The sequence below is a fragment of the Bos taurus genome, chromosome 19 (genome assembly GCF_002263795.3).
Source record: "Bos taurus isolate L1 Dominette 01449 registration number 42190680 breed Hereford chromosome 19, ARS-UCD2.0, whole genome shotgun sequence".
In the NCBI taxonomy this organism is placed as follows: Eukaryota; Metazoa; Chordata; class Mammalia; order Artiodactyla; family Bovidae; genus Bos; species Bos taurus.
In genome coordinates, this window is record NC_037346.1 from 39,998,179 (window position 1) to 40,123,104 (window position 124,926).

General features: G+C 54.9%; 8 protein-coding genes and 1 non-coding gene across 15 annotated transcripts; 6 read left to right on the plus strand and 3 right to left on the minus strand.

Moving 5' to 3' along the window:
- The first annotated feature begins 8,314 nt into the window (after positions 1-8,314).
- On the plus strand, positions 8,315-16,859 carry PPP1R1B (protein phosphatase 1 regulatory inhibitor subunit 1B). Its single transcript, NM_174647.2, is given in 7 exon segments — positions 8,315-8,745; positions 10,368-10,428; positions 10,702-10,724; positions 11,139-11,214; positions 14,343-14,540; positions 15,858-15,977; positions 16,066-16,859. Coding segments are annotated over 7 exon segments (609 nt in total). The 5' UTR covers positions 8,315-8,664; the 3' UTR covers positions 16,116-16,859.
- Positions 16,860-17,174: 315 nt separating this feature from the next.
- STARD3 (StAR related lipid transfer domain containing 3) lies at positions 17,175-42,041 on the plus strand. Of its 3 annotated transcripts, none has more exons than NM_001193143.2 (15): positions 17,352-17,489; positions 30,166-30,444; positions 35,870-35,947; positions 36,303-36,380; positions 36,508-36,561; positions 36,962-37,079; positions 37,282-37,380; positions 37,609-37,664; positions 38,034-38,126; positions 38,800-38,862; positions 39,032-39,127; positions 39,494-39,573; positions 39,659-39,763; positions 40,787-40,880; positions 41,287-41,791. In NM_001193143.2, exons 2-15 carry the CDS (start codon positions 30,217-30,219, stop codon positions 41,389-41,391), a joined length of 1,347 nt encoding a protein of 448 aa, NP_001180072.1. In that variant the 5' UTR covers positions 17,352-17,489; positions 30,166-30,216; the 3' UTR covers positions 41,392-41,791. The 3 variants fall into 3 exon arrangements, with proteins under 3 accessions (XP_024835699.2, NP_001180072.1, XP_010814541.1); XM_010816239.4 differs by having other exon boundaries at positions 17,401-29,886; positions 41,287-42,041; XM_024979931.2 differs by lacking the exon at positions 30,166-30,444 and having other exon boundaries at positions 17,175-17,489; positions 41,287-42,041.
- Positions 36,808-36,883, minus strand: MIR4286-1 (microRNA mir-4286-1). The gene has a single exon (NR_107722.1). It is a non-coding gene; the product is annotated as a microRNA mir-4286-1 (primary transcript).
- A 1,701-nt stretch (positions 42,042-43,742) lies between the features above and the next one.
- On the plus strand, positions 43,743-44,471 carry TCAP (titin-cap). The gene is made up of 2 exons (NM_001014915.2): positions 43,743-43,852; positions 44,081-44,471. The coding sequence occupies exons 1-2, from the start codon at positions 43,743-43,745 to the stop codon at positions 44,469-44,471; spliced, it is 501 nt and encodes a 166-aa protein (NP_001014915.1).
- A 2,192-nt stretch (positions 44,472-46,663) lies between these two features.
- PNMT (phenylethanolamine N-methyltransferase) lies at positions 46,664-48,350 on the plus strand. The gene is made up of 3 exons (NM_177505.3): positions 46,664-46,970; positions 47,489-47,696; positions 47,821-48,350. Exons 1-3 carry the CDS (start codon positions 46,769-46,771, stop codon positions 48,260-48,262), a joined length of 852 nt encoding a protein of 283 aa, NP_803471.2. The 5' UTR covers positions 46,664-46,768; the 3' UTR covers positions 48,263-48,350.
- Positions 48,351-48,934: 584 nt separating this feature from the next.
- PGAP3 (post-GPI attachment to proteins phospholipase 3) lies at positions 48,935-62,898 on the minus strand. Of its 3 annotated transcripts, NM_001105363.1 has the most exons (8): positions 62,670-62,864; positions 61,386-61,483; positions 60,433-60,585; positions 52,389-52,451; positions 51,700-51,761; positions 51,227-51,363; positions 50,763-50,964; positions 48,935-50,593 (listed from the first exon to the last, which is right to left on the minus strand). In NM_001105363.1, the coding sequence occupies exons 1-8, from the start codon at positions 62,848-62,850 to the stop codon at positions 50,530-50,532; spliced, it is 960 nt and encodes a 319-aa protein (NP_001098833.1). In that variant the 5' UTR covers positions 62,851-62,864; the 3' UTR covers positions 48,935-50,529. The 3 variants fall into 3 exon arrangements, 2 of the variants coding, with proteins under 2 accessions (NP_001098833.1, XP_005220776.1); XM_005220719.5 differs by lacking the exon at positions 60,433-60,585 and having other exon boundaries at positions 62,670-62,898; XR_009491524.1 differs by lacking the exons at positions 48,935-50,593; positions 50,763-50,964; positions 51,227-51,363; positions 51,700-51,761 and adding an exon at positions 56,601-56,822 and having other exon boundaries at positions 52,388-52,451; positions 62,670-62,898.
- Positions 62,899-74,420: 11,522 nt separating this feature from the next.
- Positions 74,421-98,799, plus strand: ERBB2 (erb-b2 receptor tyrosine kinase 2). Its single transcript, NM_001303629.1, has 27 exons — positions 74,421-74,717; positions 81,459-81,610; positions 82,720-82,933; positions 83,664-83,798; positions 84,084-84,152; positions 84,311-84,426; positions 84,552-84,693; positions 85,590-85,709; positions 85,957-86,083; positions 89,105-89,178; positions 89,266-89,356; positions 89,603-89,802; positions 90,192-90,324; positions 90,418-90,508; positions 91,092-91,252; positions 92,674-92,721; positions 94,315-94,453; positions 94,536-94,658; positions 94,948-95,046; positions 95,316-95,501; positions 95,620-95,775; positions 95,872-95,947; positions 96,262-96,408; positions 96,742-96,839; positions 97,039-97,227; positions 97,512-97,764; positions 97,904-98,799. The coding sequence occupies exons 1-27, from the start codon at positions 74,645-74,647 to the stop codon at positions 98,257-98,259; spliced, it is 3,768 nt and encodes a 1,255-aa protein (NP_001290558.1). The 5' UTR covers positions 74,421-74,644; the 3' UTR covers positions 98,260-98,799.
- An 846-nt stretch (positions 98,800-99,645) lies between these two features.
- On the minus strand, positions 99,646-101,021 carry MIEN1 (migration and invasion enhancer 1). The gene is given in 4 exon segments (NM_001075221.2): positions 99,646-100,121; positions 100,209-100,285; positions 100,721-100,818; positions 100,923-101,021. Coding segments are annotated over 4 exon segments (348 nt in total). The 5' UTR covers positions 101,012-101,021; the 3' UTR covers positions 99,646-100,037.
- Positions 101,022-106,184: 5,163 nt separating this feature from the next.
- GRB7 (growth factor receptor bound protein 7) lies at positions 106,185-114,916 on the plus strand. 3 transcript variants are annotated; one of them, NM_001046014.1, is made up of 15 exons: positions 106,185-106,357; positions 110,712-110,868; positions 110,979-111,132; positions 111,314-111,470; positions 111,565-111,686; positions 111,778-111,855; positions 112,104-112,241; positions 112,582-112,692; positions 112,837-112,935; positions 113,229-113,309; positions 113,417-113,533; positions 113,715-113,775; positions 113,903-113,990; positions 114,094-114,187; positions 114,380-114,916. In NM_001046014.1, exons 2-15 carry the CDS (start codon positions 110,717-110,719, stop codon positions 114,524-114,526), a joined length of 1,599 nt encoding a protein of 532 aa, NP_001039479.1. In that variant the 5' UTR covers positions 106,185-106,357; positions 110,712-110,716; the 3' UTR covers positions 114,527-114,916. The 3 variants fall into 3 exon arrangements, with proteins under 3 accessions (NP_001039479.1, XP_059733857.1, XP_015314315.1); XM_059877874.1 differs by having other exon boundaries at positions 106,188-106,357; positions 114,449-114,916; XM_015458829.3 differs by lacking the exon at positions 113,417-113,533 and having other exon boundaries at positions 106,188-106,357.
- The last annotated feature ends 10,010 nt before the right edge of the window (positions 114,917-124,926 follow it).

Sequence of the window (124,926 nt, forward strand, 5' to 3'; positions counted from 1 at the left end):
CCCCCTCACATCTGACAATCCGGGGCCCCTCATTCTCCCAGTAATCACTCCACTGCACTAATTGCACATGCAAATATGCAAATGCGTATTAATTAATTACTATACTAATTAGTTCTGTGGTATTTGCGAGTAATAAATCATTGGATGGGAGCGAGGAAGCTGGAGACCTGGCCCATTTTCATTCTGCATAAAATTTTAATGGTCTCTCTGGCTGATCCGGGACGGCAGCGCGCGGAGAGGCTCTTAAAGGGCCAGTGGCGGCGAGAAGGGGCACGGGGCACGGAGCGCGGGGCGACCCCGGCCCTGGGCAGTTCCGCAGGTGCAGCCCTGCGCCCTGCGGAGCCGGTCCCCGGCACCGGGGTGGCTTTTCTCCTCCCCTCCCGGCTAAGGGTACTCCTGGGTGCTTTCTAAGGAGAGAATCCTGGCGAGAAGGAGGAGGAGGAGGAGGCTGAGCTTGGTTGCTTTAAGAAAGGAAAGAGGGCAAGGAGCTGTGAGAGGCCAATGCCAAGGCCTTTGGGGCCCCAGGAAAACAGAAATGAAGACTCCATCTCCAGGATGGCCGAATAAACTAAGGCAACGGGCAGGCCAAGCCAAGCTCTCACCCCAGCGGATCCCCAGGGGGAGAAAGCCTCTAGGTTGTCTTGGGTGCCCTAATCTTGTTTCGTCCTCTGATGGGGGCCACCAAGGCTGGGGGTACCTCCAACTTTTCCTTTCCACACGATCAAGCTGCTGCCCCACCCCCATGGGCACCAGCTGGCACCCTGGCAGAGCAGTCCTAGGCTTGAGTGGGCCCCTGGGACCCTTCTTTTTTTCTGGGAGGTAGTCAGGACCTCAGCACAGGGAGGGGGCTGGCGGCTTCATAGGACCATTGACTCAGGGAGGCAGACGGTTGTGCCTCCTGATTGAGCCCAAGCCAGGGTCTAGGGGGAGGTCAGAGGTGGGAACATTGAGGAAGTGGAGGCTTTGGGCCTGTCCTGAGCCGGGATCCCCAATACCAGAGTCTCTAGTCCAGTTCTACTCACCCTCCAACCTTCTGCATCGGCAAGCCCCTGGTGGGGCAAGGCTAAAAGAATCAGTGCTCTAGTGGGGCCCGTAACAGTGACAGCAGCTCACCATACTGTTAATCTGGGGGCACATTTACTCAGCTGGAGACCTGTTCTGAGAATTCGAGGTGGCCCACAACGCCCCAGTGACATAGTTTCTACCACACGCCCTTTCATGGATGGAGAAACACAAACGCAGGCACGAGACAGTTAAGCAATCTGCCCAAGGTCACTCAGCTGCGAGGAGTGGAGTGGGGCTTGACAGTCCAGTTCTGACACCCAGGTTCTTTTTGCCACCCTTTGCCACCTCTCTCTCCACCATCATGTCCTCAGCACCTGCAGAGAGCCAGGCCCCGTGGTAAGGGTAAGAACTTCATGGGTGGTGTCTCATGCAACCTAAGAGGGAGGGACTGGGATTCTCCCCAGTCTAGAGCTGGGGAACCCAAGGCTCAGAGAGGGTGACTAAGTTGCTCTGGGTGTACAGGGGGGATGTAGTCAGCCAGGCTCACACCGGCCACTAGCCGCAGAGGCCAGCAGGTCTCTGGGGGTGGGGCAGGAAAGGGCCTGACAGGTTCTACAACAAGAGAAGAAATGTAAGGGATTTCAGCTAGACAGACTGTGGGGACAACTTGTTTTTTTTTTTAATATAAATTTATTTTAATTAGAGGCTAATTACTTTACAATATTGTATTGGTTTTGCCATACATCAATATGAATCCGCCACGGGTGTACACGTGTTCCCCATCCTGAACCCCCCTCCCACCTCCCTCCCCATCCCAACCCTCTGGATCATCCCAGTGCACCAGCCCCGAGCATCCTATATCATGCATCGAAACCGGACTGGCGATTCGTTTCTTCGACAACTTGCTTTTTGAGAGGTGGGGGCTCCAGGAGTAGGGTGGGGTGGAAGCTCTTGCTTCTTTCCCAAGAAGCAGACTGGGGAAAGACCATGGCTACCTGAGTCAGGAGGAGGTGGGGATAGAGGAATGTGAGGGAACAGAAGGGCCCAGAATGAGAGAGCGCAGTCAGAACCATAGAACTCAGAAATCCTGGTTAGTTTTCTTAATTTTGTCCCCAGACTGCCTATCTGCCCCGACCCCTGGAAATCCCCTGAGCACCCCACCCCCAAGATTTGCTATTTGTGGGCAGCTGGGAGATCCAGTCTCTGCTCTCATCTCAGCAGAAGGATGAGAAAGTTAAGCACCTACTATGTGCCAGGAACTTTGTATGCCTCTAATTTTCACAACTGTTGTGTAATTATTATCCCTGTTTTATAAATGGAGACACGGAGGAAGGAAGGAGAAGCTCTTTGCCCAAAGTCACACAGCTAGTAGGTGGGAGACAGGGATTTGAACTCCCAATCTGATGTGCTTTACTACACAATTCCCCATTTCCATCTGAGCTCCTTGTATCTACAGGGGCATGGCTGGATTGACCCTTTTGCCTGGCAGAGTCAGTAGCAGAATACAGTAGCAGCAGGCATTTCACCTGGAACTTGCAGATAAAAATAACATGTCTCCTGTCTGCCATTCACAAGATCCCCCACCCCACCCCGTGTGGATTTTCATGGTGCCTTTTATATGCTAGTGGAAATTGGGCAAAGTGTAAATTCTAAAGGCCCAGATCCCTCCCCTCATTATCCTGGGACTGAGTGTGTGTGGGCATCTCCCCAGAACAGGGAGCTCTCCCAGCATTCCTTGCCCCCCACCATTTCCCCCCTTGAGAGAACAGCAGGGTCAGTGAGTCTGTTAGCATCTGTCAGGGAGACCACCCTGATTTGGGAACTGGGATTCCAGTGCACTCAGGGATGAGTCCAGGGTCCCTTCACCTCCCAGGTGCTCAGGGAACTTCTCTAGGGAATAGGGACCTGCATCTTCCCAAGAACTAAGAAACTTTGGACACCTACCCTCTGGAACAGGCAGTCGTGGGCTGGGGGTTAGAGGGTGTTGGAATGGCCTTTGGGCTGCAGAAAAATCCTCCTCCCCTCTCCCCTCCACTGAAGCCCAGAGAAGCTGGGGTTTCATCGGGGTTTTCCCCACACATGCCCAGTTCCTGGGAGATTGGGGGCAAGTTAGGGAGTTGGGGGAAGGAGGCAGGAGGGGCAGGCTGGCGGCTCTGAGCTTCTCCATGCAGCCCTCGGGGCCGGGTGCCTGGGCAGGAGGGGGGGCAGAGCAGCTGCTGGCGATTTATTAAGCAGTCACGGAAAAATTGGTTTATAAATTAACAGCTGTTTTAACTTTAGGGCCTCTTCTTCAGGGAATGGAAGCAGCCGACTGGACCGGGATTGGAGTGTGTGTGAGGCTGGTGGAGGGGGTGGGAGGCGGCAGGCTCCGGCAGCTGGCGTTCTTTGGGGGCAGCCTCAGCTGGCACCTCGGGGGGCACCAGGCAGTGGCCAGAGCAGGGGGTCTCCAGGTGCCCGGGCCGAGGCTGCCCCCGCTGTGGGCTGTAGGCTTGCTCGTTCTTCTCGTCAGCATCCCACCTGGGGGCGCCAGAGGGCATAGATACCGCTGTACTCATATCTGCCACCAGAGGGCAGCCTCCACACATTGATTTTTGCTTCCCACCCAGATCTGTCCAATCTGGGCTGAGAGAGAGAGAAACTGGGACCAATGTTGAGCAAGAGAGAAGCCCAGTTCAGTGCATGCAAGAATTCTACTCGCCCACCCTGAATGTATTAAAGACAGCAGTTAAGAGTGGGAATTCTGGAGTCAGATGGTCTGCCTTTGAACCCAAGCTGTGGGCAGAAGTTCTGAGCCTCATTTCCCTCATCTGTAAAATGGAGTGAATCTACTGAGGATTGAATGAGCTAATGCATATAAAAGGTCTAGCCCAGTGGCCACTACCGAGTAATGCTCTCTATATGCCATGCGTTGCCAATTAATCTATTGATTCATTCCTCAAGCCATTGCCTCTAAAGCATTTAGTGCTACTGTATTCTGGGCATTATAGCAGGAAGGTGATGATGCAAAGACAGATAGTGGGTAGGACATGTCTCAAAATAGTGTGCTAACAATTAAGATACACCCAGTGAGGGGGGAGGGGAGATTGACTTGGATAGGGCAAAAGAGAACATTTGAGGGTGATGAAAATATTCTATATCTGTGTTGGTAGTGGTCATGTGTTGAATAACATTTTCAAAAACTCATAGAAATGTATATTTTAATTTATATTTACTGATACATTTTATAGTATATAAACTGTAATTCAATAGAGTTTTTTAAAAAAGCACTCAATGTGAATTTATTGAATGGGCCAAGGGTTGGATGATGGATGAATAAATGAATGTGTGTCAGTGAATGCTCAGATGATTGCCACCTGTCTTGGTGTTACCAGTGTCCCTACTGCGAGTGCCCTTGCTTTCTCCTCTCGGTGTCCAGGGGTTTTCTCAGAGGCGGGTCTTGGAGTCCCCAACATCCTCTTCCCCCTCCCCATTGCCCCCCTCCTCACCACCAGCAGTGGCAGGGAAAGATGCCCCAGTGTGCCCTGCTAACGCTCCCTGGCTTCTCTAAGATTGCTTCTCAGGACTTCGGGGGACCTCCTTTCCAGCTGCACATGTCAACCCAGCCAGCTAAACTCAACTCCGTGGTGCCAAGGTCAGGAGTGTGATGCCCAGCCACCGATCCGCAATGCCAGCAGCTCGGCAGCCCAAACCCTGGTCAACTCTGCCACCTGCTGGCCATTTCCGGAACTGCATCCATAGCGCTCTTGAGAAAGTGTTAGTCGCTCAGTCGTGTCCGACTCTTTGCGACCCCACGGACTGTACCCGGCCAGGCTCCTCTGTCCATGGGGATTCTCCAGGCAAGAATACTGGAGTGGGTAGCCATTCCCTTCTGCAGGGGATCTTCCCGACCCAGGGATTGAACCCGGGTCTCCTGCGTTGCAGGCAGACTCTCTACCATCTGAGCCACCAGAGAAACCCTTTAGACAAGCTGGAACCTTTACTGACCAGGAGCCCTGTATTGGGCTGGGGACTTTATTAATTTTATCTTTTTGAATCGTCACAGGTACCATGTGAGGTGGGTTTGGGGGCAGGAGGAAACAGGCACAGTGAGGCTAAGACATTTATTGTCTAAAATCACACAGTACCCAGGTCTGTCCAATTCCGCAGTTTATGTTCTGTCCACGAGACTGTATCTTGCCTGGGAGAAGAGAGGGAATATTCACGATTGGCCACTCTCCCTACCTCCCCCAAAGAGAGCAAAGGCTTCACGCTTCCAGAGAAGGTGAATATAGTGCCTCCTGTATGCTGGGCGCTGTGGCAGGCAGCAGGCAATGATGTGAGAGAAATGGTGTGCTCAAAATGTGTGATCAGACCTGCTCTGTACATTAACAGACACCCTATGACAAACTTTTTGGTTAGTCCAAGCAGAAAGACCCATTGCTTAATTGGAGTTAAGTCAAGCAAGGTCTTGAATTTGTTCCTTGGACCCAACCGCCAGTGCTTCTAACTCAAGAATAATAACCAAGGAGTGGCACATTATTTTTACATCTCATTTGCATATGATTAATTCTAAGAGAGAATGGAGGTCACCCTGGCCCCTAGCTTCTCAGCTGCTCTGGGATATGCCTGACCCTGGCCACCTCTCCCAGCCCCAGCTGGACTCCCCCATCCTCGCCACACCCTCCCCACTCCTTGCCCCTGCCCACACTTCCCCCAGCCTCCAGAAGTCCCTGTCCCTTCCTCCTCTGTCACCCACGCAGCCCCAGCCACCTGGCCGCCCACCTGAAAAACTTTTCCCCAAGTTCTTGAGAAGTCGCGTAGGATCCAGGAGAGAAAAATCAAAGTAATAAAACCTCATTTAATTCCTAACGGAGGGCAGAGCTGTGAGCTGCAATTATCTTAATGCGGAGCTATTTTTACTCTCTCTCCATCTCTGTCTCCTGCCTCTCTCTGTCGTGAGGCTTCCTCTCTCTCCCTTTGTCTCTCCATCTCTCACATGTGTTTTCTCGCTCTTTCTTTTCCACATTTCCTACCTCCCCCTCCTCTCTCTCTGTCACCTCCTGTCTCTGCCATCCTTCCTTCTCCTTCCTGTCTGTTCCTTGTGCCTGTACCCCTATGAGCCAAGTTCCCCCATCCCACTTGACCCCAGGGTTTAGCAGCCAGAGCTGCAGGTGCCTGGGTAAAGGTTGAAAGAAACAGCAAAGACCCTCCTCTCTATGCCCAAAGACCCCCTCTTCCAGGGTTACCCAGGAGAGGAGAGTCTCCCTTCCAGCTGCCCCAGTCCGGGTCTAGGGAACTTTTCCTGATTCAGGGCCACCCAGAACTCCAATCCTTTCTGCAGAACCTCTGTGAACAGGCCCTCCGTGGCCAAAGGAGCTTCATCAACTGTGGTCCCAAAGGCCCTGTCAGCTCCAGTGGGTCCTGAGGTTCCCCTGGGAGCGATGACTCTCTCTCCTTGTCCCCTCATTATCTGTCCAGCTGTCTTCTGTCCCCTTCACCCCATGCAGGACCTTCCTACCTGCCTAGCACTGGAAGCCACAGACCTCTCAGCCTCCTCTTGGCCCAGTGGCCACACAGCTTACTGCCTGGGCTGTGCCTTTCCTGTGCCCCTTCTGACCCTTGTGACCTCCTCATTTGCCTCCCAGGGCACTGCCAAATTGGTGTTTGCCACCTCCCACCACAATCCATCTGACAGAGGGGTCTGGGCCAAACCAGGGACTGCCAGAGAGGCCCACACCCCAGACCCAGGGACCTGGCATCTGGCTGTTTCCCCACAAGCATAAAAGTCAACAAACACAGCGGGGACTTGAGCCAGGCCTGAGGGTGGGGGAGCAGTGCCGCCCAGCGGCCAGGCCTTCCAGCACCCATGGGCAAAGTTCTGTGCTCCTGTGCCCTCTCCTCATGCCCAGAGTAGGCGCTGACTCTGGGGTGCTGCGCTGTGCCCCTGACCCTACTTTCACAAGACTCCACTGGCCTTTTGCTTCCTTCTCGCTCTGCCGAGGGCCCAGCATGCTTGGCCTGGGAGGGGAAAAGTTGCTGGCTGGGGGAGGGGGGCTCCTGATTGTTCCAGGCCTGAGCGTGACCAGGAGAGGAGAGAGCCAAGGCAAACAGAGCCCCGGAAAGACACACACACGTACAAGTCTACACACACACACCTGCTCAGAGTGGCATTCAGACCCTCGCCCCCAGGCCCAAAGAGGGAAACACCAGTTCCTGCAAAGGCACCCAGCACCGCATGATAAATAAACAGGGACCCGGCAAACCACAGGGCCATCTCCTCCCCTTTCCCCGCTTCAGAGACACATGCAAACACCTCTGCAGAGAGAGAGGCTCACACCTCCGAAGTGAGCACACACACACCTCTCCCCCTTGCTCTATTCCTGCACCAAACTCACACGTGATGACACGTGTACACCCCAACTCCCCCAACTCTATCCCCCTGAGCTGGCTCTGTCTCCCCCACATCATATCTGGGGAGAACAGGCAGGAGACACGTGGATCCAGGGTACCGTACATCATGGACACATTCCCCCGCCCCCACGAGAGCCTTCCCAGGATCACAACCTTACCCCCCTCTACTCTTCAGGCTGGACCTGTGCAGAGGGTACTCCCACCCCGCTGCGAGCTGGCACAGCCTGCCCATCACCTTGACAGCCTCTGACATCCTCCCCCACCCTGCCCCCTCCCCCGTGCACACACGGTCTTCCCACACCCTGCCACTCACACCTGCATCCTTGACACTCTGACACACTTACTCACATAGACTCTCTCACCACACGGACCGCCTCCCCCCCCACCCCGCCCCACACACTCCCCAGCTTTAGGCACCACAGGGTCCCTGGCACTCACTTTCACACACTCCCTGCCATGATGACTGACATGTGTCCTCCCACGCACACCCCGCTCCTTCACGCTCACTCGCTTTCTAGGACACCCCCATTCACAGCGTGACACGCTGGTGCTATTCTCTCCACGACCTCACAGCCTCCCCGTGAAACTCCAAGCACCTAGGCCAGGAAGGGGTTAAAGTCAGAGTCCCAGGTCCCCGCGGCCCCTCTCCCCTCGGCCTCCCCCCTTTATCCTCCCTGCTGGACTCCATCAATAATGCAGCTTCAAGTTCTGGGGAGTCGGCAGGGGGCCCCCAGGCCGCTCCCGCGGCCCTGGCTCACACTCCCCGCCCTCCTCCCGGCCCGGGAGAACACGCTCCTCGGCGCTCATTGGCCACTGTCTCCTGAGCCCTCCCACCAAGCGCCCCGGCGCCAGTCCCAGGCCGAGGGGACGGGCTGGGGACCCCAAGGCTGGGGCCGGAGGGCGAGACCCGGAGAGACGGAGCGAAACAGAGACAGAGGGAGACTCGCGGAGAGGGAGCAAGGGAGATAGAGGAAGGTTGGAGAGACACAGAGAGAGCGAGGGAAGGAGGGACAGAGACCAGCCCCGCGAGCCCGAGGTGCGGGCGCCAGGGGACCGCGGCACCCAGGAGCCCCAGAGCCGCGAGCCGGCGGCCGCCCCCCACCCCCGCGCGCCCTCCCCTCGCCGGCGCGGTATTTTTATCTGTGCGTGAACAGCCCTCCAGCTCCTCTCTGCCACACTCAACCCGCTGCCGCCGCGGCGCCCGGAGCAGCGCGGGGGAGCGGAGCCGGGATCGCAGCCCGAGACCCCACGACGCGCGCCCCGCCCGCCATGGACCCCAAAGACCGCAAGAAGATCCAGTTCTCCGTGCCCGCGCCCCCCAGCCAGCTCGACCCCCGCCAGGTGGAGATGGTAAGGGGGCTGCGCCCCACCCCTGGCAGCGCCCCCCTACCCTAACCCCCACTCCCCGACTCCTCTGCGCTCCGGAATCGGAGCCGGCCTGGGAGACGCGGGCGCCCGGCCCGCCTCGGACGCAGCGGGGGCGCGGGGCAGCGCGTGAAGTTCGCCGGAGACTCCTGTAACTTTTTCCCGGGGCCTCTCACCTGATCCCGGGGCGGGAGAATCCCGGGCGGCCCCAGAGTGGGAGGACTGTCCTCTGGACCCTGCAGTGTCCTCCTTCTCTGGGGTCCCCCGGGGACCGCTGGTGTGACAACATGGTCCCCTGACCCGTTACACTGAGCGGGCCTGCGCCCGCCTGCCGCACGCTCTGGCCATCTCTCTAGTCCCACCCTGCATACCTGGGCTGGGGTCACCCGAGCTTTGTCCTAACCGCTAGATAAAGCCACAACATGGGCGGGTAGAGAGGGAAATGATGACCAGTCATCCCAGAAGCCAGAAGTCCTCACACAGACATCTGAGTCCTCTGGGCAGCCTTCCTGGGCACTGGGTACCGGAGGCCTCCAAAGGTGGGGATGAGATGTGGGGCGTGATGGCGAAAGAGACATGAGTTTTGTGCAGGCGCCTCCCCCCTCCACTTAGCCATTCACTTGTTGCTGTTGTTGAGAAGCAGCTGGTACCCAACAGAGCAGTGAGAGGGGGGCCAAGGCATTTTGCAGAGAGACGGCATTGTGGGGGGGGGGTGCCTGGGGGACCGGTTTGATCCCCAGCCCAAGCAGCTTTTGATCTGGAGGGCAGTGTTGGGAGATTGGCAGGGGGAGGTGGCAGTTTCAGCATAATTCACCTGGTTCTCTTTGTGCATTTCCCTGGAGCTCAAAGAGGACCTAATTAACTGACAGTTGATCTGATTGCCAAGCTAGGGGGAAGGGTGGGGGAGTTACTGGGAGTACTCAGTGCCCCACCACCCCCCACTGTTCAGCTTGGCTCATGTTCCAAGGAGGGCGACTTTGGAGGTTTTATGAGGACTGGGTGAAGAGTTCCACAGCCTGAGTGATACTGCCGAAGGGGCCCAGACCCAGGTCCCAGGCGGTCCGGGGCTCAGGTGCACATCTGAGCCTCAGGTTGAGGCTGGAGGTGCCTGCTGTTCAGGCTCAGCCTCCCTCTGCAGCTGAGTCTGGTTTCTTTGGAGCCCTTGAGCTGACCTTAGGTGGGCAGGGCCACGTGAATGCCAGCTTCCACACTCAGCGTCGGGTCCTGAGGTCTGATGTCTTCATAAAGGGGAGAGGGAGAGCCATGGCAGGGGAAGATATGAAGGGAGGTGGTGGTTCTGGAGTAGCCATGGAGAGAGATGGGCATTGGCTGGCAGCCAGTGGTGGGCTTTTCTTGCCCTTCTCTGCCTTGGCATGCTGTGTGGCTTTGAGCTCTTTGCTGAAAGTCTCTGAGCCTTGGGTTTTCACCTCGGTAAAATGAGGGGGTTCGGTGAGCTCTGGAGTCCCTTTCAGCTCTGACAGTCTTTGATTCAAAGGTTCCCTGGGGACTCCAAAGCACAGTTTGTTCCCTGCTGCCTGGGTGGGGGGTGGGGATCGGGCTGCAAGGGTCTGTCCTGCCCTGCCTTCTCCCCGTCTCTGTCTCCTCAGATCCGGCGCAGGAGACCAACCCCTGCCATGCTGTTCCGGCTCTCAGAGCACTCCTCACCAGGTGGGCCCCTTCCCTGCGCCCTAGTCCTGGCCCCACCCTAACTGTGATGCCTTCTGGGGGCCCCTGCCAAAGTCCCTTGAGTAGGAGACTGAATGGAGAATGGGGGGTTAAGGTTCAGGAGCCCAACTCCACTGGGCTCATTTATTGACCAGGCGCCTCCCAACACCGGGAAGGAAAGGGCCCAGAGACTGACTGAATTTTGGGGGAAAGTACCAATAATTCGGATTCTTTCTCTCTTCTTTTTCCTGGCTCGGTCACCGGTGGCCTCCCCAGAGGAGGAGGCCTCACCCCACCAGGTGAGTTTCCAGGGGCAGCTGGAAGGAGGGATGCCAGGCCCTTGGTGATGGGATGGAGGGGATTACTTCCCAGCTAGCTCAGGGTGCCACCCAGGAGGACATTAGCATATCAATTGGCACCTTGGTGAGAATGCCTGGTGCCAGGATACAGATCCTCCTCTACCCTTCTCTTTGCTCAGACTCAGGCTGGGCCTCCAGAATCCAGGGTCCCCGCCCTGAGCCAGGCCGTGGCTGTGTGCCCCTCCCAAAGCCAGCAGCTGGCCTCAGCCTTGTGGGAACAGCTCTGGACCTAAAGCCGAGGCGGGATAGCCAACGCAGCTGCCCTGGGCGGCTGGCAGGGTGGGGGAAGGGAGTGGAGGGAGGGTTACAGGAAGGGGCTCTGTGAGCCCATTTAACCTGGCACTTCCCCGGCAGAGAGCCTCAGGAGAGGGGCACCACCTCAAGTCGAAGAGATCCAATCCTTGTGCCTACACACCCCCCTCGCTGAAAGGTACTCCCCAACCCATGGTCTGCCTGTCCCCTTGGCCCCTGGAAAGGGGCTGACACTGGGTGTGCGGGGCGGGGTGGGGGGAGTGTGGCGCTTTCGTTGATGGGGAGGGATTGTCTTGTGCGCCCATCCCAACCCCCACTTAGAGACCAATTCTTTCTTAATGTGGCCTTGGAAAAACAAGGCTCCCCGAGGCTGAAAAGGGTGGTGTGGGTCTGAAAATCAGGTTTCGGGGTTGAAAGAAAAGAGGTACGTAACAGGTAGGCCTCGACATAGAGACTCAGCCCTCTGCCGCCTCTGCAAGCATGCGCTGAACCACCTCCACCGCCTCCCGCCTCCCAGGGCACCTTCTTTGGGTCGCACCCCTTGCTCTCCCCTCCTGTTCCCAGGCCTTTTGCACAGGTCTGCACACCAATGCTGCTTCTGTTCCTGCTTTTCCTTTCAATCCCCAAAGGCAGGTCATTCCTATAGCACTCTTATGGAGCGCCTGGTGTATGCCAGGCCCCCCGGTAGGGGTGGAATAAGGGTAAGATCTAGCCTCAGCTCTCCTGGGGGCCTTCACCTCAAAGCATCTGGCAGAGCCACAGAGGAGAGGGGATTTGAAGGATGGATAGGAATTCAATAGGCGAGCCAGGCAGAGGGGTATTCCAGGGAGAGGGAGGAGCAGGTGTGAGATCACAGGGGGTCTTCAGGGCTGCCTGGAGACTTGGCTTCCAGCGGGGGAGCTGAGGCAGAGACACCTGGTGGAACAGGTGGGCCAGGTGGGCATGTGGGGAGGGTCCCTTCCTCACTAAGCCTTAGGATACCTTCCCACCCCCAGCTCAGCTCCAGCTCTTCTGGCCTGGCCAGCCCCCTCCTCCCATGGAGGGAGAGATGGAGGCCTGAAGGATGTGCTGAGAGCTCCGTCCTTGGGTTTAGTGAGCTCCCAACCACCGGCCGAGGTCAACAGGTGCAGCTGTCAGCCCGCCTGCCTCAGTTGGGAGCAGAGGGACTGAGGAGATGAGAGGAGAGGGGATGCGGAGACGCCAAGCGGGCGCTGGGTGTAGCTTTTGGAAGGCCTTCCGACCTGTAGGGATGTGGGGGAGGCCAGCCCCTGAAGCAGGCATGAGGGAGGAGGTGCCATCTTCTGAGGAGAGAACATGAGAAGTCTCTCTCCTCCACACCCTGGGCTGAGTAGGGGGCAAGTGGACATGAGAGGAAAGAACCACCCTTGGACTCTTGGTTGTGAGCAAGGGGCGGGGTGGGGGGGTGTGAAGAGAACAGACCAGGGTGCTTCCCAGGCAGACTGCCTTGGCCAGAAATGTGCACCCCCACGCCCCCGGCCCTTTTGGGCTGCGACCTGGGAGAGTCTGAGTAGGGAGAAGCAGGGCCCCGGGAGGGGGCCAGGAGAGGGGCTGTGCTGGGGACCTTGGAGCTTCCAAAAGGGAGACTTGAGTTGGGGGGAGTTCGGGGTCCCAGAGCTGGAGACAGAGCGAGGAGGCAGTCGGGAGGGAGGGGGGGAAGACCCCAGAGAGCCCTGAGAGGCACGAGGCAGGCGAGGCACGAGGGAGGCTCTCACGGGGCCCTGCACAGGGCTGCACGCACCTATTGTTGTCGCTGCGGCTCACGAACTGAAGAACTGAACTCTCCTCCCCCGGATGCTTGAGCTGCCACCTCCTCTCCTCCTTCCTCCTTTCCCCAACCCTCAGAGGACCCTTCTGAACTTCTAGGGCACTGTATGTTGTGGGTTTCGCCCCTTTCTGGGCAAAGGAAAGCCCCTGGCAGGGTTGGGGGATTGGTTGGGGGAGAAGCCTAGAGTCCGCAAGGAAGGGCAGACACCAAGTCTTGGCTTGAAGAGGGCTCTCCAAGGCCGAGCTCTTGCACTTGGCTCAAGGTGAAGCTTTGCTGAGTCCCCAAGGACAAGGCAGGGCAATTTATTGTGCTTTTATTGCCTGGGTAGTTTGCCCAGAGTTAGCAGGAAGCACCGGGTGGAGCTTGGGGCCAGACGGGGCAGCAGGCAGGCACAATACACCCTCTGTGCCTGTCCCCGAGTTGGCAGGAGAGCCAGGCCCTGCTCCCTGTACAGGAGGTTTCCAGCCTGGATCTACCCCCTCGGGCTTTTTGAGGGGAGGGGCTGCCTGCGGATTAGGAAGCAGCTGTAGCAACCCCAGCCCCTAGCCCTTCATCATCTGGTCTCTGGGCCTCGAGTAACCCGAACGCTCCAAAATCCCACCAGCTCCCGGCCCCCTGCTGCCTCTGCCCTGGCCACGCCTCCCAGGGTCCCCTTCGCCCCTCCCTTTCTCCCAGAGTCCTCCAGCCCTGGCCCTTTTCTCTGAACCCCCTCGTCCTTTCCATCTTTTGGAAACTTCTCTCCAGCTGCCCACACTGTTCCCTTCCTAGGTCCTATCCCAGCAGGCCTTGGTGGTGTTGGGGGGGTGGGTGGTGGTTGCCGCTTTCTAGGTCACTGCACAGGGAGCTGAAGCTTGGGGATGTGGGTCAAGATTGTGGGGGCCGTGTCTGAGCAGGCTGCATCCCCAGGCAAGGACGTCACTGGCTGCAGACTGTTGTGTCCTCAGTCTCAGGGCTGTTCCTGCCTCTTAGAGCCTGGGGCAGGGGTGTGTGGAGTAGCATCTGTGATGGAGCAGTGCCAGGGAGTGGGGACCAAGCCCAGTATGGGGTGGCAGGCAGGATCCGGGTGAGCGGTGAGCAGGCTGGGCACTCCCCTAGAAACTGAAAGGGACAAATGCCCCGGGGCCCGGCCCACCAGTCCAGTACCTTCTCCAGGGGCTGTAGCTGGTAGACAAGCTCCCCCAGCCAAGGAATGTTAAGCTGTTGCTGTGCCCGCCTGCTCTTGTCCAGCTTGGCACCCTATGGCGTGGGGAGATGCCTGGGGCTGGCCTCTGGGGCCCAGCATCTTTGGACAGCTTAAGAGCCAAACATGATCAAGAGTCTACCCCCTGCTGCTTCTGCCCTGGTTTGGCCCCCAGCAGGCTGACCAGCAGCCTGTATTGTTTGAACTAGACCCCTGCAGGGGTGAGCTCTGCCCCAGGCCCCCAGGAAGGAGGCTGAGGGTTGGGCCACATGCCTCTCCTGTGCCTTGGGCTGCTTCTCAGGCCTGGCTGACCCGTGCCTTCCTGGTCCCCCTGTGCTAGCCGTCCAGCGCATTGCTGAGTCTCACCTGCAGTCCATCAGCAACCTGGGTGAGAACCAGGCCTCGGAGGAGGAGGATGAGCTGGGGGAGCTGCGGGAACTGGGCTACCCAAGAGAGGAAGAGGAGGAGGAAGAGGAGGAGGATGAAGAGGAGGAGGAGGACAGCCAGGCGGAAGTCCTGAAGGGCAGCAGGGGGTCTGGTAAGCGGAAGGGGCTGTGAAGCCTGAGTTTCACCAATCATGGGCTTGGGTGGGGTCCTCCTTGAGTGTCCTGGGACACCCCCTCCCACTTTACAATTTCTCCCACATGTAAAGGGCCTTCTCACTCTCTCACCCCACAGGATGCCTCACACTCAGCCTTACCTGACACCTGGGCTGTTCCCATCCTTGACTCCGTTGCTCTCCCTATCAGGTTTTCCCTAATAATTCCTCTCTTCCCTAAAAATTAAGGCAAGGCTACATGAGGTTTGAGGCTAGACCCAAGAAAGGACTTCCCATCCATGGCCGTTGGGAGGTGTAAAGAGATCAGGGATAGAGGACTAAGAGTGTCCAGGGCCCCCATTGCCTGCATTTCTGGATACAGGATGTGGTCTCTGCTGGGAGACACAGGACTGGTTGATACCTTCTCTCCAGGAACCTGTGGTTCTCTCCCTCTTTTTTAATTTCCTAGGCTGGAGGTGAGAGGGTGCCCTCTAGTGTCTGGATGCAGAATCTAGGATTCAAGAACCAACCCACTTGTCTGCACCTCCAACCCCAACTGCCTGGGAAGAGAGAGGCCAGTGAGGGGCCTAAGACCGACACAGAAGGCCTCAGAGCTAGAGACCCCAGATCCCAAAATCTACACAGCCGGGTCCCAAGACCCAAAGAATTCCTAGGCAGGAAGATCTCAGCCCCTCCCAGGGCTATTTTTTCCTGGCCACTTCTCACCCTCTGAATGCACATTCAAATGTTTTGGTCCCATTATTTATGGGGATGAAAAATAACCAACCATCCCTCCTTACAGTGTCCACTCTTTGCACCCCGCCTCAAAATAGCGTAGGCCTCTGCTCTGTATTGGCAGTGGGGGCATCAGATGTGGGAGCAAAAGCTTCAGCTGGAAGAGCTGAATTGATTCCCACTGACACCACCGGAACAGGTGAAGAGGAGGTGAGAGGAGACTGTTCTCTCAGGAGAGCGGCAAGGCAGTGGGTCAAACGGCAAGATGACCAAGGAACAAATATCAGTTGCCACCCAGCCTGGAGTGGCTCCTAGGTGCTGGTACTGGGTGTTAACTATTATCTTATTTAAGGCAGTCTACAGAACTTCCCTCCTACCAGCCCCTTCAGAGAGGTAACAATGACTTATCTAAGACATGTGGTTAGTCGCTGGAGGCACTGTCTTAGTCCAGTGCTCACTCCACTCCACTGTGACACCCTCAGAAAGCTTGGTCTCAGCCAGCAGCTGGACTTGGCTCATGTTCTAGGACAGCCAGCTGGATACTCAGAGCTTGTGTTTTTATCCCTTCTTTCCTGTCCCCAGCTGGGCAGAAGACAACTTATGGCCAAGGTCTGGAGGGTCCCTGGGAGCGCCCGCCTCCTCTGGATGGGCCCCAGAGAGACGGAAGCTCTGAGGACCAAGTGGAAGACCCAGCATTGAATGGTGAGACTTGGGAGTGGGGGGCTGAGGAGGCAGGGCTGGGATCTTGGTGGGCATAGCCAGGCCCTAAGTCCCTCTGCTTGCTTTGCAGAACCCGGGGAGGAGCCACAGCGCCCTGCCCACCCTGAGCCTGGCACATAGGCACCCAGCCCTGCATCTCCTGGAAGGAAGTGGGAGGAAGCATTGATGTTCTCCAGAAACCCATTCTGTTCACACCCTATTTTGTACCCTGCTTCTCACTTGCTAGGGCTGCGGCTTCTGACTTTTAGAAGACTAAGGCTGGTCTGTGTTTGCTTGTCTGCCCAACTTCGGCTGATGCCCAGAGTCCCTGGGCACTTGCTGCCTGATGCCTACCCCTGCCAGTCATTCCCCCATACACCCAGCAGGAGGTGGGATGGGAGAGCTTGCATTGGGAAATCCAGTAAATGGGGGACAAAGATTCATCCTTCACAATTCTACTCCCTAGACCCTCTCCCCTGGGCGTAGGAAACCCACAGGGCAGGACCCTAAGATCTGGGGAAAAGGGATACTGAGAACTTGTAAGTGCCCATAGATCTTTCTCCATCCCCTGGGCAATTCCAAGTCATCACCCCTTCACTGCCTTCTACCAGGGCCCAGAATTCAGGCATCTTTTCCACGGCCTCAGCTTTTGGTAAATCTTCCCCTTATCACCTGCTCCCCAGCCTGGGTGCCTGGAAGATGGACTGGCAGAGACTGCTTTGCTGCATTTTATGTGTGCTTTGATGCCAGGAATGCCACCTAGTATAATAAGTCCTTAGGGGGGCACATGGTGGGGGAGCCAAGCTCTCCTTGTCCTCCAGCTGCTCTGTCCCCTTCCCCTCTTCCCTGACTCCCGGCCTGAACCTGTAATAAATCTTTGTAAATAACTGTGCTGAGACTTCTCTTTCAGGGGAAAGGAGAGGGAGGAGGTAACAGGTTTCCCTATGTGGTGGTCATCCAAGAGTCAGGTCCTCGACCCCAGTGTCCAGTCCTCTCACTTGGAGCCTTGACTGCAGACAAGCTCCAAACCCTTTTGGGGAAGACCTTAGGAGTTCTAGATCCCGGTAAGGATGGCTGAAAGTGGGTGGGGGAGAGGAGTCCTTCAAGAGTAATTGAAATCCTACAAAGGACCCGTCCCCACCCCTCTCCCCACAGGCCTCCCCTGGGGAAGACCCTTTTTTCTCCATAGTGCCAGGCTTTCGTGGCCCAACAAGGATGATGTCTCTGGGCTTCTTTCCAATCCCCCCTACCGTTAGGAAGCTCTTTTCAAGCCTAACTTTGGCTTCAGTCCCCACTTCCGGACTTCGGGGGGTGGGGCCCGAGGGCTTGGGGGCGGGGCTGAGGGGAAGGGGCGGGGCTGCAGTCCTACGCAGGTCCCGGATCGCTCTCGGGGGCGGACTCAGTGGCGGAAGTGGCGTCGGGAGATCTCTTTCCGCTCGGAGGCGCTGCTGGGGCGGTGGAGTCAGATTGCGGTTGCGGGTAGGAAGAGCTGGGGTCGTGGCTGACATGGAGCAGGTGGGTCCGCAAGAGGTCACTGGGACCAGGTGGTGGTACAAGGGCTACGTCTTGCCAGCGGATTCCGTCTCCCTAGCGGGTGTCCGTTCGTGGTTCCGTCCGACCCTTCCCACACCCCCTGCTCCCCACGTTCCGCCCCCTTCCTCAGCTCCGCCCCCTTCCTCAGCTCCACCCCGCGCGAGGTTAAGGGGTCTCCTGCGCTGACAGTCCGCGGCCCCACCCACTCGAAAGAGTCCGGGAAGGGCGTCCCGGATCGCCCTCCATAGCTTTTCTTTTCACTGTGAGGGGGTGGTGTCTGGGTATTAAGAGCAAGAACTGGATATAGGGAGGTGTCAGGGTTAAGAAGGCAATGGCACCCCACTCCAGTACTCTTGCCTGGAAAATCCCATGGATGGAGGAGCCTGGTAGGCTGCAGTCCATGGGGTCGCTAAGAGTCGGACACGACTGAGCGACTTCACTTTCACTTTTCACTTTCATGCATTGGAGAAAGAAATGGCAACCCACTCCAGTGTTCTTGCCTGGAGAATCCCAGGGATGGGGGAGCCTGGTGGGCTGCCGTCTATGGGGTCGTACAGAGTCGGACACGACTGAAGTGACTTAGCAGTAGCAGTAGCAGGGTTAAAAATGAGCAGGAAAATATCTGCAAGTTCCTGTAGGTCTCCGTCTCACTGTCATCCGGGCTCCCTCAAGTTCCTTGGGAAATGGCAGTGAATGACTTCTTAATGGACATCAGAAGGGCTCTTTGATATCTTTCTTGAGTTCTTAAAGGTGCATAACACCAGTGACACTAACTCGTAATTGATATAGTGGATATGTGCCCCTTCCCCCCGTTTTGGCTTCCTCCGCGTCAGCATCCCCTTATTTTCTTCCTACTCCTCTGACTGCAGAAGTACCGTTTCACAATCTCTTCTTGCCCAACCCCTTATTCTGTACACTTAATCTGGATGGTCTCATCTACTCTCATGGTTTCAGCTTTGTGTCCGTTTGTGTTCTGTGGCTCAGTCGTGTGTAACTGTGACCTCTTGGACTGTAGTTCTCCAGGCTCCTCTGTCAATGGGGTTATCCCAGGAAGAATACTGGAGTGGGTTGCCATTTCCTCCTCCAAGGACTGAACCTGAGTGTCCTGCGGCTCCTGTATTGGCAGGTGGATTCTTCTTTACCACTGAGCCACCTGGGAAGCCTGGCTTCAACTTTAGGATACCAGAAAGGCACCCAGATCTCCAGCTTCAGCCAAGCCCCTCCCTGGAGCCTCAGGCTTGGCCATCCAGCTACCAGTTGGATGGCTCTACTTCAGCTGCCACTCAGTCTGTCTGAACTCAAATTTATCTTGTCCCCTGCAGATTCATTTGTTCTCAACTACCCCATCCTAGCCAGAAACCTGAGAATTATCTTATACTTCCTCTTTTTTCTCAGTTCTCATATCTAAGAGGTGACCTAGTCTAGTAACTTCCTAACATGCTTCGCACATGGTCCCATGCCTCTGACTCTGTTGTCAGCACCTTGTCGATATGTTTCTCACCAGGATGATTGCGGTGACTGAACTTCCAGTTCACGGCCGCCTGCAACCCAGTGTCCCAACTGTAACTCTTGTGGTCCTTGAAAAAGATGTCTCATAATGTCACTTCCTTGCTTACAACCCTTGAATGGTTTCCCAGTGCCTATGGGAAAGGCTGAATCTTTAGCACAGATTACACGGCTCTCTCTCCTACCCTATGTGTACCCTGAGGTCCAATAATATGACATTGCAGGATGTGCTTGCCCACACCTTGCCATTTTGTGTCTCCATGGCTTTGCATGCACCAGCCCCACTGCCTAGAAAGTCCCTTTTCCTCTTATCTGCTGCCTACCTTCTACTTGACCTTTAGTGCTCTGCTCAGGCAGCATCACCTCTGGATCACCGCCCCTGCCCAAGGCTAAATATTGTCCCATCTGAGTCCCTGCAGCACCCTGTCCATAATAGCCTGATGATGAAGGATACAGACTCATGAACTGGACTTCCTGGGTCCCAGGACTATCTTATGATATTGATGAAGGCAGAGCTTCAGTTTGGTTTGGCAAATGGAGATAGTTCTGTGCCTATTTGGTACAGTTATCGTGGATTAAATGAAATAGTGTATGTTTAGGGCTTAAAACGGTGAGCACAGGCATGCTCAGTAAATCAGTGTTAACTATTATTACTGTTTACATAAGAAGGATAAAGAACAGTGATTCTGATTTTTAATTTTATCAACTACTTGAGAATAGTTGATGTGGCTTCTCATTCTGTCTCAGAGCTGCAAAGCCTGACTCTTTGTCAGTAAATAAAATGCTGGGGTAGAGAGCATTAGGGGCAGGATCTGGGTGAGGATTCAAAATAGTAGAAGACCTAGATCCCATGTCATTCTGCTCAGGAAATGAGTCTGGAAATGGATAAATGTTAGAGGCCAGGCTGGTGGCTCAGAGGTTAAAGTGTCTGCCTCCAATGCGGGAGACCCGAGTTTGATCCCTGGGTTGGGAAGATCCCCTGGAGAAGGAAATGGCAACCCGCTCCAATACTCTTGCCTGGAGAATCCCATGGACGGAGGAGCCTGGTAGGCTACAGTCCACAGGGTTGCAAAGAGTCAGACACGACTGAACGACTTCACTTTCACTTTCAAGCATGAGTTCTAGAGAAATGTACACAGAACTCTGGGAACCCAAGGAAGAAAAAGGCCAAGAGTAACTTCCCAGAGAAGCTGACAGGGGCCCTCGGTGAGAGAATGAGTACCAGCAGGAGGCAGAGACCTGGGTGGGCTCAGAGAAAGGAAAGCTATATCCTCCAGTTGGAGAGCTCCTTCAGGGGAGGGGGCTGAGGTGGGCATGAGGGCAGATTCCTTTCTTCACCTGGCTGCAAAGAAGTATCCCCTCGGGTTAGGAGCCTGCAGAGACCATGCCCTGGGGAGGTCTGGAGGCTTGGTACCCATGTTTGGGGGCAGGGCCCTAGGGGTAAGGTCAGCACGCATGCCTGTGGGCTGGGCCTGTGTTTTAAACCAGATTCTGGGCTTCTGTTCAAGCCCGGAGTGCCCATCTTCCTTGCCTCCGGCTGATAGATGCAGAGGCCTGGGTCAGATGGCTCCTCCTCCCTGTGGCTTTCCTGACCTCCCCTACTCTAGCCTGGGTCAGATGCTCCTTTCTCTGGGAGCCCACAGTCCTTTGTTCACCCCTCCCTGAAAGTGCTGATCGCAGCGTGGCGCTGGGCCTTTATCTGTCAGCCTCCCTTCCCAGACGTGGACCCCCTGAGTGAATATCCCCAGGGACCAACACTGTGGCTGGCACGCTGTAGGCTCTCATTCACCTGCTGTGGGAAACCGAGCTCTCCGACACTCGGACTTGTTTGGGGGAAAGGGTGTGGGTGAGACCAAAAATTGTGTACATTTGACAGCTCACACTTGTTGCATTCAACGACAGAGGTTGTTGGCCCCGTTTTACAGACAGAGAAGCTGAGATTTGGGAGGTGAGGTCAGGTTCACTCAGCAGGAACTGTCTTCTGACTCCAGGTCTACAACCATGTCCCAGAAACTGCCCTGGGCTCCCAGTCCCCAAAGGGACAGCTGCCACATCAGTGGGACGAGGGACAAGGGAGGTATACCATCCTGCCTGTTGTATGTTCCTCTGAGCTTTTTCTGCCTGGGAAGGGGCTGGTCCGGGCCAGTGCTGGGAGGAGTCTGTTCTGAACCACCCCCGCCCCTGCAGGGCCCTTCTGTCACCTAGGCTCATAGGACTGAGATTGCCCTGGAAGATGGACCAGCCCTTTCCAAACTGACCTTGAGAACTCAACCTCATTAGTCCTGTTTTATCCAACAGCACCGATGGGGCCTGACTCACCAGCCCTTGAGTAGGCTGGGGTCATAGAGTCACAGAACTGGGGACATCTCTGACATTTAATAGGGCCTGGCGTGTGGAGGGAGCTGAAGGGCTGAGTCAATCTCAGTTTGATAGGATTTTCCAGTAAGTGAAAGTGAAAGAAAGAAAATGAAAGTGAAGTCGCTCAGTCGTGTCTGACTCTTTGTGACCCCATGGACTGTAGCCCACCAGGCTCCTCTGTCCATGGGATTTTCCAGGCAAGAGTCCTGGAGTAGGTAGCCTTTCCCTTCTCCAGGGGATCTTCCCAACCCAGGGATCAAACCTAGGTCTCCCGCATTGCAGGTGGATTCTTTACTAACTGAGTCACAAGGAAAGCCTGTAAACTGTACTTCAGAACCTCCTGGGGCTAGGGCAGTGTGGGAGCGTTCCGTGATGAATACGGTTTCTGTTTTGGCTTGACTGGGCCCTGTTCACTTCCTCAGAAGGAAAAGGGAAAGAGCCTGGCTTGGCCTCTGAGATCTTACTTGTCACTGCTGCTGTGTCCTGGGTTCTTTAGGGGCATAGTTCCCTGCTTCTCCAGGGAACTTCCCAAGCCATCTGGGTGGGGCACAGTAGAGACTAGGAAGCCAGCTGTGCTGAGGCTGATGGCATAGGTCACCGATCCCTGAACTACAGGAGAGCCTAATATGTAACATCCTGGGTCAGCTCCCTGAGATCAGGGCCCATCCTACCATCCAGAAGTACTGATGGACCCTCAGTTTGGGCAGAGTGCCGTGCTGCATGTGCCTGGCCCAGGGCCCTGCCTCTAACACTGTTCCCGTGGCCGCTGATAGTAGTCATGCTGCTGCTGCTGCGAAGTCGCTTCAGTCGTGTCCAACTCTGTGCGACCCCACAGACGGCAGCCCAGCAGGCTCCCCCCTCCCTGGGATTCTCCAGGCAAGAACACTGGAGTGGGCTGCCATTTCCTTCTCCAATGCAGGAAAGTGAAAAGTGAGAGTGAAGTCGCTCAGTCGTGTCCGAGTCTTAGTGACCCCATGGACTGCAGCCCACCAGGCTCCTCTGTCCATGGGATTTTCCAGGCAAGAGTACTGGAGTGGGGTGCCATTAATTAAGCACAGGCACATTGCAGCTGTTGTTTCTAATTCTTTCAATAGCTCTGTGATGTGGGCACTCTACCATCCCTGTTTTACAGATGAGAAGACTGAGTTTCAGAGAGACTCAAAGGCCCACGGAGTAATAAAGAATGGCCTTTGGCTTTTGACTCCAGGTTTCCTGACCAACCCCCAAATCTACGCGCTTTCCCTTATTCCAGGGTGATCCATAGGCCAGTGAACCTACTTGACATGTGCATGACCTGAGCCTCAAGGGCTCGAGGAGAGATGAGTTTGAGCCTAAAGTCTAGGGGTGTGGGGATTGAAGTGCTGAGCCAGGGTCCCGAGATCTGGGCTTGGGGAAGCCTGAGCTGAGAGTGAGGTTTGTCCAGGAGGCAACTTTTGAACTGGTCTCTAAAGACTTAAGAGTTCCTCCCAAGGGAACTGGAGGTATGAAGGGAGACCCAACTGGCCATGGTGTATCCTGGGAACAGCCAGTGGCTCGAGAGTATTGGGGGAGGCGTGTCAATCCCATCACAAGAGCGGAGTGGTGGGGACCCTCGCTATCCTAGGGATTTAAACCTGCACCCAGGCCTTTCCCTGTGAGTCTGGGTTCAGAGAAGAGGAGGGGAGCAGTCACCCTGCTTGAGGCTGCGTGGGAAACCAGTCCTCCCCCTTGCCTGCTGGTGGAGGAAGGGCCCAGGCTCTGGGTAACATGAGACTCCAATGAGGGTGGAGTCCAGTTCAGCAGAGGCTGGTTTGGTGGGGCCGCTCCTCCAGGATTGGGTGTGAGTGTGTGCAGGAACACCTGTACATGTGATGCTGCGGTCGTTCAGCACACTTCTTCAATATTTGCTGTGAGACTGGTGCCGGAACCAGATAATGCAGCCGTGAGCAGGCAGGGTGTCCCTGATCCGGTGGGAGAAGACAGGCAGGAAGCAGATCAGTAAACATATAATGTCTGCGGTGAAGAAGGAAGCAGGGTGAGGGGATGCAGGCTGGGGCTGAATAGAGGGTTCAGGGAAGGCCTCTCCAGAGAGAGGGAACATTGCAGAGACCAAGGGGAGGAAATCCGGACACGACAGCAGGAGCAAGGGTCCTGGGGTAGGAGCATGCTGGATGTGTCCACAGGGCAGTGTGGCTGGAGCAGAAGGCACCAGGGGAGGAGGAGGCTTGTAGGCCAGGACGGGGACTTTGGCCTTTACTGTGGGGGAGCTGAGGCTGTTGGAAGTTTGGGATGTCGAGGAGGTGCAGCCTGACGTTTACTGTGGTCCCTCTGTCTGCCGTATTGAAACAGATTTGGGACCAGGGCAAGGAGGCAGTCAGGAAGCTGTAGTAAATGTGAGATCGTGGCTCAGGCAGGGTGCTGTTAGTGGTGAGCAGTGGCGGATACTGGCTGGACTTGGAAGGATTTGTTCATGGTTCGGATGTGGAGGGGAAGGTGCTGAGCTCTCTACAGGCTCTGGCTATTAAACTCTTTGGGGTCTTTTGACACCTCGCTCCCCACAGGGCCTGAAGGTGGCCACATTTAGGTTTAGCCCAGCACTAGGGTAAGCCCACGTGCCCCTGGGATCAACTCCGCCCTGTCCAGGCTGTGGGCAGGCCTCTCCAAGCTTCAGTCTTGTCACCTCTACAGCTTCTGGCAACAGATGCCAGGAGTGAAGGAGAGGATGTCTGCAGGGGGCCGGCGGGGCCACTGCCAGCCCGGATTGCTTTCTTCTGGCCTGTCTGGATCATGCACAGGCCTGTTTGGTCTGCTGTCCTCCTTCCCTGAGCCAGCTTCCTCCCAGGCTGGCCAGTGGCAGAACACAACCCGAGGCCAGCCTCTTCTGCACACAGAGCCTTTGTCTGCTGCCCGTCTGTGGATTCTCCATTAACCTGGGCATCAGCAGAGTCTCAATCCAGAGCAACCCCAGCCCTGGCCTGAAGCCATCCCACAGAGGCTGTCAGAACTCGAGACTGTTTCCACCTAAGATGATACAGGGGTCATGTTAGCTAACCCTTCCACAGCAGTCACTCTTTTTTGGGGACTGTTCTGGGTCCTTATGTGTAAAAAGTTGCCTAAACCTTGTAATACCTCTAAGAAGCAGATACTACCATTACCCCGTTTTATAGAGAAGAAAATCGAGGCACAGAGAGGTTCAGTGACTAGTAAGGTGGGAATCCGGGCTTCCCCGGTGGCTCAGTGGTAAAGAACCCACCTGCAATGCAGGAGTCACAGGAGACCTAGGTTCAATTCCTCGGTGGGGACGATCCCCTGGAGGAGGATGTGACAACCTACTCCGGTATTCTTGCCTGGAGAATCCCATGGACAGGGGAGCGTGGCATGCTGCAGTCCGCAGGGTCACAAAGAGTTGGACATGACTGAAGCGACAGCACGCTCGTGCATACAAGGTGGGAATCCAGGGTGGGGCACGTGTTTTGAGCCCACGTCTACTGCCCCCTTGGCCTGGGGAGAGGGTTTGGAGATGCCGTACTGCTCTGAGGTGAGAATCGTTTTTGGACATAGATGGGGTGTTCGTCTGCTCGGGGTCACAGAGCCTAGCTGGTGGAGGGAGCTCTATCTGGAACTTGTGTAGGTTGGCCTGACATTCCGTGGGAAGCTGGGCAGAGGAGAAGGGGAGAGGCCCACAGAGGCGGCGGCGGCGGCCATGGCTCCTGTCTGTGCAGCCCTTACTCTGTGACATCAGGGGCTGTTCTCCGTGCTCTCCATGCACAGCTGTCTCCTCTGATCCACCAGGCGCCCCAGGGTCAATACAGGTATCCCCCAGTCCCCGTTTCCAGGTGCAGCCTCGGAGTCTTGCCAATTGAGTGACAGACATAGGCACATTGCAGACTTGTTTTGGTCAGGAAATGTCAGCCAGAGACTGGCAGAGAGATGGTTGGAGCCTCCAGCCCAGGGTGTGACTGAGGCCTGGGAAGAGCCCTGTCTGTGCCCCAGCCACCTAAGAACTGGAAATGGAGCCCTGGGGGAGGTTGGGGGGTCAGGCACCAGTGGGAAGAGGTAGCATCAGAGGTCAGTCCGGGCTTCCCCCCAGAGCCTGTGCAGGGAGCCAGGACACCCCCCCGCCCACCTCCCCAGGAGCACACGCTTGCCTGGAGCCTCTGTAACTTGGCCCATAGCTCACACAAAGGAGGAAGCCTGGGCTGAAGCCTTGGACAGCTTACTCTGGGTCATCTGGCACGTGAACTGTGGAGCTCAGATTTGAACTCAGGCCTTTGGGGGCAGTTTATTACACATCACTGTTGTGTGTAAGCCCCCACCCCCCCACACCGCACACCTCTCACCTGAATGGCCTTACCCACCCGCTTGCTCCATCTCCACCCTCACCGGCCAAACACCAGCCATCCTTCCCCTAACACTTCTCTAAATGCCTGTGGGGCAGCAATCATTGGTAGCAATCACAGATGGGAGATGCTGCCTTTTATTGTGGGAAAGCATGCACAGCATAACATTTGCCATTTTAGCCACTTTTAAGTGGACAGTTCTGTGGCACTAAGTATATTATCATTCCCCTTATTTAATGCAACTGAAGAAGCTGATTCTCAGAATGTTCTGTTTGCCCCAGTCGCAAGACTGGTGAGGGTGGACCGAGAGTCAAACCCCGGCCTCAGAGGTACCAGCTGCCTGCTGTCGTCTGCTGAGTGGGGACCCACCCGAAAGCTTCTGCTGCCCCCGGGCTAGCGTTTCCTGGGGCCAGTCAGAGAAGGCCTGGAAGTGGGCGTGAGGGGCCCCCAGAGCTTTCCCTGTGCCCAGAGACCTGCCTGGCCTCCTCCTCCCGACCCCTCTTACCCTTCTGACCCAGGATGAGAAAAACCACCAGTTCCCCCCCCTCCCACCACCACCACCCCACTCTCTCCAAGCAGCTGAGCTTCCACAAGCACGTCAGGTGTCACGTCTGCAGTCAGCCCAGGCCGACTTCTTCATGCCACACGTGCTGCTCCCCTCCTGACACCTCTGAAGGTGCTGGGGAGGGGCTGGTGACGGCAGGCGGTGGGCTTGGCAGGGGGACGCTGCTCCCAGGGGGCTGGGTGGCAGCCCTGCTGCCCCCAGCCTCCTGACGCTTGTTCCTGCCTCCCCTGTCGGGAGGGTGGAGGCCAGTCCGCCCTCCCGGCAGCTGCCTCCATCCTCCCGGGCCAGTGTTCTGGGGACTGTTGAGAGCAGTTCTAGGCCAAGGTGGTTTTCATATCTGGAGCTGGCAAGTGGTCTCACGGAACTCAAAACTTTTCAACGTCATCTGAATTGAGTTTTTCAAACCACACCCATGGAGGTTCCTCAGGGTGACCCCGGATGGAGTTTGAGGGAAGGCTGACTTGTGGGGCTCTCTGTGGCCACATCCTATGGCAGGACCTATACAGTCCTGTTTTTATCCATTTTATTTATCTGCTGTCTGCACTGCGAAGCTTGCAGCATCTTAGTTCCCCAGCCAGGGACTGAACGTGCACCCTTGGCCGTGAAGGTCTTAACCCCTGAACCATCAGGGGATTCCCAGTTTTTATCTGTTTTCTTTTTTTTTTAATTAATTTATTTTTTAATTTAAGGATAATTGCTTTACAGAATTGTGTTGGTTTCTGCCAAACATTAACATTTATTTTTTTTTTAATTAAAAAATCATTTTATTTTAAATTGGAGGATAATTACAATATTTTGGTGGTTCCTACTATACATCAGTATGGACCAGATGTATAAACGTGTCCCCTGCCTCTTAAACCTCCCTTCCACCTCCCTCCCCACCCCACCTCTCTGGGATGTCAGGAGCACCAGCCCTCGCTGCATCGCACAGCAAGCTCCCACTGGCTGGCTGTTTGGTATGTGGTCGTGTGTACTACTGCTCTCTTTTAGCACTGCTCTCTCAAGTCATCCCAGCCTCTTCCTCCCCTGCTGTGATTATGAGTCTGTTCTTTATGTTTGCATCTCCTTTGCTGCCCTGCAAATATATCTGTTTTATATATTGAGATCCTAGGTAAGGTTTTTTGGTTGATGTTAAGTTTCTCTTAAAAGGGTTTTTTTTGTTTTTTTTTTTAACGGACCTTTTCCCTGGAGGTTCAAGAGGGAAGGGACATATGTATACCTATGGCTGATTCATGTTGATGTTTGACAGAAAACAACATAATTCTGTAAAGCAATTATCCTTCAATTAAAAAATAAATACATTAAAAAAAAAAAAAAAAAATGGACCGTTCTCCCAGATAGGGAAATGGAGGCTTGCTAAGAAGGACTTGCCCAAAGTTTTTCAGGTCAGATGGCTGCCCCTGAACTCATTCACCTCTTCCAGCTCTTGCTTATTTGGATGCTGAGTTTCTTTCACAGAGGAGGGTGATGCAGAACCCTGCTCTCTCTGACTGTTGGCCGGAAGCCCTCACCCCTGCTGCAGAGCCCCCTGTGCTTGGCTCCCTCACCTGCCGCACCCCCCGCATTGGCAGCTCTCTCGGGCTCCCCCAGCACCTCTGCTCTCGGCCCCCCTCTGTGTCTCTCACTTCCACATGGTCGTCTGGGTGTGTGAGTGTCAGTGCTGTTGTACGCCAAGTGTGTCTCACACCCAAGCTGCTGCCACCCAGGTCCTGTCCCCAGAAGGGGAGGGAGAAGGCCAGGGGGCAAGACCAGACAGACCCGGGAGCAGACAGGGAGTGGGGAAGCCACAGCACCCTGCAGTGAGACAGGGAAGGGGGAGAAGGTGAAGGCAGGTAGGAAAGGAGAGAGAGACACATAAGAGAAAACCAGAGAGAGAGTAATCTGATGGGGGTGGAGAGACACTCGCAGTTGGGAGAGAAGTGGAGAGGAAGACCCAGAGAGGGGGCGGAATAAAGACAGACGTGGGAGGGGGTACAGAGACACTTCCAAAGAATGGTGAAGAGGTAGCTTGTGAGAGAGACAGGAGAGAGGAGAGATGGAGACAGGTCTGGCAGAAGACGAGCGGGCTATTAGAGACAAGGAAATGTCACCCGCCCTGGGGCTGCGGCTGTGTCATAGTGAGGGATGCTGAGCGTAGAGTCTGACACCAGATCTGGCTGATAGATGTTGGGGGGTCCCATTGCCAGCAGTCTCTTCTGGCCCCCTCTTCTGGCCGCCACCTTCCAGAGCTGGTACAGCTTTCCTCCAGATGAGCTTAGCATGGACACCCTGAAAGAGTAGTAGAGGCTGGTGCTTCTGCTGAGAACAGTCAGTCCTGACTGTTGGGTTGGCACAGAGGTAGAGGGATGGGTGAGCCTGCTTGCTCAGAAACCGTGCTGGCCACAGAATGGGGGCTTGTTTTCGACTTAGTAGCTGAAGCATGGAAGAGACCAGACAGCAAATGTGTGGAGGGGATGGACGGCTATGGTGAGGGGACCAGTTAGATCTTGGCCTTCCCAGAATCAAGCACAAAGACCCAGGGCTCCCCTTCCAGTGGCGCCCAGACCTGCCCTCTGGTTCTGCATGTGAGAAGACTCAGGGAGACTCTTCATGGGCTCCCAGAGACTCAGGCCCCACCATGCTGCTTCAGCTCCCCTCTGCTCTAGCCTAAACCTTTCCTTCCCCCACCTGGGGGACAGGGCCTCTGAGGGTCCCTGCCAGCAGATTGGTAGAGCAAGGACCATAGGCCTGGGGGCTGCTCAGCAGGGAGGGAGCGCCCCACTGCCCACTTTGTCTCTCGGGTTTATGAGGATTTCATCCTCATGGTCACATGGGCAGATAAGGCATGGATGGTCACATCCATTCACCTCCTGGAGCCTCGGCTGTCTTGTGTGAGGAATAGGAGGAACCATTCTGCCCTATGTGGACATGGAACGCAGTGAGATTACCGGAGAAGGTGAAGCCCGGTAAATTCACTGGGACTGGGGAAGGAGGGTGCGAGGCTCTGAGGAGAGGGCCTTGGAGCTGCCAGTTGAAGGACTGGGGAGATCTGGGTGTAAGGCCCCCAAGGCAGGACCAGGCTGCCACTTAAAGGGACCTAGAAGGCCAGGGTGGCCATCATAGTGAGATGATGGGGCCCCATCTTGCGAGGACCACCATGAGGAGGGTGTATTATCCTCAGACCAGAGGGGAGCCCTTGGAGGGTTGTGAACAGGGAATGGCAGGATCTGATTCATGTTCTGAAAAGCTTTTTCTGGCTGTCTAGAGGTGGTTGCTGTGGGTGGGGGTAGAGAAAGCCTGGAGACGCGCCCACCCATTAGGAGCAGGAGAGAGCTGGTTGGGCCTGAGGCGGGGGTGGCGGAGAGAAAGGACCAAGATTTCATCCCACCATCCCTCCGGGCTGGCCTGCACAGAGACACTGCTCTAGGAAGTCCCTCCCAGTTGCCATGGATCAGGGGGTGGGAGGGTAGGGCTGGCTGCTGGGAGGGAATGTGGCTTTGTGCTTGGAAAACAAAGAACAGAGCTTGGGGCTGACCTCTCCTGGGGGTGGGACCGACCCAGAGGCTGCTGACAGGCCCAGAGGCTGAACTACAGGGCAGGGCTTGGCAGGAAAAGGCTGTGGCCCCAGGGAGGACCCAGGAGGCCCCCAAGGGTGACCATGGGGCTGCAGGATTTTGCCTGGGGTGGGGGGGTGGTGAAGAAGCAGGACAGAGGGAGAAGGATGCTCAGACCCCTCCAGCCTGGAAGTCAGGCCGCAGAGGAAAATGAGGCAGAGAGGGCCCTGGGCCACAGAGTTAGGCGGAGGGTGGGGGGCAGATGTGTTTGGAAACAAATCGGGGTCCTAGGGCTGCGTTTGAAAGGACAAAGGAGGTTTCCGAGTGTTCCTGGACCCTGACACCAGGACCTGACCAGCCACCCTGCCTCCCTGCAGCCCTGCTGCTGAGGCCCAGCCCAACCTGGCTGGAGGTGGGGGCCCGCCAGGATGAGCAAGCTGTCCGGGGACCTGCTGGCCCGCGACCTGGAGCGCAGCCTGCCGGCCGTGGCCTCCCTGGGCTCGTCGCTATCCCACAGCCAGAGCCTCTCCTCTCACCTCCTCCCACCGCCACTGTCGGAGAAGCGCCGGGCCATCTCCGACGTCCGCCGCACCTTCTGTCTGTTCGTCACCTTCGACCTGCTCTTCATCTCCCTGCTCTGGATCATTGAGCTGAACGTGAGTGGGGCGAGGCTCGGGGCACAGGTCAGGTTGGGGGAGGGGTATTGCCCAGGCCTCAGAGGGTTGCATCTGGGGGTGTGTTGATTTCCGGGTAAAATGAAGAATGAGACTAGAAGAATAGCTGTTCTCATCTTCCAGAGAGAGAAACACAGAGACGTTAAGCTGCTTATCCAAGGTCTCTCAGCAAGTGTGTGAAGAAGGCAGGGTCTGAACCCAGAACTCACACCTTTGCACCACACTGGCCCCTAGTGGACACTCTTGAGAAAGGAGGCGGGATCCCAGAGGGCTCTGGTGGAGTTACCAGAGCCTTTGTCTTCTTTCTGCTCTACTTTGCTCTCTGGCTTAGTTCATTCATTCATTCAGCAAACATTTCTGAGTCCCAGCTGTGTCCCAGGCGCTGTGCCGAAAGCAGAGGGAACAGTGGGTGGCAATCTGTAAAGACTCCCAGTGACGCCCCGCTTTCCTTCCCCACCTTGGGCATTCTTCCAGTGTCCCCAGTTTTGGCCTCTTGGTTTTGGTGAGATTCCACCTAATGGTTTAGAGACAGAGCTGCCTGTCAGGGTGGAGTCTGCCCACCCCCCACCCTTGCCATGCAGTGCTTGGCCAGCTGGCGGTGGAACCTAATCTCCGGGTGCTGACAGGGCAGAGCAGGACCTGATGCAGAGGCAGGAGCATGGAACCAGGGCATCCTGGGCTTGGTCCCCTGTCCCAGCTTCTGCTCTATAGCAACTGTGTGAGCTCAGCGAGGGACTCAGCCTCTCTGAGCCTCCCCTTGTTCTCCTTGTGCAAAGTGGGTCAGAGTTCTGGATGGCAGGTGTCCTTCCTCCAGGTCTCAGGCCCAGTCAGTTCAGTCACTCAGTCGTGTTCGACTCTTTGTGACCCCATGGACTGCAGCACGCCAGGCTTCCCTGTCCATCACCAACTCCCGGAGCTTACTCAAACTCATGTCCATAGAGTCGGTGATGCCATCCAATCACCTTATCCTCTGTCGTCCCCTTCTCCTCCTGCCTTCAGTCTTTCCCAGCATCAGGGTCTTTTCCAATCAGTCAGTTCTTCACATCAGATGGCCAAAGTATTGGACTTTCAGCTTCAGCATCAGTCCTTCCAATGACTATTCTGGACTGATTTCCTTTAGGATGGACTGGTTGGATCTCCTTGCAGTCCAAGGGACTCTCAAGAGTCTTCTCCAACACCACAGTTCAAAAGCATCAGTTCTTTGGCGCTTAGCTTTCTTTATAGTCCAACTCTCACATCCATACATGACCACTGGAAAAACCATAGCCTTGACTAGATGGACCTTTGTTGACAAAGTAATGTCTCTGCTTCTTAATATGCTGTCTAGGTTGGTCATAGCTTTTCTTCCAAGAAGCAAGCGTCTTTTAATTTCATGGCTGCAGTCACCATCTGCAGTGACTTTGAAGCTCAAAAAAATAAAGTCTCCAACTGTTCCCATTGTTTCCCCATCTATTTGCCATGAAGTGATGGGACCGGATGCCATGATCTTAGTTTTCTGAATGTTGAGTTTTAAGCCAACTTTTTCACTCTCCTCTTTCAGTTTCATCAAGAGGCTCTTTGGTTCTTTGCTTTCTGCCATAAGGGTGGTATCATCTGCATGTCTGAGGTTACTGATATTTCTCCCAGCCATCTTAATTCCAGCTTGTGCTTCATCCAGCCCAGCATTTCTCATGATGTACTCTGCATGTAAGTTAAATAAGCAGGGTGACAATATATAGCCTCGACGTACTCCTTTCCCTATTTGGAACCAGTCTGTTGTTCCATGTCCAGTTCTAACTGTTGCTTCTTGACCTGCATACAGATTTCTCAAGAGGTAGGTAAGGTGGTCTGGTATTCCCATCTCTTTAAGAATTTTCCACAGTTTGTTGTGATCTACACAGTCAAAGGCTTTGGCATAGTCAATAAAGCAGATGTTTTTCTGGAGCTCTCTTGCTTTTTCGATGGATGCCAACAGATGTTGGCAATTTAATCTCTGGTTCCTCTGCCTTTTCTAAATCCAGGTTGAGCATCTGAAATTTCACAGTGGAAGCCTGGCTTGGAGAATTTTCAGCATTACTTTGCTAGCATGTGAGATGAGTGCAATTGTGTGGTGGTTTGAGCATTCTTTGGCATTGCCTTTCTTTGGGATTGGAATAAAAACTGACCTTTTCCAGTCCTGTGGCCACTGCTGAGTTTTCCAAATTTGCTGGCATATTGAGTGCAGCACTTTCACAGCATCATCTTTCAGGATTTGAAATAGCTCAACTGGAATCCCATCACCTCCACTAGCTTTGTTCATAGTGATGCTACGTAAGGCCCTTAGGCCTTTGCATGCCAGGATGCCTGTCTCTAGGTGAGTGATCACACCATTGTGATTATCTGGGTCGTGAAGATCTTTTTTATGTAGTTCTGTGTATTCTTGCCACCTCTTCTTAATATCTTCTGCTTCTGTTAGGTCCATACTGTTTCTGTCTTTTACTGTGCCTATCTTTGCATGAAGTATTTCCTTGGTATCTCTAGTTTTCTGGAAGAGATCTCTAGTTTTCTTGAAGAGATCTCTAGTCTTTCCCACTCTTGTTTTCCTCTATTTCTTTGCATTGATCCCTGAGGAGGGCTTTCTTATCTCTCCTTGCTATTCTCTGGAACTCTGCATTCAAATGGGTGTATCTTTCTTTTTCTCCTTTGCCTTTTGCGTCTTTTATTTTCACAGCTATTTGTAAGACCTCCTCAGACAACCATTTTGCCTTTTTGCATTTCTTTTTCTTGGGGATGGTCTTGATCACTGCCTCCTGTCACAAACCTGTCACAAACCGTCTCAAGCTCAGGGTTCAGGAAAACAATGACTGTTGTTACAAAGGAGGAGCTTAGAGAAGGAGCTGGTTTAGGGGTGAAGTTTGATTCTGGGTATGTTGAGCTGGAAGGCAAGGCAAGGCTTTGAGGGTGATGCTCCTCTGTGCACAGAGGTGAGCTGGCACCTTCAGCGAGAAGGAGCCACAGCCATGGGGGACCTTACAGACCATCTTACTGATGAGACGGCTGAAGCTCAGCGAGGTTCATGGTCATTTGAAGAGTTTCTGAGGTCTTAAACTTTATTCCTTTGGACAATCCCCTTGGGCTTCCCTGGTGGCTCAGGCGGTAAAGGATCTGTCTGCAGTGGAGGAGACCCAGATTTGATCCCTGGGTTGGGAAGATCCCCTGAAGAACAGAATGGCAACACACTCCAGTATTCTTGTTTGGAGAATCCCATGGTCACAGGAGCCTAGCAGGATACAGTCCATGGGGTCACAAAGAATCAGACACGACTGAGCAACTAACACTTTCACTTTCCAGCGTGAAAGCAGGCACTAAAATTCACCCACATCCTTCATTAAATGTATGTATAATATTTTCTTGACAGAAAAGAGCTGAAAAAATGTTTGGCAATTTTACTTTGGAACCTATATGGCTATACTGGCTGTAATAGCTCAACAGTTGTCATGCAGACTTGAAAATGCTCGTGGAGTGAGAAAATCTAATCTCCAAATTATTTTCAGATTTGACAAAAAGTTTCAGAACGCTGAATTTAACAGTTCAGAGAATTAACATCATGTTTCTCTTGGTGGACAATTAAAATTTTATTAATTTTTCAATTTTGCCATTTTCATACTTTGAAACGTATGTATTTTTAGTTTTTTTAAAATATTTATTTACTTAGTTTGACTTATTATTTACTTACTTGGGGAAGAAAATGGCAACCCACTCCAGTATTCTTGCCTGGAGAATTCCATGGACAGAGGAGCCTGGTGGGCTGCGGTCCATGGGGTCACAGAGTCGGACACGACTGAGCACACAGCGCCTATTTGACTGGGTCTTAGTTGTGGCACATGGGATCTAGTTTCTTGACCAGGGATTGAACCTAGGCCCCCTGCATTAGGAGCACAGAGTCTTAGCCACTGGTCCTTAAGGATTACCTTACTGATGAGAGAGCTGAGGATCAGCGAGGTTCAGGGTCATTTAAAGAGTTTCTGAGGTCTTAAACCTTCTTTGGATGATCCCCTTGGGCTTCCCTGGTAGCTTCACCAGGTGGACCACCAGGGAAGTCCCTATTTTTAGTTTTCTAACAGACTGCATGTTGCCCAGTGTATGCAAGGACCCTGACCAGGCTGTAAGACCGGCGCCAAGATCTTGCAGCCAGAGCTGGCAAAACAAGGGCAGGAACTCTACTGTCCTGAGTCCTGATGCAGTGGGCTGGCCGGTGGGTATGCAGGCAAGGGAGAGTTATCTGTAAAGAGGAAAACCATGGAAGAGAGAGCTCTGCTGGCACCCCACCTGCAGCTCTGACTCTGGAGCCCAAGAGGGCGTAGTCTGAGGAGTAAGAGGAGGATCAGGCTGGGGTGGGTTGTGATGTCAGCAAGGTGTTTGACTCCATGGGGTGCAGAGTGGTCTTGAGGCTGAGGCATTTGATGGGGATGCACCAGGGCTCGAGACTCAGTGAGGGGCTGTCCAGATGGCTGGCTTTTGCCCTGAGCATCAGAATCGCTCAGGAGCTTTACAGCCATTCCAGATGCTCGGCTCACCCCGAGATTCAGACCCAGCGTCTCAACATCTGTATCTTTAACACCTCACTCCCCTCCACAACCCCAATTCAGATCATCTTCCAGAAATCAGAAGCCCTAATCTAGGTAATCGTGATGGGTCTTCCCCTTCAGGGCTCCCAAACTCCATCCCCAAGAGTCCCCTTGTGCCCCTTTTCTCTGGAGGCTGGCATCCCACCTGCAGAGGCACAAGCCTGCCACCCCATTCCACCTGAGGCATCAGGCTGCAGTCTAGCTTTCAGTGGGCATCCGGACTCCTTACTCCCCAGCCAGGCTCTCAGGGATCCCATTGAAAATGTGTGGGTGGCTAGGGCAAGGGCAGAGGCAAGGACCAGTCTGCTTACTCTGCATGCCATCCTCTCTAACAGCTTGATGGATTTTGCCCATTAAGTACAAACCTAATCAATCGATTTGCCACCTGGGGCTCCGTCTGACACCACTGCCCACCCTTGGTCCCCGTCACCCCAGATGGATGCTTGGCTGGAAGATGGAGCACCGCAGTGGTGGGAGGGAGAGGAAATCATGGGAGAGGCTGGCTCCCAGCTCGCTGTCTGCCAGCATAGTGCCTGCATAGGGCCCATCACCTCCCAAGGCCCTCCAGGCTTGCCCCTTCCTAGGCAGTGTGCTCACGAGTGTCAGGAGGCTCAGCTCTGCCTGTCTGGACTGCCTGTATCCTTAGAGGAACAGTCTCAGCGCTGGGGTCTCAGGCCCCTGGCTGAGCTCGCCTGGTGCCTCGGGGCTTCTCAGGTGGTAGCTGAGCATTTACAGCCTCTCCTCCAGGTTCCACCTGCCCCCTCTGGGAGGACGAAGGGCAGCCCTGGGGACTTGGTCCTACCCACCTCTCTCTCTTCCAGACCAACACAGGCATCCAGAAGAACCTGGAGCAGGAGATCATCAACTACAGATTTAAAACTTCTTTCTTTGACATCTTTGTGAGTGGCCTTGGAGATCCTGCGGGCAGAGAGGGAGCAGGGACAGGGTTCTTTGGCTGGATTTTCTTCTTCCTGCAGCATGCATCCTAATCTGATCAGGGAGCCCTCTGTATTCAAGCCTGTTCCCAAATGAGGCCCTGCTTTCAGAGAGCCCCAAGTGGGAGGGGAAGACAAGACCCCCGTCCAAGGAGGTCACATGTAATCCCCAAAGAAGCACTGACCTGGCCTCGGCCATTCCCTGCTGGGGCGTGCACACTGCGTGGGGAGCCTGGGGGAGCAGCCTGGAGGGGCGGCCAGCCTTCGGCCGGGGTGGGGCCCATGGCTGCCTGTGACAGCTCCCCCACTCCCCTGCCAGGTCCTGGCCTTCTTCCGCTTCTCCGGACTGCTCCTGGGCTATGCCGTGCTGCGGCTCCGGCACTGGTGGGTGATTGCGGTAAGATGCCACTTTCCTGGCAGCTCTCGGGCCCTGGCTGGGCTGGCTCATGGGGTGGGATGGAGGAGGACTTACTCCCCAGGCTCCGTCTTCGCTCTGTCTGTCTCTCTCTCCCTCCCCTGGACAGGTCACCACGCTGGTGTCCAGTGCATTCCTCATCGTCAAGGTCATCCTCTCTGAGGTCAGTGGCTCGGGGTCTGGCTGGTCTGGTGGGCATCTGGCCTGCGGGATGGGCTCATCCCAAGAAGGGACTGCTTCTCTGACTTTGGGTTTCTGTCCCTGTTGTCAGGGTTGGGTGAGGAGGATTCCTGTCCTTGGCTTTTTCTAAGGGGTCAGCTTCACTGGCTTTGCCCACTTGCCCTGCTGAAACCCTAAGAACAGAAAGTTCCTCCTCCAGGCTGACCTTAGTGTATCATGCTGTAGAATTCATTAATCCCTCCATCTCAGAGGCATGTGCCACAGGGGGGGCCCAAGCAGCTGGTACCAGGAGTGGGGTGTAGGCCAGAGTCAGCAGCCCCAGGGTGGGGCTCTGGGTCTGGGGTGGCCCCCGGCTGTGGAGCTCAGCCCCCTCCCCTCTGCAGCTGCTCAGCAAAGGGGCCTTCGGCTACTTGCTCCCCATCGTCTCCTTTGTCCTCGCCTGGCTGGAGACCTGGTTCCTTGACTTCAAAGTCCTACCTCAGGAGGCTGAGGAGGAGCGATGTGAGTGCTGGGGGGTGAGGGGATGCAGCGAGGCTCACCCCCACCCAAGAGAGGAGAGTTTCTGGCATGAGGGCCAGTTCTGAGCTCTCTTGCCAACTCTGCCTCCAAGAGCCTTAAAGAGAGCCTGGGCCGCGGGACCCTAGGCTGCCAAGGCATGATTGTCCTTGGTCTGGGACGATGGCTGCCCACGTCTGCCCCCCAGGGTACCTTGCCGCCCAGGCTGCTGTCGCCCGAGGACCCCTGCTCTTCTCCGGCGCTCTATCTGAGGGCCAGTTCTATTCACCCCCAGAATCCTTTGCAGGTGAGGGTTGGTGGGTGGGGGAACTACCTCCAGGGAGGGGCTTTATGAGGAGCAGGATGGCTGGGTCTGTCCTTTCTCGTCCTCTGTCAGCTCCTTGGAGAAAGCGCGCAGCCCTCTCCCACACACAATCTTATCCCCCCACACACCATTGCACTTGTACCCCAATCCCTCACCCCCACCCCTTCTCCCCACCTCTTCCCGTTGTCCTCCATGCTTGTTTTTCTGCAGGGTCTGACAATGAATCTGATGATGAAATTGTTGGGAAGAAAAGCTTCTCTGCCCAGGTATTTGGCTGCCTACCCCTACCCGGGGTGGGCACCCCAGAGAGGAGCCAGCACTGGGCTCGGCCAGCTGGGCAGGGGCTTCCCAGAGGAGGGCAGACCTTAGGCAGCCTGAAGGCCTGTCAGTGTCCATCTGAGTGTCTGGCTCACTGTCAGTCAGGCCCAGTGGTCTCCTTCCTGCCTGGGCCCTGGGGTAACAACCACAGCACCTGGTCCCCGGGAGCTCAGCAGGCGCAGGAGACCAGCCCAAACCCTGCATCTGGACATCCAGCTGAATCAGGCCTTTGAAAGAGATGTGTGGAGTGTCTAGAGAAAGACCCAGAGGGGTGCAGCTGCCAGGCTGACCACTTCCTGCCTCCCCTCTCTGGCCAGGAACGGGAGTACGTCCTTCAGGGGAAGGAGGCCATGGCGGTGGTGGACCAGATCTTGGCCCAAGAAGAGAACTGGAAGTTTGAGAAGAATAACGTAAGAAAGTTTTCTCCCACGGGACCCTGAGAGTTGGCTTGTAGGGAGTTTTCCCTCCCTTTTCTGAGGCCTGAGAAAGAAGCCCAAAGATTGCACGGGTTGGAACCCTATTTCTGCCCAGGGGAGGCGGCTGGGCCCTGGGGTCAGCCCCTTGGCCTGGATTGGACGTTTCTAGCGCCCCTCCCCTGCTCACCGCCCCCCCCCCCCCCCCCCCCCGCCCCACGACCCCGCCCCTGCCGCTCTGCCGCCTCAGCTCCAGCTTTGAAGGGGAAGCCAGGCTTCTGTGCTGTGTCCGGTGTTTTGTTTCATGACCAAAACAATATTATCTAGAAAGATGGCAGAGAGCTTGGAAAACAGGGGGAAAACATCCCCGTCCCTTTCTCTGGCCAGTTCCCCTGGCAGCCTCGGCGGCCTGGAGAGACAGGCCTTCGTGGTTGCAGCTGCAGCTGTGCTCCTGCCTTTTAACTTGATATCAAAAGCCTTTCTCTCCTCATGGCAGGACATTTGTCAGAACCACTGTTTTTTAATGGTTGCTCAGATATCCCCCAGATTCCTAAAGTTTTCTCCTCTGAGCTGTTAAAATCTTGCCCTGCCCGTCACCCATTCCTGCCCTCAACCCGGCCCTCTTCTACCCTCCACTCACCTCCCTGGTGCCCTTCTGTCCCTGCCATAGGAATATGGGGACACTGTGTACACCATCGAGATTCCCTTTCACGGCAAGACCTTCATTCTGAAGGTGGGTGATGGAAAGAGTGCTCTGGAGCTTCTTGCTCTGCCTGGGACTCCATCCAGGAAGGGCCTGGTGGTGTGGGGACCCTCCGGCAGGTTTCTCCCACCCAACAGGAAAGGGCTGGTGTGCCCAAGTACATCTGGCACCATCCAGCCCTCTGCCCACCCCGCCCCAGACCTTCCTGCCCTGCCCCGCGGAGCTGGTGTACCAGGAGGTAATCCTGCAGCCTGAGAGGATGGTGCTATGGAACAAGACGGTGACCGCCTGCCAGGTGAGCTGAGCCAGCGGTCCAAGCCTGGCACCCCTCAGGGCAGAGCCATCAGGCGGGTGAGGGCGTGATCCAGTGTGAACAGTGAACCCCCTGGGGACCCGGGTCGCATCACTGAACTACTCTGGGCCTCAGCTTCCCCATCTGTAAAATGGGGAAGGTGGTAATAGTTTCCTCCAAGAGAGGGTTTGGAAGATGGAAGAACAAAATGCTCAGAGTGCTGGGTCCAGCGCCCATGAATGGAAGTGGCTCCTAATTACGGGGCCTGAGCAGAGAGCCGGCTGACCTGGGGGCTTTCCTGAGATGCTGGGCCCATCCTCGGGGTTTTCCTGGGGTGGCTGCACCTTATGTCTGCCCTGACGCCCGCAGATCCTTCAGCGAGTAGAGGACAACACCCTCATCTCCTATGATGTGTCTTCAGGGGCCGCGGGTGGCGTGGTCTCCCCCAGGTGAGCCCCCCTACCCGCCCCCTCAGGCAGGCCTCCTGCCCTTGGGCCTTCTACACACCCCCCTCATCTAATCATCCCCCTCCAGGGATTTTGTGAATGTCCGACGCATCGAGCGGCGCCGAGACCGATACCTGTCCGCGGGCATCGCCACCACGCACTGCGCCAAGCCCCCGACGCACAAATACGTCAGGTGAGCTGAACCTTGCCTGGAGTCATGCGCACTGGCTCCTCCCCTCGTGGCCGTGAGAACAGGGCAGGACTGGTGTGTACAGCTGGGCACTTTCTCCTGCTGAGGTCGCCTTCCTGTCCCCGGTCCCACTGTCCCTACTCCTGCTTATCTGGGACCACCGCCAGGCTCAGGGGAGCTCCAGGGTAGACCGAGGGTGGCGATGAATAGGGACCAGTCGGGAAGGGGGCTGGGAGCCATGAGGTGGCTGGTCTAGGGGACCGGCACAGCAGGAGGCTGTGTTCTGAAGCATCACCTTCCTGCCTTTCATCCACTTCTCCCTGTCCCTTGGCCTTGCGTTACCCTCATGGTGCTTGGAGGTACCCAAAGGAAGAAGCTTGAGTCCTCTGCTGTCTGTTCCACGGCCTCCTCCAGCCCCCTTGCTCTCTAGTCCTAGCGCTGTGGGTGGCCTCCTCCCAGATACTCGACACTTCCCCTTCTGTCTTGGGGTTCCGCAGAGAGCGCTGTTCTTTGCGTGTCAGCCCGGGGCTCTGGTCTCACCACCACCACAGTGTTTGCTGGGTGATGGGCAAGCTCATTTCCCCTCCTGACGCCAGCTCCCTTATCTATGGAGGCAGGGGAGCTGATGGGATGGGAATCCTACCGCTCAGGCCTGTGGCCTCCCAAGAAGGCGCCCCCTCGTGGAGCCCCGCGGCTCTGCACTGCTCCCAGAGCTGGGCCCCGTGAGAAGTGCTCACCCCCGCACTACCGGAGTCCCTGGACAGACTAGATGAGAGCTGGAAGGTGATACACGCCCTGCCCCTGGGGCTGTGCAAACATCGACCAGCTGTTGGAGGAGGATTTGAGCACCCCATGGCAGGTGGGGTGGGGGGCTGTATCCTGTGGCCTCTGGGACACCCGTTCTGGCCCTGCTCAGACCAGCAGCTCCCTTCCCCCTTCCACCCCAGTCCAAGGTGGGTCAGGGCAGAGCGGAAATTAGGGGTTTCGCCTGGCTCCAAGGTCCCCTACCAGTGCATCTCTCCTCAGGGGAGAGAATGGTCCTGGGGGCTTCATCGTGCTCAAGTCGGCCAGTAATCCCCGAGTCTGCACCTTCATCTGGATCCTTAATACAGATCTCAAGGTGGGCATGCTGGGGCTCCGAGGCAGGCTCTGCGGAGTGGAGGGGACTGTGCTGTGTGACCTTGGGCGTCCCTGCTCCTGGCTTCCCTGCTCTCCGCCTCCTTTCTTCCTCTGAAACTGGGGGCAGGGTCCAGATGGTCTTCTCGCCCTGAGGCCCTGTGCCTCCCCTCTTTACCTCTGACTCCTGAGGCCTGAGGAAGGGTGGCTGGCTGCCAGCCCACCCCCTCCCGGGTCTATTTGTGTGACTCATGCCAAGACCGGGGTACGGCATGTTCTTCCTGCCAGGGGTGGGGGAGAGGGCGGCCTTGGCTACATGCCAGAGTTGCACCTGCATTTGGGCACCAGTTGTTGAGGGGGAGTCCCTGCTGAGGGCCGGCCTTCCTGGAACTTCTCCTCGCCTCCCCCAGGGCCGCCTGCCCCGGTACCTCATCCACCAGAGCCTCGCAGCCACCATGTTCGAATTTGCCTTCCACCTGCGGCAGCGCATTGGAGAGCTGGGTGCCCGGGCATAAGGGTGCCTCCTCACCACCCTGCGGGCCAGGGTCCTGTTGCCACGGCCTCCAGAGCCAGAGAGGGGCACCGCTTGGGCTTCCCACTGCCCACTGAGGACCTGGCCTCAGCAGTGGGGAGGGGGGAGCTTCCTCCACAGCAGCTCTGTGACCTGAGCTCCCGCCCTAGACCGAGCTTCACTGCGCCTGGGGGCGGCCATGGCCGGCTGAGGGCTCAAGCGCTGGGACTCTGCTGCTGCGCCGAATGGGTCTTTCCTGCCAACGGTTCCACAGCCTCCCTGCCTCTGGGAGGAGGAGACCCACTGTCCCCTACCTGGCCTGGGGCGGGGTCTTTAACCGGAGCCACGGACTCAGCGGGAGAGGACCCTGGCCAGGACCAAAGTTAGGGCAGCTCATCACCAGTGTGAAGGTGTGGGAGCTCCTCTCTCATCATGGTTTTTTAGGATTATTTAAAGGGTCTGGGACCTTTCTCCACTTGCACTTCCACTTGTAGGGGTGTGGGTGGCAGGTGGGGGTGGTGGGCACTGGCAGGGAGCCTGCCCCTCCCAGGCTGTCTCCAGGTTGCTGCCCTCCACCCCCACCCCCCAGTGCCTCCTTGGGGACCTTTGTAATTTGAGCCAATTAAAAACAGGAACTCAAAAAAAAAAAAAAAAGCCCCTGCAGCCTGGCCTCTTGAGAGTGAAAAAAAAAGGGCAGCACGCAGGGCCTAGGGGAAGGAACCCTGCTTCAGCCTACACATGACCCACCCTCCCAGAGCCAGAATAGAGCCAGCTGGGGACCCAGTTCTCGAACCGCCCCCCCGCCCCGTTCAGCTGGTCAGATAAGTGGTCAGAGAAAGATTCCCTGCCTCCCGGCCAGGTCTCCTGCTAAGGAAGGTTAGATTAAGGTCTCCAGCCCAGGATGGGGAGGCGGGAGGTGGGGGAGACCTGGAAAGACCCCGAGTAGGCCTCAGCTGATCCTGGGGTCTGCACATTTGTCGGGGAGGAGCCTGGAGGCGAGGCCTGGGCTTCTGGGTCACTGAGGCACCTCTGGGCTCTGCTCACCTCCTCTCTCTGCCCATCACACTTGGGACCACTGGGAAATGGCCCTCCTTCCCTCCCTGCAGGCTTCCTGAGGGGCTGACTTGCTTAGACTCAGGGGTGGGGGTGTTGCCTCTTGGGCCCGGCTAGGCATGTGACCCCCGGCAGGTCTGCCTGCCTGAGCCTCCATTTCTTACTTTGCTAAAGCTGTGTAAGATGAAAGGCGCCAAGGATTGGGTGTAGTGCTCAGTAATCAAGAGGGGGCCCGCGGGCCTGCCTGCTAGGGTCTCATCACAGCCTCTGTCCCTGGCTTTCCTGGTGCCCTTGCTTTGTCCACTCAGTGACACCCCTGCTGCTCCTCCCCCGTGCCTTCCCCGTGTGCCAGCCTCCTGTTGCACATGCTGCTGCTCTGGGGGCGGGGCTGTCCCTACAAGCCCTTCGACTGGCTTGCTCCCTGGGGACAGAGCCAGGCCCCGCCCGATGGCATCTTGGAGCTGGCAGCCCCCAGAGCTCTTCTGGTAAGGCCACTGTGAACAGAAAGTGAGGAAAATGAGGCCCAGAGGGGGTGGACGCTGCCCCCTACTCAGACAGCCTCATTATGGCTGATTTGGGGGCTGGAGCCAGAACTGGCTGCCACCCACTGGAACTGCTGGAGTCCCGTCTCACCCCAGCTGAGTGAGGGGGTAGAGTCGGGGGGCCGCCTCCCCCCTCTTTCGTGTCCAGGATCCCAGGAGTGGAATTAACTTCCAGTGCCCCTGCTGGGGAGGTGGTTGGGAGCCAGGCCTTTGGGGGCAGACACCTGAGGAATGGCACTGTCCTTTTGGTGGAGGGGCATGGTCGGAGGTGTGACGTGCCCTTGAGCCCAGGCAGAGGAGAGCAGCGGAACAGGACCTGACGGCCTGGTACAGCGCCCAGAGGAGGCCTTGGTTCCTACTGTTTCCCGCTCTGTTTACAGACAAGCCGCTGTCCTCCCTGGGCGAGGGGAAGGGGTGGGGCAGATGGCAAGTGCCAAGGTGGCACGAGGCTGGGCATGTGCCTGGTCACGGGTAGTATCTGAAGAGTGTCAGACACCTGGAGGTGTCACTCTGGGGACCCCTGCCCCCACTGGAGCATCTTGATCTCTTCAGAAGCTGACCTCTGACCTGGGGGCAGCCAGAATCTGGGTACCGCCCCCCCCAGCCCTGCCCTGGGCTCAGAGTCCCCCATCAGTGAGTCTTGGCTCTGCTTATAGCATCTGACGCCAGAGGGGCTGAAAATAGCCCCTGAAAGAGGGGGAGGAGGGGGCTATTTAAAGGGCCTGGGAGGAAGAGAGCCCAGAGGGAGTGAGCAGTCATCATGGCCACTTCAGAGCTGAGCTGCCTGGTGTCAGAGGAGAACTGTGAGCGGCGAGAGGCCTTCTGGGCTGAGTGGAAGGATCTGACGCTGTCCACAAGGCCTGAGGAGGGGTGAGTGCTGGCCAGTCAGGGGTCCCCCATCCTCTCAGAGCACCTTTCCTGAGACTCATGAGACCAGAGCACAAAGCCTGGGAGAGGTTTTGGGGGTGGGGGCCAGGAGAGTGCCTGCTGGGGAAAGTGGAGTTGCCCCTCCAGCAGCCCCAGGGAGCTCTGCTGCCCCTCTGGTGAGTGGCGGGCAGCAGCTCTCGGGTTCAGCATCCCTTCGCTTCTCCTTCCCAGTTGCTCCCTTCATGAGGAGGATACCCAGCGGCATGAGACCTATCACCGGCAGGGGCAGTGCCAGGCGCTGGTGCAGCGTTCCCCCTGGCTGGTGATGCGGATGGGCATCCTCGGCCGTGGGCTGCAGGAGTACCAGCTGCCCTACCAGCGGGTGCTGCCTCTGCCCATCTTCACCCCCGCCAAGGTGGGCACCAAGGAGGAGCGCGAGGAGACCCCCATCCAGCTGCAGGAGCTGCTGGCACTGGAAACAGCCCTGGGAGGCCAGTGCGTGGACCGCCAGGATGTGGCCGAGATCACCAAGCAGCTGCCTCCCGTGGTGCCTGTCAGCAAGCCCGGCACCCTTCGTCGCTCCCTGTCTCGCTCCATGTCTCAGGAAGCACAGAGAGGCTGAGAGGGACCGTGACTCGGGCTCCACTGTGCCTGCCCTGGGCTGGGCCCTTCCTGGCTAGGACCATGGAGGGGAGCTGCTGGTCACGGATGCTTCGTAGTTTGCCCAGAGTTGGGGGCTAGGGGAGGAGGGAGCCAGAGGCCAGGATGCCTGGATCTCCTGAGTTCCCAGAGGGAGGGGAGCGGACAATGGGCACAAAAGGTGAAGAGCTGGGGGCCAGCACAGCCAAGTACCCCCAGTCCCAGGAGGAAGGGCAGAAGAAGCTGATGAGGGCAAGAGGCCCCTGAGAGGAGTGACCCCAGTCCAGATTTCAGCTTCAGAGAAGGGTGAAGAAAAACTGTAAGAGGATCTGGAGTGCTCTGGGAAGGAGACTGGAGGGAGGGGGACGTGAAGAGGGCAGAGGCAGGGTGGAGCCCCCAGCACCCTCTGTTAGTGCTGCAATAAACGCTCAATCACGTGCCAGAGTTTCGTCTCTTTCCTTGTGGTTGAGGGGCCCGCCCGTTGGTGTCCCCACCAATGCTCACTTCTGGGAACAGGCCCTGCATTTCAGCTAAATATGGCAGAATTGGTGGGTCACCCCACGCTTGAGGGGAGGGGCTGTAGGGACAGAGCTGTAAACAGGGTGGCTATCTGCCTAGTCCCCCTGACTGCCGTGAGCCCTGGCCTCTGCCTCTAGTCCTCTGGCACTGTGCAGTGCCCATGAGGCCAGTTGGCATCCAGGGTTTGTTGAAATGATCTCATGGAGAATAAGGAGGGGGCTGGCACCAGGACTGTCAGCTGTGCCAGGGTGTGGATGGGGTCAGTGACCCCAGGGCTGACCTCTCTCTTGATTCTGAATCCAGACAGAATCAATCCTTGGTTGGGGTCAGGTGTTCCACCCTCCCTGGCCTGGGAGCCCAAGGTGGGTTGTTGGGGGTAGGGTGTGTGTAGGGGGTCAGGTTCCTGTCTGTGACCTCTGCAGCTGTTGCAGTAACTCATGCCCCAACCTGGCTGCCTGGCCTAACTAGAAGACACTTTCTCTTGGACAAGGTGTGGGGGGCGGGTGGCATGGAGGAGGCCTGGGCTCCATCTTGGCAGGGACTGGTAGCCTACCCAGGGTGGAGAGGCACTAGACTTGGTCAGAGGTGGGTCCCACTCCAGGAAGACCATGGAGATGGCCTCCGCAGAATCTACTTCCTATTTGGGGGGATAGGAGGGGAGAACCTGGCATCTTGACAGTCTGGTACCTGGAGTGCCAAGCAGGCCCTGGAGGGCCAAGCAGGCCTGGCCTGGTTCTGCTCCCCCAGATTGGCTTGGAGTGTGGGCTGTGAGATGAGAGGGGTCAGACTCCAGACCAGTCGACACACCTAATCCCTTGGTGTCCGAGGCTGGGCTCGTGTCCCCTGGGAGCCCTGGCAGCCTGGAGAATGCACCCTGCGCCCTTCCGTCCTCACCTGGGCCCCTCGCCCTAGACGTGACGGGAACATCCTGAGCCTTCCGCGAGATACGCGGCTGGAAGCCCGCAGGGCCTGCAGGGGAGGCCGGGCTGTTCCCTCCGCGGCACGCATTAGCCCCACTCGCCTCGCCTATCGTCACTGCCATCTGACGGGCGGGGTTGGAGTTCTGCTGTGCAGCTCCAGGGCTACCGAGACCGTGGGGGAGGCCAGAACGGACTGTCCTTTCTGGAGTCAGGGTGGGGAGCGGGGCGGGGGGGTGGGGCTGTGGGATGGGAATGCTAGAGAACGCTGGGACTGAAGAGAGGCCTGGAGGAGGGGAGCTGGGGGGGCCTTACTAAGAAATGGGGTGGATGTTGGACAGGGTGACCTGGAGATAGGGAGCCTGGCGGGGGACTGGGCCCTTGGTGGAGAGCGCTGGGAGCTGGGAACTGTGGAGAGGGCTAACTTGAACTCTGGCAAAAGAGAAGGGAAGGGATGCCAGGCAAAAGGGGTGAATGCGGGACTGGAGAGGGGCGACGTGGAGGTGCTGGGACTGGTGGCTGCGGGGGTCTATGGAGTCCGGGGGTAGGAAGCTGAGGGGCAGGGCGCAGGAGCTGGTCTTGGAGGGCAGATGAGGCAAAGAGTGGAGGGCAGCCGGGAGCAATGGTAGAGCAGGGGCGGGGACGGATGCTCCCCCCCATACCACCCCCGTGTGTCTGCTGTTGGGACATTAAAGGAGATGGATGGCATAGGGAAGACGCAGCGCGTGGCCCCAGGCAGCTCATCGCTCAGCCGCCGCCCCCGCACCGGAGGGGCCAGGGCTGGCGGGCGGGGGTCGCGCCGCAGATAAAGGCGAGCGGGCGCAAGGGTGGCCGCGGCAGCAGCATGAGCGGGACAGACCGGAGTCAGGCGGCGGGCGCAGTGCCCGACTCAGACCCGGGCCTGGCGGCGGTCTCCTCGGCCTACCAGCGCTTTGAGCCCCGCGCCTACCTCCGCAACAACTACGCGCCCCCGAGGGGGGACCTGAGCTGCCCCGACGGCGTCGGGCCTTGGAAGCTGCGCTGCTTGGCTCAGACCTTCGCCACCGGTGAGCGCGGGGGGAAACGTGACAAAAACTCATCAGGGAACGAGAGGGGCAGCACGCGAGAGCCCAAGGTCAAATTAAGAGGTGAAATAGAAGAGGAAGAGGAGCAGGAACCCTCACGTGAGAGGAGAGAGATGAGGAGAGGGGTTCCGAGTGGAGAACACTCAGAACTGAGAGGAGAGGTGGGGAAGGCAGAACGCTGGGAACAGGCAGAGGAGAGGGGCTGCCAGGCACCTGAGTTTCCCCCAACTTAATCCTCACTGGTAGGCATAGTTAATGGTTGTGGAACCTGAGTCTCAGAAAGGTTAAGTTCATTTCCCAAGGTAAGTCAGCCGATGCTGGAGCCAGGACTCAGCTCCTGGTCCGTCTAACTCCAGAGCTAATGGTTTTTCCAGATAGAGACTCACTCAACACCAGGAGAAGGAACAGAGAGAAGCAGGGAAGAAGCAGGAAAGGGAGGCAGTGACTGAGTCTGGGGGCTGCAGGCCTAGCACCAGGGCCCACTTCCTCTGCCCATCCAGGTGAGGTGTCTGGCCGCACCCTCATTGACATCGGTTCAGGACCCACTATATACCAGCTGCTCAGCGCCTGTGCCCACTTTGAGGACATCACCATGACAGATTTCCTGGAGGTGAACCGCCAGGAGCTGAGGCTCTGGCTGCGAGAAGAGCCTGGGGCTTTCGACTGGAGCGTATACAGCCAGCATGTCTGCCTCATCGAGGGCAAGGGGTAAGGGCTGGGGGGTTGAGGGTTGGGTAGGGGGTTTCCCGGAAGTGGCTGGTGGGATCCAACAGAGAACTGAGTGTGGGGGGCCAGAACCCTGGTCCTGACCCTGCCTTCTGCCCCCAAACAGGGAATCCTGGCAGGAGAAGGAGTGCCAGCTGCGAGCCAGGGTGAAGAGGATCCTGCCCATCGATGTGCACCGGCCCCAGCCCCTGGGTGCTGGAGGCCTGGCACCCCTGCCTGCCGACGCCCTGGTCTCTGCCTTCTGCCTGGAGGCTGTGAGTCCAGACCTGGCCAGCTTCCAGCGGGCCCTGGACCACATCACCACACTGCTGAGGCCTGGGGGGCACCTCCTCCTCATCGGAGCCCTGGAGGAGTCATGGTACCTGGCTGGGGAGGCCAGGCTGGCGGTGGTGCCCGTGCGCGAGGAGGAGGTGAGGGAGGCCCTGGTGCGGAGCAGCTATGAGGTGCGGGATCTGCGCACCTACACCATGCCTGCCCACCTTCAGACAGGTGTAGACGATGTCAAGGGCATCTTCTTCACCTGGGCCCAGAAGAAGGTGGGGGTGTGAGGCCCCCGTGCACGCAGGGCCAATGGCCCTCACCCGCCTAGACTCCCTGTTGTCTGAGGTGGCCTCTAATAAAGAAATAAGTCCGTCAGTTGGTGTAAGTGCCGTCTGTGGCTCTCCGGGGAAGGGTTCTGACTTGTGTTGTGGGGGTATGGGAGGCATCGGCCCTGGCCTTTTCCCCCCAGAAGCTTCCAGAAAGGTCAGTTTCTGTACACTCATTCTTCCCAAACTAAGGAAGGCCAGGGTCACAGGGAGCTCCTTCAGCATCTGCTATGTGCCCCGCACCTGCTAGGTCCCTTCCATCCCCACGCTCAGCAGTACCCTACTTGCAGGGGAAGCTCAGAAAGGTTAAGAACCAATAAATAGAAGTGGAGCGTAGTGGAACCCAGAAGGGGAAGGAGATGTAAGTGGAACTTGTGGCCAGTGGAGCTACCATCCAGTCACAAAGACCCAGAGATGGCAGGGGAGAAAAACAGGCACCAACTCCCTCCAGCCCCCACGATAAGTGGGACAGGAGCTCCATCCATATCTGCTGTTGCCCTGAATCTAGTTCCTGCCATCCCCACTCCCACGTTCCTAGCTAGAGACCCCTCTGCCCCTCTGCTGCCTCCAGCCAGCTCTGTCTTCTTCCCTCCAGTCCATCCTACTCACACAAATGAGATCGAAAACAGTAGGTGAGGCTGAGAATTGGTTTATTAAGAATGTCCCTTGCCACCCTCCTCACCTTAAAATAGTTCTTAGTATCAAAAGAAGTTAACATGGGCCACCCAAGTCCCTGAGGTTGGAGTCCTAGCTCAGCGCCCTTACCCCTAGGGAGGGGAAGAGGAGCAGACTCCCTGCTCCAATCAGAGACGGCCGTGGGATGGAAAGTTTCTGGAGCTCCACGTGTTCTATCCGTGTGGAGCAGGAATGTGCTATGGCTGCTGGCAACTGGCAGGGGTCACCTTTACCACAGCGTAGGCACAGCACTGCCCCTGCCTGCTTCTGGGAAGACCAGAGACTAGACCCAGCCAAGGTCTTCTCCCCTCTTCCCCCAGATTGCTCCTTATCCCCCCGCCCTGGGTCAGGAAGCGGCAAAGGGGCTTAGCAGGCAGAGCACTGGGGTAGGGGATGGCAAACCATGTCTAGGCAAGGAGGATCCCCATTTTCCTTCCTCCCTCTGCCTCCCAAGGGGCTGATTCTGGGGGTGATCTTGAGTTGTGTGGGAGCTCTATGAGGTTTGTAGAGAGGGGAGTGCAAAAGAAAGGAACACGTAAACACACATGCAACCTGGACACTCTTACCCCTGCCAGATCTTGAGGACATCCTGGCTCTCTGCCTGGCCTGGGCTGTATACAGAGCTGGTGTTCAGTCAGTGGTTGTCCACATGATTTGATCCCCTCCCAACTCACACTCCCTTGCACTCACGTTCAGTCTCTGCACATTCCCCTAACCCACACTAACCTGCCTGTCCCCCAACAACACACTTCAAAACCACTCACACACATCAGCACTGCAACAAGGCCAATGCTCACCACCCCACCCGGCATCCCACACACCCCAGATCTGCACCCACCACCCCATCAACCTACACACTTGGTCTCCCTCACACACTCATGTGTGGGCTCCCAACCAGAACAGCAGCTCAGGGGCCAGAGGGATTCCTGTCCTACGCTCTCTGGGGTCCTGGCTCCAAAGAGGGAGTGCGGTGAGGCCTCCCGGGGGTCTGACTGGAGTAAGTCTTAGTGAGACTGCTCCCCAATCCCAACAGCTTACTTCCTCTAGATCCCATGAGAAGATCTGCTGGGAAATGGGCAGCCCAAGAGCAAGCATCTAGTGCCACCTAGCGGTGCCCCGAGGAGGGCACAGGGGTAACAGAAGGGACCTCACTGTATCCCCAAAGGCTGTGCTACCTGGTCTCCCAGCTAGACAGAGGGTTCTGGGAATCATCCCGGCAGTGAGGGGATGTGAGGAGGAGGCTGACAGGAAGGGAGAGACAGCCTTCTCTCAGTGGAGCTAAGAACACAGTTCCAGTCCAGTTCAGCTCCAGGGACCAAAGAGGCTGCCCATTTTCTAGCCCCCGATGTTACGAGGCCAGGTCTGCCAAGACCTGTGGGGGTCATGTGGGGGTGAGCAAGGGTGGGCAGGTTACATGATTCTGGGCCCACACCCTTCATGTCCAAGTTCAAGATGCTGAAAGGAAAACAAATCATCTCAAGGACTTCGGGGGAGAAGGGGAGCCAGCAGGGACAGACAGGATTCTCAAGAGGGCAGATCTGCTTCCAGTGCCTTCAGTCCAGCTTGACCTTGGCCTCTGACTCCTTCAGCAGGTAGAGACTGTCATCTTCCAGAAAGCTGTGGGCGGAGAGGGGAGCCCACTGAGGCAAGGCACAGCTCTGAGAGCGTCCCCTGGGGGCGGGGGCGGGTGGTGCAGGCAAGCTGGCCAGGTGGGTGGGTGGCAGGTGCACAGAGGCTTCTGAGAAGCCGGCACAGAGGTGAGTGCTGGGCAGGGAGAGGCACCCACCTGAAGAAGAGGACGTGAACGGGGATGGTGCTGATGTGCCAGATGGCATGCGCATCCAGGACCCAGAAGAGAGGCGGGAAGTCCAGCAGCTCGAGCAGGGACAGCCCCTGCAGCAGCAGGACCACTGCCACGCACTTGTGCACATGCGGCAGCCGCTGGTTCCACAGGCACCAGGCCAGCCACCATGCCGCGTTCAGCAGGCCTGGGCGCGGGCGGGGGTGGGAAGAGGCTCACTCCCTGGACTCCTTCTCTCCTCCCCAAGTCTCCCCTCTGTGACCCCAGAGCCACCCTCAGGAGCCTCCCCCCAACCGCCCCTCTCTCCTACCCCCAAATTCTTTCCTCTTCCTTCACCCTAAGGGTCTCTCTAGAACCTCCTTCTCTGGGGACAGCACGAACGCCCACCTCCACCCCGAGCCGGCAGTTCCGCAGACGGCCCCGTCCTCCCAGAGCCCGTCCCGCCTCACCGATCGCCACGTTGGCGGCCATGTTGTAGCCGTAGTCGAAGTGGATGAGACTCAGGTAGGAGACATGCGCCGTCAGCAAGAGCAGCAGGAGGGCCCGGAAGGCACTGGCCATGGCCGGGTGCTGCAGCCCCACGGTCCTGCCCCGCCACCCAGAGCTGCTCAGACTGAGAGTGACTGGTCCCCACGGCAGCATGCCCTGAAGTACCCCCCTCACCCCAGCAACCATGCAGGGGAGCCAGGCCAGCAGGGCAGGCTTACAGTCCCAGAGGGGCAGCCTGTGACCGTGTGCTATAGAGCTCCTTGGAAAGAGCCAGGGCCCCCCATCCCATCAAAGAGTCCCCTCCAGATCCGTCTGGATGCTATGTGCATGCGTGATGAAAGCCCTGGAACAGCAACCCCAGGCAGGGAGATTGGTGACCACTTTCCGCCCCCAGGACCCGATTTTGCCCCCATAGCAGCCAAGACGGGCTCACCTGACACAGCACAGATAGATTGAGTGCAGGATGACAGTGGAGGCACAGAAGTAGTCCATTTTCTGAGGGCAAGGAGAGCTGGATGAGGGACCAGTGTGAGGGGAGTAGGCCGTGGACAAGGCTTCACAGAAGGTAGGGCCCGGAGAAGACCCAACAGGGATGGGGGTGGCAAGAGCCAGAGTCTAATGTGGGAGTCCCAGGCCTATGGCCAGTGGGGATGTCTCATGTTCCTTTGCTCTATCGCTGTTCTATGTCTGAGTTCAATAGACTGACCCTTGTATTCACATTATACAATTTAACAAAAAAATGTACTCAGCAGCAAGGGTTTAGAGGTGTGCCGGCCAAGACTCCAGAATGGAAGAGCATGCGCAGACTTCAGAGTGCAGTCTGGGTTCAACAGCTGAGGGCTCGAGTCTGGATTGCCCCCCTTCACTGGCTGAGGGATCCTAGACAAGTGATCTCACCTGTCAAATGCTCAGCTGCCGCACCAGTTAAGAAGAGCCAGTAATCACACCTGCCTCACAAGGGTCAAGTGAGGCTCAAGTGCACTAACAGGCTGAAAAGGCTCTGCACAAAGCAAGTGTCCTGTGAACCCAGTCAGCAGGAGAAGTAAGAGCCAGGGCTGCCCCACCGCTGTCCCTGTCCTCCGGGACTGTTCCCAGCAGAAGATGGAGTGGGAGGGCGCTCACCTCTGTGAGGTCGGTGTCCCTGGTGTGGAAGACTGTGGACCAGAACCAAGCATTGAGGGAGACCTGAGGAGAGAGGCGGCTGGTGAGCCTGGCGCCCAGAGGCGGGGAAGCCCCTCCAGAGGGTCCACCTCCATCTCACTTTGGGGAAGGGGAGCTGAGAAACATGCTTCCCTGGGTCCTGAACAAACCCATGCCCCTCCACCCAACCCAGTCTGGGTCCCTCACACTCAAGCTTCCCACCCCTGAACCCCCCCAAGGCTGCGACGCTGCAGCCTCCACAGGTTCCCGCCTGGCCTGGGAACCAGTTCCGGCAGTCAAGTTCCCTGGTTACTCAATGGCTAAGACAACAGCCCCCGGGGAACCTCACCTCCTCCCCCAACTAGCAGGTGATGACAGCACCACCCGGGCCAGGGGAGCCAGTGACCTCAGCCTCTGGGGGTGGGAATGAAGTGGGTAGGGTGGAGGGGCTTGAGCCAGCTTGGGGTGTGTCTGGAGCAAGCAAGCAAGGGAGGGAGATCAAGCAGATCCCACTGGGGCCAAGTCTCTGAGGAGGAAGCCCAGCCTTCCCCTGGCTGGGCCGGCCCAACCCGCCAGGCCAGTGGCTGCTGCTTGGATCTGGGAGGAGCAAAGGAGCAGGGCTGGAGGGGCTGTGGTGGGCAAGGGCCCAAGGGACTGCTGGAGGCTTTTCTCCTGGAAATTAACTGCAAGGAGAGAGTACAAATCATCTTGCAAATAAGCCCTCACTCTCGTGGGAGTCGGTGGTGGCATTTTTTTTCAGGGACTGCTGAAACCCAACTTACTGAAAGAAGGGTGGGCTGGGTGGGAGGGCCGGGAAACCAGTCAAGGAAGAAGCGGCCAAGGTCTGGCCTGGAAGGCCCTGGGGGTGGGGAGGGGTGCACTAGGGTGGTACAGGCCTGCCAGAGATGGGTGAAGGCCAGGAGCTGCTCACTTGGTCCAGTGTACCAGGAAAACTGACCAGGCAGGGGCAGAGGGAGCAGGGTAAAAAACCACTCTCCCCCTGGTATGCAGCAGGAAGGTCAGGTGGTAGGATGAGTTCCCTAACACAGGCTCGAGGGGGCTTGTGAGGAATTGGGGAGAGCAATGGGGTGGAGGCCTAAGCTCTGCTGCAAAGCTGCTCAAGCCTGGAAGTCTCTGGAGGCTCAGGGAGCCTGGTGAGGCCGTCTGGCCTGGGTTCAGGGCTGACTCTTGCTGCTTCTGCTCCTCATGACCTGGGCACAGGCCCTGCCCTTCTGGGCCCAAGCTCCCCCCTGGGACAAATCAGGGGGTGCCCAAAGTGATCCTTTGTCCCCTTGCCAGCCCTGATGTCAGGTGCTTAATCCAGGTCTTTGGAGGACAGCCATCCTGTCCCATCCCTGGAGACTGGACCCCCTTCCCCAGAGACGGTAATGGGCGCTGGTCTGTAGGCTGGAAAATGGAACAGGACGAAGACCTTCCTCAGACTCTGCTTCTGTGAAGTCTGTGATGCTCGGGTCAGAGTAGGGAGAGAAGCAGGCTCAGTGCTGGAGACGGGACCCAGGTAATCACGTGGGCCAGGTCTCCTGGGCAGGCCAGGCACAGGGACATCCTTGGGCAGGGAACTGGCCCTGAAAGCCAATGTGACAGGGAGGCAGAGGGGAAGGCAGCAGGCAATGGCAGCCAGCCAGGTCTCCTTGTCACCCATGGCAGGAATGGGGAGGTTACAGGCAGACGAAGTGGCAGCTGGAGGCTTGTGGGGGAATGCACAGGGCTAGGGCTTCGCTCTATGGGACAGGGACTGGGGTTGTTTGGTCCCCCGTCCAACTGCCTCCCCGGGGTGCCTTCCACTTACAGAGACCCACCTGAAGCCTGGACTCTGCACCCTGAAAAGTCCCCTTTCCCCTGGGGAGTGTCTCATTATGGGGGGCTCCTCTTCTGACCCCCTCCTCAGACTTGGGAGATAGTGTCATTAAGAGTGCAGGCCCTAGGGCCAGACTGCCAGGGTTCAAATCCTGCCTCTGCATTTCCTGTGTGTTCTTGGGCAAGTTAGTTAGCCTTGTTGGGCCTCAGTTTTCTCATCTGTAAAATGGGAATAATCATAGTATTGATAAGGATTTAACCAACAAAACAAGTACAGTGTACAGCACAGTGCTCAGGACAGGGTTCAACATTAGCACTTACTTCTCCCTACCTTGCTGACCAGCGTAGGATCCTCACACCCCTTTACAGAACCAGGGCCAAAGAGCCCAAGTCCGTCTCCCACTCTCCTTGGAGGCCAGGGAAGTCTAGTCTGAGAAAGGGTGGTCTCTCCAAATCTGCCTTGGCCCAGCCACAGTTCCAGGCTGGGGGGAGGATGTCTGGAGCCTCCATCATGAGATGGACTCTGGGTTCAAGTTCTGTCTCAACCCCTAAACAGCTGTGTGATCTTGAGCAAATAATAGCTTCTCTGAGCCTTAGTTGCCTCACATACAAAACAGGGTTCAGAACAGCACCCGCTGCACAAGAGGGTCCTCAGGACGATGTCTGCAAGATACCAGGCACAACGAAACCACTCAGTAAGTGGTGGCTATTCCTGGGCCTGGCACACAGTAGGTAGCCCAGAAATATCTGTTTCCTTCTTCATGTCCAGGAACTGACCCCCACCACTGCCCTTCCTCAAAGGTCACAATGTTCCAGGGAAAACCACGGAGCCCCAGGGTCTCTTGGTCCCAGAACACAGATGCCACAGCTGTAGGAAGAGCCCCCACTGAGCCCCTTCCTTCCTGCTCCTGAGCGACCCAACCAGGATGCACCGAAAAGAGGTTACTTCTCTTCACTCAGAGTTTGTCATTAAGGCTCAAGTTTAGGAACAGAAGGATGTGAAGGACAGGAGGGCCCAAGTGTATGACTGCTCCCAGGCCCCTCGGCCAAGCCTGAGTAGAATGGGGAGCCGGGGGTGGGGGGTGGTAACTGGCCAATCAGACAGGCCAGGAGGGCCACGGGCGCCAAGAACTTTGCATGAACACTGAAGGAAGGGGGAGGCCAGGGGCAGGGTGCCAAGGAGGGTGGAACTGGAGGGGGACACGGCGGTCTGAGTGGAGGAGAGCAGGAGGCTGTTTCAGTCTGTTGGAAAATAAGAAAATTGAGACAAAAATATCACAGCCGTGAAACTGGTTGGATGCCAAGTGAGCCAGATCTGTCAAGAATTCGACCCCAGTGCTAAGCCCCAGTGCTCGGGGCTGTCATTGACACCGCCGCGGTGGGGACAAGTGGGTCTTTAAATAGCTCGCTGTCTCAGAAGTGGGGGAGGCAGAATGTTAAATATGATGCCTGCTGCCATCCTGCCCCCCTCTCCCAGAGGCCTCAGGCAGGGCAAGCCAGCCCCAGTTCACTCCTGAGAGAGAAGTGGGCAAGAAGTGGATGGAGACGGGAGGAGGGGGACTTTTTCCACCATCAAAAAGGATTCCTTGATTTCCTGCCATTGCCTGTTCCACTGGCGCTTGTCTGACCGTAGGGACGTCCTTCCGGAAGTCTAGCCACCATTCTGCTGTATCTTTTCCCAGTTTCCTCAGCACAGGTCGGGTACAGTTAGTCCCCACCACTATAAACCATCCTGAAGAGACAGTCTGGCCTTTCCTGGCACTCCATCCTCACTCTACCCAAAGGACCTTTCCTTGTTGGATGAAGGGACAGAGAACCAGTTTAGCCTCATAGCTTTGGCAGAGAGCAGGGGCCTCCAGTTCCATGAAGCCAAAGGTCTGTGGTGGGCTCCTCCAAAGCCTGGCCGCTGCCCAGCCCAAGTTCAGGTCTAAATGTCAAGGCAGGGGTTGACTTCTTATGCCAAAGCTTCGTCAGCACTGCTAAGTGCTGGAGAAAAAGCTGCAGAGGCCCCTTCCCCTCCCCAAGACCTCACCTGGAGCAGGTGGGGGGGCCTCCCCACCCCAACTCACTAAAAATCAGGAGCCCCAGTAGCTCCAGAAAACCCAGCCTACAACAAAATCCACAGTCACAACCTCCACACAGCTTGGGATTTTTCCGTCTTGCAAATACACAAGATCGAGTGTAAAAGCCACACTGGATCATCAGAGAGTGTGGGCACTGAGGCTCTGTCCCTCGAGGGCCTCCTGGTGGCACAAAGAGGGGGCCCCATGTCCTCAGGGTGTCCTAAGACACAGGCCGCAGGTATCTGTCCTCTCCCAACCTGGCATCACTGGCTGTGTCCCTAAGGGCCCTGTCATGGTGGACGGCAGGACACACCTGGGAGGTATGATCCTCGCCAAGACGGAAGCTGAGTGGCAGATGCCAGTGAGACGAAAGACCCCAGAATCAGGCGGGATCAAAGTGAGAGCTGTGAAGCGACCACCAGCCTCTGGCACGTGTTATGAAGATGAAGGCAGGAACTCTCTGAGGTGCCCTCAGACCAGCGTGTCTACCCCAGGAGGCTCTGAGTTCGGTTCAGATAGTTCAGGCAGGACTGTCCTGTGATAAAAGGGGCAGGGACGAGGGGCAGTAAGGGCAGGCATCAGTGTCCCTGGAAGAATGCCAAGGGAAAGGGGACAAGAGAACTCTCCTCAGTTTCCCCACCTTTCCTGCTTGCATTCAGTTCAGTTCAGCCGCTCAGTCGTGTCTGACTCTTTGCGACCCCATGAAGTGTGGCATGCCAGGCCTCCCTGTCCATCACCAACTTCTGGAGTCCACTCAAACCCACGTCCATTGAGTCGGTGATGCCATCCAACCATCTCATCCTCTGTCGTCCCCTTCTCCTCCTGCCCTCAATCTTTCCCAGCATCAGGGTCTTTTCAAATGAGTCAGCTCTTTGCATCAGGTATTGGAGTTTCAGCTTCAACATCATTCCTTCCAATGAACACCCCAGGCTGATCTCCTTTAGGATGGACTGGTTGGATCTCCTTGAAGTCCAAGGGACTCTCAAGAGTCTTCTCCAACACCACAGTTCAAAAGCGTCAATTCTTCGGTGCTCAGCTTTCTTTATAGTCCAACTCTCACATCCATACATGACCACTAGAAAAACCATAGCCTTGACTAGACGGACCTTTGTTGACAAAGTAAGGTCTCTGCTTTTGAATATACTATCTAGGTTGGTCATAACTTTCCTTCCAAGGAGTCAGCGTCTAGCCAGGACCAAATTCACTTCTCTGCATGAGGGCAAAAACAGGGAGTGGTGGCTCTGTCCCACCAGTGACAGGCTGGAATGATGCCAGGCCCCAGTCTACACAATTCTGGCCCCTCAGTCCGGCACTCAGAGCCCTCTCTGCTCCCTCTTAACTCCCTCGTCTGCCCTTCAGCCAGTCACAGCAGTCAGGCTGACCTTCCCAAGGATGCTGGTCCAGGCCCCACACTGACCAGCTTCTGCACCTTCGCTCTTGCTGGGCCCCCAGCTCAGGAGGTGGGAATCCAACGTCCTCTCCCCTCTGGGCACATGTCTAAGCCTGACGAGGCCTACGGATCCCGTAGAAGGAGATGCAGGCTCCCCTCCTTCCCGTGCTTCCCTGAGAGACTCCTCCACCCAGACGATGTGGTCTCTACCTCATAGCTCGCCAGGCTCGCTCCCTGAGCCCTCTTTGCCTCAGCCTCTATCCTGCCTCCCAGACTGGCCACACCTGCACCTCGCACTCAGCTTAGCTCCTTGGGATGGGGGCTTCAGCCACCACAAGCATGAACCCGTCTCTACCCACAGCAGATACCCACAAACAGGCAGCAGCACACGTGGAGACAACCCAGAGGGGGCTAGGTGCTCAGGCCCTGGAGTCAGACAGCCCTGGGGGCCACGCTGCCTCCACTAGTCACCACCTTGTGAGCTGATAACTTTGGGTATGTTTCCCTGCTCTGAGCCTTCCACAGGGCTTGCAGTGATATCATGAGGATTAAACAAGAAAATGTACGTATAGAACTTAGGACCATGCCCATCCTGTGATCTGAGTTCTATAACTGATAAAGATTATGAATATTATTGAATGGAAAGTATTAGGGAGGAGCACCATTTCCCAGAGGTTCCACAGCCTCCTTCTGGCCCTCCTTCCAGTCCCCATCTCTGAAGTCCAAGGTTTGGCCTAGACTTCCGGCTCTTGACACGATCAGCTTCCCCAAGGTCCGCAGAGACCTTCAGTCTCATCCTATTTGACTGAAGTAGAATTCAGGAGAATGGCCGACTCCTTCTTATCCTTGTCCCAGGGCTCCCCCGACCACACGATGGCCCTGTGGTTTTCCACCTGCCCCTCTGGCCACTCTTTCTGTCTGCATTGCTGGCTCCTCCTCCCCTATTCAGCCGTTAAGTTTTGGGGTTTCCCGGGCCTCTATCCCAGATCCCTTCTCTTCTCACCAAGCTCCCCGCTGGTGATGACATCCACACTCACAGTTTCTATCACTGTCTTCTAAGCAGAAGCACAGGGCTTGTCCTTGATTTCTCACTTCTCATCTTAGGTCGCCTCACAGCCAAGATGGGGTAAGAGTGTAAACTCTGGAGCCAGATGCCAGGCCAAACCCTGGCTCCTGGGGCAGGTAACTTAAACTTTCCAGTCCTTGGTTTCCTTGATGTAAACTGAGGACAATACTACTACCTACCTCATAAGCTTTTTATGGGATTAACAAAGTTAATATTTATAAAATGCTTAGAATGATACCTGGCACAGAGTAAGAGCTGTGCATGGGTTTGTTAAAGAAACGCATTAAAAATTTTTAATGTTACCTCCAAAACACAGCTCAAACACACTTCTCTTTAATGCCCCTCCTTCCCCAGACCTGTGCCACCTCTCCAGCCTAGCTACTGTGCCCTACACGAAAATTACCAAATAGGCTCTGCATCCACTCCTGCCTCCTCCAACCTAGCCTCTACACAGAGGCCAGAATGGCAAATGTATTCACGAAGCCCCTTCTCTGAAACCCTCATTGCTTCCTGAGGTTTTGGGAGTCAAGATCTAAAGTGTTACTATGAGGTTTTGGGAGTCAAGATCTAAAGTGTTACTATGAGGTTTTGAGAGTCAAGATCTAAAGTGTTACTATGCCTGCAGGCTCTCCACCTCTATCCATCTCCAGGCTCCACCTGCTGCCCACCCACTCACCTGCTGCACACCCCCTCCCAGCTTCCTGCCTGGTTGGCTTCCTGGCGTTCATGTCCTCATATAACCTACACTCTGTCCTGCCAGTGCACATTCACCCATCATTCTGGTTTGACCTCAATACCCCTTCCTCACGGAAGCCTTCTTGGATTGCCCCGTGCGGGTCTAGACCCCACCACACCCCCCACAGCACTGATCTAGCCTTCACTGCACTGGTTCATAGCTGACCTTTTACATTCAGTTGTGTACTTATGTGACTGGCACCAGAGGGTGGGCACCCATGTGTTTTTATATGCTTTTGGATCTCTCGCACATAGTAGGCACTCAACACCTGAACAAATGGCTGCTTGATGGAAGCAAGGTGAGTGAGTGGGGGCTGTTTCCCTAAGGTTTACCATGGTAGTTCTGATCCAGAGACATCCATTGCAACCTCTCATGCCCTCCCCAAGGTGCTTGTGGTTTGTATCTGTACCACAGTCCCTGTTGCTCACACAGCTCCAGGCCCCAGATGCTGGCTCTTCTGACCAGCCACTCTGTGAAGCTCAGAGACCTCTCTGGATACTCAGATGGAACACACTTCAGCTTCTCTAGGGATGGTCTAAGCTCTAGACAGAGTACTGTCGCTGCCACTGCCTCTAGGGCTCGGCTGGGGTTGACAGGGCTTTGAAGCCTCCACAGGGGTCCTGGGAAAGACCTGTGGTCCCAGCATGCTCCTACCACCCGTCTCCCTTCTGTGTCTGTAAACTGTCCTACTGGTGTTTGAGCAGCTTCCTGCTTCGGGACGAGATCAAGGTCTCTTTCCTCTCTCCCTCCCTCTCAGACAGCTGGACCCAGGATCTTCTAGAAGGCAAAGGCCTGATTCAGCACCTTCCCTGCTCTCCCCAGGCTGGACCACCCCACAGCTGCAGGTTTAACCCTGGAAAATTGAGGGGAAGCTAGGTGGGTGAGAATGGGGATCTAAGGCTTCCTCGTTCTCAGATGAGGGTGTAGAACAGGAATCCTACCAGGTTACCTACCCAAGCGAAGGCCACGCAGGTGGGGTACATAGGGGAGGAGGCTGGTACAGAGGTGCGGTAGCGACAGAGCATCACCAGGCTGGCTAGGCCATTGAGGAAAGAGGCCACAGCAGAAGCTGGCTCTTGGAAGCACAGGAACCGGGAGAAGGGCCACTGAAAAAGGAGCACATGGAGGGGGCCTGAGGGGCAGGCGATGCCCAGCTGGCCCCACCCACCTCTGCTTGACCTGCTGCATCCCCAGGTCCCCAGCCAGCTCCTCAGCTCTGGACCTTGGCCAAAGCCTCAGATGCAGTCCCTCTTCAGGTCAACGAGCTCCCCTGCGCTCCCTGGCTGAGAGTCATCCCTCTATCCTGGCCAGCATTCACAGCACTGGGAAGACAAGGCAGGCCAGTGCTGATGGCTCAGTATGGTTGGTGGAAGCAGCACAGACCTGTCATCTAGAAGACACAAGAACTAATCCATCTTCTACCACTGACCACAGCCCTCTGAGCCTCACCTTACTCTGTGACAAGCTGGGGAGAATAATTCTTACCAGCCGCAACAGCCTAGAATAAGATCTTATTGGATCAAAGGGTATCAGCAAGCTGAGCCTCTGTGCCTCACTGGGCAATCTGAGGGGGTATTTTTATTTTAAATCCAGACCCCTACTGAAGAAGCAACAGAGAGCATACCAAGGGGACACTCTGGGAATTTGTCCTTGTAGCAAGGTGGGCATCTCAACCACTCTAAGCAGCCCAGCACCACTCCCTGAGGAGACCCCAAAACCTCCCAGATCTTGTTACCTCAAATCCAGAGGCAAGACACATTGTTCCCATCTGATGATACGAAAACCAGCATGTTTTGAGGACAGGAAACACACACTCATCACCCCACACTTTGGCTTGCTTCAACAGCGCGATCCAACTAGAGGCATCTTACTCCCACCATATACTTAACCTGACCTTCCAGCTCACCTTGCCATGGAACTGAGGCACTTTTTGACCTTCCTGGAGGTAGAGGCCAACGGTGACCCACATACACTCATACTTACAGTCGTCCCGACAGGTCCAACCTGAAACAGATAAATATGGCCTGGTGGACTCCCCAGCACAGGGAGGCACAGAGATAGCCCCAAAGGGGCTCCAACCCAAACACAAGCCAAGAGGGCCTGCAGGTTGGAGAAAACCAGAAGAAATCTGAAAATCCTAACTTTCTGCTTGGATGGATGAGTAATGGTGCAACATACACACGAGGGAAAGGTGCGTGCGTGTGTGTGTGTGTGTGTGTTAGAGTGTACAGTGAGCAAATAGAGATGTCTCTTCTCCTTTCACCCAAGACGGAGATTTCCGCATCTGATGGACCCATCTGTGGACATCTGGGTTCACGTTTGCTCTTCCTGAATACAGGATTTTCTCTCACTCCCCAGGAAGAAATCCTTGTCATCTTAACCCCCGCCTATGAAAATGAAGCTCAGGTTCTTCACTCTGACTTTGGAGGCCCCACCCTGCCTTTTAAACTTTATTTCCCATGACTCCTTTTCAGGCACCCTGCTCCCTGAGTAAACCAAGCTGCAGGATGTGTCCATATCTACCCAGGGCCTCCACTCTCTGTTCTTTCTGTGTGGTAAACAAAAGACAGTGAAGAGAACAAACTGGTAGTCAAACAGGCCAGAACTGAAAACTCTACTAGTTACTGGCTGTGTGACTTTGAACAGGACACCTAACCTCTCTGAGTCTCCTCATTTGTAAAAATCAGGTTAAGAGAATCAACCTCTAAGGGTTGTTGTGAAAAATAACTATTTTGACACCTGTCACACTGTAAGTGCCCACTATGGCCACAGGCCTAAATTTAATGCATCTATCGGGAAGACCTTCCTTTCAGGAATGTCCAAGCTAATCAGTGCCCCTAGCTCTTCAAAGTCAGAAACGATTCCTTCCTCCCCTACATGCTACTTAATCTAAGAATCCTTGGGGGCTCGAAATACCATCTCATTGCATTATGAGCCCCCAGTGGCAGGACCCTGGTCTGATTTCAGTGTCATTCCAGTACTTTGTACCCAGGCGGTAGTAAATGCCCATTTGACTGAATAAATAAAAAGTAAACGAAGCTCCTGGCTGACAGGCTATCATCACTCTGGGGCTCCACTCACTCACACCCATAATGGACCCGAGGGAGGAACTAAGGTACATCATTACAGAGTGGTATTAGGGGGCGGGGCCAAGATCATTGGGCGGGGCCTACCGCGGGGTGTGGCTTACCTGCTAAACTCATGTAGATTGGCTGGCGGGAGCGGAAGTGCTTCAGTGCACCCCCCGAGCAGTTCCTCTCTTCGCACCGGAGCACGCAGTCGCGGTACACTGGCTCGCGGTCGCCCTGGGAGCCGCTTGCTAGCGCGGCTGCTCCTGCCAGCAATACCAGCCGCGCAGTCCGCCCGGCCATCCTTCCACCCTGGCTCTCCGCCTGCGGAGGAACTTAGGAGCTTTCACTTCCGGAGTAAGCGGAAGTGCCTTGTGTTCTTTCATCTGCTCTCCGCTGACGTCCGCCCCAGTTTAAATACAAGTTCCCGGGTTTTTGCCGGCGCCTGCCCCGCCCCTCGCCTAAATGTTATCTGCTTATAAAAAGGCGACAGGGTTAGGGTAAGGGAGACACCGGGTAGGTTAAGAAGCAAAATAAAGTGGTATTTTATCAACATCTGTCTTCTTTCTTCTCCAGGGCCTCTTTGTTTGAGCTAGGGCTATTTTTCTGTTGCCAGTTTAATCGGATTTCCTCACCCTAATGTACCTGGAAGTGTCCATTTATCTTCCAACTCCACTGGCACCACTACTCTAGTTAAAGAAATCATCATCTGTCATCCAGGCATCCAAAGTATCCTCTTAACACATCCCCCTACTTCTACTTACACCCCTCCAGCCCATGCTCCGTTTCCAAATATTGAAATTTGACCATATCATTCTCCTTAAAATTCCTTACTGGCTCCTACTTGCCTCAAGATAAAATCATAATTCCACAAGCCCTGCATAATCTGACTCCTGCCTACTGATCTCCCTCACTTCTCTGCTCCGGACTTCCCTCAAGAGGCCATGGCCCTTGGCTTTCCCTCATCCCCTCGTCCATATCATTCTTACTCCTGCTGATTCTTTTAGTCTCAACTGAAACACTGCTTCTAGGAGTAATAACACGTGGAGGGAATATAACATATGGTGGTCTCTGTTCCTAGGCAAGATTGTGGAGGGACTTTGCTGTCTTGTTTACTACTCTACTGCCAGCACTAGTACAGAATTTGCCTCAGGGTAAGCCTAACAGGAACTCACATCTATCATCAACAAACTGCTAAAAAAAGAAAAATGACATTTGAATGGAAAGAAGCCATACTAAGACTTGCAGTTGACTTTCAGTAGAAATAAAATTCAGAAGACAATGGAGCCACACATTTAAAACACAGAAGGAAAATTAACTGTTAAAACCTAGGATTTGATATATAAAAATATATATGGCTCAAAAATGAAGACTAATTATGTTTTCTGACAGAAACAAAGAGAATTTGTCACTGCAGACCTTCAGTGAAAAGGATACTAAAAGATATTTTTCAAATAGAAGGAACACGTCCCCAACGGGAAGCATACAAAGGAAGGACGTGATAGAGTCAAGGTAGATATATGCATAATCTAGATGACTATGGACCACACAAAGTGATAATGAGAAAACTTTTGGGGTCATTTCTTTTGAATTTTATTAAAACTGGTTTATGGCTTCCCAGGTGGCTTAGTGGTAAAGAATTGGCCTGCCAATGCAGGAGACAGGGGTTTGATCCCTGGATCGGGACGACCCCCTGGAGAAGGGAATGCAACCCACTCCAGCATTCGTGCCTGGAAAATTCCATAGACAGAGAAGCCTGGTGGATTACAGTCCATGTGGTTGCAAAGAGTTGGACATGACTGAGTACACACACACACACACACACACACACACACACAAAGGCACTTGCTAAGACCAAAGATGGAGTTTTTTGATGTTTTTGTTTGTTTAAGTGAATGAACAATGTAATTTATCATAAGAATTTGGGTGCCAAAGCTGGGCTATCAAATCACCAGCATGATTCAAACTACGCTGAAATAAGAGAGATATCCTATTTCAAGAAAAATTAAGAGGAGGATCTTTGGGAATAGAAAGTGAAAGTGTTAGTTGCTCAGTCCTGTCTGACTCTTTCCAACCCCATGGATTGTATAGCCCACTAGTCTCCTCTGTTCATGGAACTGTCCATGCAAGAACACTGTAGTGGGTAGCCATTCCCTTCTCCAGGGGATCTTTCCAACCCAGGGATTGAAGCATAATTAGTGTGTGTGTGTGTGTGTGTGTGGTGATTGTCTTTTCCTCCACTCCACTCTCTGGATTCTATCTATTCTTTTTTTTTAATTAATTAATTTATTTGACTGAACCAGGTCTTAGTTTTGGCATGTGGGATCAAGTGCCCTGACCAGGGATTGAACCCATGGCCCCTGCACCGGGAGCTCGGAGTCTTAGCCACGGACCACCAGGGAAGTCCCTGGATTCTACTCTTTCACTCTGTCAGCAAACATTTCCTGAGCCCCTAGCCCCAGCACCAAGGTAAGGCCCAGCTCCAGGAAGCACCATTCATATTTTATGTTCTGTGAATGGTGCTCAGGGGTGCCCCATTCACATTATATTTTCTGCAAATGGTACCTTTTTCAGTTCAATATGACATGAATAGTGTCCCCTGGAGTTGGGCACCCAGTTTGATACTGATTGGGAAACTGAAATGAACAAAACAACCACTCAGCCCTCCAGGAGCTGACTGAAAATAATCGAGTACTAATACTATTTTGCATCTGATGGGTCAGTTCTTTCTTTTTTCTCGCTCTCTTTAAAAGTTAAAAATAGCTGAAGTATGTGTGATAGACTAGTTCTTTTATAATGCAATATGTTATTTTGTTCTTACTAGAATGCTTGGATGAATATTTTTACTAAGATTCCTACTTAAAAATGAGGAAATTTAGGATTAAAGAAGATGAAATACTGACAGAGTACGGATTCTCCTTTTGAGAAACAGAGCTCTTAAAACTTTCAAGGTTCCAATTTAGGAAGCCTCATCCTATATTATATCAAACATCCTAAAATGTGGCAGCATGCACATTAAATAAAATTTATAAATAACTATATATAAATTGAATTGAGTTTAAGTAAATAGTTGACATAATGCTATATTTTGTACATCTTTAATAAAATATTAATTGTTTTTATGCAGTTTTCTTATCGTATTTTGGAGCTAGCATTGAAAATTTTTTCATGCCTCAAACATTTTTTAGGTCCTTGAAAATTCATGGCTATCCAATGGAGAAAACAATCCTAGATTAAAGGTGGAGAGGTCTGTCATGTTGTCCCGATGGGAGATGAGGTGTTGTTTCTTTGGGACATCTCTTGAGAACTTTTCCTGCCAGAAGAAACAATTACCAGGCTTCTCCATTTCCCCACTTTTCAGCCCAGAGATCCTCCTTTCCTTGCTCAAGAGCTCCCTCATCTTAATCTGTTTCCTAACTTGGATTTGGTTTTTTATGTGAGTCACAGCCTGCAAAGTCATTGATTCATTCCTTCAACTCAGCCTTATTGAGCCCTATTGGGTGTTAGCAATTGCACTAGGAAAAAAATAGATGAATCAGAAATCCTTCCAAGTCTAGGGAGGAGAAAGACAAAAGCACACAGTACAGTGTGCTGAGGGCTCGTAGGCAAACTGGCCATATTCTTAGAATAAAAAATTGAAGGATAGTCTACAGTGAGGATTCCTCCTAATTTATCAAATAGGTATTGCAGTTTACCATGTGCAAGTCTCTGGGGACAGAGCAATCACCAAGGTGCCATCTTTCTCATGGTCAGAGGAGGAAGACAGGCAATAAATGAATACTAAACAAAAGACTGCTAATACCAAGAGCACATTGGTATGATCGCTATGTAGGACTGTTTCAGTTCAGTTCAGTTCAGTTCAGTCACTCAGTCGTGTCCAACTCTTTGCGACCCCATGAATCGCAGCACGCCAGGCCTCCCTGTCCATCACCATCCCCTGGAGTTCACTCAAACTCACGTCCATTGAGTCGGTGATGCCATCCAACCATCTCACCTTCTGTTGTCCCCTTTTCCTCCTGCCCCCAATCCCTCCCAGCATAAGAGTCTTTTCCAATGAGTCAACTCTTCAGATGAGGTGGCCAAAGCACTGGAGTTTCAGCTTTAGCATCATTCCTTCCAAAGTACACCCAGGGCTGATCTCCTTCAGAATGGACTGGTTGGCTCTCCTTGTAGGACTGTTTAGCACTGTGTAAAATATACATACCTTTTAATCCAATAATTTCCATAGACTCTCTAACCAGCAATTTCTCTCATAGGTGTATCTACATCTACACAGTCTCTAGGTATACCTGCACAAGTGCAAAATGGGGTAAAGTACAAAGCTAGTCAAGGCAGCATTATTCATTATTTTCAATAGCAGAAAAAAAAAGAGAAAAAACGAAATGTCCAGCTATAGGGAATGAATTACATAAATGGAGGGAGATCCAGGTAATTATCATAGAATACAAAATAGAAATTAATAAGAACGGGGCAGATTTATAATATCTTGATGTGGACAAACCGTCATGATATTTTTGGTAAGTATAAAAAAGCAAGATACAGAACAATATGTGTGTGTCTACACATTACCTCGTGTGAGGAAAAACAAGAGTATATATATTATGTTTGTTATTTTTAGAGACTATACTTAGAAAGTGGAAATAGTTGTTGCCTCTGGGGAGAGGTGGAACTGTGTATCTGGGTGACAAGGAAGTGAGAGATGTTTTTTATTCTTGTACTTTGAAAACTTTGTGCCATTTGTATGTCATCAGTTAGAAAACAGGTATAACGTAAAAACTCAGTTTCACATAGTCACAAGCACTGAGTAATATAATTGGAAAACAACCTGAATGAGGGAAGGAGGCAAAGGAGGGAGGAGGAGAAGGCCACTTTGGATTAGGTGGTCAGAGACCTTTCTGAGAAAGTGACATTTGAGCTGAAACCTGCTTGACCAGAAGAAACCAGCCATGCTAACACCTGGGGGCAGATTGTTCTAGGCTGAGGGAACAGCCAGTGCAAAGGCCCTAAGGCAGAAACAAGCTTGGCATCTTTGAAAAACAGAAAAGAAAGCTGCATGACTGGAAGGCTCTGAGACCGAAGTGAAGGCCAGAGACTAGGTTCTGGCAGGTCTCAGGTCAAGGTGAAGAGTTTAGGCAACAGGAAGCCATTAGGAGGTGTTTCAGCACCGGAGCTAATGAAATGATCTGATTTATGTCGAAAACATTTACTTTGGTATTGTGTGGGAGAAAGGAAGGATTGAAAGCGGGCAAGATCCAAGATCAAAGACCTATGCTTTTGCCTGTGGAACTGATGGAAGCTTAGACCAGCCGGTGCTGGCATTGGGAAAAAGATTAGATGAACTGGAAGAGGAATCGATGGATTTAAAAAAATGATTGTATGGGAAGTGCAAGGAAAGAGAGGCATGGGTTCAGTCAATGAAATCATCTGGAACTGGAGTTATCCCCTCCATATCAAGACTTCATGATTGCCATAGCTTTATGCTTCTGAAAGCTTCCTAGTTTCTTCTTCCCCAAACCGAAAGCCAGAGGCAAGAATGTCCTCATTCACACCCCAGTCGTCTGTATCTACAGCAGCAAGTGGAGTGAGCATGGGGTCCTCAAGGCTTGAACAGAGCAGCAAGACCCAGTGCTTGTGAAACAAGGAATCTGGAATCTGCCAAAAAGATGACTCAATGGTGCTTTCAAGGGACAAGTGTAGGGGTTGAAAGGGTCACTACTCCCACACCAAACCCTAAAACACTGTGACCAGGAAACATTCAGTGCAACTCTCATATTTCAGATGGCAAAGTGAAGCCTTATTCAAGGCCACACAGCCCAGTTACCACGTGAGGACAGCCGACAGCCCCTCAGATGCACTTAAGGCACATACTAAGCAGTCAGCACAAACACACCGACAGCACAGGACATGGGATCACAAGCCGTGACAGCTGTGCGTGCCCAGGCCAAGATGGAAGCCATGGTTGCTCCATGCACCTGCATCAAAGCCAGATGAGAGCCCAGGCAGCCTAGAGAGGGAGGGAGGCCAACTCCCCAGGCCTTAGCCTGCATTCCTGAGAGGGGCTGAGGGGCTGAGGGGCTGAGGGAGGCGATCAGCACACCCAGGGTCTCACGTGTCTGGTGTGTCCCTCTAGGCTCCGCTCCTTTGCTAACCTGGGGACTGGGGTTAACAGACGGGCCTCCCAGAGGTTAGGTTGCAAGTTAAGAATAGGTTTTCTGACCAGAAACTTCCAAATTACTCTCCTGTGGCCCCAGAGAGGCCTTGTGCCTACTTTCGGGGGACTCCTTCTGACCAACCAATTCATACAGACACTTCCCGAGCAAACCTTGCCCCAGACTAGAGGCCTTGTGGGGCAGGCCCCAGTTTGTGACCTGGACCTCGGACTGTGGCCCGTGTCTCCTCCCTTTTTCTGTTTATTTTCAGTCCTCTGACCCCTGGCTGGCTGTTGAGGTAGCCAGAGAGGAGGAGCCTCTGGTGCCAACACACGCACACACACACGCACACACACGCGCACACACACACACACAAGGCCTCCTGTGCCCCCAGTGTCAGCGGCTGGTCAATGATTGACTGGTATTTCACAGGCTGCTGGTTCCAGCCCCCAGCCTGTTGACCCTTCGAGGTCACCTCCCTGAGCCAGAGCCCCTCCCTGCCTCTTCAGTGCTGGTGGTCACCTCCACTGCCCGTGGACCTAGTACCTGCAGCCAAAGACCTGCTCAGGCAGATCTGACGCGCTGCCCTCTGTCCTTCAGTCACCCTCTTCCTCTGCAATTCTCACTCCCCAGGCCCCTCACCAGACCCTTCTGGCAAACTCTCAGGTTCCTCCAGCAACCCCAGCAGTCCCCAGCCCCCCTGCTCCCTCTGAGGCCCCCCCTCTGTCTTTGTCCCTCAGACATCCCCTTTCCTTGGCTGTCCTGCCAGGCCCTGCTGGAGGGGCAGTTGAGGGGAGAAGCGAATCAGCAGCGCCCACCCCTGCCCCCCTTCCTCTCCTCTTGTCAAACACCAGACAAGGTTTTCTCCCCTTCCTTCCTGGCTCTGAATGGGCTCTTTCTCCTTGGGAAACTCAGCCTCTCTGGAGCCTCCTCCCGGGGCGTGAAGTTCTGACCCCCGCTCCTCCCCCCGTCCCCACTCTGGCTCCCCCCACCCCCCCAACCCCCGGTGGCTCCACCCTCCCCCAGCAGCCCTCCAGGACCCGGCATTGTCTCCAGCCCAAGTTTCCCCCAGAGATCTGAGATGCAGAGAGGGTGGGCTTGTGCAGAGAGGCCAGAGCAGGAGTAGGGGGTGGGGAGGCGAATTTTTGTGGAGGGAGGGACCAGTTGTTCCCCGGATTTCTTGGAGGATCCTCCTTTGACTCCTTTGTGGGGACCCGCAGGGAGAGTGGGTTCAAGCACCATTGATTCCAGGCTCTGGACCTGAATGGATAAAGCCAAAGTCTCAGGGCTCCTCTTCTGCAAAATGGGGAAGGACATCCCCTCTCCTGGTGCCCGAGGACTCAGAGAGACGAGGAGTGTGGCTCTGAGACAGAGGGTGGCACACAATGGGGATCGCTTGAAGGTGGCACCACAGCAATTTTGCTGGCAGGACGAACCCTCCCCCGTGGCAGGGTGCACGGGGCCCGGGGGTCAGGGGGCGTCTTCAACCCTGACTCTAACACCCTGATGCTCTTGAAGCCACAAGCTTGGGTGCCTGGTGCAGATGCAAGCCCTCCTGCGTGTGGCCAGCAAATGACTCTTGGAGCCAGAGCAGCGCCCCCTCTCTCTGAAGGGCTGAGAGGCTGCAGGTCTGAGAAGCTCCTTGACTAGGGCCTGGGCTGGGTGACGGGTGAGAATGAGGGGCTGGTTGTGCTGGCTGTTCCACTTTTCCCTTGTTAGCCCTGACAATGTCTTGGGCAAATTTGTTAACGTTTTTGAGCCACCGTTTCCTCACCCCTAGAAAAAATAGGGATATTATTGATGCCCATTCTGAAGGGTCACCGTGTCCCCCCACACAGAAGTATTTCTTGAACATATATGACTGTATTCCAAAGAGTAAATCCATTGTACCTCATCACCCAGGACACACATGACTTACCCCACTTACCTGTAGTGAACCTTTTCGATTGCATTCTATTTCTCAACAACAAAAAAGTTTTGTCCTGATTACTGAAATTAGTTTCACAACCAACCCAGTGTTTACTGATCTGCAGTTTGAACATTACTGGTTAGGGCCGGAGGTGGACTTACCATGGTCTTAAAGAGGAGTAAGGGGATTTTGCTGGTGGTCCAGTGGGCTAAAAGTCCTCGAGTCCACTGCAGGGAGCATGGGTTCCATCCCTGTTTGCTACAGGGAACAGCCAAAAAATAAATAAAATAAAGTGGGGTAAGTTTCAGGCTCCTCATTTGCATGTATGTGTCTGATTTTGTACTCATAACGTTGTTTTCCTTTTCTTAAAGAGCTGCTGCTGCTGCTGCTAAGTCGCTTCAGTCGTGTCCGACTCTGTGTGACCCCACAGACGGCAGCCCACTAGGCCCTTCTGTCCCTGGGATTCTCCAGGCAAGAGAGTTCCTCAAATTTCATAACTTCAGGCCCCACAGAACCTAGATGTGCCCAATATAACTAAAGCTGAGACCACTTATTGGGCAGTTTTGTTGTTGCTGTTCAGTCACTAAGTCGTGTCTGACTCTTTGCCACCCCATGAACTGCAGCATGCCAGGTTTGCCTGTTCTTCATGATCTCCTGGAGTTTGCTCAGACTCATGTCCATTGAGTCCGTGATGCCATCCAACCACCTCATCTTCTGTCACCCTCTTCTCCTCCTGCCCTCAGTCTTTCCCAATATCACAGTCTTTCCCAATGAGTTGACTCTTTGCATCAAGTGGCCAAAGTATTGGAACTTCAGCATCAGTCCTTCCAGTGAATATTTAGGGTTGATTTCCTTTTACTACGTGCTAGATACTGTGCTGAAAGCTTCAGGAGTATTATCTCTTTTAACCCCTAGTAAAGGCAATGGCACTCATCTCACACGCTAGTAAAGTAATGCTGAAAATTCTCCAAGCCAGGCTTCAGCAATACGTGAACTGTAAACTTCCGGATGTTCAAGCTGGTTTTAGAAAAGGCAGAGGAACCAGAGATCAAATTGCCAACATCCGCTGGATCATGGAAAAAGCAAGAGTTCCAGAAAAACATCTATTTCTGCTTTATTGACTATGCCAAAGCCTTTGACTGTGTGGATCACAATAAACTGTGGAAAATTCTGAAAGACATGGGAATACCACACCACCTGATCTGCCTCTTGAGAAATCTGTATGCAGGTCAGGAAGCAACAGTTAGAACTGGACATGGAACAACAAACAGACTGGTTCCAAATAGGAAAAGGAGTACGTCAAGGCTGTATATTATCACCCTGCTTATTTAACTTATATGCAGAGTACATCATGAGAAACGCTGGACTGGAAGAAACACAAACTGGAATCAAGATTGCCGGGAGAAATACCAATAACCTCAGATATGCAGATGACACCACCCTTATGGCAGAAAGTGAAGAGGAACTAAAAAGCCTCTTAATGAAAGTGAAAGTGGAGAGTGAAAAAGTTGGCTTAAAGCGCAACATTCAGAAAACGAAGATCATGGCATCCGGTCCCATCACTTCATGGGAAATAGATGGGAAAACAGTGGAAACAGTGTCAGACTTTATTTTGGGGGGCTCCAAAATCACTACAGATGGTGACTGCAGCCATGAAATTAAAAGACGCTTACTCCTTGGAAGGAAAGTTATGACCAACCTAGATAGCATATTCAAAAGCAGAGACATTACTTTGCCAACAAAGGTCCGTCTAGTCAAGGCTATGGTTTTCCCTGTGGTCATCATGTATGGATGTGAGAGTTGGACTGTGAAGAAGGCTGAGCGCTGAAGAATTCATGCTTTTGAACTGTGGTGTTGGAGAAGACTCTTGAGAGTCCCTTGGACTGCAAGGAGATCCAACCAGTCCATTCTGAAGGAGATCAGCCCTGGGATTTCTTTGGAGGGAATGATGCTGAAGCTGAAACTCCAGTACTTTGGCCACCTCATGGGAAGAGCTGACTCATTGGAAAAGACTCTGATGCTGGGAGGGATTGGGGGCAGGAGGAGAAGGGGACAACAGAGGATAAGATGGCTGGATGGCATCACTGACTCGATGGACGTGAGTCTGAGTGAACTCCAGGAGTTGGTGATGGACAGGGAGGCCTGGTGTGCTGCAATTCATGGGGTCGCAAAGAGTCGGACACGACTGAGTGACTGAACTGAACTGAACTGAACTGAAAGGCAATGGCAACCCACTCCAGTACTCTTGCCTGGAAAATTCCACGGACAGAGGAGCCTGGTAGGCTGCAGTCTATGGAGTCACTAAGAGTCAGGCACGACTAAGGGACTTCACTTTCACTTTCATGCATTAGAGAAGGAAATGGCAACCCACTCCAGTATTCTTGCCTGGAGAATCCCAGGGACAGAGGAGCCTAGTCCGCTGCCGTCTATGGGGTTGCACAGAGTTGGACATGACTGAATTGACTTAGCAGCAGCAGCAGCAGCAGCAGTCTGTCAGATACTATTTTATAAGTGAGCCAGCTGAGACACAGAGAGGTTCAGTCACTTGCCCAAGGTCACACAGCTAACACATGGTGGAGTTGAGATTTGAACTGAGGTCATCCTGATCCCAGACTGCCCTGTTCTCTGGACCTTACCATGAAAGTGCTGGCCTAGAACCATGCTAGGAATAAGGAAGCAGTTTAAGAGATGCTAATGTCCTTCTTTCTCCACCCCCAGTAGGTGCCTCTGATCCCCTCTGAGCAGCACAGTCCTGTTCTAGGCTGGAATGCTGGAATTTCAGCATTCCAACTAGAGTTGCCAGTTTTAGCAAATAAAAATAAGAATGCCCAGTTAAATTTGAATTTCAGATAAACAACAAGTCATTTGTTAGGGCAGGTATATCTCATGCAATATTTTGTTGGCATTCCCAACAAAAACCTAGCTTTCCTTCCATCCCCACCTCCACTCCACCCCCCACCAGATCTTAGCAACTGAGTCAGGGGCTCCAGGTGGAATGCCGGGTGGGGAGGTCGAATGGAGGAGCAGGCTAATAAAAGACAAAGGACAGAGAAGGAATCTTAGATAAATTGGGTGCTGAGTGCCCCATAAAGTAACAAGGATGATCTTTGAAGGATTGAGATGTAGGTTTCTCCAATTTGACTCTTTCTCCAAACTTGTGCTGCTGCTGCTGCTAATTGCTTCAGTGGTGTCTGACTCTGTGTGACCCCATAGACAGCAGCCCACCAGGCTCCCCCATTGCCCTGTCCGTCTCCAAACTTGTAGACTCCCTTAAAACCATGCTTTTCAAACTGGAAAAGATACCTAAAAGATTCCAGAAAGGTATGCCAGTGAGTCCTGGATGCCACAGATTAAAGGCAAAACATCCCCCTCCTTGACTAACATTTTCACTTGAGGATGTGCTGGGAAAACGATTATTTGGTATTAAAACAAATAGGCATCTGATGGAGTAGGATGCAAACGGCCAGGAATGTTTTAAGTTAAACCTACGATTTAAAAGAAAGTTCAGGATGGCAAGCTAAAATGTTTGCCCCAGACCCTAGGGGAAGGGAGGCGCGATCACCCTCCTCTCCTTTGGGGGGGGTTCTTCTTGGGGGGCTGCGGGGGGTTCCTCCATGGAAACGGGCGAAAATTGCTGCCGGCGTCCGGGAGCTGGGAGCGACGCACCCAGGCCTGCGCGGAGAGAGGGAGAAAGTGAAGCTGGGAATTGCCACTCCCAGGGACTTGCTGGAATGCGGTTGGAGGGGGTGGGGGTTGGGGGGGGCGAGCTGAGAGCGCGCTTGCTCCCAATCACAGAAGGAGGAGGAGGAGGAGGAGGAGGAGGAGGAGGGCTGCCTTGAGGAAGTACAAGAATGAAGTTGTGGAGCTGAGATTCCCCTCCGTCGTGCCCACGGAGCCGAGACGAGCCCCTGAGGCCGCCGACCGCTCTAGCGCCCGGTGCCCTTTCCGGCACTAGCACCCGGCCCCCTCCCCTCGCCCGCCCGGCGCCCTCCCCGCCCGGTCCAGCCGGAGCCATGGGGCCGGAGCGGCAGTGAGCACCATGGAGCTGGCGGCCTGGTGCCGCTGGGGGCTCCTCCTCGCCCTCCTGCCCCCCGGAGCCGCGGGCACCCAAGGTGGGTCTGGGATGGGGAGGGCAGGGAGCGGCGACCGGACCCTGCCGCCTGGGACCCCTGCCGATGTCCCCGGGCAGGCGCGGGCAGCGGGGGGCATCGAAGCTCCCTGATCCCAGGTTTCAGATAGTCGGGGCGCTCGGAGCCGCAGGCCCTCGGCTCGGAGGGGCCAGAGAAAGTGGGGTAAGAGGGCGATTACGCCGGAGCGGCTCTAGATGGGACCGGCGCTTTGCAGGCTCCGCGAACTTGTCATAAAAGTTCTCTGAAGTTATTCAGAAAGTTTCCCTCAAAGGGTGAATTGCATGGTGTGTGTGTTTTCCCCTTTCTTGAGCCCCTCAAGCTCCTCTCTCAAAGCCTTTCCAGTTGGCAACCTCCGCCTCCAGACTGGACTGGGCTGGATTCCTGGGGGTCCCTTCTGCCCGGCCCCCTCCCCGCCCCCTTTCGGCCAAGTGGGTTGAGTTACTCCGGCTTCGGGCAGGATCGGGGTGCGGAAGGGGGAGGTGGGGAAAGCAACCTGTCCAGTCGGAGCCGGGGAGCCAAGGGTGGCCAGTACGACTGCAGCGTTGCCTCACCGGAGCCGGGGGTGGGGGAAGGGGGAGAAGTTTGTTTTGAACAAGTTTCCTTAGGGCCGACTTAGGGACTGTGTGCTTTGTCACTTGGAAAGCGTGGGCCACGGCGGGGGTGGCCGTGTGTTTTCTGGTCTGGGGCATTAAAGCGGGAGGGTTCTGAGGGAGGGACTCCTGGGCAGTGGGAGGGAGAGGGGGTAGCTAAGGAACAGGGAGAGACGCAGGTGTGCTGGGCGCCAGGCTCCTCTGCTTTTCCTTTATGCTGTGTGTGGGGAAGAGGGGGGGGACTATGTGTCTTCCCCATCTGTCCATCTAGATGCATAATGATTAAAGCTAACACGTATGGGAAATGCACCCTCTGTTAGGTGCTGTGCATGTTTGCCTGGGTTCCCTCCTTTTAGCCTCAGAACAACCCTATAAGAGAAGTCCTACCAGTGTCCCCATTTTCCAGGCAAAGACCTGGGCTTCAAGAGGTGAAGTGGCAGCGTGTAATTGGTGGGTCCTGGATTGGATTCCAGCTTCCCCACCAGCTCAGCGGTAAAGAATCTACCTGCCAATGCAGGAGATGCAGGTTCGATCCCTGGGACAGGAAGATTGGCAACCCACTCCAGTATTCTTGCCTGGAAAATCCATGGACAGAGGAGCCTGGTGGGCTACAGTCCATAGGGTCGCAAAAGAGTCGGACATGACTTAGTGACTAAACAACAACCACAGATGGGATCCAGGCAGTTCGACCCCCAGCCACACCTTGGAAAGCACTGTATTCATCTACCGTGAGCGCTGGGGGACACTGGGCCCTGCATCGCTGGGTTGTGGGGAAGCCAGAATGAGAATGTTCTAGTTGTGGTGGCTGGTCTCTACGGATCAGGGAGTCTGGAGAAGGGGCGGGTGTTGGCCTGTTTGTGCGTGCCCGAGGCCCCTCTGTCAGGGCTTTGCTGTGTTGTCTGAGGGGCTGCTGTGTCAGGGTGTTCTTGAGTTGTGTGGTCTCTGTGTTTGTGTGTCTGGGCTTTGTGTGGCCTCACGGCGGTCACCCTGCTGAACTCTGCCCTCTCAAGGAACTCCCTCTAGAGCTGCTGTAAACAGCGGGAGGTGGCCCCACGCCGCCTTCTCTCTGAGCAAGGAGCCTCCCCATCCCTTCCCTGCTTGCCAGGCGGGCCTTTGGCTGAGAAGAGTGAGGCAAGTCTGGGCTGCCAGGCTGAGCCGCTGCCCTCCTCACCTGGGCCTGGGAGTTGAGCAGGTGAAGCGCAGCTAGGTTGCTGCAGTATTGGGTACTGGGGGCTCCTCGAGGCTTCCTGACACCTCGGCCCACAGTGCTGGGTGCTGTGAGAGGCATACTGGGCAGGGGAATGGCTAAAATGGCAGAGACCCACCCAGCTGCCTCTAGCACTCCCAGTATATGCCAGGGCTGAGGGGGAAAGGGAGATGGGGGGAAAGCCCAGGGGGTTGGGATTTTCTTTTCTTACAGTCAAGGTTTTGTAAAATGCAGTAAACACGTCTTGGACAGACCATACTTTAATTCCTGAAGGATTCTCCCCCACAGTCTCCTTCCTTGTTTTTGCTATGCTTAGAGAAAGTAACCTCATTCTACTATTCAATAAAAAATAATAATTGAAAGCTAGGCTCAAATGCCAAAAGAGAAAATACATTGTATTACAAAGTCAAATACAAAGGGCTTTTCATTTTCTCTTGGTTTGGAATTACCCAGACTCCTGCTTTATGGACTTAACTTTAGAAAAGTGCGGCACGCTTTCTATTTGCTAAGTTCTCATCCATTACAGTTTCATTGCTTCTCTGCAACAATCCTGTGAAGCAGGAGCACAGATGAGAAACTTCTCTGAAGTTCAGAGAAACAAAGTGACTTAGCCAAGGCTTCTCAGCAACCCAGTAATGTCCAGGGCATTTTTGGACTCTGATGAGGAGTCATCAAGAGTTGATCAGAGGGACTTCTCTGGTATTTCAGTGGTTAAGAATCTGCCTTCCAATACTGGGAACACACCTCAGATCTCTGGTTGGGAAACTAAGATTCCCACATGTCTCAGGGCAACTAGTGAGCCCAAGAGCCCCTGCACTCTGGAGCCCGAGCACGCCACAACTAGAGAAGCCCGCACACCACAAGGAAAGATTCCGCATGCTGCAACTAAGACCAGACAGAGCCAAAAAAAAAAAAACCAAAAAAAAAACACACCACAAGGAAAGATCCCGCATGCTACAACTAAGGCCAGACAGAGCCAAAAAAAAAAAATTGTTGATCAAAGTGTTACGCAAAGCCTCAGGGGCAGTCAGGTGGCCAGACTAGGGCAGAGGTGCTGTTTGTTATTGTGGTGAAAATAAGGGTGAGCTGCGCCCCCAGCCCCAGTTTCCCTCTTGACTTTGGGTTCTTCCCTTCCATGTCCAGGCCCTGTCTGCCCTCCTCTTGTGCCCTCTAGGCTTGGCAGGGGATGGAAGGCCGGAGTCGGGCAGAGGCCCAGTGGAACCAACAGGGCTGCAGGCGAGGGAGGGACCAGTGTGGGGCTGGCGCTGGGGCTGGTATAGGGCCAGGCTGGGTGTTCCTGCCCCTGGTGCTAGCATGATCGGCAAAGAGATCCCCCCGTCTGTACTGTGGGAAGCCCCTCCATGTGGACACCTCCATCTTTCAGTAGGCCACCTTTTCTCCCCACCCCTGGGATGAGAGGCGAGGTAGGGAGAGGGGTGTGTGCTCTCTTAAGGAGTGGGAGAATTATAGCCAATGGTTGTGTTGCCCCAGCTCTGTTGACAAAGGCTTGTCATGTTTGCACACTGTTTCTTGATTCATTATCTCATTTAATTTTCATGTAATTTCTCTGCAGAGAGTAAGAGTTGTTATTGTTTATCATCCGCACCTTACAGCCAGTCAGGTCAGCAAATATTCACTGAGCGCCTGCTATGTCACGGGTACTGCTAGGCATACAGGTGGATCTGATTTGACCTCTGCCCTGGAAATCCAGGGACTTGATCAGGGTTACACTGGGAGCAGCCCCTCCAGGGTTCTGGCCTAACTAGCTGAGCCCAGGCCCCTGTCTGATCCAGCAGGTGTGTGTGCTAGGTGAACCTTGATGTCACTGGAATGGGCTCTGGCCCCGTGGGTCTGAGGCAGGTGACCTTCGGGGATGCAGGCAGTGTTCATGGAAAAAAAGAAGTGTTGGCTTTTGTGCGGGTGAGCAAGAGAGGCAGGTGAGGCTGAAGGCTGGTGAAAAGGAGAGAACCCACTTGAGAGCCCCCTAGAGCTGGGACCTGACCACTGACATTCAGTTAGAGAAACTTGGGGACTGTGACCAGCCTCTGGGCAGAGGGCTGGGCACAGTGACCTCAGCTGGTCCCCGTTGGTTTGGAGACTCTTTTTTTTAAAAAAAACTGATTAATTAATTTTTGGCTGTGCCGGGTCTTGGTTGTCGCGTGTAGGCTTTCTCTAGTTGCGGCGAGCAGTGGGTTACTCTCTAGTTGCAGAGCTCAGGCTTCTCATTGCAGTCGCGTCTCATTGTGGAGCACGGGCTCTAGAGTACATGGACTTCAGTAGTTGTGGCTCACAGGCTCTAGCCTGCGGACTCAGTAGTTGTGGCACAGGGGCTTAGTTGCCCCGTGGCATGTGGGATCGTCCTGGAGCAGGGATTGAACCTGTGTCCCCAGCATTGACAGGTGGATTCTTAACCACCAGACCACCAGGAAAGCACTGGTTTGGAGACTCTTGCTTGGAGTTCATTCATTCTGCCATTCCACAAACACTTATCCAGGGCTCATTGTGTCCTTGGCTCTGGTCTGGTCCTGCCTCACGCTGTCTTTGCTCCAGAGATCTGGCTCCTGAAGGGCAGGTGCTCTGGAGACAAAGCTCTCCTGTGTGGGACAGGACCTCCTACTCTGGAGGAAATCACTGAGGGAGAGTGGATATGGGGACCACGGTGAGGACTGAGGAGAGGGATATGAGTGAGAAGATGGGGGTGTAGAAGTGCTTCTTGGTTTCATATCAGGTTGGGGGTTAGTCCCCAGGCCTCCAGGGAGTAGGTCTCAGAGTCCCAACTTTACCACCTGTTGCAAACAATTAGTCTTTATTTTTTGACCGCATGTGGGATCTTCATTCCCCAACCAGGGATCGAACCCGCACCCACTGTATTGGAAGCTCAGTCTTATCACTAGACCTCCAGGGAAGTTCCCACAAGCACTTAGTCTTAATCAGCTTCTAAACGGCCACAAACAAACCCGTGGGGCGGGGCTCCCTCTCTTTCTGGTCCTCCCGCCCAGCTCAGCCACTCAGGCCTGGAGCCTGTTGTAATCAGTGGCATCAACAGAGCTGGTGTGTATTTACCTTTGCACAGGGTGTGGGGTGGGGCGTGTGTGCAGTTAGGCCTAGTGGAAGGAATGTGGGATCTAAAGTCGGGCAGACTCCAATTCAAATTGTGCCTCTATTGCTCACAGCTTTATGATCGTGGAAGCATAACTCCTGGCAGCCTCAGTTTCTGTAGATCCCAGCCTCTGGGGGCTGAGGCTCCACCCAGAGTGCCTGCTCCACACACGGTAGACGCTCAGTGGCCCCTGTTGCCCCCAGGGTTCCTGTTGTTGTTTTCCCATTGCCCGGCTACCGCAGCTGGTGTGTCCCTTCCAGGCGGCAGAGGCCGCAGTGGGTGGAGACGGCCCCTGCCCCAGCTCGCCGGTCCCTGTCCCTGGCCTGGGCTAGGGCCTTGGGGTCCAGACCTGGAGACAGCTGTGCCTACAAAGCAGCTGAAGCTGCCGAGGCCGGGGGAGGTCCTGGCAGCGGGCGTTATTTTGGGCCTGGCCCGCCACCCCCGGATCCTGTTTCTCTTGGGAGTCTGGGGGGAGGGACCCTTGAGTTCTATTTCTGGGCCCTCCCCTTCCTCCCTCTTTGCTTTCTTGCCTCCCTGGCCAGAGGGGTGGGAAGAGAGACCACTCTGGGTGTTCCTGCTGCCCGCTTGTGGCTGTTGACCCAGGCTGGACCCCTGGGGCTTGTCCCGCCAGCCTTTCCTCCGATTTCTGGGGGCAGAGGGTGTCTCTTATTACCTCTCAGGATTTGACCTTAGGCTCCAAGTTGTGGGGAAAGCAGAAGCCCTGGTGTCAGACCCCATAGTCAGCCATTGTGCTGTCTCCCTGAATCTGCACGTAGTCCATGGGAGGTGAAGTGGAGACCAACAGGAATTCCAGACAGCTCAGGCACCTGTGGATCTGTGGATCTGGGGGTGCCCTCCACCCACCTCCCCCGGCACACCCTCCTGGGCAAGACGCGCCAGGTGATTCATCTTCTCACCAGAGCAGAAAAACGAGTTCCACTGGGCCCTTTAATCTCCCCCCTGCTGGTAGGCATGGTGCCAGCTTCTGCCAGAGTGCCCCCTTACCAGGGGTAGTTCACCCTTTCTAGTGTCCCTGGACTTAGTGGGTACTTCTGGCCTCAGGGACACTGGACTGGGGTCCAGGTGGGCTGGGTAGCAGTTCATCTTGATGCCACTTGGCTGGTGGTTGACAGTGGGCAGGTACACAGGGCTGACGTAGTGCCCTTGTGGCAGGAGTTTCGTGGCACAGATTCTGCCAGCTGGTTCTGGAGTCTTGCCCTGAAGAGGTGGCAAGGGTGAGGTACCAGCAGAGGAGGCTTTGGAGCAGGCAGCACTCTGGCTCAGTGTCTGCAGCTTGGGTCCAGACACCCAGAGTTGGGATCTGACGCTCCTTTTCTCTGCTGGGGAAATCCCAGAAGTCCCTGCAGTGACCAGGCCACTGGTGGTCCCCAGGCCCCAGCTATGACTCGAGCTGACCCTCCTTCCCCACTTTCTGGGTGGCATTGCGGGGGTGGGTATGCCTTGCCAGGAGGTTGGCATGTGGGTGGCATTGTTTGCTCAGGAAAGGGGAAGGGGGTATCCAGAGGATTCATGATTCATCATCGCCTCTCTTGGGGGATTTTTACCCATTGGCCCTGAGTCGTGCCTTTGGGACAAAAGAAGGCTTTCTTTGCCAGCCAACACCCTGGATTGAATGGGCAAGCTCCCTAAGGCTGGCCCAGTGGGACCCCCTCTGGATGCTCAGGACGGGCCAAGTTGGCGGGAGGGAACCTCTTCCCTGATTTCCCCCCCTTTTCCCAGATTTGCACACTTTGTTTTGCTGTTGCACGTGGCCGGTTGGAGAAGCTCACTGCGCAGGCCCTTTGACCATCTTCTCTGTTCCGCAGTGTGCACCGGCACAGACATGAAGCTGCGGCTGCCGGCCAGTCCCGAGACCCACCTGGACATGCTGCGCCACCTCTACCAAGGCTGTCAGGTGGTGCAGGGTAACCTGGAGCTCACCTATCTGCCTGCTGATGCCAGCCTCTCCTTCCTGCAGGTGAGGCCCATGGGCAAGACCCAGCCAGGCCCTGCTTCCTGCTGGGCTGAGCCCTCTGCCTGCAGATGGGTGGTAGAAGGTTCCCGCCTTACATTTTCTCTTTCGTTGTGGCTCCTGAACCAGGAAGTCACTTCTGATGTCTCACCCCATCCATCCTACACTAAGACCAGTTGACTCTCTGTCTACAGTGTGGCTGACTGTGGACATCTCTGGGTGGAATGCATCTATTCCTGGGCTATATTTTTTGCTCTCTCACCAGAATGATCACCTTCTGGTGATCATTCTGTCCAACTGTCCCAGCCACTGTCCCCTTCCTACCTGGTGTAATGAAAGGCTTGGCAAGTTCTGAGTCCAGTTCTGCCACTGACAAGCCCTGTGAATGTGGTCTAGGCCCTGGTTTCACTGGATCTCAGTTTCCCTATCTGTATATTGGGAGCCGTGAGTGCTTCTCTGGTGGCTCAGATGGTAAAGAATCCACCCGCAATACAGGAAACCCAGATACAATCTCTGGGTCAGAAAAATCCCCTCGAGAAGGAATTGGCTACCCACTCCAGTATTCCTGCCTGGAGAATCCTATGGACAGAGGAGCCTGGTGGGCTACAGTCCATGGGGTCGCAAAGTACTGGACACGACTGAGTGACTAACACTACATTGGTAGCCATAGGCATACTTGGACTCCTCCTGGGGAGCCCATTTAGATATCATGTGGGAAATATATGTGAAAAGGTCAGGAACAGGAGAGCTAGTGGAAGCCAGCCTCTGGGTTGTGTCCCAGAGCGGGGCCAGGTGTGCGACGCTTAGTCCGTTGAATCCCAGACATCATCTCGTCCAGGCATTTCCTTTATAGATGGAGGAGCTGAGGTGTAGAGAGGGTGGGGTGCCTGCTCACAATTGACAGAGTGCTGCCCCCACCCCTCATTTTCTTTCTTAATCATACTAGAATTTGGTCCTAGAACCTGGTTTGGGGAGGTGGTAGGCAGACTGCTTGGCAGCTGGGCCCTTGCCCAAGATCCCCAAGCACAGGGGACCTTGAGGAGGTCTTGGGGGTTGGGTAGTAGTGGTCCAGGGCCCAACCTGCCTCAGCCCTCTCCTCCTCTGTCCCTTCCCAGGAAATCCAGGAGGTGCAGGGCTATGTGCTCATCGCTCACAATCGAGTGAGTCAGGTCCCACTGCAGAGACTGCGAATCGTGCGAGGCACCCAGCTTTTTGAGGAACACTACGCCCTGGCCGTGCTGGACAATGGAGACTTTCTGGAAAGTGCTGCCCCTGCTGCAGGCACAGCCCCAGGAGGGCTGCAGGAGCTGCAGCTGCGAAGCCTCACAGGTGGCCATCTTTATCGTGGAAACTCTCTGCTGGTTGTTGAGAGCTGGCCAGGGGTCCCTACTAGCCAAGGGGTGACTGTGTGAGTCAGAACTGGGGTCCCTTCCGGATGGATGCAGGTGGAGCTAGGAAAGGCGCCCTTGTGAAGATTCAGAAAGATTTCCCCTCTTCCCAGGAAGTCACAGCTTGCACCAGCCCGCATAGTTTGATGATTAGGATGCAGGCTGGATTTTTGCCCGCTTCTTGGCTGAGTGCACATGTACAGTGAACAACCCGTGTAACTGTACGTGGCAGCCCTGAAGCAGACAGAGTTTCAGACTCTGAGTGCCCCGTGCTTTGCATGCATAATCCCATCAGTCCTGCCATAATCCTGCAAGGGAAACATCAATGTTCTCGTTTTACAAATGAGAAAACAGGTTTACGGAGGATAAGTCGCACAGCTAGTTAGTGGTGGTGAGGCTGGGTTTCACACTCTTTTAATTGCTAAGCCATGTGCACACAGCAGAGGTGGAGGAGAGGAGGCGGTGGCATGGACAAGTCACTCCTCCCTGGATCTTAGTTTGTGGGTGGTATTGATAAGGCTCAAAGATGCTGAAGGGGTGTTCTCTGCTCCCCGAGGAACCCGGGGTGTGTTTCAGAGGCCTGCTCTACTTTTAGAAGGCAGGCAGGCCCCAGGGGAGATAAGAAGATGCCAGATGGGGGAAGAAGCCCCTGATTATTGCCCACCCCACAGAGATCCTCAAGGGAGGGGTCTTGATCCAGCGGAACCCCCAGCTCTGCCACCAGGACACGATTTTGTGGGAGGATATCTTCCACAAGAACAACCAGCTGCCCCTCAAGCAGATAGACACCAACCGCTCACGGGCCTGTAAGCCTCGTTCCCCGCTGCCTGCAGCCGCCACCCTTTCTCACGCAGCCCAGCGACCCCAAACTCCTGGCTTACTCCTTGCCCCACTCTGCTGCCGCACTAACAGCACCCATCTCCCCTTTCTCTGCGTCTCTTCATCTCCGTGGTTCTCTGTCCTGTTTTTCTCTGCTTCTAGATCGTGTCCCTGGCTTTGAAGTCCTCTTTTCCTGCCTGGGTCTGTCCCTCACTGTGCATTGCACGTCCTGGTCTTGGTCTCGCTCACTACCTCTCTGTTTCTTCCTCCAGGCGCACCCTGTTCTCCAGCTTGTAAAGCTCCCAACTGCTGGGGAGAAAGTTCTCAGGACTGTCAGAGCTGTGAGTTACAGGCTGCACAGGGTCTGGAGGGCAGGGGCTGAGTGACACGGGAGGGCTGTGCCAGCCCTCGGCCTCTTCCCTGGGGCAGGAAGTCTCCCTAGAAGGTGGGGCTGGTGCCTAGACTGCCGCCCAGCCCTCATCCTGCCTCCACTTGACAGTGACGCGGACCGTCTGTGCCAGTGGCTGTGCCCGCTGTAAGGGCCCACAGCCCACCGACTGCTGCCATGAGCAGTGCGCTGCTGGCTGTACTGGCCCCAAGCACTCTGACTGCCTGGTATGTGCCCTCTGGGCCCCAGCCCTCAGGCTGCAAGGGGAGGGGCATCCCATCCAGTGTTGTCCTATGGCTCTTGGCACGCCAGGGCCAAACAGCCCAGTGCCCACCCACTGCCTGTCCCCCAGGCCTGCCTCCACTTCAACCACAGCGGCATCTGCGAGCTGCACTGCCCAGCTCTGGTCACCTACAACACAGACACCTTCGAGTCCATGCCCAACCCCGAGGGGCGTTATACCTTCGGTGCCAGCTGTGTGACGGCCTGTCCTTGTAAGTGCTGGGGAGAAACACAGTCTTAGTAATTTTGCTGGGGAGTTTGGTTTATATAAATGGGAGCATGTTGTGAGTATTGTCTGCCACTGGCTTTGGAGAGCTCATCATGGCAGTTTGTGTCAAGCTGCCCAGTTCTTTAAACAGCAGCGGAGCAGGCGGTGGCAAATAGCAGCTAAGAGCCCATGCTCAGGAGGCTTGCGTTCAAGACTTGGCTCTAAAAAAAAAAAAAAAAAAAGGCCTGGCTTTGCCACTTACTAGTCATGTGAGCTTCTTGCTGCATCTCGGTATCCTCATCTGTTAAATGCGGGCAAAAATAGTCCTGCTCTCCTAAGGTGGTTATAAAGTTTAAATGAATTAATATTTGTGAAACTCTTACAACTGTGCCCAGCCAGTACTCAGCACTCCTAAATGTTAACTTTTACTCTATGGTCAGATGGATCTGAGTTTGATTTATTAGCTCCCCTGTTTACTGATAAGCATTCAGAGACTGGCCTTGGATCTGGGGACTTCTTTGCTCCTCTTGTGGGAGATAGCAGTGGGCTCTTGGGTGCTGGTCATACGTTCCCTATGGTGGGCTCGAGTACAAACTGTAGGGTCAGGCCATTTGGGTTAACATCCTGGCTCCTCCACTTTCTAGCACGATGACCTTGAGTAATTTACAGAAAACTCTGTGCTTTGATTTCCCTTTTGGCAAAATGGTAATCTAACTGTACCTATCACATAAGGCTTTCATGAGGAAAGGACGAGTGTCCAGGGCTCAGGCATGTTGTAAGGGCATTTCAGTCTCAGTTGATATAATTCTTATTGTACTGCCTGGGCATGGTGACACGGCTCATGGTGGGTGTGGGGGTGAAAGGCCAGGATACATGGACACACGATCTTGACCTCCTCAGACAACTACCTGTCTACGGATGTGGGATCCTGCACCCTGGTTTGTCCCCTGAACAACCAAGAGGTGACAGCTGAGGATGGAACCCAGAGGTGTGAGAAATGCAGCAAGCCCTGTGCCCCAGGTACCCAGTGGTTGCCCCCTGAAACAGCCAGCCTGGCCTAGCCCACTGCGCCACCCTTCCTCAGACTGTCCTGGGACCCAGTCCTTTTTTCCCACTGACTCTGCCCCTGGCCCACAAGTTCCCCTGTGTCTCCTGTCAATGTGGGGAGGGGGCGTGTGGACCCAGGAGGGGACTGTGGACAGGATCCAGGAGGTTGAGTTCCTGGTGCTCCATGTGGAGGCTGAATGTCCCTGCCCCCTCCCCACAGTGTGCTATGGTCTGGGCATGGAACACCTGCGGGAGGTGAGGGCGGTCACCAGTGCCAACATCCAGGAGTTTGCCGGCTGCAAGAAGATTTTTGGGAGCCTGGCGTTTCTGCCAGAGAGCTTTGCAGGGTAAGGATACTCGAAGTTAAGGGTGGACACACAGCCTGAGACAGCATTAGGGCAGTCACTGAATCCTGAGGTGGCAGTGTTTCTAGGGGGTGGTGGGAGACAGAAGAGGGAGACCCAGGATACAAAGGAAGCTGGTGGAAGACCAGCTTGGCTGGGGTGGGGTGGCCATGGGGGGAAGTGGGGGTGGGTGGGGGCGGGGGAAGGTTTTTCTCGTTGTTTTTGGTTTTTGGTTGTTTGTTGTTTTTGGCCACATCATGTGACTGGCTGGATCTTAGTTCCCCGACCAGGGATTGAATCTGGGCCCTTGGCAATGAAAGGGAGAAGTCCTAACTGGACCACCGGGAAATTCCTGGAATTTTTCTCATAAATGACATGTTATCTATAAACATGCACTTACTTGTATGGAGGTCACGCCATCCAGATAAAGTAAAATTCTCTGTGAGTTCACAGTAGCTTTATTCATAATGGCCGCAAACTGAAAATAATGCAAATGTCTATCAATAGCTGGACTTCCCTGGTGGCTCAGTGGTAAAGAATCCACCTGCCAATGCAGGAGATGCCAGTTTGATCCCTGGGTTGGGAAGATCCCCTGGAGGAGGAAATGGCAACCCACTCCAGTATTCTTGCTCGGGAAATCCTATGGACAGAGGAGCCTAGAGGCTACAGTTCACGGTGTAGCAAAAGAGTTGGACATAACTTAGTGACTAAACAACAACATCAGTAGCTGAATGAATAAACCCAGCTTACCCTTGGGCCTCATGGGTTTGAACTGCTTGTGTGTGTGCTAAGTCACTTCAGTCATGTCTGCCTCTGCGACACTATGGACTATAGCCCGCCAGGCTCCTCTGTTCGTTAGATTCTCCAGGCAAGAATACTGGAGTGGGTTGCCATGCCCTCCTCCAGGGGATCTTCCCAACCCTGGGATCGAACCCATGTATCTTATGCCTCCTGCATTGGCAGCTGTGTTCTTTACCACTAGCACCACCTGGGAAGGCCTTTGAACTGCTCGGGTCCATTTAAATATGAACTTTCCCCAGTAAATCCATACTGCAGTACTGCACAATCTGGGGTTGCTGGAATCTGAAACTGTGGATGCAGAGGGCTGACTACATAGTTATACTGGGGTTTTCAACTTCAGAGAGGGGTTGGGTGCCCCTAACCCAGGCATTGTTCAAGGGTTAACTGTAGAAACGGTATATCCATACAGTGAAATTCTCAGCAATGAAAGAAACAGCCTATGGATACACAGAACAACATTATGCTGGGACTTTCCTGGTGGTCCAGTGGTTAAGACTTCGCTTTCCAATGCAGGGGGTGCGGGTTCCATCTCTGGGGAGCTAAGATTCCCCCATGACTTATGGCCAAAAAAAAATGGAACATAAACAACAATAAACACTGTTGTAACAAATTCAATAAAGACTTTAAAAGTGGTCCACATCAAAAAAATCTTAAAAATATTATGAAAAGTGAAATAAGTCAGATGAGAGGTCCATGCTGTGTGACTGCCTTTATTCCAGCATAGGCAAAACCACTGTGTGGTAACACAAGTCAGAACAGCGATTGTGCCGGGGGAGGGCCTGGAAAGGAACGCAAAGGACATTTCCAGGGTGACGGACTTGTTCTGTGTATCCCTGGTGGAGGTGGATATGTGAATGGATGCATTTGACAAAACTCATCAAACTGCACACTAAAAATCTGTGTGGTTTCTTGTATGTGAATTATACTTCAGTAAAAGTGTGTATTACAAAAAGGAGAACATTCTCTTCACTTCCTCCACCTCTACTCCCCTTTCCAGAGGAGACCACTGGTAATGGTGTGTGTTCGTCTAGACCATTCATACGTATATAGACCTACATGCACAGAGAAATGTAGTTCTAATAATTTGAGGGGGAAGGTTGATTTAAAATGTGAGCCTGCTGTGAATATTGTCTGCCCGTGGCTTTGGAGAGCTGAGTATGACAGTTAGTTCATGTTCAGCTGCCTTGTTCTTTCAACAGCAATGAAGCAGGTGGCAGCGAACAGTAGCAGCTAAGAGCCCAGGCTGCCAGGGTTTGAGACCTGGCTTCTACCACTTATTAGTCATGTGGTCTTTCTTGCTGTGTCTCAGCTTCCTCATCTGTTAAATGGGGGCAGAAATAGTCCGCCCTCATAAGGTTGTTATAAAGTTTAAATGAGTTAATATTTGCAAAGCTCTTATAACTGTGCCCAGAAAATACTATTTGTTTGGCCAAAAAGTTCATTCAAGTTTTTTCCATAACATCATATGGAAAATCTCAAACAAACTTGCTGGCTAATCCAATACATGCTCCTAAATGTTGTTTTTCATCAATAGTCTGAATAGATCAGGGTTACATTTAACAGCTCCTCATTTACTGATGGAATATTTAGGTATTTAATTTAAAATATTAAAAAATTTTTAATTTCCTTAGGTGTTTTATTTTCCCTCTAACAAACAGTTCTCCCTTGTACATGCCTCTGGAAACAGGGGCCAGTGTCTTTCCAGGGCACATTCCTAGAAGTAGAATTTCTAGATCAAAGGATATACATATTATTTTGATAGATCCTGCCAAACTAGGGCCTGGGCTTGAAGCTCAGGATGAGAACAGCCAGCCTTGATGGGCAAAGGGTTTAAGTGGAGGGGACGTGGGGGAGGGTGACAGGGCCAGCTTGTGGAGCAGATTGTACCCACCCCCTTCCTGGCCCTGCTGCTGCTGCTGCTGCTAAGTTGCTTCAGTCGTGTCCAACTCTGTGCGACCACATAGACGGCAGCCCACCAGGCTCCCCTGTCCCTGGGATTCTCCAGGCAAGAACACTGGAGTGGGTTGCCATTTCCTTCTCCAATGCATGAAAGTGAAAAGTGAAAGTGAAGTCGCTCAGTCCTGTTCAACTCTCATCAGCCCCATGGACTGCAGTCTACCAGGCTCCTCTGTTCATGGGATTTTCCAGGCAAGAGTACTGGAGTGGGGTGCCATTGCCTTCTCTGCCTGGCCCTGCTGACTCCTCCCCTAATCCTTCTTCTAGGGACCCAGACTCTAACATCGCCCCGCTGCAGGCTGAGCAGCTCAAAGTGTTTGAGTCTCTGGAGGAGATCACAGGTGGGCCCTGTCTCTCTGAAGCCTGCTCTCATGGGGCTGGGGGTTCTCATCCTGGCCCCATACCCTAGCCTCACCCTGTGCCTGCAGGTTACCTGTACATCTCAGCGTGGCCAGACAGCCTGCCTGACCTCAGCGTCTTCCAGAACCTGCGAGTAATCCGGGGACGAGTTCTGCATGAGTGAGCACCAGGGGAGGGGTTCCCTGCGGAGAGGAGCTGCCCAGGGAGGTCTGGGAGAAGTTTTGGGTGTATGTATAGTGAAGAGAAGGGGGTTCCTGTTCTCCGGGGACTCCAGCAGGAACCTTTCCATGGGAGTTTGCAGCGTGTGCTGGGGACAGGAGGAAGACGAGGGCAGCTCTGGCTGATGGGGGTGGTCAGCGGTGCGCTGCCCCCCTGCATTTATGCACCCCCTCGACTCCCCCACAGTGGTGCCTACTCGCTGACCCTGCAAGGGCTGGGCATCAGCTGGCTGGGGCTGCGCTCGCTGCGGGAACTGGGCAGCGGGCTGGCCCTCATTCACCGCAACGCCCGCCTCTGCTTCGTACACACGGTGCCCTGGGACCAGCTCTTCCAGAACCCCCACCAGGCTCTGCTCCACAGCGCCAACAGGCCAGAGGATGAGTGCGGTAAGACAGAGAGCCCGGCGCTGCAGGCTCCGCGTCTGCCAGCGCACTGGCGCGCCCAGGGGCCTCTGGCGGCAGCCATCGACTTCCCTGTGCATGCGCACTGCCAGTCCCAGGCTCACCATCGCTGACCCAGCTCTGGCTGGCCTGGCCTCTTGGCGTGGCTTCTAGCTGGGTCCAGCCACGCTGCCTTGGCATCCCTCCCTTCCCTTTCCTCTGTTCTTGGAACCTCATAACTTTCTCCCTGCTGTGCTCGGCAGCTATCCCGCCTCTCTAGCCCAGAGCCACGCCCACAAACTCAGTCCCGTTCCCCCCCCCACCTCCGCCCCCGCCTCCCTGAGACCTGGAACCTCCCATAAGAGTCCCCTCTGACCCCTTCCTCCTCACTGCAGTGGGCGAGGGCCTGGCCTGCTACCCACTGTGCGCCCAAGGGCACTGCTGGGGTCCCGGGCCCACCCAGTGCGTCAACTGCAGCCAGTTCCTTCGGGGCCAGGAATGCGTGGAGGAATGCCGAGTACTGCAGGGGTACGCGCCGGGCGGAGGAGGGGGCGGCCAGGAGGTGGAGGGAGGTGCACAGGGGCTCCTTCCAGACCCCTTCACTGGCTGTGCTCCCCTCAGGCTCCCCCGGGAGTACGTGAAGGACAGGTACTGTCTGCCGTGCCACCCCGAGTGTCATCCCCAGAATGGCTCAGTGACCTGCTTTGGCTCGGTGAGGTGCTTGTGGGCTCAGAGCTGAGTGGTGGGAAGCTCGGCGGGGTTGGTGGGGGGAGCTGCCAGGGACCTGGCCAAGTCCAGTAAAATATCCCTGAGGAGGGCTCCAAGCCCTGAACAGTAGGAGAGTGGAAGGAGGCTGGGATGCTGGGAACGGCAAGAACTGTGGACCCTGAGACCCTTCCGACCATGCAGAAGGCCCAGGGAAGCCTGTGTGCTTGGCTGTGGCAGTGTCAAGGCGGTTAGACCTGGGCGCTCAGGCATCAGATTACCTGGTTTCAAATCCAGGTGTCACTTCCAATCTAAGTTGGCTCACTTGTGAAATCAGTGTTATGCTAGTGCCCACCCCACTGGGATACAGTAAGAATTAACTTAAAATAGGGTTTGGCACTGTGCCTGAGCACTGGGGAGCTGGGTGCAGAACAGGGGTAGCAGACATAGCAGGTCTGGAGCTGTTCTAAAAGCAGGGTGAAAAGTGCTGCCGAGTGGCCATGGGAAGCACCAAGGGGACCCAGGGGCCTAGTCTTGCTGCCCCAGGGGTATCGGTGCCAGCCCCCCACAAATCCTTTCTTCCCTCCCAGGAGGCTGACCAATGTGTGGCTTGTGCCCACTACAAGGATCCTCCCTTCTGCGTGGCTCGCTGCCCCAGTGGTGTGAAGCCTGACCTCTCCTTCATGCCCATCTGGAAGTTTCCAGATGAGGAGGGCATATGCCAGCCATGCCCCATCAACTGCACCCACTCGTGAGTCTGAGGGCCTTCCCCATATAAAGAAGGGCTTGTTCCAGGAGCCTCTCTGAGGCTCTTATTGTAAAAAGTGGGACATCTCTGCCTTTGCTTACCCCAAGGCCCTTAACTTTTTTATCTTTTTTTTCTTGATCACAAAAGTAATACATATTGTTAAAATTTTTTAAATTAAAGCATGAAGAATAAATTAATAGTATTAACAGTTCTATTCCACTGTTAATAACTTGCCATATTCTCCCTCCAGTTTATATGTGCATATGCTAACATATGTATTATTATATAATATATAAAATATGTTTATATATTATTTTTATTCTCTAATTCTTATCTGTGCACATTCTGGTCTATATTTCTTTTTACAAAAATAGGAGCATAGACCATACCTATTGTTTGCAAATTGCTTTTTCTCACGTAACACTGCAGTTCTTGCAATGCTTTTTCATGTCCTAATACAGTGATCCGCCCTGTTCTTTTTATTTTTTTACTTGGTTGTTTTTGATAACACGTGGAACACGTGCATACATTCTTGTAAGACACATTTTCAGCAGTATCAAAGTAAACAGTGTAAAGCAGAAGTGCCCTTTCTCCCACTGCCCCACCCACCCAGCCCCTCCCCTCCCTGGGGAGAACTACCAGGTCACTCTGGTATGTGCATTCCTCCAGGCTTTTTTGCACATGTTTACATAAATGCATTTTACGTATATGTTAGGTTGAGTCATATAAGATTGCTGTTTTTGGAAATCAAAAATGATCAAGAAACAACAGTTTCATATAAGCTCATCTATTTCTCAGCAATTTCATTTGACTCATATACACTTTGCTTCCCTGCACCTTCCCCCCTTTATGTATCTTGGAGGCCCTTTCCTGTCAATGCATATCAATCTACCTCCTTTTTTTTAAACTACTCAGTCTGCAATATGGAGTTATTTAGTTGTGTCCCTGCCTGAGAGTATGACTGAACTTGTTTCCTTTTTTTTCTTTTTGGCAGTTTATTGCACTTGAGCTCCATGTACAAGTGAGCATCTTGTACATGCCCCCTAGTGTACAGGTGTTGGCATTTTTAGGGTTTATCCCCAGAGGTGGAACCGCTAGGAGGACAGCAGGAGTTTGCCCAACTACAGTAGTAGTTTACACTGGCATCCTCTACAGAGGAGATGGCCAAGCTCTTGGACTCGATGCTCCTTTGGGTGCCGCCACTTCCTACCCACCACAGGGAGGTACAAAGGATATGGGTTTACAGACTGGAGGACTCCCCCGTGGGATGGTGGAAAGAGCCCTGGTGACCTCGAACCCAGTTTCTGCCTTTGTCAAGTGGGGATCATAACCCAGTCACACCCACCTCCTGGGCTCCTGTGAGGCTGGAGTGAGTGTAGGAGGTGGTTCCCAGCCTTGTTGACGGGACTCTCTCTCTCCTGCAGCTGTGTGGACTTGGATGACAAGGGCTGCCCCGCCGAGCAGAGAGCCAGGTCAGCCTGGTCCCCAGAATGCATCCCACATTGCCCCCAGTCCCCCACTGACCCCTGGGTGGTCACTGCTGCTAGGTGTCATGTCCTGACATGACACGTGTCCTCCCCAGCCTACTCTTCCACTGTGGATGCTCCTTTCAATTAGCTTCAACTAGTGGATGGAGGGGCTTCCCAAGTGGTGCAGGGGTCAAGAACTGGCCTGCTAGTGCAGGAGACACAAGAGACCAGGGTTCAATCCCTGGGTCGGGAATATCCCCTGGAGTAAGAAATGGCAACCTACTCCAGTATTCTTGCCTGGGAAATCCCATGGACAGAGAAGCCTGGCTGGCTACAATCAATGGGGTGGCAAAGAGTTGGACACGACTGAGTGACTGAGCACGTATGTGCACACACATGCAGGGGATGGAAGGCCTGCTCAGCTTGCTTGGGGGTCAGGGAATAGGAAGACACCCAGCACCTCCCCACCCTGTATAGCTAGGTGTCTCATAAGGGACACAGGCAGCCTTCAACTCCCTGGGACTCGAGGCACGTTGAGAAGAGAGCATAGCTGCAGCACTGAGGGAAGGACAGTGAATACATCCCTGGGATCAGTGGGAGGCTTTAGGCACATGAGCTAGGTTTTGAAAGAGGGGCGGAAATGTCACTTGTATTAGGAGGAAAGCAACCAGGCAGCATGGTGAGGGGTGTCCAGAAAGTATAGGATGTGTTTGCTGAAGATTCTGCTGTGGTGGGTAACTGACTAAGCACAGAGGAAGGAGTAGGGGGTGAAGTCTGAGTCAGGGCCAGATCTGGAGGGCATAGGCTCTCCCCTACCACGAGGCCACAGGCCCTGTGATGTCTATCACTGCCATCGTTGGACTTGATTTCTAGGCAGAGGGGTGTTTTGGGAAGGGTTTTAGGGAAAAAAGATTGGAGTGTATCCTAAGTAAGCATTTGTCCATGAAATAAGGGTCCATTTGAGGTCTGTGATAAGCCAGCCCTTGGCTAAGCAAGGGAGGGGAACAAGGGTGACGAGGATGTAGGGTCAGTGCCCAGGAGGGCCTTCTATCCCAGGATAAGCAGAGTCTTGAAAGATGACCTCATGCAGAAATGGTGATCCAAGCAGAAGTGTTATAACAAAGGCTGGGAGATGTGGAAATCGTGACCTATGGGTGAAAATTTTGGCTAGAGCATCAGAATCTCTGTGGGCACATTCCTGGGCCCCACCTCATACCACAGTCAAAATCTCTGGAGGGTGGGGCTCCATACTCTCACAGGTTGACCAGCTCCCTGGTGAGTTTTGTCAGGAAGTTTGAGAATCCTGGGCTAGAGCCATGGGCAAGAGCATAGGCAACTTGCAGACGTAGGTGTAGAGGGTTTTGAATCCTAGCAAGGAGCCTGGACTTTATTTCCCAGACGGTAAGGAGCCAAGGTAGGTTTTAGAGTAGGTCAGACAGGACGGGAGCCTGTGGGTCACCCTTCTGACTTCCCTTTCCAAATGCCAGTGACAGCCCCCTCTCCCTCCTCCCCCACCACCGCGCCCCGCCGTGGGACCCCTTCATCCCCCCTGCCCCAGACTGGTCCCCAATCCATGATCCTGGCTCGTGCCCCCAGCCCTGTGACATCCATCATTGCCGCTGTGGTGGGCGTTCTGCTGGTTGTCCTTGTGGGGCTGGTGTTCGGCATCCTCATTAAGCGAAGGCGGCAGAAGATCCGGAAGTACACGATGCGGAGGCTGCTGCAGGAGACGGAGGTGAGGCGGCCTGAGGGCCTCTCGCGCGGCCTGGGGTCTGCGGCCCAACCCGCAGCACTGACCCACTACCCCCTCACCCCAGCTGGTGGAGCCTCTGACGCCCAGCGGAGCGATGCCCAATCAGGCTCAGATGCGGATCTTAAAAGAGACAGAGCTGAGGAAGGTGAAGGTGCTAGGATCTGGAGCTTTTGGCACCGTCTACAAGGTCAGGGGTGGGGCCAAAGTCCCCGGGTGGGGGGTCCTAGAGGATGCTGCAGGGTGTGGCGGAGGGTGTGTTGGGACCAGGAGCCGGGGGTGGCGCAGTTGAGTAGGGCAGTTAAGGATAAGGGATTGGGAGTGGCCAGTGGGTCTAAATGGTGAGGTTGTTGCTAAATAATGGGGCTGGCCCAAGGGTGGGGGAGGGAATTGGGAGCCCAAGTAGTGGCCCCAAGAAGGACGGCTGCAGGTTGGATCTGGCCGGTCCTTCTCCTGCTCACATCCTCCTCTCTGCCCAGGGCATCTGGATCCCTGATGGGGAAAATGTGAAAATCCCCGTGGCCATCAAGGTGTTGAGGGAAAACACATCTCCCAAAGCCAACAAGGAAATCTTGGACGTAAGCCCTTCCACCCTCTCCAGCTGGGGGCACGGGGGACTGGGCTCTCTCTCTCTTCACTGGGGTTTTGGGGGACACCCTGTGATTCCCCCAAATCTCTACTCTTAGCCTCCCTAGTCTGTGGGCCATGGTTCTGGTTTGTGATGAATGGGATTGGATTGGCTGAGGGTCCCGTTACCATGGCTCAGCCCATGGGAGGGGTGTGTGGTGTGTGGTGGTTGGGGGTTAGTGGTTTCCCATACCCTCTCAGTGCGTGCCCTTGTTTCCAGGAAGCATATGTGATGGCTGGTGTAGGCTCCCCATATGTGTCCCGCCTCCTGGGCATCTGCCTGACATCCACAGTGCAGCTGGTGACACAGCTGATGCCCTATGGCTGCCTCCTAGACCACGTTCGAGAACACCGTGGGCGCCTGGGCTCTCAGGACCTGCTGAACTGGTGTGTGCAGATTGCCAAGGTATGCACTTTGGGGGCCAGGGCTCTGCAGGTGCCCTTGGGGAGCAAGCCTCTGGATAGGGAGGTTTCCTGGGAGAGTTTTGGCAGAGCGAGGTCCACACTGGTGCCTCTGACCCCAGGGGATGAGCTACTTGGAGGATGTGCGGCTCGTGCACAGGGACCTGGCCGCCCGGAACGTACTGGTCAAGAGTCCCAACCATGTGAAGATTACAGACTTCGGGCTGGCTCGGCTGCTAGACATTGACGAGACAGAGTACCACGCGGATGGGGGCAAGGTTAGACAAGCGAACCGAGTGAGACAAGGGGGAGTGGGGTCTGGCCCCTGAGAGAACTCAGACCTGGTTGGAGGACTTCCTTCTCTGCTCTACCAGGTGCCCATCAAGTGGATGGCATTGGAGTCCATTCTCCGGCGGCGGTTTACCCACCAGAGTGACGTGTGGAGCTATGGTGTGTGATGGGGTGGGTAGGGAGGGTGGACAAGGAGCCATGGCCCTGGGGAGAATGTGGGTGGAAGGATGGGGTGAAATAATGGACACCTTTAGTATGAATATGAGAAGGAAGGAAGAGGCTGCCAGTGCCTCAAGCTGCCAGAGTCTGTGCACTTCTCAGGGATTGGGGGAAGACCGAGTTATCTCCTGCCCTTTGGCACTGCATCATTCCTCCTTCCCCCATGGTGCCAGGCTCTTGGGCAGAGCCTCTGAGGCTCCGTACACTAAAGCTGCCTGTGGTCCTCCCACCACTTTACCCCATCTCTGCCCCAGGTGTGACTGTGTGGGAGCTGATGACTTTTGGGGCCAAACCTTATGATGGGATCCCAGCCCGGGAGATTCCTGACCTGCTGGAGAAGGGAGAACGGCTGCCCCAGCCCCCCATCTGCACCATTGATGTCTACATGATCATGGTCAAATGTGCGTTCTTGAGCTGTGTTGGCTGCTTGGAGGAGGGGTGGGTGGTTCTGGGCGGATGGGCCTACAAGGGGCATGGGGGGGGCCAAGAGCATGGTGATATGGTTAATGGAGTCTCAGAAGGCTCTCCCTGCCCTTTTACAGTACCAGTCCAGAGGAGCTAGCGAGGGCCAGCTAGGAAAAAAGACTGATGCAAAATAAAAAGGGGAAACTAGTAGATTCTCTATCATCAGAGGGCTTTGGACTCTAGTGTTGTCGAGACTGGGGGTGAGGGTGAGGGGTGCTGCATGCAGGCTGCAGCCAGAACTGAGATGCCGGGCTCTTGCCCACCCCCAGGTTGGATGATTGACTCTGAATGTCGGCCGAGGTTCCGGGAGTTAGTGGCTGAATTCTCCCGCATGGCCAGGGACCCCCAGCGCTTTGTGGTCATCCAGGTACTGAACCTTTCACCCCATCCCGGCCTATGGCTAAGAGCACTCTCCCTTAGAAGGGAGGAAAGGGAGAATGATTCCTGGGTCCCAGGCCTCTAAGCTCCTGCCTGACTCATCAGACTTCTAGCCCTCCCTGAGCCACCCTCAGGAGGCTGTGTACTGGGCTGGGGAGAGGCTGCCACGCTGTCTCCCTCCTCCCCAGAATGAAGACATGGGGCCTGCTAGCCCCCTGGATAGCACCTTCTACCGCTCGCTGCTGGAGGATGACGACATGGGCGACCTGGTGGATGCGGAGGAGTACCTGGTACCCCAGCAGGGCTTCTTCTGCCCAGACCCTGCCCCGGGTGCTGCAGGCACGGCCCATCGCAGGCACCGCAGCACATCCACCAGGGTCAGTGCTCCCATCACATGGTGGTGGGTGTCGTTGGATACCTCCCCTGACTCCAGTGGACTAGGGTTCCTTCCTCCGATGTCCTCCAGCCATTACCTCTCATGAAGGAGGCCCCATTTTCCCTAAGAAGGATTCTTACTGCTTTCCAACTGTGATCCCATTCTTTCTACCATGCCTCTGTCATACATCAGAGATGATTTATCTCCTGGGACCCTGTCACTTCCCATGGAGCCTCCATCTCAGATCCATGAATGACCTCCATTTTGACCTTCTCTTGTCCTCAGAGTGGCGGTGGTGAGCTGACACTGGGGCTGGAGCCCTCTGAGGAGGAGCCTCCCAGATCTCCGCTGGCACCTTCCGAAGGGGCAGGCTCTGATGTGTTTGATGGTGACTTGGGAATGGGGGCGGCCAAGGGACTGCAGCCCCTCCCCCAACATGACTCTAGTCCTCTGCAGCGGTACAGCGAGGACCCCACAGTACCCCTTTCTCCCGAGGCTGATGGCTACGTTGCCCCCTTGACCTGCAGCCCCCAGCCGGGTATGAAGTCAGGCTCGAGCTGAGAGATTGGGAGGTGGGGGTTGGGGGTGCTCTGCCCAGGGCCTGCTGCAGGGCAGTTGTAGCAGCTGGGACACACAGATTCCACCCCCTCACAAGATTCCTTCTCTTGTCCTTTCAGAATATGTGAACCAGCCAGAGGTTCACCCACAGCCCCCCTCACCCCTAGAGGGTCCTCTGCCGCCTCCTCGACCTGCTGGTTCCACTCTGGAAAGGCCCAAGACGCTATCCCCTGGGAAGAATGGGGTTGTCAAAGACGTTTTTGCCTTTGGGGCTGCCGTGGAGAACCCTGAGTACTTGGCACCCCGGGGCAGGGCTGCCCCTCAGTCCCACCCTTCTCCAGCCTTCAGCCCAGCCTTTGACAACCTCTATTATTGGGACCAGGACCCATCAGAGCGGGGCACTCCACCCAGCACCTTTGAAGGGACCCCTACGGCAGAGAACCCTGAGTACTTGGGTCTGGACATGCCAGTATGAGCCAAAAGCCCAGGGCCACTGAGGCCCTACTGAACCCTCAGGGCGTGTGGAAGGCCTGACTTCTGGCCCACATCGGCACCAGGCAGGGAGCAGGCCCTTGGATCATGTCCAGGGGAGCCTGCCATGCCAGGAATCTCCTTTCCTACTTCAACTCCTAGATGGCTGAGAATGGCCCAGCCTGACTTCTTCCAGATCCTTGGCACTGAACGACTTAGGGAGGCTGGGCCGAGTGCAAAGAAGGCCCCAAGGGGGTGTCTAGGAACTACGGCAACCCATTCAGAGACTGTCCCTGAGACCCAGCTCTGTCCCTGGGAAGAAGGGAGCAGCAGCAGCACCCAGATCCAGTCCTTGTACAGACTGCTTTTTTGGTTTTGTTTTTACTTTTGTTTTTTTGTTTATTTGTTTTTTTTTAAATGAAATAAGGACTCAGTGGAGAGTGGGTAATGGCGGCGGGGGGGGGGGCAGTCCCTGGGATTGGGGGAGGGATGTCCTCCACACTCACTTTCTCCATTTGCAAATATATTTTGGAAAACAGCTGGACACCAGCCTATGTCTAGGGGTGGCTTGGAGCCGTCCCTTTACTGCTTACCTCCTAACTTACATTCAGTTCATCTTTCCTGGAGGGACTGGCTAGGAATCTTGGGAAAGCTTGAATTAGGAGCCTACTTCCAGTTTTCTGGCTCTTGGGTTGAGGGGAAACTGGGAGTTGGGATTCTGATCTGAGAGCCCTTTGAAAAGATCATTCTTAGGGAAAAAAAAAAGAACTCTTAAGGCCACCCACCCACCTGAATGGGGTAATTTTCTCTCTCTAGGTAGGAGGAGTCGGGGAAGGACAGAGGAAACAAGAGGCACTGTCTACTGTGTGACTCATTTTTCTTGCCTTGGCAAGGAAATCACTGAATTAAGAGTAGCTAGGGACAGGGATGAAGAAGGCAATGGCACCCCACTCCAGTTCTCTTGCCTGGAAAATCCCATGGACGGAGGAGCCTGGTAGGCTGCAGACCATGGGGTCGCGAAGAGTCGGACACAACTGAGCGACTTCACTTTCACTTTTCCCTTTCATGCATTGGAGAAGGAAATGGCAACCCACTCCAGTGTTCTTGCCTGGAGAATCCCAGGGACGGGGGAGCCTGCTGGGCCGCCGTCTATGGGGTCGCACAGAGTCGGACATGACTGAAGCGACTTAGCAGCAGCAGGGACAGGGAATCCTGCAGTCCATGGGGTCGCAAAGAGTCAGACATGACTTAGTGATGAACAACAAATCCAGGAAAAACCCACCCAGCCAGCACAGTCACGGTGGAACAAAGTTGGGCTGGCCTCTGTCCCGCTTTCCTACCTCCCCACAGCCCCAAACGACATAAACACACACACTAGTGGGCACAGGTGTTTGCAGTGCCACTTTATTGCCAATAGCTCACACTGCCTGGGGCTAGTGGAAAATAAATTAGAACTATGGTAACATCTGACAGGTATGGCTAAGCTGGAGAGGGGAGCAGGTTTTTGTGGGCACTGAGCGACTGAACTGAACTGATCTTAGGGAAGGGGTGTAAGATGGCTGTGGAAATGTCCATGGAGAGCATCTCTCTTCCACCCCTAAGACCACAGAACCATCTACTCCCTCCTGGTGCCCACCAAAGGGGCAAAGTGGAGGCCAGGGTCTCTTAGCTGCCAGGAGCTAAGTGAGGTGAGACAGGCAGTGGGCAGCCCTCAGCAGGATCAAAGCGGGGCAACCAAGGCTTGGATCCCAGAAGAGAGCAGGAACCGAGAATCACATCCAGTCACAGGATGACACAAGGAGGGCGGCTGTTGGTGATCTTTTCGAGGGGTTCTCCGTTACTGGCTCTTCGAATGGCCTCAATGAGCTAGAGGGCAGAGATATGGAATGGAATGCTGTGTCCCCTGGAGGGGCAAGCTGAACTGGGGTTATTCCCGGTATTGCAAGTACTCACATCTTTCTCATAAGGAAAGCCCCCATTCTCCAGCTTGGAGAACACCAGCTGTCCATTGATTTCAATCTCAAAGGCCCCTAGTATTAAATAAACATATGAATGAACTGTATGCTGAGCACAGGCAAAAGGCGGGAAATTCTATAAAAGGGGGCCTTCCACACTCCTTAGACTTCACACAAGCTCCCTCATCAGCCACATTAGAGATTCTTCAAGCCATTTCCTAGCCCTGGGTCAAGCCAAGGAAACAAGGGAGGCATCACCCATGTGCCCTTCCTTTGAACTCCTGGTAACTCAGTGAAAGCTTCCCTTCCCTCCAACACTTCGGTTTCACCCGTTTCTCCCAGTAGGCTTCAAATGTGACTCCCCTCACCTATGGAAGGGGACTCAAGCTGGCTGGACATTTTACTATGTGCCAGGTACTGCTGGACACGATAAAGCAGCCAATGCCAGAGCTAGAAAGTGATGGAGCTGGGATTTAGAACACTGACTCAGCAGGTGTTCTGCAGCCTCACCTGTGCCCCCCAGGCGCGACTCGATCTCGATGCCTGGATACTGCTCCTTCACGGCACTCGCCAGCTCCAGGTAGGTCGCCTCGAAGCCGCAGGGTTCGCTAGGGAGAAGATACCGGAGGTCCGGTTGGGTTTCGGAAAAGGTACCTCCGGTGGACCCACCCTCGTCCGGCCCGGATCCCCGTCACTGGCAGGGGCCGCTCACCAGTACTCAACCACAATGCGGACCCCATGGCCCGGTTCGGTCTCCCCGGGAGGGGGCGCTACGGACGTCGTCCCTGTATCCCCGCTCATTGCTGCCAACTCCCTACAGCCGCTGCTTCCGGGTATGACGCGACGCCGCGGGCACGTGATGGGGCGGGGCCGCGCGTGACGTCGGGTCGCCCCCTGCAGGCGGCTGCTACTGCGTTAAGACCGTGTTACCAGCTGGAGGGCTTGGGCTGGGCGGATCGGCCTAGACTACCTTTCCTGGCCCGAGTTCTCGGAGCGCCGGTCTTGCCCCACATCTAGTGTCCGCTGGACTTCACGGTCTTATTTAATCTAATGACATATCTTAGACTGCAGAGGGCCTGGGGTTGACTGATGGTATAGAATAGTTGCCGTTTCTCCTGTCTTGCTGATGGCATTATAAACCATTCCACAGTTACACACTCAGGTACTTCTTACTCTTAAGCTCTAAACTGCAGGCACAGTCTGGGTAGTTTAAGCCTGTCTCATGCCTTCGGAAACCTTAGGCTTTAAGGCTTCTGTTCCGCAGGCTCTGTGCTGCCATCACGTGCACCCAGATCCTCCACCTCCCCGTCTCATCCTACCCTGCTACCGAGCTGGCTTCTTTATTCCCGTTTTGCAGCTCTAGAAATGGAGACTGTCTCCTTGCCTCTTCTTTCCCTGGAGCCCCACCAAAGGATACTCTCAGGTTACCCACTCTAGCATCCCTTTAAAACATTCATTTTAAAACAATTCAGTGACTTACGGAGTTGTGCAGCCATCTCCACACATTTCCATCGACTTAAAAAAAGTCCCACCTGCGTATTTTCAATCTTTCCAGCTATCGGCTCCAGCCCTAAGCAACCACTGATCTGCTTTCTATCATTTTGCCTTTCCTGGATATTTCATATAAATGAAATACTATGCAGTCTTTTGCTTCTGACTTCTTGCACTCCTTTTAAAGTTTTTGAGGTTCATCCATGTTATAGCATGTACTAGTGGTTCCTTTTTGTTGCTGAGAAATATCCCAGTGTATGGATGAAATGTTTTGTTTATTCAATACCAGTTGATGGATATTTGAGTTTCCAGTTTGGGGGTATTTTGAATAATGCTGCTATGAATGTTTGTGTGTCTTTGTGTGTACATGTGTTTTTACTTCTTGTGGGTAGGTTCCTACTGGTAGAATTGCTAGGTTGTGTGGAAAGTTTATGTTTAACTTAAGAAATGGCCAAACTGTTTTTCAGAGTGGCTGTAGCATTTTACATTCCTACTAGCAATATATGATGATTTGTTTCCCTATATCCTTCTCAACACTTGTCTGTCTCTTTCATTATAGCCATCCTAATGGGAGTGAGGAGGTTTTAATTTGCATTTCTCTAATGGTCTTGAGCACCTTTTCATGTGCTTATGAGCCATTCATATATCTTAATTTGGAAAAACATTTATTCAAATCTTTTGCCCACTTTTAATTGGGTTGTTTGTCTCTTTAGTGCTGATTTGTAGGAGTTCCTTATATACAATTGACTCTTACAACACAGGTTTGAACTGCGTGGGTCTACTTACATGTGGATTTTTCCAGTAAATACATAGTGCTACCCACCAGGCTCCCCCGTCCCTGGGATTCTCCAGGCAAGAACACTGGAGTGGGCTGCCATTGCCTTCTCCAATGCATGGAAGTGGAAAGTGAAAGTGAAGTCGCTCAGTCGTGTCCGACTCTTCACGACCCCATGGACTGCAGCCTACCAGGCTCCTCCATCCATGGGATTTTCCAGGCAAGAGTACTGGAGTGGGGTGCCATTGCCTTCTCCAACACAAGTTTTGTGTCAATCTGAAGATGAAAACCAGATGGGGGGGCTGACTGTAAAGTTATATTCAGATTTTCAACTACTCTGGGTTATTGGTACCTCTAAGCTCTGCATTGTTCAAGGATCAACTGTATTCTGTATACAAAGTTCCTAATATATGACTTTAATTATTTTTCTCCAGTCTTCCACAAGTATTTTTTAAAATTTAATTTTCAAAGTGCAAAATTTTAAAATTTTGGCGAAGTATAGTTTATCAACCTTTTATTTTGTCATTTATGCTTTGCTGTCTCATTTGTATCTGAGATCTCTGCCTAACCCAAGGTAGAAAGATTTTCTCTCATAATTTCTTCTAGAAGATTTATAGTTTTAGCTCTTACTTTTAAATCCATGATCTATTTTGAGTTAATATTTGTAAATTGTGTAAGGGAGGATCTAAATTCATCTTTTGCCATGTGGCTATTCAATTTGTCCCAGAACCATTTATCAAAAAGACTGTTCTTTCCCTCACTGAATTGTCTTGGCACCTTTGTCAAAAATCAATTAACCAGTAGGTCCAGTGGTTAAGACTTTGCCTTCCAGCGTAGAGGGTGCGGGTTCGATCCCTGGTTGGGGAACTAAGATCCCACATGTCTCACAAACAAAAAACCAAAACAGAAAACAGAAGCAATATTGCAACAAATTCAATAAAGACTTTAAAAATGATCCACATCAAAAAAAAAAAAAAAAAATGTTTAGGAAGAGAATCCTCTCCCCTGGCCGTGGTGTGTGGGCAGGGGTTGGTGCGGACTCCTGGCTTGGCCGCACTGGGCCGCACTTGTATAGTTTAAAAAAAAAAAAAAAAAAAAGTTTAAAAAAAATCAGTTGACCAGAAATGTAAGGATTTTTACTTAGACTCTTGAAACTGTCCTATTGATTTATAAATCTATTCTTTTTCATTGTCGTTTCTTTTTTTATTTAAGAAATTTAGATACAACTTATACACAGTAATACACATCCTCTGGAGTGTACCTTTCTGTCAGTCCTGACACACACCGTTGTACATCTTACCACCAGGACCAAGATACACAACAACTCCATTACCTCCTCACAAGCTTCTCTGCTGTCAACCCCTCTCCCTCCTCCTCAACTCCAGATCTGTTTTCTGTCCTTAGCATTCTGCCCCCTCTAGAAAGTCATATAAATGGAATCCTATAGCACTGAGCCCTCTGAGTCTGGTTTCTCTTTCCAACTTATCCTCTCCTTCAACATCCAGAGTGATTTTTTCAAAATATAAATCTGCCCGCTCCTTTGGGCCTCTACTTAAGCTCAGATGGACCCTGTAGGGTCTGGCCTCTGCCCATAGTTCCTGCTGGTCTGGACAGACAGGATGGATGGCTCTTAAACCTGGTTTACAGAACAACCACCTGAGGGCTTGTCAATACCATACATTCCTGGGTCTTGTCCCCAGAGACCAAGTTTCAGTAGTTGGGGAGGGGCCCAGGGATCTGTTTCTTTGTTGTTGTTCGCTTGGTTTTTTAAAGTTGTATTTTATTTATTTATGTTTGGTTGTGCTGGGTCTTTGGTTGTGCTTGGGCTTTTCTCCACTTGCGAGTCCCAGGCTTCTCATCGCCATGGCTTCTCCTGCTGTGGATCATGGGCTCTACGCACGCTGGCTCAGTAGTTGTGGCACATGGGCTTAGTTGCCCAATGGCATGTAGAATTTTCCTGGACCAGGGATCGAAGCTGTGTCCCCTGCATTGGCAGGAGGAGTCTTACCCACTGGACCACCAGGGAAACCCAGGGATGTGTGTTTTTACACAAGCCCAGGCAGATTTGGAGGCCACACTTTGAGGGACACAGTTGAGTACAAAGCCTTTCCCCACACCTTTCACACGTGCTCAGCCACACCTGTGTGGGCTCCTCTCCTTCCTTCTCCATCCTGCTCTGCCTCTGCACGCTCTGTCCCCTTTTGTCAAGGGTCTTGGCACTTGTTTCATCATCATGAAAGGTGCTCCCCTTCCCATCCACCAATCCAAATCCTCCAATCCAGACAACTTCCCCTCTGCTCAACTGTCACTTCTATGGAGAAGTCTTCCCTAACTCCCTGTGTGTTTTCCCAGTATGGTTGTCTCCTGTCATCTCTTATTGTTTGTGTGATTCTTTGATTTCTTTTTATTTTGGCTGCCGCTGGGCCTTCGTGGCTTTGCTTGGGCTTTTCTCTAGTGGCAGCAAGTTGGGGCTACTCTGTAGTTGTGGTAGCTTCTCGTTGTGGAGCACCAGCTCTAGGCATGAGGGCTTCAGTAGTTGTGGTGCACGGGCTTAGTTGCTCCATGTCACGTGGGATCTTCCCAGACCAGGGACTGAATTGGTGTCCCCTGCATTGTAAGATGGATTCTTAATGACTGGACCACCAGGGAAGCCCTGGTTCTTTGATTAACATCAGTCTCCCTGATTGGGCTGCATGAAGATAACGGTGGGATCTGTTTTGTTGCTCACTGTATCCCCAGTGCCAAGCATGCGATTGGCATATAGTAGGTACTTAACAAATATTAGTTGAGTGAATGAAGGATTGATGGAGTGAATTGTCTACCATGTTTTTCACAAGATATCCAGTGGCCCAGTTGACCTTGCCTCTTTCCCCACTTCTTCACTTAGTCCACTTTGGTTTTTTCAAGGAAAACTGAGTTTGGAGAAAGTTGAGCATCCAGTCACTCCTCCAGGTCCCCCAGGGCAGATCTCTTATCACCCCTATGAATTATTTGTTTACTGAACTGTCACCCACTTGGGCTGGGCTGGAAGGCGGCTGCTGCCTTTGATCTCAGTCTCCCAGGCCCTCTCTCCAACCTTGTGTTTGCCTACTGCTGAAGGCCAGTGCTAAGGGGAGTCCCCTGGCACCTGACCAGAGCTTTCCCCAAACCACTTCTGCCACTGGGAGACCTTGCCTAACCCCTTCGATTTCAGAAGGAAAACCTGAGACCATGGACTTTGCTTAGAAGGGAGGATATATGCTGGGTGCCCCTGAGGGGCCAGGGTGCAGCCTGGGTGGTCAGACTGTGGCTGGAGGTCAAGGGGCAGGCCGTGTTGCTGGACATCCTTCTGGCTGGCTTCCCTCTTTCACAGAGTGCCCTTTGCCCCAAGGGGTAAGACCCTAAGCAGCAGACAGGCCCCCTAAATTGGCCAATGAACAGACCAGGTTTGGGAAGGGGCGTGGGGAAGAGTGGGCGAGTCCCTTTTCTCTGATCTTCCAGGTCCCTGCTCCTCCATCCCAGGTCATGAGGACTCTAGATCTTCGATTTCGGTGCTGTACAGTTGGACTGTTTCTCCCCTGGCACCTGCTACAGAAGAACAAAAACAATCCCAGCCAGGTTAGAGTGTCAGGGAGTCCCCGCCCCTCCTCTGGTGCTTCCTCCTCCCATGCCCCTCCCTCAGGCCCCGCCCCCACCTGCCCAAGATAATTTGTTTCCTTGGGTCAGAAGCCTGGACAACAGAGCTCAACCTCCCCCGACTCCTACGTTCAAAGTTGGGACACTCTCCTACCACCTGTAGAGAAGAGGGAGGGGGTTTCAGACCAAGCCCAGGTACCTGAGGTTCCTAGACAGCGCCGGACTTCGGACCCTGTGTCCTGCTACTCCAGCTGGGGCTCCTCTAGGTAAGGCGACCAAGATCGGTCGCAGACGACAATCTGCTCCCACTCCCAGCCGCACCAGGGCCCCAGGCTGTGCCAGTCTCAGGGCCAGGAGCTGACTGGATGGCTGCCCAGGTGGGCAGGACAGGAGGCTGCCCGGCTCCCCCTCCTTCCCCCCTTCAGTGATGTCAGGCCAAGGGCGGGGACGGGGGGGTGGGGGTGGGGGGACAGGTAGTTAAGAGCTTGGCATCTCCCTTCCTAAATCGGTGGCCCCAGCCAGGTGTGCCAACACCCAGGGTCCAGGTAAGGACCAGAGCGCGGCACTTAGTCTTGGGGGTGGGGAGCACCAGTAGATCCGGGAGAAAGATGTGGAGATCTTTGGAGAATATGGAGAAAGATGTGGCCTCCTGCTGTGTTTCTCTGGAAGCCTCACTTTCTCTTTTCCTCCAGCCTCCCATCCTGCCCCCTCCTCACTATCTGCCCTCGGTCTTTCCCTGTTTTCATTCCCTGTTCTCCCCATTCCTTCGTCCCTCTCCACCCCGCCCCCAACAGCCCCAAACACACACTCCAACCTGCTGATGGGGTCAGGGAAGCAGGAATCCAGTTTCTCTCCTCCCCAAGAGGCGGCGGATTTCCCGCTGAAACTAGCCCCTCCCCACATCCCCAGAAAGAGAGCTGGGAGGGGTGTCCCAATGCCGAGGGGGCAGCCCTAAGTGTCTCCCAGGCTCCGTCTGCTTTGACCCCAGTTTGAGTTCCCCCAAGTCTTTATTAAAGACAGATGTCTCTGTCGGGGCAGCGGGGCACCCTCCAACTTGGAGGGCAGTAAAGGAGACAGATTCTCTGAATTGCTAGAGCTTCATCTCTCTGGATTGCATCCTCTCAGCAATACAGGCTTCCCTGGTAGATCAGCTGGTAAAGAATCTGTCTGCAATGCAGGAGACCCCAGTTCAATTCCATTCCTGGGTTGGGAAGATCCTCTGGAGGAGGGCATGGCAATCCACTCCAGTATTCTTGCCTGGAGGATCCCCATGGACAGAGGAGCTTGGCGAGCTACATACAGTCCTTGGGGTCGCAGAGTCGGACACAACTGAGCAACTGAACTAAACTGAACTGAGCGACTCAGCACAGCCCTCCGGTGGGAAGGTGGGGGTGGGACAGGCCCCGGGGAGGGGGGTGGTCCCTTCTGGCTTCAGAAAGAAGTGGTCTAGGTAGGCTGAAGGGCTAGATGCTCGGGGTCTGCAGTGCAGTAGGGCCTGGGGAGAGTGGGTGTGCAGTGCGGGAGGGGGTCAGATTGCCTTGTCCGTCTGAATAGTCTTGGGGAAGACTTGGATCCCAGTCGGGGTCTCCCTGGCACGCTGGGGATGGAGAACGCACGTGCCTGCCCTTGCCAGGCCTTCCAACCCCACTGCGCCTCGAGAATGCCCCCTCTTGGTCCGCCTGTCCTGGACTCTGCTCTCCCCTCTCCACCCGCCCCCCCCTCCCCGCTATCCTGCTGGGGGGGCCCCCCGTGAAGGCAAGCAGCCTGTAATGATTAACTCCACAGACACTCTAGCATTCTTCCCGAATTAAACTTTAAAAGAGCTGCCCCCCTCATTCCCATTGGATGTTTTTCCCCCAGTGCGGGAGGGGGCGGGGCCGCAGGGTCCGGGGGCCCTGCCCCCAACTCCAGGTCAGCTAGGGGTTTCCCGCCTCTTCACCTGGGCCCTCACCCTAAGCGCTCCCCCACAGGTAAAGCCTTCCTCCTAACTAAATCCCGATGCGGGCAGGGCGTGGGGTTCCTGGGCCTGGCGGGGGCCTTCCCGCCACCTCCAGGCCCCAGCTCCAGCCCCTCCCCTCCCCACCCCGCCCGGTACCGAAGGTGGCCTTGTTTTCTACCGGCCCTCTGCCCTGAGCCCTGCCACCCGCCCTCGGGGCCAGCCAGGTGGGGCAAGATTCAGGAAGTAAACAAGGAGGCTGGAGGCGGGAGGGCGGGAAGGAGGGTGGGGCCCGAGCCACGGGGGCGGGGAAGTCGCAGAAGGGAGTCGCAATACTAAGGGGACAGATTGATGTGGGGGTCGATTTCTTCAATATAACCTTCCCAGGGCCTCAGGTTGAAAGTTTTAGGTCTCTCGGGGTGGTGGAGGGGGCTGCCCAGGGGAGACAGCGAGGACCGGTTTCTCCCACCTCTCCTCTCTTTGGTCCTGACTCCCCAGTCCTGTCCTGCCTTAGAAGGTTCTGGAGAGCTGGGTGATGGGATCTGAAGGCTAAACCCATCCAGAGTCAGCCTTCCCGCCCCCCACAGAGGCCAGACTCTAGTCTGATTCAAATCTACCCTCTTCCCTTCCAAACGCTGCCCAGATTCCCCTTCCCTCTGGGATGGGAGAGGATCCAGTCCTCCTGGTCTCAGACCACACCACTGTTGGTCTCTGGCTTCCTGGAGTGGGTGATTCCTGCAGCCCTTCCCCTAGTCCTTCCTGGAATGAAGTGAGCAGGGCGGTTTGTCAGAGGTTAGGGGGTGGGAGTGGGGGCCTTGTGTTTTGGTGTTGATGTGCTGGTGTCTCTTGGTGTCCTACCGTGGGTGGATCTTTTCCTTCCTGGCAGGACCCCCAGCCCTATCGCTGGCTCACTCTCCTGGCCTTCCCCTGTCTGCCTGTCTGTGTCTGTCTTCCTGTGTGTCTTGACTTTCCACTCCTGCTCCGGAGTACGCCTTTGATCAGAATGCCCAGGAGAGTATATGAATTAAAAGGACCCTCATCTCCCAGGGATGATGAGGATGAGACCCTCCCGGGCCAGCTGAGTCCTGGGTGCTAAGGGTGGGCAGCAGCAGCAGAGTGGAAGTCTGGGGGGCCCGGACAGGAGAAGGAGCACTGCACGTTTCTTTGGGTTACTTTAGGTACCCCAGGGGCACCCCTGTGAGGTCAGCTCCACTCCAGATGGGCTTCTGAATCCCGGTCAGGCTTTTCTTCTCTCCCTCCTGGGTGAGGGGGCTCCTGGGCTGGGTGGTGGCTACCGGGGGCCCTTTGCAGGTTGCACCTGGACCTGGTCTGGAGGTAGGCCAAAGGTGGGGAGGAGGAGATGATGTCAGAGGAGCCTCAGCCTCCCCCCACCCCACCCACATCTTCCTCCTCCCCAATCCTGTTGTGGGGGGAGCTGGGGGAGTGGAGGGGATGGGTAGAGGCAGGGTTGTTTGTGTTTCTCCTAAGCCAGGAAGTAGTGGAGATGAGTCAAGGATGAATGGAGAGCTTCAGGCAGTGTGTCCCGCCCCACCCTGACTCACCTGTCCCCCAAATCTCCTTATGTCCTCACTTAAAGTTTGGGGACCTGCCTCATCCTGGGTGCGGGGACGGGGGGCAGATCCTGGGCACCTTAGGCAAGCTAACAGCCCTGGCCCAGTATCTGGAGCACAGGCAGGGGACAGAACGGCAGGTCCTCCCAGGTCCCTCCCAGGTCTCAGCCCAGCCTAAAGGGTCTTGGTTCCTGGGGAGGAGGGGCTTGCGATGCCTCCACCTGCTGGTGGCCATCCCCATCTCCTGGATGCCGTGTAGTGCCTATGGGCAATAAAACGTGGGTAAGACCCTGGCCTTGCCTGGGATGGCTGGGCATCTTCAGACCACTGGGTGGATAAGACAGGTGCACAGTCATTGGTGCGGAGGCCCCAGCACAGGGCTGAGAGGGAGCCCTTCAGTCTGAATGTGGAAAATCCAGGAAGGTTTCTCAAAGGAGGTGGCTCTGGCGTTGAGGCCTCAAGAAAGTTGGGGAGCGGGAGAGGTCTAAGGAAGGCACACAAGGTTTGGGGGCCGCTGGGGAGCGGGCCCCAGGCTCGCCTTCTCCCTCCCACTGCAGCTGAGCCCGCCTCCTGCCCTCCTGGTTCCTGTCCTTCCCCACCTCCTTCTCTCCTTCTGTGCATCACTCAGCACTTGAGCAGGCGTTGCCACAACAGGCTCTGGCAACAAAGCCCTGGGAAAACCTGGGGCAGAGCCCAGAGGAGTGAGTGCCCCACGCTGGGAAGTGCAAGGGTGACACTGAACCGGGCTGTGTGGGGGTCAGGGAGTCGGTCGCTGCTGCCTGGCCTGTGGTGAGGGGACCCTCCCAGCTCTTCCCCTGGGCAACCTGGGGTCAGGAAGAGCACTGGACTGGGAGTCCAAACGCTGATCTGCTCCCTGTCTCACCTGTGATGAGGCAGGAATGCTTCTTTCTCAGGACTCAGAGTCCCTTTTTGTAACAGGGGCTCACTCTGCCCTTCGCCAGAGGCTCCAGGGAACCCCAGTTAGGGGGAGATCAAGGAGGGGCCCGATAAACTCTGAGGGGCACCCGACTGAAGGGTGAAGGAGGTCTGGGTCCCCTTGGCCCCTATCCCCAGGACCAGGGCACAAGAGCAGCTGTTTCTCTTCTCCCTTAGAGGTCATGGAGCTGGGTCTGTCTCCGCTCCATCTCAGCAGCTCCCCAGAAGACCTGTACCTGGCCTCTGGGACCCCTCCTGGGACTCCCCCGCCTCTCGATGCCCCTCTGTCTGGGGAGGTGAAGAGGTCCCAGCCTCTGCCCATTCCAACCAGCAGGTAAAATGGGGTGTTGGCCGATGGAGGGAGGCTGGGGGGAGCGAGCGGTCAGCACTGGAGTAATGCACAGAAGCTTACCGTCAACTCCTCCCCTCCATCTCCCGCCCCAGAAAACTTCTTCGAGAGGAGGAGCTGCAGTCAACCTCTCTGCCCTCCATCCCCAACCCCTTCCCCGAGCTCTGCAGTCCTTCTTCACAGAGCCCCATTCTTGGGGGGTCCTCCAGTGCAAGGGGGCTGCTCCCTCGAGACACGAGCTGCCCCCATGTGAGTTGCCCTGGGAAACAGAAGGCAGGGAGCATGGGGTGCTAGGGGATGGGGCAGATACAGTGCCACCTTGGCTGGGTGGAGGGGATTTGGTCAAGGATCCCAGAGGGTAGAGCAGAGGGGGATGGGAGAGAACCACCCTTTGCCCTTCCCTGCGTCACCTGCCATTCCTGGTGTGCAGGTCATAAAGGTGTACAGTGAAGATGGGACCTGCCGCTCGGTGGAGGTGGCGACAGGTGCCACGGCTCGCTATGTGTGCGAGATGCTGGTGCAGCGATCTCACGCCCTGAGTGACGAGAACTGGGGGCTGGTGGAGTGCCACCCCTACCTAGCACTGGGTAAGTTGGGGCGCAGGGGGCTGCCTGGCCTGGGAGGCAGTGCTTCACACTTGACTGGCCTCCACTGACCCCTGCTTTTTGCCCTTGACCCCAGAGCGGGCCTTGGAGGACCATGAGTCAGTGGCAGAAGTGCAGGCTGCCTGGCCTATTGGTGGAGACAGCCGCATCGTCTTCCGGAAGAACTTTGCCAAATACGAGCTGTTCAAGAGCACTCCAGTGAGTGTGTGTAAGAGGGGGGTCTGGGCCCAGAAACCTCAACCTCTACCCAGATCCTCAGTCCCTGACTCCTGGCTCCTTTTGCCCCCAGCACTCCCTGTTCCCAGAAAAGATGGTCTCTAGCTGTCTGGATGCACACACGGGCATGTCCCATGAGGACGTCATCCAGGTGAGGGCCCACTCCCATTTCATGGCCGTGACTCCCCAGGATCGCCCGGGGCTTCTTGGCCGGGAAGCTCGTGCCGTCCCTCTATGGGGTGGAAAGCCCAGCACCGCCCTAAGCATCAGTTTCTTCCTCTGTTACATGACAGTAAATGTAAACCCCTGCCACCAAGGCAGGTGCTAGGAAGGCGTGTGTGTGTGTGTGTGTGTGTGTGTGGCCACCTCTAGGCTCTCACCCTGCTCTCCTGTCCTCAGAACTTCCTGAATGCAGGCAGCTTCCCAGAGATCCAGGGCTTCCTGCAGCTCCGGGGGTCAGGGCGCAAGCTTTGGAAACGGTTTTTTTGCTTCCTGCGCCGCTCTGGCCTGTATTACTCCACCAAGGGCACTTCCAAGGTGAGGTCTTAAAGGTGACAGCCCCGGCCCCTGGGAGACCCCATCCCTGGTGCTTCTAGGAGCTGCTCCTTCTCTGTGGGAACTCCTAGACCTTTCACCCTCTCGGCCCTGAGACCCTCAGCTACCCCTCTTCCCCTCCCAGCTCACCTGCCCCAGAAGGTAGCAGTGGGAGAGGCAGGCGAACTGAGTTCAAGTCCTGGCTCTGCTTCTATGTGCTGTGTGACCTGGGGCACTTCTCTGCTCCTCTCTGGGCCTGGACTCTCCCCAGCTGGTTGAGGGGGGATGGTGAGAGGAGCATAGGGTCTGCCTGTACGAAGTCTTGCTCACTCGTGCTGCGCAGGATCCGAGGCACCTGCAGTACGTAGCAGATGTGAACGAGTCCAATGTGTACGTGGTGACCCAGGGCCGCAAGCTCTATGGGATGCCCACAGACTTCGGCTTCTGTATCAAGGTGAGGATCCTACCTGGGGCTTCTGAGCTGCTTCTGGGACCCCCCAGCCTCCTCTCCTTGCACCCTGCCCTGCCCCACGGAGACGGGAGACGGCATCTGGTTCTAAAGGCAGATGTGGCACCAGGCAGTTTCCTCTCCCCGCAGCCAAACAAACTTCGAAATGGCCATAAGGGGCTTCGCCTCTTCTGCACTGAGGATGAGCGGAGCCGCTCCTGCTGGTTAGCCGCCTTCCGCCTCTTCAAGGTGAGGTCCTGGCACTGGCTGGGGGGCTGACCCAGCTCTCGGGATCCCTGGCGTGAGGGAGGAGTCATAGTTCTGTCCCCAGGAAGTCTCTGGAATGAGAGGGCATCATCATAGCCGTGCTCTCTCAGAATCCTTCGTCCAAGACTGGAGTTGCAGCTCTGGCTTCAGGAAGCCCCACAGCCAGGGGCAGGGATGTTGCCCGATTCTTGGGGAGTCCTGGTCTGGGCGGGGCACCACAGCGGAGCCCCCAGCATCTGTGTGACCTCTGGCCTCTTTCTCTCTCCACCTCGCAGTTTGGGGTACAGCTGTATAAGAATTACCAGCAGACACTGTGCCGCCACATGTGCCCACCCTGTGGGGGTTCCCCACCTTCGGTGAGTGTTCATAGGGTGTTGTGGGAGGGGGAGGGGAGGCACCCAGGCCCCATGCCAGGGATACTGAGGTCCCATCTGACCCCTCTCCCGTCCTGTCCAACCTGCAGAGGAGTGTCTCAGACGACACCCTGGTGGCCATGGACTTCTCCGGCCATGCTGGGCGTGTCATTGAGAACCCCCGGGAAGCTCTGAGCGCCGCCCTGGAGGAGGCCCAGGCCTGGCGGGTGAGGGGGCTACACTCAGCTGCTTGTCTGTACTGCTCTCCATCTGGGCTTCCATGGAGCGGGAAGAGGAGAGCGAGGGGCGAGGGGAGGCACCCAGCTGCAGAAAGAGGCTCTATATTCTTGAGGGGCTAGTAATGCTCCAGCCGTGCCCTGATCCCCCGTGTCCCCCACTGTTCTGCAGAAGAAAACGAACCACCGTCTCAGCCTGCCCACCCCCAGCTCGGGCACGAGCCTCAGTGCAGGTGGGTGAGGGCCCGCTGTCCTCAGGGGCGGGGGCTGGTATGGCTTCTCTGAGCATTCCTGTTGCGGGTGGTGAGAAGGAGGGTCCCCGCCCCGGAGTGACCACCCATCTGCCTCCTCTCACCCCAGCTATCCACCGCACACAACCCTGGTTCCATGGACGCATTTCTCGCGAGGAGAGCCAGCGGCTCATCAGGCAGCAGGGCCTGGTTGATGGGTAAGGGACTGGGCTGGGCAGGGCAGCAGACCAGGGAGGAAACAGACCTGGGTCCGGGTGGTGGCCTCGTGTCCTCCGGTCACGTTGGCTTGTCTCCTGGCAGCCTGTTCCTGGTCCGAGAGAGTCAGCGGAACCCACAGGGTTTTGTGCTTTCTCTGTGCCACGTGCAGAAAGTCAAACATTACCTTATCCTGCCGGTGAGTATCCCTGCTTCCTGCCGCAGAAACGCCCAGCAGCCCGTCCTCCCTACCCCGCCCCCAGGGTGCCTGGGGTCTCCCCTCTTTCCTTGCTGCTGCACAAGCAATGGGGACCTCAGCCTTGGCCCAGGAGGGCACTCCTCCAGGCCCTCACCCCTCCCTGACTTCCCACCCACTGTGGCCACACCCCAGAGCGAGGAGGAGGGGCGCCTGTACTTCAGCATGGACGATGGCCTGACTCGCTTCACCGACCTGCTGCAGCTCGTGGAGTTCCACCAGCTGAACCGCGGCATCCTGCCCTGCCTGCTGCGCTACTGCTGCACCCGCGTGGCCCTCTGACCACTGCACGGGCCGGTCACATCTTGGCCCACCCCAGGCTGCCCCCCTCCTCCAGAGCTGCCCGCCCTGGAGCGGACTCAGAGTGGGTAGAAGGTGAGGCCAGGATCATCATGAATGGCTGGGAGCTCCCCTACTCCAGTTTTCTCCTCTGCTCCTTGCCTCCCTCAAGCAGAAGGTGCTCCCCACCCAGTCCACCCTCAACTTCTCCTTCAGGGAAGGCACTTGTGTGGCCCTCTCCCCTTCACAGAGCTCCAGGGTGCTGCTCTTGGACAGGACACTATGGGAGAAATGGGGGCAGCCCAGGTGGTCTTTACACCCACATTTTGTACAGACTGAGAGGCCAGTTGATCTCTGTTTTATACTAGTGACAATAAAGATTATTTTTTGGTACACCTGTGAGTTCTGTCTGGCAAGGCCCAGCTAGCTGGGGCTGGGGGTGATCAGGAGAGGTGAAAGTGGAAGTTGCTAGTCGTGTTTGACTCTTTGCGACCCCATGGACTCTACAGTCCATGGAATTCTCCAGGCCAGAATACTGGAGTGGGTAGCCTTTCCCTTGTCCAGGGGATCTTCCCAACCCAGGGATCGAACCCAGCTCTCCCGCTTTGCAGGAGGATTCTTTACCAGCTGAGCCAGAAGGGAAGCCCAAGAATAAGCCTATTGCTTCTCCAGTGGATCTTCCTGACCCAGGGACTGAACTGGGGTCTCCTGCTTTGCAGGCGGATGCTTTACCAACTGAGTTATCAGGGAAGCCCACCAAGAGAGACGAGCACCAGTCAAACTCTTGAAAATGTGTCAGATGGATCCAGGCCGTGTGAAGCCAAACCTGGATGTTTCTTTCTTTCTTTAAAGTAGTTATTTGGCTGCACCAGGTCTTAGTTGTGGCATGTGACCTTTTTAGTTGTAATATGTGGATCTAGTTCCCTGACCAGGGATCGAACCTGGGTCCCCGACATTAGCCACTGGACCATTAGGGAAGTCCCCAAGCCTGATGTTTCTTGAGGAGCTCTTGGTCATCAGAGAGTCTCGGTACTCAGTAGAGTCTTGGTACCACCTACTGGCTCATAGTAGGTGCCCAAGGATGGCTTGTTAAATGAATGAACAAACAGGGGACTGTCATCCAGGTGAGGCTTCCTGACGGGACCTAAAGCCCGGAGGTCACTCTAACAGGGCCTGGGAGCCGGAGATGGGTCAGACAGCATCCATGTCCTCGGCAAGTCCTGGGCTACCTGGTAGGGTAATGAGTCCCGACAAACACACAGTCCATCATCACCAAGTCACACAGTGGCTCCACTGCCTAACCTCCAGTGGGTCCCTGTGTTCAACTCCTCCCTCCCCAACCGAAGATCTGCTTTCTGTCCTTACAGTTGGTTCCACTGTTTTCTGTACTGTTTGTTGTTCTGTTTTCTCCAGAAAGCCATGGTGGAATCCCACAGCACTCAGCCCCCTGAGTCTGGCTTCCTCTCCAATCTGTCCTTCAACATCCAGAGTGGTATTTCCAAAATAGCACTCTGCTTGCTCCCTGCCCCTCCCTGCACCATGCCTCCACTTCAGCCCAGATAGACCCTGCAGGGTCTGGCCTCTGCCCATGCCAGTCTATCTTTTTGTCTAAGAGCTTTATAGTTTCAGCTCCTACATGATGGGAAAACTTTATAAGAAAGATATCAGATTGGCAACCCCTGAAATGCTGCTCAATCTTCAGATCACAAAGAGAGAGAACCTCCCTCCAGACACATGAAACTCACTGAGGCATTATTTTTGCCAAGAAATCAAGCTCCCTGCATCCAATGACGAGTTTTATAAAAAATCAGAGGAACATATGAAATGACATGCGGGGATACGATGACCAAAATCCAGACTGGGAAACTACAGAACAGATAACCCGGTTTCTTCAACAACAAAAAATTACAAGAAAAGAAAAGATGGGAAATCTCTAGGTTTCAAGAAATTTAGACACTTATCAAGCAGATGTAATGTGTTGACCTATTTGATTCAAATCCAAACTAGTGAACTATAAGAAGCATTTATGAGCAATTGGGGAAACTTTGAACTCTGATGAGATATTTGATAATATTAAGGAATTATGGTTAACTTTTTAAAGAGTGATAGTGGTATTGTGGTTATGGGTTTTTTTTTTTAAGTCTTCACGTTTAAGAGATTCATTCTGAAGTACTTATGAGTGAAACGATGTCTCAGCTTTTTAAAAAGAGTTTTAAAAAATGTCTTATTTATTTTTAGTTTTGGCTGCACTGGGTCTTCATTGCTGTGCACGGGCTTTCCCTAGTTGCAGAGAGTGGGGGCTGCTCTAGTTTGGCGCGTGGACTTCTTACTGTGGTGGCTCCTCTGCTTGCAGAGCACAGGCTCCAGGGTTCGTGGGCTTCAGTAGTTACGGCGCCCAGGCTCAATTACCCCATGGCATGTAGGACCTTTCTGAACCAGGAGTCAAACTCGATTCTCCTGCATTGGCAGGCAGATTCTTAAACGTTGGACCACCAAGAGGTCCTCAGCTTTGTTTTGGGGGGCTTAAAAATTATTTCTCATGATTTTCTGGCTTAACTGGATAGTTCTGCTTTGTATGATCTTGACTGGGCCACTGGAAAAGACTGGGAGACCCAAAACAGTCTCATTTACTATGGCTGGTAGTTGGTACTCATGCTGCCTAGACGTGCAGCTGAGGTTTTTCACCAAAGGTCTTTGATGCTCCTTCATTTGAATCTTGGAGAAGGCAATGGCACCCCACTCCAACAGTCCTGCCTGGAAAATCCTTGGACGGAGGAGCCTGGTAGGCTGCAGTCCATGGGGTCGCTAAGAGTCAGACATGACTGAGTGACTTCACTTTCACTTTTCACTTTCATGCATTGGAGAAGGATATGGCAACCCACTCCAGTGTTCTTGCCTGGAGAATCCCAGGGACGGGGAAGCCTGGTGGGCTGCCATCTATGGGGTCGCACAGTCAGACCCGACTGAAGTGACTTAGCAGCAGCAGCAGCAGCATTTGAATCTCCTCCTAGGGTCTTTGAGCTCCTCACATTATAGCTTTCGGATTCTAAGAAAGTGCATTCTACTAGTGTTGGAGGGTCTCCTGTGGAGGTGTGGGTCGGCACTGGCAGCAGCAGTCCTGGAAGGGACCCCTTGGCCTAAGTTCTCTTCTCAACTTTGTTTTTAAAATAACCTAGAGGTTAGGGGAGAGAGTGTGAGCATAGTCATGACTATGCGTTGACACTGTTTGAAGCTGGGTAATTGGTACTTGGTGATGGGCTTCCCTCATAGCTCAGTTGGTAAAGAATCCACCTGCAGTGCAGGAGACCCCGGTTCAATTTCTGGGTTGGGAAGATCCGCTGGAGAAAGGATAGGCTACCCACTCCAGTATTCTTGGGCTTCCCTTGTGGCTCAGCTGGTAAAGAATCCGCCTGTAATGTGGGAGACCCCAGTTCGATTCCTGGGTTGGGAAGATCCCCTGGAGAAAGCAAAGGCTACCCACTCCAGTAGCCTGGCCTGGAGAATTCCATGAACTGTATAGTCCATGGGGTCGCTTCCCTGGTGGCTTAAGAGGGTAAAGCGTCTGCCTGCAATGCGGGAGACCCGGGTTTGATCCCTGGGTCGGGAAGAACCCCTGGAGAAGGAAATGGCAACCCACTTTGGTACTCTTGCCTGGAAAATCCCATGGACAGAGGAGCCTGTTAGGCTACAGTCCATGGGGTCGAAAAGAGTCGGACATGACTGAGCATACATGTGATTCGGTACATGAATGAATTGGTACAATGAATCAGTACGTGCGATTCATTCTTTAATTTTGTATAAGCTTTGTCTTTTCAATTGGTTGGGCACGACGTGGTATCCCATTTTGCAGGTGAGGAAACGGACTCCTCAGAATGGCCCCAAATCACAGTGGGAGAGCCAGGTCCTGGCTGTTCTTTTCCCCCACGACTGCCTGACTGCCAGGTGGAATTCCTAAACCGCCGGTAGGGGATCCTCCCTGGAGAGCCCCTCCTTCTCTGCAGCCCTCCTGCTGGCAAGTGGTGTTGTCCTAGGGGGACTTTGAGAAGGACCAGCCACCACAGCCAGCCATCAGGCCAGACTTGGCAGGCCCAGCGCGGCCACCTGTGACCGAAGCACCCCAACCTTGGCTAATCCTGAGGAGAGGAGAGGCCGGGGAGTCAGGCCTTTCAGACAGAGATGGGCAGACAGGCTTCATCCATGCTCAGCCTGGAACCTGCTGGGGATTTACCCTGAAGAAAGTACTGCAGTCCAGAAATGAGAGGGGTGAAGATTTTGTTTCTTTTTAGCAAGATCTGAGGAGCCAGGGACCAGTGCAACCTGCCACCTGCCATGGTTCCCAGAACCATCTCATCAGTGGCTGCTCCTTGGGCTCGAGCTGGCTGGTACTGGCTTATGTGCTGGCCATGGATGCCCAGCACCAACTTCCAAAGTATGGGTGCGAGGGGTCCAGGCTGGGGTGAGTTACAGGGTTAGAATGAGTCACTTTTTTTTTTTTTTTAGTTTATTTATTTGGCTGGGTTGCAGCACGCAAGATCTTTCCTTGTAGTGCATGGACTTTCTAGTGGTGCGCAGGGTTAGTTGCTTCACAGCTCGTGGGCTCTTAGTTCCCCAACCAGGGAGCAAACCTGTGTCCCCTGCATTGCAAGGTGGATTCTTCACCCTGGACCACCGGAGAAGTCCCCGAGTCCCCTCTTAAGCATGTCCAGGTATTTAGGCTGCATAAAGATAGCACACAGTGACCTCTCATCGCCTGAGGCACAGGGCAGGAGACCAAGCCTTTCTATGTCAGGCAGTTAGTTGGAATATGTGAGGTAGATATCATTCCCATTTTACAAATGGGAAACTGAGGTTCAAGGAGAGTCCCCCCTGCCCCCTGAGGTCATAGATACAATTAGGGACAGAGGTCAGGCTCAGCCCATCTCACGAGTGGTGAACACAGTCCTTCCCTGCCTTGTCCTTTGTTCTCTGTCCCTATTCTTCTCAGTACTGGCCCCTCTGACGAACCTGGGCTGCTGGGGGCCTTTGGAGGTAGCTGGCTCAGCCTTGAGCTGGATACTGGAAATCAGCAGCCGGACGTCCTTGGTGACTGGCTGAGATCGCTGGCTTGCTGGAGGAGAGCCAGCAGTTGACAGTGTGGGGGACGAGGGACCCTCAGGTCACAGAGGGACTCAGGGCAAGATTCCCCAGCTCCAAGGATGCAGCATGACCCGCAGAGGCCAGACAGCAGAAGGGACTGCCAAGGAGAGCTGCCGTGCCGGATAGCGGAGGCCTGTGGTTATAAGGAAATCTGGGCTGGTGGAAGAAGGTAGAGGAAGTACAGGCTAGAGCCTCAGATAATGTCTTTTCAATTTTAAGTTATTGGGTTTGATTATCTTTAAAAACGTGCTTTTTAAAGAACATTTCAGAAATCAGAAAAAAGCTGTGGGAAAGGAAAGGAAATTCCCCATATGTCCCCCTGCTGAAGAGGACGCAGGCCCTGAGAGAGGGTGATGTGGGGCCTATGCAGCGGGTTGGCCCTGAAAGGCCTGCTGCACATCATGGACACATCATAGACACCAGCTCCTGGGGCTAGTGTGGCTGCTGTGAGCTGGGCACCAAGGTCTAGAGCTGTCCTGGGTACACCTGGACCTGTGGGAAGGTGTGGCCACAGGGTGGGCCTCCCTGCCTGCTCACGTATGGAGGTCAGAGAGGGCTGGTGCCAACTTTCTGGACTCTGGGAACAGATGCCCAGGATTCTAGGGGAGACCACCTCTCTTAGGATGTTCTGGGAAGGTCGTCCAGACAGACAAAGCTCTGGCCAGTTCATTCTCTCCCTGCTCCCCAGACACCCTGGTCAATGAAACGTAGGCAGCCTCCAAGTTCATGGGTGGAGGACCTCCCAGTGCAGGCCTAAGGGGTCAGCTTCGGCTCAGTGGCCCTGCCTGGCTCCTTCCTCTTGCTCCAGTGCCAGGCACATTGAGGAGGGAGGGAGGGAGGAAAAGAGAGCGGCAGGGGAGTCCAAGGCCACTGGGAAGGATCCTTTCTTCTGAACCAGCTACATGAGCACTTTTCTAACAGTGTCTGGGAGTCCAAGGGTTCCAGTAGGGGTTTTAGGGCAGGCTGGGGAGCTTTGGGGGGAGCACTGTCTTTCTATCTGGGAGTTTGGCGTCATGGTGTATTTAGAAAAAGTTTTCAAGACTGAACCATTGATCTGGTCTGGCAGGCAGAAAAGATGACCCAGAGAGGTCAGGGATTGGTCCAACTTGCCCAGCAGTGGGGTGGGGTGAGGGGTCAGTGGCAGAACCTCAGCTTTGGGACTGGGGTATGAGGGGTGCAGTAGTCTCTTCCCACAGAGCTTCCAGCTGGGGTGGGGAGTTGGGGGCGGGTGGGGAGAAGGAGGAACTGGATCTTAGGGAAGTTGGGTGTTGAAGACTGGAATCTAGGGCCTCAGGGGAGTGGGTGATCCTGGGGGCTGAGGCTGGCCCCCAGGGGTCCCCCATGATCTTTATACAGGAAGGGGTGTTGGGAAGTGGGGGTACCACTTGGGCTGAGAAGTGTTGTGCTGTACCAGGCCCTAATGAGGCCTGAAATTCAACTGCATATGGGTTGAGCTGTGATGGCCTCTGGCGTCCTCTTACAAGCCCAGGTCTGTTCCACTGAAGGGGCCAGTTTTTCTTTGCTGGGCATCTGGAGGGCCGTTTATCAAAAACTGTGTTTTCATGGTAAGCAGTTTGTTTTTACTTGGATTGGGTTTACCTCGAGGTGGTTTGGGGGAGACTGAGGAAGAGTGGGAGGTCAATGCTACTCCTTCCACCCCATGGGTCCCTCTAGGGATCCCTGTAGTGGAGCTGGGCCCTGTGACCTTTGAGTTTGAGGGGAAGCTGTAGGCAGGGACAGAATGGGCCACCGACACCCCACAAACCTGCAGCCAATGGGCATGTTCCTCTGCATCTAGTGCCCAACTGGTGCCCTGAGTTAGATCCACAGCAGAGTAGAAGTGGGCATTCCTATCTCAGTTTTCCAAAAGATTCCAGCGTATCTCCTCTCTCCCAGCCTTGGACAACCCACAGCCCTCTTACATGGATCAGATCAGTCCCATACAGGTTCCCACCTTTTGGTTACCTTCTCCCAAGCTGGTCTGTCCCAAACATCCAAGGGATGAGCTAGGGGTGGGAAGGGGCGCCTGGGTGAGTAGGAGTCATCCGGGGACTCAACCAGCAGTAGCTCTGGCTCCGCAACACGTGATCTGCACCCACCGCCCGCCCTTCCTTCTCCCTTCTCCCCTGCCTCCTCTAGATCTCTGGCGCCCGACGGGCCGAACCCTCGCGGAAATGCGGGCGTCTGGCTCCAGAGAGCCACCTCCGCCTCTGCGGCGGAAAGGCCGGCCCGCCTTGCCAGGGGGCGCGCTGGGTTGGGGAGGGCTGACTTTCAGCTCACCGGGCCCCGCCGAAGCCATCGAAGATGCGCCTTTTATTCCCGGGCCAGCAGCAGGAGGCTCGCGCGGCGCCCCAGCAATGAACCCATCCGTCGCGGAGCAAGGGGATTATTAGTTTGCTCTTCATGGAGAGTCGGTGGGCTGGGTGAAGGCCTTGAGAGATCGGGTGGGTGGAGGGAGGTCTGAACACCGCATCCAAGCACCACGGGGCCTCTAGGGGCGAAGCCCAGGCAGGACCCCGCGGGCGCGGCAGGCTCGGGTCTGCCCGCTCCCTGGGACCCGCGCCGGGTCCTCCCGACGGCTCCGAGCCGGCTCAGCCGCGCGGCTGCAGTGACACCCAGTGGCGGTGGCGGGAAGTGCAGGCGCCTGTCCCTCGGCTGCAGTTAAGGTCCGCGCCTCTCGAGGTTCCCACTCGTGGTTACGAGCGGGCACCCCCAGGAGAGAAGGCCTCGCTTTGCAGACTGCCCCGTGGGGCACTTCCCTTTCCCCTCCCCCAGTTTCCTCCCCTGCAGTCGCCCGAGCACTGGGAGATCCTGCAAGGCTGCAGTGCCCGGAAGGGCGGGGCGGGGCGCAGCGGCGGCGCTGGGCTGTGACCCTGAGCAGTTTCACTTCTGGATCCTGCTTGGGGTGTGATGGGAGAGTACCTGGGCTGGGGGAGGAGGCGGGGGACACACGGCTCGCCGAGGTCCAGCGCTCAGGACCCCGAGTAAAGGATGGGTTTTTACTTCTGGGGTGTCACGCGACCCACGCCTTCCTCCATTTTCCACCCCGCCCCACGGGTTCCACTCCGCTGTCCCCGGAGCTACGGCTCCTCCCCAGCAGCCGCCGCCTCCGCGGGGGCTGCCGACCCCCGGAGAGGCCCCGAGCGGCGTGGGCGGCAGGAGGAGCGAGCTGTGAAGCCGCAGGCAGGGGGTTAGGCTGCGGGCTGCTGAGACGCCGAGCTGTTTCTCAGAAGTGCAGTTGCCCCTCCCCTCACACCCCCCTCAGCTCCCACCTCGCACCGCACCCCTTCCCCCTGCCCCCACCCCGGCCTTCGCTGTCCTCTCCCAGGAAACCCCAACCCGGGAATCTGGTGTCTGGGTCCACGAAGATTTAAGAGAAGGTCCTGAGAGAGGACGGCGCGGGCAGGGCCGAGGTTCAGACCCAACCTCTCTGCTCATATTCCCAGCCTCCCACCATGCCACTGCCCTGTCCCCACCCCACCCCCAGCTTGTGGGCCAGGGTTGGAATTTTATAGAACGGGTTCCTGTGACCACTTGGGAAAATCTTAGGCCTCCAGTCTCCTGGCTCCAGCGCCCCACCTCCCTCCCAGTGCCTGAGTTTTGGGGGAGAGAAGGAAGAGCGGACAAAACCCTGTTTCTCTCCTATTCTTGTTTCTGGACAATGGGAAAGCCCTGGCTAGAGCAGTGGGGTTGAGGCCAGGCTGAGTCTGTTGGAAAAGAACTTCAGAAACCCCTGACTCCGGGCGGGGTAGGGTGGGGGTGGAATCTAGGCGCAGAGAGAGAAACCAAAGTGCCCAGGGTGACCCAGAGAGCGGCAGGGCTGAGGTTGGAACCCAGGAGTCTGGACACTCAGCTGGAGTTAATGAGGCCGGCGTTTGTTTTTTGGAGACTTCAGGGCTCTGCTGGATTCAGTGATTTGGTCTGCTTTCTCCCGCTTTCCCCCATCGTGGGCACACACACACAGTGTGTGAGGAGAGGGAGGTGGAGGTGCTGAGGATGTGATTCCAGTGGGGGTGGCATGGGGATGGAACCCCTGGAAGGATGAGCCTTGGGGAGGAGGCGGCATCTGCCCCCCTACTTCCCATCCACCAGCCACCCCCAGAGCTGTGGTTTATTTGACTAGGCAGCCCTTCTGGGCCCGGGGGTGGGGGGCGCTGGGGGGTTGAGGGGAAAGGCGAGGTGATGGGAAAAGGCTGCTCTGGGGCTCCCTGCCCCCTTAGTCCTGGGGAAGGGGGATGCTTGACATTACCCGCAGGCCCTCTAACCCCATTCTTTCCACTGCAGGCTCTTTCCTTGGGTATGTTCAGTTATTCTGGGGGAAGGTCTGTTATTTGGGGGGAAGGGAGGCAGCTGCCTACTTCACAGGTCAAGACAGAGTTAAAAACAAAACCGCAGCAAATTCAACACCCCGTGTCCTTCAGGGACTTTCCATGACACCTTCCTTCCCCCTCTCCCCTCAAGCCAGGGAGTACCTCCCCAGAGGGCCTCCCCACCCCAGGTGCAGTGGCTTTTGGCTTTTATGCAAACAACTGTCTGACTGGGAATGCTCTGCAGCCTGACCTTGTGTGCCCTGCCGCAGGAGCTCCTCTGCCAGCCCTCAGCAGGCCTGGCCTTCCCAGGACTCTCACCCTTTGCCCCCAACTCTTCCTCAGACTCTGGATTCCAGGGGATGGGAGGGAGGCCAGGAAGCCAGGTCCTTGGCCCTCTGCCTGCCCTGGGGTGGCAGTTGCCTGCAGGTGGAGGCTTGCACCGCAGCAGCCAGCAGCCAGGGTGAATGGCCTGGTTGTGTGGAGAGATGGGGGAGGGGGAGGGTGCAGGTGTTGGGTGGCCTCCAAGGCCAGGCCCACCCTGCCGCCTCTAAAGCATCCACTCAGTTCCTAAGAATTAGTAAAGGAAGCTATCCACAGGCTGGAAGAAAGGAGCCCCAACCCCAGCACCAGTCAACTGCTCAGCTGGCTCCTCAGCCAAAGGGGAGTCTCCCTGCCTCCTTCTCCTCCTTTTCTCTCTCAGCTGCTTCGGCTTTGGGAAGGGAGTGAGGATGGGAAAGGCCGCAGACCATCCTCTCCAAGGCTACCGAGCGGCCATTTTTAAATGTATTCAATGCTCCCAAACACGAGCAGGCTGCAAAGCTGTTCTTCCCTCCCTGGCCTTAGTGTTCAGATTGGAAAACCAGGTGGAGAGCCTCAGGACAGCCTGGTGATGCTGAAGGGAGGGAGATGGTGCTGAACACAGAGCCATGAAAGCTGCCACCAACCTGGCCCCATGTT

What these genes read in the sequence shown, in the direction of transcription:
- STARD3 (XM_024979931.2), top strand. Translation starts at nt 17,190, where the DNA reads ATGATGTCTCTGGGCTTCTTTCCAATCCCCCCTACCGTTAGGAAGCTC. An exon ending in GGCACTGGTGGGTGATTGCG is followed by an intron (nt 36,381 to 36,507) that starts GTAAGATGCCAC and finishes TCCCCTGGACAG; the next exon opens with GTCACCACGCTGGTGTCCAG. An exon ending in CCGACGCACAAATACGTCAG is followed by an intron (nt 39,764 to 40,786) that starts GTGAGCTGAACC and finishes ATCTCTCCTCAG; the next exon opens with GGGAGAGAATGGTCCTGGGG.
- TCAP (NM_001014915.2), top strand. Translation starts at nt 43,743, where the DNA reads ATGGCCACTTCAGAGCTGAGCTGCCTGGTGTCAGAGGAGAACTGTGAG. An exon ending in TCCACAAGGCCTGAGGAGGG is followed by an intron (nt 43,853 to 44,080) that starts GTGAGTGCTGGC and finishes TCTCCTTCCCAG; the next exon opens with TTGCTCCCTTCATGAGGAGG.
- PNMT (NM_177505.3), top strand. Translation starts at nt 46,769, where the DNA reads ATGAGCGGGACAGACCGGAGTCAGGCGGCGGGCGCAGTGCCCGACTCA. An exon ending in GGCTCAGACCTTCGCCACCG is followed by an intron (nt 46,971 to 47,488) that starts GTGAGCGCGGGG and finishes CTGCCCATCCAG; the next exon opens with GTGAGGTGTCTGGCCGCACC. An exon ending in TGCCTCATCGAGGGCAAGGG is followed by an intron (nt 47,697 to 47,820) that starts GTAAGGGCTGGG and finishes GCCCCCAAACAG; the next exon opens with GGAATCCTGGCAGGAGAAGG.
- PGAP3 (NM_001105363.1), bottom strand. Translation starts at nt 62,850, where the DNA reads ATGGCCGGGCGGACTGCGCGGCTGGTATTGCTGGCAGGAGCAGCCGCG. An exon ending in CCTGCGTGGCCTTCGCTTGG is followed by an intron (nt 52,452 to 60,432) that starts GTAGGTAACCTG and finishes CTCTCTCCTCAG; the next exon opens with GTCTCCCTCAATGCTTGGTT. An exon ending in GGGACACCGACCTCACAGAG is followed by an intron (nt 51,762 to 52,388) that starts GTGAGCGCCCTC and finishes CCTTGCCCTCAG; the next exon opens with AAAATGGACTACTTCTGTGC.
- ERBB2 (NM_001303629.1), top strand. Translation starts at nt 74,645, where the DNA reads ATGGAGCTGGCGGCCTGGTGCCGCTGGGGGCTCCTCCTCGCCCTCCTG. An exon ending in GGCTGCTGCAGGAGACGGAG is followed by an intron (nt 94,454 to 94,535) that starts GTGAGGCGGCCT and finishes CCCTCACCCCAG; the next exon opens with CTGGTGGAGCCTCTGACGCC. An exon ending in GAGTGACGTGTGGAGCTATG is followed by an intron (nt 95,948 to 96,261) that starts GTGTGTGATGGG and finishes TCTCTGCCCCAG; the next exon opens with GTGTGACTGTGTGGGAGCTG.
- GRB7 (NM_001046014.1), top strand. Translation starts at nt 110,717, where the DNA reads ATGGAGCTGGGTCTGTCTCCGCTCCATCTCAGCAGCTCCCCAGAAGAC. An exon ending in GAGACACGAGCTGCCCCCAT is followed by an intron (nt 111,133 to 111,313) that starts GTGAGTTGCCCT and finishes CCTGGTGTGCAG; the next exon opens with GTCATAAAGGTGTACAGTGA. An exon ending in AGGAGGCCCAGGCCTGGCGG is followed by an intron (nt 113,534 to 113,714) that starts GTGAGGGGGCTA and finishes ACTGTTCTGCAG; the next exon opens with AAGAAAACGAACCACCGTCT.